This window comes from Haliotis asinina, chromosome 1 (genome assembly GCF_037392515.1).
Source record: "Haliotis asinina isolate JCU_RB_2024 chromosome 1, JCU_Hal_asi_v2, whole genome shotgun sequence".
Taxonomy (NCBI): Eukaryota; Metazoa; Mollusca; class Gastropoda; order Lepetellida; family Haliotidae; genus Haliotis; species Haliotis asinina.
This window is the reverse complement of record NC_090280.1, coordinates 39,020,542-39,145,315: the sequence shown is the minus strand read 5'-3', so window position 1 is coordinate 39,145,315 and position 124,774 is coordinate 39,020,542. Positions and strand designations below refer to the sequence as shown.

The 124,774-nt window shown below is 40.0% G+C and overlaps 5 protein-coding genes across 6 annotated transcripts; 2 read left to right on the top strand and 3 right to left on the bottom strand.

Moving 5' to 3' along the window:
* Positions 1-4,671: 4,671 nt before the first annotated feature.
* On the bottom strand, positions 4,672-6,857 carry LOC137272500 (uncharacterized). Its single transcript, XM_067804888.1, has 2 exons — positions 6,751-6,857; positions 4,672-5,188 (listed from the first exon to the last, which is right to left on the bottom strand). The coding sequence occupies exons 1-2, from the start codon at positions 6,855-6,857 to the stop codon at positions 4,672-4,674; spliced, it is 624 nt and encodes a 207-aa protein (XP_067660989.1).
* Positions 6,858-11,759: 4,902 nt separating this feature from the next.
* LOC137278769 (protein let-653-like) lies at positions 11,760-26,203 on the top strand. 2 transcript variants are annotated; one of them, XM_067811290.1, is made up of 13 exons: positions 11,760-11,946; positions 12,055-12,136; positions 15,731-15,850; positions 16,632-16,771; positions 17,260-17,566; positions 19,162-19,260; positions 19,910-19,934; positions 21,303-21,334; positions 21,773-21,835; positions 22,879-22,992; positions 23,430-23,483; positions 24,509-24,559; positions 25,131-26,199. In XM_067811290.1, the coding sequence occupies exons 2-13, from the start codon at positions 12,076-12,078 to the stop codon at positions 25,244-25,246; spliced, it is 1,182 nt and encodes a 393-aa protein (XP_067667391.1). In that variant the 5' UTR covers positions 11,760-11,946; positions 12,055-12,075; the 3' UTR covers positions 25,247-26,199. The 2 variants fall into 2 exon arrangements, with proteins under 2 accessions (XP_067667391.1, XP_067667383.1); XM_067811282.1 differs by having other exon boundaries at positions 11,766-12,136; positions 25,131-26,203.
* A 10,643-nt stretch (positions 26,204-36,846) lies between these two features.
* Positions 36,847-115,229, top strand: LOC137278758 (histone H4 transcription factor-like). Its single transcript, XM_067811273.1, has 10 exons — positions 36,847-36,936; positions 42,228-42,416; positions 46,639-46,865; positions 49,350-49,455; positions 49,890-50,042; positions 107,370-107,447; positions 108,845-108,965; positions 109,613-109,751; positions 111,143-111,267; positions 111,732-115,229. Exons 2-10 carry the CDS (start codon positions 42,245-42,247, stop codon positions 112,780-112,782), a joined length of 2,172 nt encoding a protein of 723 aa, XP_067667374.1. The 5' UTR covers positions 36,847-36,936; positions 42,228-42,244; the 3' UTR covers positions 112,783-115,229.
* On the bottom strand, positions 56,524-67,935 carry LOC137278750 (estradiol 17-beta-dehydrogenase 2-like). The gene is made up of 6 exons (XM_067811266.1): positions 67,280-67,935; positions 60,943-61,155; positions 60,448-60,630; positions 59,956-60,093; positions 59,507-59,620; positions 56,524-59,103 (listed from the first exon to the last, which is right to left on the bottom strand). Exons 1-6 carry the CDS (start codon positions 67,668-67,670, stop codon positions 58,895-58,897), a joined length of 1,248 nt encoding a protein of 415 aa, XP_067667367.1. The 5' UTR covers positions 67,671-67,935; the 3' UTR covers positions 56,524-58,894.
* A 3,992-nt stretch (positions 115,230-119,221) lies between the features above and the next one.
* On the bottom strand, positions 119,222-124,132 carry LOC137278739 (uncharacterized). The gene is made up of 2 exons (XM_067811257.1): positions 124,094-124,132; positions 119,222-122,070 (listed from the first exon to the last, which is right to left on the bottom strand). The coding sequence occupies exon 2, from the start codon at positions 122,053-122,055 to the stop codon at positions 120,559-120,561; it is 1,497 nt and encodes a 498-aa protein (XP_067667358.1). The 5' UTR covers positions 122,056-122,070; positions 124,094-124,132; the 3' UTR covers positions 119,222-120,558.
* Positions 124,133-124,774: the final 642 nt, after the last annotated feature.

The window sequence follows — 124,774 nt, the reverse complement described above, 5'->3', positions numbered from 1 at the left end:
GGCAGTGGAGTTGAAACTAACATCATTATGTTTCCTTTTATGGAAACGTGGCGCGAAATGAGTAGTATGTGCTTTTCATGTCAATAAGAGCAAGGAAGAGTGAGTGAGAGAGTGAGTTTAGTTTTACGTCACACTCAGCAATATTCCAGCTATATGGCAGCGGTCTGTAAATAATCCAGTCTGGACCAGATAGTCCAGTGATCAACAGTACGAGCATCGATCTACATAATTGGACTACGATGACATGTGTCCCGATCGCCTTGGCAATATTCCAGCTATATGGCCGCGGTCTGTAAATAATCGAGTCTGGGAAAAACAATCCAGTGATCAAAGGCATAAGCTTCGATCAGTGCAATTGGGAATCGATGACACGTGTTAAAGTCAGGGAGCCTGAACACCCGATCCCCTTCGGCGTCCCTTACGACAAGCAGACAAGCATGAGTTCCTGAAGACATGTTCTACCCCGGATCTTCACAGATCCAACATTAATAGCAATAGCCCGCTCATATGGTGCTCATATGGGCTACGTACAGTACTATCCTCGGTCATAGGACACTGTCGAACTTCCCGATATTTTTTCAACTCACCGGGGATCATACAGTCATGTTGCCGGTTGCACTAAACACTCACACTGCCGGCACATCCTCACGGGTACCCATTTTACAGCTGACTGACCTGAGACAATGTGGATCTAAGTATTCTTGTTCAAGGATACTACGCAAATCTGTCCACCTCGATACTCGAAACTAAGTATCGAGGGTCGAACCCGGGCCTTCAGACAGACGCCTTACCGCTGCACAAATGCGCTAATATTTTTCATTCACGACCGTGATATTTGCCACAGTTTGGCTCGATTTCCCCACAATGCGGTACAATGCGTGAAGCCCATTTCTGGTGTCCACGATGTGATACTACTGGGGTAATGCCAAAAGCGGCTTACAACTATATTCACTCACCCCACAATGGACACCGCTAAGGCAACAACGAGTGATGACTGGTAAGATTCACATTGAAACCTTGAGATGATTCACTACAATCCAAACGATAAAAAAGTAATATAATTCAAAGCTTTTAATTTCTCAAGGACATTAAGCTACCGCACCTTAGAACAACGGAATCAGCTCTCATTCTACGAGGTTTTTTTCCAAACTTGGAAATTCCCTCCATCTTTCATTGCAACTAAGTGCAACGGAACATTTAACTTTTCTAATACACATTCAGAATAAAAGGTCAAACATTTTGTCTTCAAGCGTTCATTTTAAGAATAAGGTAAGAGGCAGTCAAGATAATCTTTCGCCGTTGACATTAAGCTTTATTATAATATATTACAATGTTGTTCAACACGCATAGAACGTAGTTCTACACTATAGATAGACTGGAACACTTTGGACTGTTTAAAACCAATTCTTTTGCAAATCGAAAGTTTGACAGATAGCATGAATCCATCTTACCCAATTCCAATGGGAAGAATGAACTTCCTTGACTGTCTCCGAGCTTTAACATTGCGATCCGATTCACTGGGTTCGTCAATATCATTATATGATTCATTCAAGAAAAAGGCTGTTGTATCAAAAGGTTCTGAGCACATGTCATGTTTTGTCTGCGAAGTGGAAACAGACTGAGCCTAAAGACACAACTTTTTTGAGTAAACGGTACGGTGTTATTATTCGAAATACATGAAAAATACTTAAGCCTACAAGAGTTGTGTCCCATGGACCGCAGCTCAATAATGTTTGTTTGGACAATCATCACTGCAAATGGCTCTGCGTTCCATACAACGGTAGACATAGATGAGAAATGGATGAAAACCTGTCCGGTAAAACAGTAAAAAACAAATAATGTAATAGGAAAATAAAACAAATCATTACCAGTCTAAATAGGATGCAAGACCCGTTTAAATCCCTTCGACCTCAGTTAATTCATACCATCCCCGATCACCTGGTGAATGGATGGAGACGCCAGTGGAAATAATTTATCCGTGTTACTACACAACCGCAGACAGAAATAAGATATACAGAGTTTCCAGACAACAATGACGCACCAAATGTTTTTGACTCAGTGCGTTTAGCTTTAGGTTGCTTTTCTCAATACTACAGGAGCAGAAATGAGCTTCACACATCTACCGCGTCTTCAGAGAACGCTTTAACCACTTGGCTGCATCCCCGACCTCTTTTTCGACGCGTAACAGCAAAATGTGCGTCTAAAGAAGTCACGTGAAACTTAATGGATGCCATTTTACTGTTTCCGATAAAACTGCGTAAGTAACATGAGGCATTTATAAATATATAAAGATCAATTTAATTGTTTTGTATTCTTGTCAACCAATCGAAAAGATTTACGAAAGATGATGTTGTAACAGTATTTATACACACAGCTTGTGAGTCAGCACCTCAAGAAACGATCGTGACGTCAACTGCAAAGTAAACGTCAACGTCAATTGAACGTCAGCATCAACAGTGTCACAAGCACTTGTACAACGTGTTGCAGAAAATGGAAGGAGAAGTTTTATATGGACATATAGTTTGGCAGCTAATATAAGGAATTAAAATATCAATATCGCATGTCTTTGTGGTAAGTATGATCTAATATACATAAATTTTACTGTGCACCAATGCTGTACACAAAAGTAAGATCTAAGGAAATAGTTATTTCCCTTCGTATCCGTGACGATGAGGATTAGTTCGATGACTAGGTTGACATATGTCGTCGTATCCTAATTGTGTTGATCGATGCTCATGCTGTTGATCACTGTATTGTCTGTTTCAGACATGATTATTTATATTTTGTAGCTGGAATGTTGGTGTGTACAGTCTCAAATAACAAACAAACAAAACTTATACACCATCTCAATATACCCAGACCATCATGTCTCTGTGCTGATGTCAACAGGAAGGGATCAGCATCTTCATATACCATTCACACATTTTAGCGGTTTGTCGTGTCCTGAAGGGATTGGGTGTACAGTTCAATAATAGTCAACACTGTCCATGTAATTAATTCCCATGAAATCCTTCTAAAACGTTGGTAACAACAATGAGAAACTCTGAGAAACACATTTCACTGAATTAGCAGTAATATTCAATAGAATACTTTGCTAATGAAGGTATCAAAGTCATGTTTTCACAAACCAAGGTATCTAGCTAAATACATACCTTTGGTGTCCTGTTAAATGTGGCATTATGAGATTTATTGATTGCAAGCCCAAACCTTCAAACTCGATATCACGCATTGTGATACAATGTAAGTGGGATGAAATGTTCTGAGACAGCGGAAAAAAGATTATACATTTTTAAAGCAACGTTTCAGGTTGTTTGTTGCAAAGCGTAGCCAGATGTTTTAAAGTCTGATAGCGACCACTTCAGCTGTTCTTGAGGATGTGGTAATGGGCACGAACATTTCGTCATTCTCTATAGGGGTTGAAATTCCATCGATTCTAAACCTCTTCAACCAGCTCAGATCACTCTTTTACCCTTCCTCCTGATAGGCCCCATGACACCAGGATCTATATGCAGCATGCTGACACAATGGCAAAATCCTTAACTGACTTCTCGTTCTGAGATGGTCCAGTGAGAACATGTCGCCAAACCGGAACCTGTGCGTTATAGTGCATTTGCAGATTTGATCCGAGAATTTCGTTGGCTTCAAGCATAACAAATGTTGAGAGTGATTCAGTACAAGTGTTATGGTTGGTATTCATCTGTTCATTCGTTCCCGATATGATTTAAACGTAAGCACTAACGGCAGTGTAGATGAAAGGGGAAATATCGACGTCAGTGACGGCCGTTGTGTATCCAAGCGTCGTTTTCTAGAACAGTCTATGTGGCTTCTTAGTCAAAGATCTGTGACAAGGGTAGCGTGTCAAAGTACACGCTATGTAAGATCGCTTCAATATTTCATGTAGAGTGAAATTCTGACGGAAGCATGACACGACCTCGAATGGGCAGTCCCTGGCTATTCACCATTGTCATCGTAGGTACGTAGGGTTTAGCAGGTGGCAGCGAACATCAGACGCCCTTGTTGAATGGGGTACGGCAGTTGGAGGCCATTGGTTGAGATTCTCGTTTAGGAGGTGAATGACAGTAAGAGACCAACAGTAAACATTCTAGTTTCGAGATTGGTTGCAGTTGAAGGTCATCGGTTGATGAGGGTTAGAGCAGCTGGAGACTAACAGTAGAGATTCTCTGTTGATTAGGGGCATAGCAGTTGGAGGATTAACAGCAAATATTCTCGTGAAGGGGATATATAGCCGTTGGAGGCCAACAAGACATGAAAATTCTGTTCAAGATACTGTTGAAGCTGTTTGAAGTCATTAAGGTAAATGATGACTGTGGGGTTTGTTGAAGGATCGGACTGTTGGTTGGTTTGTTGCTTAACGCTGCACTCAGTAATATTCAAGCTATATGGCGGCGGTCGGTAAATAATCGAGTCTGGACCAGACAATCCGGTGATCAACAGGATGAGCAACTACATGTATTTGCGCGACTGGGATACGATGACGTGTCTACTAAGTCAGCGAACCTAACCACCCGATTCCGAAATCAATTCTAACCCGGATCGTCATGGTTCATTTTTGAATGGGCGTTGACTAAGCACATCAGCGAGACCACTGATTTGAGTTATTCTGTGACATTCAGTTTGAATATATATGTAATTACCTTTTCGTCAAATGCCTCAAAATATAGATAATTGTCCACAGGTCCACTTTTGCCGATTTTTGCAGGTCATTGGGGTGGACTCATGAGTCATGGAAGCAATAGTTGGAGTAGTTCCAGCGGTGATGGCAGCAGTAGTTGGAGTAGTTCCAGCGGTGATGGAAGCAATAGTTGGAGTAGTTCCAGCGGTGGTGGAAGCAATAGTTGGAGTAGTTCCAGCGGTGGTGGAAGCAATAGTTGGAGTAGTTCCAGCGGTGGTGGAAGTAGTAGTTGGAGTAGTTCCAGCGGTGATGGCAGCAGTAGTTGGAGTAGTTCCAGCGGTGATGGAAGCAATAGTTGGAGTAGTTCCAGCGGTGGTGGAAGCAATAGTTGGAGTAGTTCCAGCGGTGATGGAAGCAATAGTTGGAGTAGTTCCAGCGGTGGTGGAAGCAATAGTTGGAGTAGTTCCAGCGGTGGTGGAAGTAGTAGTTCCAGTGGAGGTAGTGTAAGCAGCAACGACAGCACCAATGATGTCTGGCACCGGGGAACTAATACTGCTGGTAAATATTATCTCATGCAGATAACACACATAGTGCACGATTAATGAACATCCATTACATCCTCGACAGACTTCCCTGCTACCCTGTCTGCAAGAAACTCCTCGGCATAATACTGCTGCTACGAAGGAGTGAGTGAGTATGGTTTTGCGCCGGTTTTAGCAATAGGGACACAAAATATGGACTTCACACACTGTAGCATGTGGGGAATCGAGCCGTGGCGTCGGCGTGAAGAGCGAACGCTTTAACCACTAGGCTACATCATGCCCAGTAAAGTGCAAATAGTAGAACGTTATCCAGTTATCCAAGTTGTCCAAGTTATCCTCATACTGTTACCTGTGATAACCATCGGAGGATCGCTATAGTTGTCATAAATGTTGTTATTTCATGTAAGAACTGAATCATGGTAGGGGGTTTTTTCATGCTATGATGCTATGAACAAAAAACAACTTGTCTCTCGTTTGTCTGATATTGAAGGTTTTTCACTCTGATATCATTCCCATACACATCCGTGACGACTTTTTTCCATCTCTATTGATAACTTCATCCCAGTTCTGTTATCGATGAAATATGTAACACCAAAATGCGATCAATACCTTTCACCTACTGCCCTATACCATTTAGTTGGGATTACCCGTATTAATGTTCCTATATTCTCATGAGCATTCCGATTGGTTGTCATAATTTCTCACGTAACATTCTGTAAGAGAGTGAATATAGTTTTTCGCCGCGTCCAGCAATATTCCAGCTAAATGGAGGCGGTCTGTAGACAATCGAGTCTGGGCCAGACAATCCAGGGATTAAGAGCATGAACAACGATCTACCCATTTGGGATACGATGACCTGTGTCAACCCAGACAGGGAACCTGACCACCTTATCCCGCCAGTCACCTCTTATCATAAGCATGGGTTACTAGAGAAATATTCTAACCCGGATCTTCATGTTTCACATAAGATTCAGCACAACACAGGGGAAGAGTTTCCTCACAGCTTGCGGAAACGGTCGAGTGATGCCGAATGATAGCACGTATCCCTTTCTGTTGTGCCCTATTAATGAAAAGCTTTAACATTGAATTTCATTGCAAAGCATGAAACGTCAGTAATTTAGTCGTCACTATGTATATCGCTGTGTATATTCTAAATATATGGAGTTGGTCTTCATCAAACCATGCCTGTCGTGAGAGAGGACTAACGGGTGATCAGGCTCGCATGTAGTCGTATCTCATTTGCACATGTGCCTTTCACTGGGCTGTCTGGTCTAGACTGGAATTGTCGCAGCCTGCCGTAATCATTGCTGAAAATATCTGTACAAACAGCTAGAATATTTCTGAGCCCGACGTTCAGCAACAATTACGAAATGCTACTGTGTCTACACTGCGGCTAGGTGTAACATGATGTTATCCATTTCAGTTATGACGTCATTCTATACTTTGCTTCCTGACGGAGTGCTGAAACAACATACGGTTGTCGTTGGCTTGACGACAAATTCTAAACGGGGTTGTGGTATTGCTTGTAACTTCAATCAGGAATGCTCAGCGTTTGCATTTTCACCACTCCCGAACCTGACCAGTAGCAGCAGCATGATCACTAGCAGCAACAGCAACAGCAATAGCAACGGCCCCAGCAACTGCCTTGTGATCTCACTTGATACCTCACAAAACATCACCATTCCCTCACCGTGGGTAGTGTATAAGCGCAAAGAGTCAACAACAACTTCAGCAACAACATAAACCTAAGCTTCAGCACCATCATCAGCATCATCAGTATCGTCGGCATCGGCATCGGCATCGGAATCGGCGTCAACAACATCACGCTGACCTCACTAAATGGTCACAATGTTTAAAGTATTGACATAAAAATACTGTATTTCTTTATCCATTGCTACGTTCAGGTGCTACGTTCTACAACACTACCAGCAACATCAACACCAACAGCGTCAGCAATCACATGCTGACCTCCCAGATAATTTCCATGCCAGAGGTGTGTTTATAACAGAGAAAAAACATAGAAATAAATTATGGCTGTGTTTATAGCAGAGAAATAACATAAAATACATTATGTCTTTATCTACACTCCAAGTCACCACCTGCAACAACACCAACAGCAGCAACAATATCCGCAACAACACTGTCACGCTGACCTCACACAGTTGTCACAGTTTGGTGTATACCATGAGGGCGTTTTCCATTAAGGAGTATACTATGAGGGTGTATACGATAAGGATGTTTACCACGATGATGTTTACCACGATGATGTTTACTATAAGGGTGTTTACCATGAGGGTGTTTACCACGATGGTCTATAAGATAATATAATGTGTACCATATGACATGGGTTCGCGAGTTTGATATGGAGATTTAGCATGTGTTCGAGTTAAATATCAAACGATCAAATATAACTGTTGACGATACGGTGTTACGAGGGACGCGCGTGGTCCAGTTTAACATAGAAAAGTATACTTCCAGCACGGGACCGGTTGTGACCAATTGGGAGTCGACAGTGTTTACCAAGATGGTCTTTACGATATGGGTGAATACCATGATGGTGTATACCATGAGAGTGGTTACCATGACAGCGTTTACCACGATGTTACCATGACAGTGTGTAAGTGAAAAGAAATGACGTAAAAAATATTATTTCGCTATCTGTTGGTACGTCCAGCAACTGAATCAGCAGCATCAGTATCAGCGCCATGTGAGTAGGAAGACTTCCGCTTCCTCACATATCTTATAAACACACCACTATGTTGTCAGTTATCCGTTATCTGAGCACACTTACAATGCCTTAGAAAGGTTGTAAAAAGTGGGGAAATGCTTCGAAAATTGACGCAACCGCGACAGACATCATGGCCGATACAATGTCTCTATTTTGATCTGTACCCTAACTTCCCGACTGTTTTCATGTGAATAGCTGACTGGCCTTTGCGTGTCTTTATGATGGATGATACGGTTAGGGCAGGATACCCCTACCTTTTCGCGAACAGCTGGTGCCATCAGTGTTAGAATATCTGCGCGCGCGCACACACACACACACACACAGACACACACACACTTTCTCATGGCACACATCTATACACAAAAGCATGTGCGCATGCACGTAGATGCTGGAGGTACCGCAGACCCGAGTTCGATTCCCATCATGCTTACGGTGGCTATCTTCCAGTTCTGGCGTCGCCTGCCGAGATATTGGTGGGATGTTGCTAGAATATCCCTCCTTTCACACACAACCCGTGAAGGTCCCGGGGTAGAATAGGCCTTCAGCAACCCATGCTTGCCATAAAAGGCGACTCAGCTTGTCGTAAGAGGCGACTAACGGGATCGGGTGGTCAGGCTTGCTGACTTGGTTGACGCATGTCATCGGTTCCCAATTGCGCAGATCGATGCTCATGTTGTTGATCACTGGATTGTCTGGTCCAGACTCGATTATTTACAGACCGCCGCCATATAGCTGGAATATTGCTGAGTGCGGCGTAAAACTAAACTCACTCACTCACTCACCTTTCACACACAGGAAGGGTAATAACTCCATCCATGATCAATATTGACTGAAGCGGCAGTGAAATACTCTAACAAATTTATCAAAACATAATATAACATAAGTTTTGAATCAATACTGCATCGTGTTGTTTTAAGCTGTCACTACTAGTGCTCCCATGTTGTCGTTGAAATTCTGAGCATATTTTCAAAACCCTGTAAATTGTAAACCAACCGTATATTTTACACCTGGTGACATATCTCCTGGTATCTTGATTCACAATCACCTGCTCCGTCATCGTATCGCATGGTAACAATCACTGGATTGTCTTGTTCATACTCGTTTTTCTTACAAACAGCATTGTGCAACTGTAATACTGCTGAGACAAGCATCTGCCTATGACATCGTCACCACTTTACAATCGAGTTCTGTTATTTATAAATAAGTCGGGGTTTTGTCGCTTCTGTTCACTCCGGGCCACGGGAAGATGAGAGGGAAATGCTCAAAATGTTTTTGCGAATTTTTTATTGCATAAAATTATTAAATTTAACCTCATTTGGAAATAGCGTTTAAATTAATCCATCACGATGAACAAAATTCTTCGAAAAATTCTTTCATAAAAGCAGACCTGTGGTTTGTATTGGTGCCTTACCTTTTGAAAATATTTCATAGCAGTAACCTTAGAATTTCCCGGTCAGCTATTGCTTAAATTCTATAGAAACAGCACACCAACACTTTATTATTGTAGCAAGGCTACCAATGTTTGGCTGAAACAAGATTGGCTGGATGACAAACTGGATTTGAATTTGAATTTCTCACATGAATATTTGAACAAAAAATCGTTCTCTATTTCCCTCGTAACCATAACGACCCAATTAATATGACCCTCAACCTGTTAAAAACTGCTGTTTTTTTTTAATCGCAAAACGACCGAAAACACGCTAATGCAAGTTAAAAAGCCTACCCTAAGACTGATATACAGTCATAGCTACACGTTCTGTATAACCAAATTTGACTTGATCTCTACCGTGCATGTCGGAGCCCATGTGCAATGATAAAATGTTATGAAACATGATAAAACAGAGATGATAAGTATGAGACAACATACATTGTACAGGGTATATGATGGGTGTCTGCCTTCATTGACACATGGTTTGTATCAATACTTCTGACATTAGTTACCAATATACTTCTGACAATATTTACCAATACTTCTGACAATAGTTACCAAAATACTTCTGACAATAGTTACCAATACTTCTGATAATAGTTACCAATACTTCTGATAATAGTTACCAATACTTCTGACAATAGTTACCAATACTTCTGATAATAGTTACCAATACTTCTGACAATAGTTACCAATACTTCTGATAATAGTTACCAATACTTAATGGCAGATACTCTGTGGTTCTATTTCCTGGGCGTACTATACGCGCATACACACTGGGCGTATTCTGTCGACGTACTCTGCGAGCTCCCCTAATCACTGAAATTTACAACCATTAACAACTACTTTGCTGACAATATTCAGTTTCGGAAGGCTATGTGAATATCATATAATGAATCACTTTTAATTATTAATTCATATGTTTCCTGTGTGTTTTCCTCTGATTTGGCATGTTCAGCATCATTATAGGTGATTACACGATTACTTTCAGCTCATGAGCTCATAATCCTTTCCCGGGAAATACTTCAAGTGTTGTACTTTTCCTTGTTCCCGTATGCATTAATGAATAACTTTTGATTTGTTTGTTAATGTGTGCATGCATGGGAGTTTGGGTATGTGCGTGCCTAGTCTCTCCAAGGCGTCTTCTTTTCCAAACATTGTGCCTTCCGTAGGGTAACAGTCTAGTTTCCCGCAAACATGGTGCCTCCCTTTAAGTAACCGTCTTATTTCAAGCAAAACATGATGTCTCCCATTAAGTAACCGCCTTAATTTTAACGTTTCATGACACCATATTTCTGTATTTTATGTCGAGGTTCAGGCAGAAGTCCGTAACGACTACTCCTATCTGATGAGGTCGTAAAATGATTCACAATGCTTTTGACTGACTGGTTATACCTGAATGAGGCTGATATAATATATCAGGCCCGTACCAGACCACCAATGTTTTCTTGCGGCAGAGCCTCGTTTTGAGATTTCCACGTTTTCCAGGTTTCCGTGAGTCAGAGCTCGCTCCAAGACAGGGCACGCTTTAGGACGCGTTTGCAAGGATTAGAAGGAGGACAGTGTTGTTCTGTACAACTGCGTCGACGAATCAAATCATACTGATTAAGATTTATGTATCCATTTCAATGGATTAGTCTGAAAATTCTGGATTGGTTATGGCTCGAAGCTGCGCAATAGGACGGAACCCAGTAAACAGAAAACGAGACTGCTCTGTAATACACGTTTGGGCCTGTGAAATTTGTTGATCCTGTACAACAAACAATAACCGTTGTATCTACAAAGTATGGGCGAACTCAGTGCCTTAACTCTCTAATGGAACAGTAATGGCTGTTGTGTTTTGTTTGGTTTTATTTTCTCATGATCGGTGTGGTATTGCGATCATTATGATAATGCTGTTGATGTTTTGAACATGAGTGTGACGATTATGTTGTTGTCCGTAATGACGACGCTAATGTCAAGATGACGATGATGATAACGATGACGATAGTGACGATGTCCGTCATGACGACGCCAATGCCATGATGACGATAATTGTGTTCATCGTAATGACGTCTTGATGATGACGATGCTGGTGCAGATCATGATGACGACGGCGATGACATTATGGAAATTGCATGATGTCTGCAACATTAATTACATACCCATACGAATATTTGTGATAAAGATTATGCGATAATGCAAACAACACTCCACGTTCACTACGTACATCGCACAATGAACGCATACAGTATCAGCACCAATGCAACATAACAGTATCTAATCACAAACGAGGAAAAGCTGTCCTCATACGGGTGAGTCCGACAAATCGATTCCGTTTTCATAATATAACATATTTTCATGAAATAACGCTGATACAGCTAAGATAAAGACCTGTAAAGACCAATCAGCACGCGAGGATTTGAAACCGATGGAGGAAGGTTTAGCATTGTTAGGCAATACACTCACGTCCAGATAAGCTGGATGAATAGACGTTGACGTCCGCAGGTTGTGGGTTCACGACCACTGGTAGGCCGCTATGCCCACAGTCAATGAGGAAGTGAGAACATGGGGATATCAGAGGATGTGAGCCTCACCGTCACACGGTATATGGGACTGATTATTTTACTGTCAGGTAAACCCTTTTGTTCTCATAAGTGCAAAATGGCGTCCGTGGTATGGCAGTTCGGCATCATGTTCTGAAATGGATATACGACTCTTGCGTTATTACTCATTTCTTCAGAAGCTACAAGGAAGTGATAACATGCGACTGTCAATGTTCCTCGCCGCCACACGTCATCTGGGACTGATTATTTTACTGTCAGGTAAAGCTACTCCATTTCCATTTTAACGTTGATGGTCGAAAATGGCTCCACGAATGTTAAAATTAACCTGATGTCTCTAGAGATGGATAAAGGATAGTTGTAGTCATAACTGATGTTGACCCTGATTGAGTAAGTCCATGTAACTTCTTGTTCCTTGTTAACCCTTCTTCCGTGCCGCGGTATTGCTGCAATATTTCTAAAAGCGGCGTAAAACGTAACTCACTTACTCACTCGATCTTGGCATGTGTTTTCTGCCTTGTCCGAGCCAAGTCCCCACATGGGTTCAATGTGTGAAGTCCATGTCTTGTGTCCCTCTGTCGTTATATTGGAGGAATATTGCCATAAACGGCATGGGATCCGCCTCACTCTCTAAACACTGTGGGTCTATAGGGCAGCTAATTCGTGGTCAAGGCGTTCGTCACGCCGAAGACCCGGGCTCTATTCCCCATAAGGGTACAAATGTATGACGTCCATAGCGGCGTCAAACTTAACTCACTCACCTACCCTACCTTGGCTCATGTCGAAGGCTTGACTTCATTTCCCTAAATTCACTGTGTGAAGTCCATTGCTGGGGTCAGTCGCTAATACGGTCAATATTTTACCGTCTGTGATTAGAACGGTGTCTCGCTCTCCCATCCCCTTCCCCCTACCCAACACAATATTCTCGATGCTACCGTGAAGTAGGAGTTGCTATTGGCTGTAGGGTACATTGAAATGTAAGTCCCTTGTAAATGGGGTGCATTGAAAATAACAGAATGGCTATTAGCCAATCAGAAAACGACATTTATGTGTGAGGTAAGATAAGAGTGTTTATGTCGTACTATGTTTAACACCCAAATGTTGGTATTTCCCAAGCAGGAGCAAGAGATGTGTACCAATAGACAGGGACTGTGTCGTAAACATATTGACAGTAGATTTGATAGTACATTTTGTCCAATGCACTGACAATGCTATAACGCCATGAACTTAATGACGTCACAATGCTGTGACATCGTTGTGCTGAATGTCTAATGGTAGTGCAAGTGTTGAGAGATTAACATTTTTCATTGAAAACTAATCAAGAATATTTTTATGATACCATGTAATACCATTTTTTTATTAAACTCGAGAAAGATTTAGAATCCAACTCGCTCGTTTGATACCAAATCATTATCTCCTTTTAATAATAAAAGACACGGAAGGTCGTCTAGTATATTCTGTGACTTTACAACCAACATTTACATTTGTGTTTGTTCAAATAAACCCACGTACAAAAGAAGGTACAAAAACTGTGAATTTTCGTGATAGCACTGGCATACCATTGTAAATGATACCAGTGACCCTTTATCAACATATATTACGGAAGCGCTGAAGGGACTTGATGAAATTAAATTTATCTTGAGCGCAAGAGTTAGTATGTTGAGCGCAAGAGTTAGTATGTTGAGCGCACAAGTTAATATCCTAAGCGAAAAAGTTAATATCTTAAGCACACAAGTTAATATCTTGAGCACACAAGTTGATATCTAAAGGACACAAGTTAATATCTTGAGCACCCAAGTTAATATCTTAAGCACACAAATTAGTATCTTGAGTGCACAAGTTAATATCTCAAGAACCCATGTTAACATCTTCAGAGCTCAACTTTGTGTATAGCATCTCATGGCATCCTGGAACGCACGTTTGCTTGTCTGCTAAAAGTACAATATCCTTTTTGAAAATTTCAAACGATGGAAAGTCGAGTCGAGTTAACTGGGTGATTACAATGAGACCATGCAAAAGTATGCAAATTGATCATGAAAATGGATAAGGTTTATGTAAATGTTCATCGTCTTTATACTTGCCAATACTATTCGTTATGCTTTATTAGATAAGTATGGTCGAGCTACTTGTACTCTGACAATAAGAATTACACATAAATATGAGTAGGATTTATTGCGGGCATGAATAGTAGTGAGTGAGTTTAGTTCTACGCCGCATTCAGCAATATTCCAGCTAAATGGCGGCGGTCTGTAAATAATCGAGTCTGGACCGGACAAACCAGTGATCTGCGCAAATGGGAACGATAACATGTGTCTACCGAGTCAGGAAGCCTGACCACCAGATCCCGTTACTCGCCTCTTACGACAAGCATAGTCGCCTTTTATGGCAAGCATGGGTTCCGGAAGACATATTCTACCCTGGGACCTTCACTGGTCGCATGAATAGTAGATTTACTGACTTCTAATACTGGTACAAACTATTATGAATACTAGCATAAAGCTTCCGTAACTGTTGTCGACCACTTTCAGCATGTGCACCTATAGCACACGTACCAACTTCATTTCTTACTAAAATACCACGTTCAACAACATCCGGGTCAAGCACACTCAGCAACGACCGGACAGTATTATGTGAATGTCTGGTGCAGAGTAGGTCCTTGGTCTACAGCAACCCATGCTTGCCGCATAGGCGCCTACGCTTGTCGTAAGAGGCGACTAAGGAGATCCGGTGGTCGGGTTCGCTGACTTGGTTGACACGTGTCATCGATGCTCATACTTTTGATCTCAGGGTTGTCTGGTCCAGACTCGATTATTTACAGAACGCCACCATAAAGCTGGAACATTGCGTAAAGCTAGACTCACTCACTCACTATCCTGTTTCAAGATTAAACCTCATTGTGGCGTACTAAAAACGCTCTATCATGCTGTTTGACAAGATGTGTTCTATCTTTGTACTAGAAATCAAGACTGAAATAAACATTAATCAACTCGCGTCTCCCTTCCCCCGTTGCTTCGACATGCACTGCTTATTGAGCAGTGTATCTCACGATATAAAGTTAAGCGTACTAACTCAACATACTAACTTGTGCGCTCAAGATACTAATTTGTGCGCTCAACGTACTAATTCGTGCGCTCAAGATAGATTTGATTTCAGCAGGTCCCTTCAGCTCTTCCGTAATATGCAAAATATTCTAAATATCAAATCTCTTTTCCAAATATTTACACTGCTGTTTGGAAAATTATACCCTTGAACAGAGTATGTCAATTCACACATTATGTAGTACGAAATCGCTTGAGGATAAAATTGTAACCTTGTTTACAGACACGAAATAGATATGCATCCTACACAAGCGGCTTCCTCAAGTTAATACTGCAGGTCAAGTTCCACACAGCGCTCTTATTTAATTGTGACTTATGTCTTGGCATAGGAGTGCTATCGTCGGTAAAGTCGCTTTGTGAACATTGGTGCATGTAATAACTTTCAAAACTGGATATATACAAGATGTTGGCTAATATAAACATACCAGATGATGCCCATTTATTGGGGACATTGGCATATGTGAAAGTAAAACAAATGCATGATTAATTACTATATCAATAAAACTCATGAAGATCCGGGTTAGAGTTGATCTTCAGTAACCCATGCTTGTCGTAAGAGGCGACTAAAAGGATGTAGTGTTCTGGTTCGCTGACATCTCTGGCACATGCCATTGTATCCCAGTTGCGTAATCGATGTTATCATCACTGGGTTGTCTGGTATAGACACGATTATTTACAGACCGCCACAATACAGCTTGAATATTGCGGCAAAAAGCTAAACTCGCCCACTTTTAACACACGTGAAATGCATTTACAGGAACACGAAGTACCTGTCAGACTGCGACCTACACCCCCCCTATCAGCAGCAGCATCACCGACATACGCATCAACAGCAACAACGTCATCAGCGACAGCAACTCGGCGACTTTGCCAAACAGTAATTATCTAGAGCATGAGTTTCACTCACGTCGCTCTAACATTCAGCTTCTTTTAAATTTATAGTTATTTCAGTCGACTAACAAACAAAGAAAAAACGACTATGAACACATCTGTAACAAGTACGATTTGGGGGTTGGGGACCTTATCTCGAAAGTGAAACAGTCGAAGTGAGAGTCAGTCGTATTAGAAAATTGCTTCCTGTAAAACTATATTTTGTGCTACCTTTTAGACTCCTCAGTATATTTATTGTTGCTGGGAGGGGGGGAGGTGGTTAAAGGAGGGGGCGGGATTGAGGGAGGGGGGGAGGGGCAGAGGGATAGCCACGTGGTTAAAGCGTTCGCTCGTAGCGACGATACCCCGGTTTCGATTCCCCACATGGGTCTTAGGTGTTAAGCCCATTTCTGTTGTTCCTAGCAGTAATATTGCGTAAAACTAAATTAACTCACCAAAAAGAATCTCACCAGACACTGCACTTCAGGGCCTCAACGGGTAGTACACTCCCCTACAAGTCGAGATACGACTGAAGCTGTTCCACCAGCAGTTTGTTACCCCTCGGAGTAAAGACTGAAATTAGAACAATGTTGCATGGAAGCTTCTTATTCATTTTCGTGTGACCGATCATAAAGCGTACGATTTCACATCATGTTCAGTGGTTTATATATGTTTCGTGAGCTTATACCCATTTCCAGTTTTTTTACCAGTCATCGTTCTCATTTGAACCGAAACGGATTGTATCGAGTAGACGCTTGTTTTTATTCTATTTTTGTATTTGTCCTCAGCAATGGAAGCGACAATGACTCTATCAACATCATCAACAGCAACACCACGGACCTCAACCCCAAACACAGATCTGTTTGAAATAAAGCTGAATACTTCGTGCGTGACTGGCCAACTGTTAATCAATAGGTCACAGTTTAATGTACGTTGTTTTGTTTTGGAAACATTAGGTCATGTATACCAGTCTGGTTTGACTCCATATTGCAGGAGTAACGTCAATCAGTACATACGTATATATACATGGCAACCCGTATATGTAAAACACATGGATGTGAGTGAGTAAGTCAGTCAGTCAGTGAGCCAGTGAGTGAGCCGGTGACACTGTTTAGTGATCGATATCCCTCTGCAGGCACAGGAAATGGGGTAATGTTGGGAATCGAACCCTGTTTATGCCATTACGAGCAAACTCATTGAACACCAGGGTGGCACATAGCCCCTTACATGTCCTGAAATAAACTGACATTTCCGTCAAGAAATATACCGATGTGATTTAAAGATACATATACACTGAACAAGGATGCTTATTGTTCAAAATACAGAAATAACATACACATGTAGTTTCATTTCGTTGCAATGTACATATTTTGCATCGCATTATACACGTTCATGAATTTACCGTTACTTTTACAGGAACTCGCTGGTTCTCGTAACGTTAGCGGGACTTGTGAGGGGGATAACGAATTTATAAAAACATTTATCGATCATTTGATAAACGGCGTGAAACAGACCACAACTACAACTCCACTGACTGCAATTACGGCTTCATTGACTACAACTCCGCAGGCCACAACTACAGCTCCGCTGATTACAACTGATCCCACTACGCCCAGCACCTCTGATGATCGCCATACTGGGTCTTCTCAGACCAGCACTAGCACTGACGTCACCAGTACATCGTCTACAACCACAGCAATTGACACAACGTCTACGAAATTATGTATGTTCATATTTTCTCGACTTTCGTGCTTTTACTGAGGTCGACATATATATTCTGAGTTTTCTAATACCAGTCAGGGATGAAATATCAGATACCCACGAAACGCAGACCTAAAGTGGCATAGCTGAAAACTAAACTTTGCTAGACTGTTGTGGATGATTTTGAGTCGAAAAGATTCGGATTCTGAGTTTGTAAAGGCGTTTCTGGTAGAGAACAGTTTCTCGAACAAAGACCTTTAATAAGACAATTGATCATATCTTGCCTTGCTTCACACTGATATAGCAGTCCTTTCATATCTCACCCTATTCCAGTTGCGTAGATCGATGCTCATGTTGCTGGTCACTGAATTGTCTGGCCCAGACTCGGTTATTTGCAGACCGAAGCCAAATAGCTAGAATATTGCTGAGTGCGCGTAAAACAATAAATCAACCCAAAACTCAGTTTAGATTAACAAAGTCGTGGCGAAATTCTTTTCAAACTCTGTTTTAATTTTTTAATGCTTGCGAAACCTGTTTTCGTTTATAAGGAAATCAATCCCTAAATGAAAAGCCTATTTCCTCTTTCCTTCGATTCATGCAAAAACGAAAAGGAAAAGGAAAATTAATGATAATATTTTACCACAAAATTCTATTTTAAACTATCTATTTGGAGGACTGGAGATTTTCAAAATTCTTGTCATACGTAGCAAAGTATATTTACGAGTCATTAGTTGTTGATGTCAGGTGCGAGGTAGGGGTTGGGGGAGGAAGTTGTGAAAGTGACTGGATGTGATATTGACTTTTTACTTAAATGTCCTGTATAACCTGGTATCGGAATTTCTTTTGTTACTTTCCTGCTTAACGACAGATTCAGCAACTTTACAGCTACAGGAAGGTGATGTGCAAATTTTGGGGCCTGGAACCAGACAATCTAGTCATAACGATAGGACACAAGGACGCGTCAGCAAACCTGACCACCCACTATCCCTATAGACGCCTCTTATGACAATAATGTATCCAGGGTTGATATGTTTGAGATCAATTTCTTCAAACACAGAAGTCTATCAATGGGACCACACCATTACATACAAATTGCTGCAGTACAATTAAGAAGAAGCACGTTGACGAGACGGCATCACAGAGGCGATCGTCAGCTCACTTGCCTATCCGCTGCACATCAATGCTAACCCGGATCTAGACGGATGACCAGCACTTGTTAAAGTGAAAAGGAACTAATGTCAGTGCATGCAATGTGTCGTATGTCAGTCGTATTTGTAACGTATTCGCCGTGTACACACGCAAAGATATGACAATATAAACCAGCAATGGCGCATGGTGAAGACAACTCTTGATTGAGAGAGTGTACCTTTACATTCAGCAATATTCCAGCAAAATGGTGGTGGTCTGTAAATAATCAAGTCTGAATATGACAATCCAGTGATCAACCACATGAACATCGATCTACGCAATTGGGATGTGACGACATGAGTCAACTAAGTCAGCGAGCTTGACCACCCGATCCCGTTAGTCGCCTCTTCCGATATGCATGGTTTATTGAAGATCAGTAACCCGGATCTGCACGAGTACACCTTTAGACACGGGGTGTTGTGTTTTCAGGTGAGGAACATCTACTGCGTGGTGTTGGAATCGGAGCAGCGGCGGTAGCTCTTCCATTTATTGTCATCCTCGTGCTGTGCATCTTTAGACGTAATATCTGTAAGTTATTACTGGACTGACACTGCCCGCTTCATACCAACAGAATAAGATGCTATTAAGATCAGGTATCACACACATCAACAGACTGAGACGCAACTAAGATCAGATGTCACACATACCAACAGACTAAGATGCTAGTAAGATCAGGTATCACACACACCAACTGACTGAGACGCAACTAAGATCAGATGTCACACATACCAAGAGAGGCTACTAAGACCGAATGCCATAGTGAATACTAGAAACTAACAGACTATAAGACGCTACTAAGAAAGGATGTCACACTGACCACTATATACTAACAGACTGAGACGTTACAGAAACCGAAAGCCAGATTGATAGTTGAACCACACCCAACAAAGACGAGCACCCTTATTATTAGAATTGTCACACGATATATCATGTTGCCATACCGATTACAAAAACATAAAGATTGAGATTAAGCCTTATTAAATGTCTTCTAGGTGGCTGACTGTCTCACTGGTTGTCTGACTGTCTGACTGTATTACTCGATGGCTGACTGATGGATGCCTGTCTTAGTGGATGGCAGACTGGCTGACTGGCTGGCTGACTGGTTGACTGGCTGTCATCTTCCTCCTTATCTTCCATATTAAACCCATTATAATTTAATTATGCTGTCTCTTTTCAGGCTCAAATGGTTGCAACAAGAAGACGTAAGTAATTATACAACCAAAATATACCAAAATCCAGCAAAAACCCAGCGTTGTACGGGAGATGGTTCGAATCCTAGTTCCGGTTGAAATGTCCCTATCATGTCGAAACCTCACTGGACCTCGTGATATCCTAGCGGTTAAAGCACTGACGCCGAAGTTAAACTTTTAAACACATTTTTTTCTAAACAAGTGTTTCACAAACAACAGCACGACAAAAAAGCACATATTATTTGTGCACATGACAATATTGATTCGAGTGGGTTTTGTTCTCATTTTTTAAGTGATGAGAAATACACGCTTGTTCCAGGTCAAACCAGGAATCTAGTTCTGTTACATATTTGAATTCACAAAAAATCGCTGACGGATCAATGACAAACATAGTGAGCACGTACGTGTTGATAAGGCTAGAATTATTCAAGTTCTTTGTCAATATCAACCAAGAATTTATTGATTTTAAAAGAAACTTTAACTATCGCAATATGTCAACACTAAAATGCGACGAGTGATAATGCCACGGATAATGTAATTTTTATGTTGTAGTCGTGATGTACTTATGTTATAGGTATGTTATACTTATGTTATCAGAGGTACAGATAAGCTGCCCTTGCGCGTAAATCACGCAAATATTGTAAATCTGAATTCTGATTATCTATTTTGGAAATACTCAACAAATGTGATCTTACATGCGTACACGTACACACAAAAATGTCAAAGCTTCGTTTTCGCACCGGTGGGTAGATAAAGTAGCCGAAGTATATTGATAGGTTCTATTTCAGGATATGTACTTGCCAACTCTCTGTCACATCGTTCATATACTACCCACCAAACGTTATACGTTATGTGTGTGTGTGTGTGTGTGTGTGTGTGTGTGTGTGTGTGTGTGTGTGTGTGTGTGTGTGTGAATTTCTCCACTAACATGGGGAAACAAACTTTTGTAGAGAATTACTTGGGGATCATGCACCAAACTGCTGTAATGAATGGGCATGTATCGTGCATCTTTAACAGCTGCGATTTTATGTACTGTTTTAATATAAAAACTGCCAGTTTTCACTGATTTTCATCATTTCCTGAATTCATTACAATAATCTTATCAACGATAAAGATGTGTAAAACAAATTTGTTTAACAATTCATTAGTTCATGTGTAAACAGTACATTTCAAACAAAACGGAATATCTTGCAAAATATAGTTTAGAGCAGTTGCCTAAAGTAAGAGAACACTAAACTATGAGTCTAAACTTTTCATGGGTAGTTTTCTATGACCCCAATAAGTTATATCGAGTAGGTATGTTATAATTATGATATAGTTATGTAATAGTTATACAATGAACATAATGTAGTTATTTTATTGCTTCACTTTCTTTTCCAGGGATGATGCATCCGGGACAGGGAATACAGAAAGTATGTACTTGTGACACAGAAACACACACACACGAACACACACACGCACACACACACTCTTTCATCTACACATCGTAGGCAGGTGAACCTGTTCTAAATTGCCTCTGTTCACCCAGCAAAAAATGGGTAATCTTTCAAAGTCGTGAGACTCTTAACCTAGCCGGCAACTTAGGTTGCACAGTGTAATGATATTCGGAGTGTGTGCTTTGACCAGGGTATCTATCATGGAAAAGGCGTGTAATGAATATTCTCATTATTATCATACACACGGTGACGTTCTTGATGTGCCGTTATCCACAGATCCTTAACCAACGACACAATGACCTCTTAATGGTAAACTCCAAACACATATGGTTTTGACGGTGACAAAATTGTGACAACGTCTACACCTCTCGTCCCTCGTTGTATACCAAGTGTATTTAACTCTTCTTTCAACAGCTGAAGTCGACATGCAACGTCTCCATGATGACCTGAATTCAACAAGCGGCGGCAGGGACACGGGTGAGAGCAATCGTTCTATAGTCACTGCCTGAAAATATATACACAGTTTGTCATGCTTACTTCTAAGAAAAAGAGTGGATGACTTTGGTTTAACGATCCTGTTAGCAATATTCCATACGTATCATGCCGGCGGACAGCAGAAATGACCTTCACACAATGTACCCATGTGGGTAGTCGAACCCGGGACATCGGCGTGACGGGAGAACGCTTTAACCACTAGGCTACCCTACCTCCCGCTTTAATAATGATACAGACATTATATGAGAGAGCGGGAGAACGGAGAAAGAGGGTGAGAGAGAAGAGATAGTACTTCCAATATAGATCAATTTCAATAACAGATGTCCGCAAAGACAGACGGTCATAAACGCCGCTTCCTCCCTCCATCCTTTATACTAGAATATTGCGCAGGGTGTTATCCTATATATACGTAGAATTATGTTCATGATGTCAGTCACTGGCTTATATGGACTAGACTTGATTGTTTAGACATACTACTAAATACTATTTATTATAGAGCTACCACAGGATGCCGTTGTAAACACTTCGCTAAACCTCGCAGATCAGAATAGAGCTGTCTTGCTTTTAGGCTGCAAGACAACGGCATATGAACATCACAATGATTATATACATTTTCGGACAGGGTTGTTAGTCTGGATATAAGACATATAACATATATGTAATAAATAGTAGTGCAGAGTCGTGTGTCTGTGTTGAGGTATTGGACTTACATTAACCTGTACCCAGTTTAGCTCTATTAGCTTGCCTGTTATGCAACATTGCATACAGCGACATCCCAGCTGTATGAAGGAGGTCTGTAAATAATAGAGGATGGACCAGACAAACCAATGACTGACACCATGAGCATCGATGCCATTAGTTTCAACCAAATCAGCGAACCTAACTACCCGATCCCGTGTGTGTGTCGTCTTTCACGACAATCAATGGCTGTTACAGACCAATTCTAAAGTGGGGCCTTGAACTTTTAATTCTAATATGAACCAAGCGTTGGTGAATGAAACCCACACCCTCATCTCTGCCTGCAGACGCAGAAACCGATGTGTCTCGGCCGGGATACGGGAATACTGGTTTTCCCAACTCCGACCTCGACAGTATACCTGCTCTGCCACGGAAAACAAGCATCTTCTCAATACACGAAGGTGAGCAAGGACGCTAGCTGGATATCCTGGCGGTAATTAGTGAGTGAGTTTAGTTTTACGCCGCACTCAGCAATTTTCCAGCCATAAGGTGTGGTCTGTAAATAATCGAGTCTAGAGCACACAAACCAGTGATCAACAACATAGCCTCATCTGCACAATTGGGAACCGATGACATGTGTCAACGAAGTCAGCGAGCCTGACCACCCGATCCCGTTACGACAAGCATAGTCACCTTTTAGGCGGTAATTATTTCAGTACAGTGTGATACAGTAACTGACGGATTTAGCATTGCCTAACCAATACACACAACCAGTGACACAAAAACACACAACCAGAGACTAATTAATACACACAAAGAGTGACTGACCAGCACACACTTCTAATGATCGACTAATACACACAACCACTGACTGACCACTTCATTGCTTGTGATTCAGATGACGAGGACATTCTGGGCAGTGCATTCAACAGAAGATCTGCTCCGGAGTCAGGTATTGTCACTGTTGTTAGATGTAATATAGACCCATTTTCAAACTGTGTCAAATGATTCAAAGACAGCATGTCCCATAGCAATGGCAAGGTACTCGTTTGGTCTTTAACTCGACGCCGTTGTAAACTGATCCGCCAGGTCGTGAAACCAAAATTAAAAGATGATTTTTGTACGTCTGACAATGATATAAACTAATGCTCAAAAGAAAGTGTACAATTTGTTTGACCAACAAGCATATAAAATGAATATTTTTTTTCAATTTCAATAGTACATTGTATACAATTTTATTCTATAGAAAGCCGAATGTACCGTTTGTCTGACACTGAAAGACACGTAATATCATAGTTTGAAATTTTGCACTCATCATCAAGGCAGATGTTTCTGCGAAATGTCGTCAAATGTTGAATCAAGAATGAGTGTGACCACCATCAGATTCAATACACGCCAAACACGTTGAGTCATTGTTAAAGTAAGGCGACGAAAGGCGTTAGGCCTTGATCCATCAGATTCATGGTGGAGACATTTTTCTAGTTGTTGAGTGGACAAGTAGTCTTCCGATTTGTCAATACATGTAGTCCCATACGTGTTCTATCGCATTCATGTCGTGAGAACATGCCCTTCACGGCAAAACAATGAAGTCCGCGTTAGTCAGTGTTGCCGTATGAGGCGCTGCGTTATCGTGTCGGTAGATAATACTACGTGCTGAACAAGTGGCAACAAAACTGCTCGCAAAACTTCATTCCTGTATCTTACAGAATTCAGGTCGCCATGAAAAATCCAAAGTGTTTTGAGATCGCCGTAAATTCTTGCCATCCCTCCCCCTCTCCCCGTCCCACTCCCCATCACCCCCCTTCCCAGTGTCCAGGGACGGACACTTCACATTGGTGTTTGTGATATCATATTAAACATTTTCAGGAGTTTTGTTTCTTTTGAGCAGTAGTTTATTTTCATAATTAACCACCAATCATGCGTAAAAAGAAGCAAACAAATGTTTATCTTGTATATTTCATCTCTGTCCTTCAAAAGATTACGATCAACTCCCTAGTACCCGAAAACCTTTGGAGGCCAAAGCAACAGGTAAGAATTATTAATCAAATACATCACTGAGTCGAACATTGTTTTGGCGAACTTACAAATGTCTCGAACTAAAATCACGATCCCAATGGATTCCATTTTCAATTATTTTGCAGTAACGTGGACCTTCTGATAACTCGATCTTTGCATAGACACTTTCAACACAAGGATGTTTGGCTGTATTTGATAGTTGTGGTGAAAAGGGGTTCAGGATGTTTACATTAATACAAGTGCGACTGCTTGATGTTGCCCTGGATCATACCTGATTTACAGCACTGGAGCACTAGGACGCCATGCTGCTGTTGCAGAATAAACATGTACTCTCAGTTGAGGTCTAGAGAATGAAAGAGTTTGGTCTCTACGTCGAAAGTAGCAATATTCAAGCAGTATCACAGCCAATAATATCGGAACGGGACTTCTAACATTTTGCCCATGACAGGAATCGAACCCGTATTTTCGACGTGACGAGCGAACGCTTTAACCACTAGGCTACCCCACCGCCTCTTTAACATGATTACCCGCTACCGAGCAGTTTCACTGGCGATGGATAGTTGTACTCCACGTTCTGCTGCAGATGCTGGTGATGATGAAGATGACCAGCCAGAGTATGTCAATGTGTTGGAGGCCAGGGACGGACAAAGCCAGAATGACCAAGAAGAATACACCAACTTTCCTGCCATTTCCATATAGAATGAGTGCGCGAGTGAATGTGATTTTACGCCGCTTTTAGAAATATTCCAGACACAGCGCGGCTGGGGACACCAGAAAGGGGCTTCACAGATTTTAACCATGTTAAAAATGTTGCAATAGAAACCCAGGTCTTAAATGGAACGTGCGAACGCCCAAACCATTAAGCTACCCTACCACCCCAGAACATTCAGAATTCGAACCTAAGGAAAATCTTAACCTGAGTTCTGTTTGTATTTCGCTGCATTAAGGGCTTGGATTATAATGTGATTCAACCCTGTGTTACAAGCAAAATCTAAAAGTTTGTCACTCTCGCTCTTGCATCCGTATTCTGGACCAGATCACATCATTTTAAAACTGTCGTTCAAACGACGATACACATTTAATTTTGGAAAACAGCAATTCAAATATTTTGGAAAAATGTGGGGTTTTTTTTTCGAACAATGATGTTTTTGTGTATAGTGATATTTTTCCCACTGGAAGACTTGGTTTTGAGCTATGAGCTATCATGTTTTATTTTGTTCAGTGTAATTCTATGTTATACGCAACTTTGCCGAAATAATAATTTTGAGCATCAATGTTATGTTCTCTCTAATGCCATTCTTTGATAAGCTTTCACGTAGCTGTTCGCAATGAAAGTAAGCGGCAACTGTGATTGTTATAAGAGTCCATAAGGTGATCGGGGTCAAGCTCGCTGGCTTAATTAACACATCATCATATCGCAGTGTCGTAGATCAATTCTCCTGATACCAATCACTGGATTGTCTGGTTCAGATTGGCTTACTTACACATCGTCTTTCATATAAATAGAACATAGCCGAAATGCTATGCAGTATCTGTGGCTGAACGTCACCCTGTGTCACGATGTAATATGTCAGGCTTCACTACTATATGTATATATGGTTGTACATTTATTTGATTATATTCTCATACACAATAAAATCTGGTGTTGTTCTGCTAGACTTGGTGTTTTATGTCGTGAAAGTAGTAGTCGCATGAGAGCGTAATGGTTAGTCGTCACTCTACTTTTTCTGCTCCAGACTCGATTATTTTCGGCCAGAAGCCATATAGTTCGAATATTGCTTAGGATGGTGTAGAACTAAACTCACTCACTCAGAGAAGAGGAAGAGAGAGAGGAAGGGCGGAGGGAGAGGTGATACTGACAGGATTTTATTTTGTGTCTCCCCGACCGTGACGTCATGGCGGCGCTTATGAAATTTGGATTCGTTGGAGAGCTCCCCTACTTCTGTGATACAGATAATGGCGGCCAAAAGTCAGGACCGCTTCTGGGTAAAAGTGTTGCAGAACTAAAAGGTGGGGTAGTAGCCACGCGATTAGAGGAGCGTGTGAGTGAGTGAGTTTAGTTTTAAGCCGCACTCAGCAATATTCCAGCTATATGGCAGCGGTCTGTAAATAATCAAGTGTGGACCAGACAATCGAGTGATCAACAACTTGAGCATCGATCGGCGCAAGTGGAAGCCGATGACATGTGTCAACCAAGTCAGCGAACCTGACCACCCGATCCCGTTACTCGCCTCTTACGACAAGCACAGTCGCCTTTTATGGCAAGTATGGGAAGCTGAAGGCCTATTCTACCCCGGGGCCTTCACGGGTCCACGCGATTAGTGGAGAAGCAGAGGGAGGAACTGTTTGATAAACACGTCTGTCCTGCCAATATGCCAAAAATGAAAGCAGTTAATATCGGTATTTGGCTGTCAGTGAACTTAGACGCAAGGCAACGAGAGGCTAAATCCCAGAAACTACAGGAGACGTTTTGCGTGGTTTGGTGAAATTAACATCTGCAGTTGACAAACTGAATGATTATGTCAAACCAAAGGTCACTGGATCAGCAACTGGTCAACAAAGTATCCTCCAACATGGGGGACATAGCGAGTGGGATGGCTCTCATTGCCTTAGGTAGTTACGAAGTCAGCATGAAGAGAAGAGATCTTATTCGACAAAATTTAAGAAGTGAATTCAGAGCGATGTGCGTGCACAGCAATCCTGTTACACTTTTTCTGTTCGGGGATGACTTGTCAGTCAAGATCAATGTTTTGTCTGAAACAAATTGTTTCAAGACTTGCCTACCCAGGGCGTCAGGTGTCTGTGAGAGCGAGAGGTAGTTCCAGGGGAAGAGGCTTGCGAGGATGGGGTAGAGCTACTACTTTAGAGCACAACACAAGCAGCTTCCACAGCCCATACAGGTACAACCCCTATCCTCTCAGGTTCAAGTACAAGCAGGGAAACCGCAGGTCTTCCCTGAGAGCAAGGAGATCACAGCGGACGTAAAACAAGTTAGTGCAGAAGATGCTCAGATTGCTGGTAGACTTTACAAGTATATTGATGAGTGGTCAACTGTAACAAGTGATGAGTATATACTGAATACTGTCAGAGGATATAAGCTTGAGTTCCCTGAAAATCCTTTCCAAGCATCTGTCAGTGAGACGATGTTTAATGAACATCAAGGTCAGTGTTTAGATATGGAAATACAGTCGCTGATATCCAAATGTTCTTGAGACACTTCTTTTTCTCTTACCTAAGCAAAATGTGACTTATCGAGTGATCCTCATTCTGAAACAGTTGAACCGTTCAATAGAGAAGGTGCATTTTAAAATGGAACACCTTGCATCTGCCCTTCGTCACATGATACCTGGCTGTTACATGGGCCCAAATGACTTGATGGAAGCATATTATTCAGTAAGAGTGCCTCTGAGGACAGAAAATATCTCAGATTTATTTGGAGAGGTGTTATGTACCAGCTCACGTGTTTAACTGTTTTCTTAACATCAGCCCCCAGGATATTTACAAACCTTTAAAAACCTGTATATCTATCTGTAAGTCTGGATATCTAGCCGTAAATCTGGATATCTAGCTGTAAACCTTTATATCTGTCTGTAAATCTGGATATCTAGCTGTAAACCTTTATATCTAGCTGTAAATCTGGATATCTAGCCGTAAATCTGGATATCTAGCTGTAAATCTGGATATCTAGCTGTAAACCTGTATATCTAGCTGTAAATCTGGATATCTACCTGTAAATCTGGATATCTAGATGTAAATCTGTATATCTAGCTGTAAATCTGGATATCTAGCTGTAAACCTGTATATCTAGTTGTAAATCTGGATATCTAGCTGTAAACCTGTATATCTATCTGTAAATCTGGATATCTAGCTGTAAACCTGTATATCTAGCTGTAAATCTGGATATCTAGCTGTAAATCTGGATATCTAGCTGTAAATCTGGATATCTATCAGTAGCATACATAGATAATTCCTACCTTCAGGGTGACACAATAGAATCATGTTCAGAAAATTTTAACATTAGCAGAGGTAAGCTGGAGAAAGATTATTGTTTCTGACATTTATCCTGGGTTCTGCAAATATTTCCTTCCCTGACAAAATAAAGCTAAAAAATTCTTGGACAAGTATGATCACATTTGTAAGACTGATTGTATATGTATCCAGGAGTTGACGGAATAGTTGGAGTGATGCCATATTTGTCACAATTTATTAAGCAGTTAGAAATTGAGAAATCAAATATTTTAGGGGCATCTGGAGGTAACTTTAGTGGTTCAGTGACACTGGCCTCATAGTCAGACATAATTTGGAGTGGTGGGCAATCAACATCAAGTCTGATGGAGCCCTTGTTTCTAGAGCCCCATCTCCCCTTACTCTCACCACTGATGCGTCGGGGTTTGGTTTGGGAGCAGTGTTCAGGGAAACAGAGGACTGGTGTCAGTTAGTCAGATGATGAAACTGAGTTTCGAAGCAATATTATTACCGGGAGCTCTTGGTGGTGTTATTTGGTATAAAGAGGTTTTGGCAGTATTACCATGTCATCATGTGAGATTGAGAATTGCTAACGCAACAGCAGTTGCATACATGTAGTATGTAATGTGGTGGCAGAGGCATACGCATGACAGCAAAGTCAAATAATAGTGATTACATTTACCTGGTGTTCGAAATTGTGAAGCTGACCAGGAGTGTCGATTCTTTAACGGTCACATGCAACGTAAAACACAACTTTGCAGATTCTGATATCTTTCGGTTTGCACTTACCGAAACAAATCATCAAAAATGTCAATTAAGCCTAAAAAATTGAAAAAAAGCCCCCGAAAACGGAGTTCAAACTAAATTCACTAAATTTCCCCCAGCGCTCGGGGAAAAAGTGGTTTCAACAGCTGTGCTGCACTGCGCCTATGACGCATGCGCAGTGAATAGGTTTGCGGAGCTTGAAACAGTATGCATGCCCGGAGTATAAGGTCGTGAGCAGTAGTCTAATTTTGGTTGTGTGCACAAACATGTAAATAATCTACTCGTTACATAAAAAAAATTGCTGAATGTGTTAAGCAGCCTCTGTCACAGAGAAAGCTTAATGTCTGGTTTATTAACACCTAAATGTCTCCCTGCCTGCTAAAGACAATATGCAATACACAGTTTCAATGATTGACCACATATCAGGCCATAAACAAAATAAATTGATTTATGACTTGTGCACCCGAGTCCTGTCTCTGCAACATTATGTAATTAGGCAGGCGTGATACTTAAAGGCATGATATGTTTTTATGTCTGTGGGTTGCAGACACACTACATCCATTTTCCTCGGATGACTGGATCTGACGGTTTCAAGTCCTACTTTGTACTGGGACGAAGGACCGTTTCCAGCCACGCAGTAGTTCACCATCTCTACAGAGAAGATTTTTGATTGGATCGAACGCAAATTCAGAGAACGTGTATTTATAAATCCCAATATCTCTATATACATTCTTTATCGATTACAACTTCTTCTGTAGTGTATATGATTTTTTTGCCAACGGTATATGAATCCATACTGAAACGACGCATCAAGTACAATAAAAGAAGCTGTTATCCATAAAGAATCTTACTTTCTTGTGACTCGTCATACTTCTAAAATGCTCATCAAACAGATCATCTTTCTGTACACAAAATGAGACCTCAGCGTATCAGCAAATGAACCAGCCAATCGGAAGCCGTCGTTGCACTTGAGCGCACACCCAACCCCTATAACTGGGTTCGGTCTCCTGAGGACTACGTTTCGAGGGAAGTAAGCCCAGGTACAAAAGATTGCACTCTTGAATCGCAATTGTACGCTTATAATTTTGTTTATTTGTTTCTGACAAGCAACAACGTATATTATATGTCATGAATAAGTTATAATTGTGTTTTAGTTTTGTTTGAATTTTTGGTTGCATGTGACCTCTAATTATGCCAGAGAATGGATCTTTAACGTATGTTTGTTTAAGAATATAACTGAAAATGTATTTATGCCTGATGTAGATCTTTTTCTTCCCGTCTTAATAATAAAGTGGTAAAATATTTTTAATGCTCTTGTTGTTGATGCATTCATGTATGAGAGGAAAAAAATATCAGATTTGATGTTTTCCCTCGATTCAGCCTGAGCGAGTGATGCGGAAAGATGCTGCCCAGGTGCACTACTCGGAGCTGGTATCCGATGCTGTTGGTGACGGCGTCACCAACACACATCATTCCCCAAGGACGACAGACACTAGTCCCCATACAAGCAACAGGAGGTGCATCCGCTTCACAAGACACTGCGCCTGATGGAGTGCCACTTGTCAGGTCATGTCTGGAATGAGACCATTAACATTATCATGAAATCTTGGCGAGGAAGCAAACAAAAACAGTACAAAGTAATCTTATCTGTTCAAGTATGGACATGAGCATTAATTAAGCACCACCAAAATTAATTGTCGATTGCAACAAAAATGGATCAAAACAGAGAAGTCAACCACTTATATGTAAATACACATGCAGTTAGCATGAAATTCACGTGCTGACTTAAATACACGCTTTTCATTCTAAAGTTCTGTCATGGTACGAACGACTGAGGAGTATAAAAAGGTGAAATGAAGTATTCCCATTGCTTTCTTATCGACGCATCAATACGTGAACAATGCTGAAACTGGATGTGTTTGGACATACCGAGGCGTAAACTTTCTGGAAATACCAGATGGCAGATTACTGGTATGCATGAAGCTGGTCTGGGTCCAGATTGAATATCAATCATACTGTCATTAGTCGCCTTGTAAGGAAACATGCAGCCACTGGCTACGTCAAGGACAGTCCACGATCAGGAAGGCCGTGAAAGGCCACTCCCGTCACTCCCGTGATCACCGTCCCCTAGTTCGCCCATTGAGACGCAGGTCCATGACCAATGCCAAAGATTTCAGAGAACACTGGAGAGTGGGTGTTCGTCACTCAACCAGCAGCATCCGAATTAGGCTCAGGTTCGCTGGACTCCGTGCACGTCGTCAGAACGTTTGGCGTGGTGTAATCAAAGGCAAAAAAAAACACAATCAGAGGACATGGCGCAGGATCAATTAGTCCGGTGAAAGCAGTTGTCTTCTTCGTGTTACTGATGGCCGTTGGCGAGTTTGGAGAAGGAGTAATGAGGCTTATCAACAGCGGATGATCCATGCAGCTGAACCCTTTGGCGATGGTTTTGTAATGGTGTGGGATGTATCTCCTATGAATGTAAGCTGAATCTTATCACCATTCAAGGGACACTCAACGGTCAGAGATACCAACAGGGAGTACTGGAAGCTGCTGTTGTCCCGCATTCTGATAACCACCCCCACGCGATAGGCCAGCGTTTATGGACGATAAGCTAAGGCCCCAACGTGCCAGGGCTGTTATCGCATACTTGCAGAACAACGCTGTTGACAGATTACCATGGCCTGCGAGAGGCCATGATTTCAACCCAATTGAGCATTTATGGGACCACCTGGGGCGTCAAGTTCAAGTGAGGGGTCCACCTGTTCAAAATCTACAGGAATTAGCCCTGGCTCTTCATGAGGAATGGCAGAGGATTCCAATGATGCCCATTCGGCGTGCGAGGGGAGGATACACCAAATACTGATGTCACCATTACTGTTGGCTTAGGATTGAACAGTGAACTTGTGTGAGAACTTTGTATACGTTGGACCACAGGCATTGCCTGTGTGACCATAGGTTTGGACATGATGACTGATAACGTTTTTAGTGCCTCCACATGACCGTCAATTTATTACAGCCAAAAGCAGCTTCAGTGTTGGTAGTTGATGGTTTGACACTTTAGATGGTTCAGTCAACGAAATTATAACCATGTGTTTCGTTTACATATCATGAATGACCAGTGTGTTGTGCTTAACACAATCTTACAGCATGAAAGTGGGTGGAGTTTAATTAATGCACATGTGTATATTGTCAGGGTCTCAATCTAGATCCTGCTTTGTCTAATGTGAGGTTTGTGCTTGATTTCCTTCATGAAGTGTATCAAAATGGATGTGGTTATAGTGCAGTTAACACAGCACGGAGTGCCTTGTCATCAGTTCTGCATCTCCAGTGCAGTTTGCTTGTGGGTCAACATCCACTTGAGAGAAGGTATTTGAAGGGTATACGGTGCTCATTGACTATCTTCACTGCCTAAGTATCAGATGACATGGAATGTTAAAATAGTGTTAGACCACTTAGGAACTCTTGGGGAAAATGTAGACCTGTCTCCTAAAATGTTAACTTTAAAATTAGATATGTCAATATTAGATATAAGGTTTTGAAGTGTCAATTTGACTCACGTGACCTGATGGCAAAGGAGAACTGAATAATTAAGCTAGATTTACCTGTAAGGTGAAGTTTTATTGAGATTCTCCGAAGCACCAGGGAACAGTCAGGTCACGTGCCTCACCACACTACCACGTGTCAAACCTGGGAATCAACCCTGTCCCGTTAATCGCATCCTGGGGACAGTGCACTTGCACTATGCAGTATCTTATTATGACTACCACACAGGATGACTACATCCCATCTTGATTACGTAGAAAAACATATCCTTATTTAGGTACCCTATGATATAGTGATATTTTAGCAGTGTGTACAGGAGGTTAAAACACATTACAACACTAACGTTGATTGAATTACTCATCAAAGTAATAGGAATCACCCTGTTTGATTTACATGTGATAATGCAATTATACAAATCAGTAATAAACGAATTGCTTACTTTCGTATTCTGTTTTTACATGGTGATGAAATGAAAAAATATATTTTCAAAGCCAAACTCTTTTGGACCAGGCACTTAAAATGGTAACGGATGCAAACTTGATCTCGTCACTATATGGCAGGAATAATGCCGATGTGACGTAAAACACGGCTCAATTCAACTCAAACAATTAATACCTAATGTACAAATAAGTTATATCAGATACTGTATTATACAGAGATTTATATAAATTACATGCACAACTATCAGTTGTATTCTTTAAGCATGGACATCTCAAATAGATTACACGATGCCATTTAGAAAGTGGTCAAACGCAACATATGTCATATTTGGCATTTCACTCTCTTAATAAAGTAAAAAATTCTTGTACTTTTTAGGTTGTGTCCCATCATCATTTCTACATAATTCTAAAGATTTTTTTAAAACAAACACATTTATGTGCAGTTTTGTCAAACGGGCGAACATCGTCTGCTTCCACTCATCGAAGCTGCAATGGAACAACGCGCTTATAAAACTCGTGCAACGGAAATGAACTCCGATTGGTTAAACTCATTTTCGAATGAATATGGTGAAAGAATTTATGTTTAAGATTAAAACTGATTAGTTACATTGAAATACGTCTTTTTTTAAACTTGCAGCTATAAATACATGAAACTGTCAGATAGCGCTCGTGAAATCTCCAAAACAAGCCCTCAAGATCGTCAAACAAAACACTCAAAATTTTGCAAACACGACAGCCGTAATGTAATTAAACGCACGTATATATACGATTATGATTCTCTCAATGTTCATGGCCCCATCCTTATAGAAAACATCAAAACAGTCAACATAATTCTATACAAAATACGACCTAAATGATTTAACGACATTTTATCAACACATCTGTAAGTAATATTTGTCAGGTTTTGTAGCATCACTGACTTCGTTGATACATTGATATGACCAAGCATATCTGACAATCGCAGTGTTTTCCCTTCCACCTGCCCTTCTGTAACGCTACCCGCCCTCTCTGTAACGCTACCCGCCCTCTCTGTAACGCTAAAGCCCTACATGAAGCACGTGTACATTTTCTCGGGATAAGAATCTCTCATCTCGTTGGGAATACTTTTAAATTTGAAAGGAACTGTTCGTCTCCATCAATATTACATATACAGAGACCTACATTGTTAGAGAAACTGTATTTCTTTAGATAAGCACGTACATCTCCCCCCCACCCCCAAACACACACGCCCACACACACCTTCAATGTTGATGAACAAAGTAAAAGGAATTGACCTCATGTAGCTTATGTACAAAGTCACACACACACTCACCCCAACTCACCGACCCCACACCCAGTACACACGCTCCCATAATTAAAGGGGCACTGATGCGGAGCAATTTCCGTGGACTGGTGTAAACTTTTGTTATTGTTTTTCTCCCGTGAGTACCCGGATGATATCCCAGAATTCGTGACTGGATCGTGACCTCTGCTGCGCAGTCCGTAAGCGCAATTGATAGTTTAATTATAGACAGATCAACTGAGGTGAAGTCATTTATACTTCATTCCAAATGTATTATGAAAACAAATGAAACACTTTGAAGGTTAATCATCTGCCCGTGGCAGAAATGGTAAAAAAACTATTAGGACGGAAAACGTCTCTATATTTTGTCTCATAACCCTAGTTAGTTTATTGTCATACTTGTATGATTCTGAAAATTAATAAAAGAACACACGATCTGCTTATACTCATAGTAAATTTCTAACATAACAGCAACATTTATACATTGTATAGAATGCCAATGTGGATCTTATTTCACACACATACGCGATATAGTGTGTTTTTTTCTGTCATACAGATTCTGCTGAATGCTACAACAAATAAATTAAAACAAAATGCAAAACATGAATGTAAAACAGACAAATTTTATAGCAACGATGTCAGGCTACTACCTTGTTCAGGAATGTATCCATCAATATCCACGTAAAAGAAATTGTATTCCATTCATCTGCAGATGGTAAGTAATCCTGCTCTGTGTCGCGTGTCTTACAACTGTCTCATTTGCGAAAAAGTAACACATCGTTTCACGTCTTTCGTTGGTGAAAACCAGATAAACCTCTCATTGGTCTCCCAAGATAGCACACCTGGCAACTAATTGTATGATGTCCACTATTCTAAGTAATTTAGTTAACCAATAATGAGCAATCAATCAATCAACGCAAGGGTGGTTAATTCTTTGAAGGGAGGATGTTGTTTTTGCACTTACACTTTACGACAGGGTGTAGTCATCTACACACACTGCCTTTTGACAAATCCGCTAGAAGATAAAAGTAATTAATCAATCAGTGAGTTATCGGTTAATCCTTTGATCGATGTTTGTTTTTGTAACTTAGTTGATAAACCCTCTTGCATCACTTACATGCACATATTACATAACATACAATACATTTGCCATTACAGACCTTAATTTATAATGTTGAGTATTTACTCCAGACAGGAGAAATGCCAAGTGGGAACCTTTGTTGAGTAACCGAAGTTGTGTTACTACTAATTATACCTGTTATAAATTCATTAATTGACCATCCAGAGAATGATGACAAATAACACGTGTAGGTTTACCCCGTCAAATGCGAGTTACAGCAAGGAAGATGTAATCTCTGCGTCGCATGCAGTCTGAAAACACTATTGGGCCGAAACTGTTTTGAGGATACCAACGGAATTTCGTTACATAAGGAATACACGCGGGCATTTGCTGTGTACTTGGGTAAATACGTGAAATAAGGGTTTTTTACGTAAGAAAATTTTCAGATTTCTCTACCAAAGGCAAAGTCATCGTTTTTTTGTTTACGAATTCAAATAAATCAACTGTGTGTTTATCATAAATAATAAACCATTATAGCTACCATAGCTACCAAAATTTTCGTAAGATATTTGCTATCACAGCTGAACCAACACTCAGAATTACCTAAATATAAAGCTTTGCAATCTTCCGTACTGAAACAAATGGCTACGTGCCTGTAGACATCATATTTTCATGTAACATGATTAAATATCAGGTTAAAAACACTGAAATAGGATCAAATTGGATCAGTAAGTATACCATCCAAGCATCCGAAAAGAACTACACTGCTGGGATATATGGTTACGATCAGACAAGGAATACCATGGATATTTTTAAACAAATGGCATATGATGGGCATCCGGCCTCCCGACTGTTTAGGTGAATAAATTCTGCTAATATGGACAGGAGCCCAGTTCCTTCGTCCGTCACGGTCGAAGGAGCAGGCGCTGACCAATTTGCGGTTTGATTTCGTAATTTGACCGTTGGCGAGAAACATTATTCGCTCCGCATCAGTGCCCCTTTAAACATAGTTTGGATACATTTCTATGTACAAAATGCTGACATCCCTTAGCTGATGTGTACAAAATTGCTACTGTTTGTCGGTTTCGCATCTGATTATTATGCGTGTATATTTCTAGGTCACTGGCTCAGTCATTTCGCATATCGACACATACTAAGAATCATGCAGATACGGCCGCTAAAGCATAAACAAAGACACGTGTTGATAGTGGCGGATGAGGAAGTCAGCTGACGGAAGTTCGTTTTTCAACGTCCTTGACCTCGTCACTGGTGAGAACGATTGAAAACGCGGGAGAAACTTCTTCGCTTTGTGAAATTTATATCGTTATTTGTGAGTACATACATATACACTGTACAAATATGTGACAGAACGAAGCATATGTATTTTCTTATTAGGGTGAGGTAAGCTAGATAACACAGTTTTGTGTCAAAACCGGGAAGCTCTCGTGCTATCGTCAGCAGTTAATTCCTATGTGTTGGTGGGAGACGTCGAACGGCCGTGTGACTGTTTACAGTTTTTTCGTGAATATGCACGTCTTTCCGTGCAACTAAATGAACAATGTCGACCGCATCAAAACAGCAAATAACATGTGAATTGTCATATCCACGAACTGTCTTCAATTTATCGTAAATTCAAGGCGGAATTTGAGTATGATCAATAAATCGGGAACATGGTACACAAACAATTTGTGAGAGCTACCCTAAATATGTAAAGACAGGTACTATCTGAAAAGGAAATTGTCTTATTAAACTTTGTTTCAATAAGTATTCTCATTTTTCTCCTAAATAACGAGGGGACAATGGACAACATTAATTTGTTTATGAGAAGATAACATGAAGAACAAGTGTTTTGTAAATTACAAGCTTTCGTTGGTTACACATTGTATGGACCCACACGATTAACGACTTTACTGTAAGATTAATTTACTTTAACACAGACTGTTTGTTATTTCAGACGACACCAAAGATAACCATTGCTAGACAACAGTTTTCTCTACTCGATTTGTAAATTTATTTATAATAGGGTTGTGTGTTTCTGATGGATCACCCTTTAAAAAACAGATTTGTCTCAAAACACAGACATTGTAAATACTTGGAGGATGGTCTGTTTTCAAGATAATGTTGTTTTGAAAATTTGATATTTTATAGTTGTTCATTTCATTGATGAAAAACGTCAAAGGTTTCTTTAGTGCTCAAAAATCTATATTGGGAGTATGGTATTATCAATAACTGAATGCAATATCTGAGGTAACTGATTACAGTATCCAGGGTCCAGTGCCCCGTTGTTCAAAACAACCTTATCTCTAAGGTCAACCTTATCTCTAAGGTTTCAACCTTAGACCTTTACTAAGGTTAGCCTCCCGTTGCACGAAACAACCTCAGCTAAGGTTAACCTTAAGTTACGGTTGATAACTAAGGTTGGTTCGACCCAACCTTAGCGTCTCTAAGGTTGGAAAGGGTTTATGGCGGCTGCTTTTATTTTGAGGAAGCAGAGAGTGTACAGAAATGGGAATGTCAAAAATAGCATATTGATGATCACTGATATCAAGTTTTCATGAAAACCAGTTATGATAATTCTGAAACGTCGCCGATGAACCAAGGATTGGTTGGGATGTTTTCGAAAAAACACTTAGTGCTCTTTCCGCCATATTGGAATGTGTTAACGAAATCACGTTTCGACAAGGCCGATATTGAGAGGCCTATTATATCACGTATACTTCATAGTCTGCTGCGACAAATGCATCATTGAATTCTCCACACATCATAGAATAAAATTACAAATGGTCTTTGTCACCAACACCAACTGTCTACATAAAACGCACGGGAACGAACGCGGTGCTCGAAAGACTGTGCGTTTAAAATGTAAACAAAGAAAAAATCCGATTTTACACTACGTGGCATTTTCGGAAATTTTCCAGCACCCAGCGTGTAATCATTGCTTACAATGGTTAAGTACCCCTAGAATATTAAGTTAAAGAGTATCGCAGCAAGAAATAGCAGCTTAAAAAAATATACAATGCAATCATTTAATGAATCATAGGCAACTGTCAAAGTTTCCGTGCAACGTGACGCCATGACTGACGTAAAACCAAGCAGAACGACAACGGTACTTATCGGCATTTCTGGCTTCTCCCGTCATTTACATTGAAAGCGATAAAAACATGTAACAAAACACAGATACTCAGAATAATTCTGATTACTTACATCTCATATTTATGTTCAAAAGATCCCTGAATCAAGGCAAGAGTCCTCGCAAAATCCGATGTACCTTTGTCAGCAAAGCCGCCATTTTGAAAGAAATCGGTCATGGGTAGTGATGTCACACGTCAACATTGTTGCACATATTAGGCAATTTCTTTGAGGTGAAGGTCGGTTGAACAAGAGTAAACACAATGTTCATATCATTCCGATTGCACTTTCAGTATTGTGATGTATATTTTGCGTATTTTGACCAGGTGCGAGTTTGTACATTGGTATCTTTCCTTACAAACTGTGAAACTACCAAAACGTCTCTGCTCACATTGGGGAACTTTGTATTGGAATAGGTTTGTTCACTGTGTACAAAACATTACGAAAATATACAGTCCGTATTCACAGCAAATTCTCTCCATGTGATCTTAGTTACACTGACCTGATGTAAAGCATAGCGGGGTTATGTCCCCTTATCTTTATGCGTGCATCATCTCCCTGTACACGGCATAGAAGAGAATCCATTTTTGACATTTATTACGGGCCATTTTTAATATTGAGCGTATAACGTTGTGCATTAACACATAAATCCATTTCATATACACTTATGTCGTTCTGACATTAGGCTGTATTTTCTTCCCTCACACTTTTCGTAAAGATGATAAATTTAAAAAATCGTAGCAGAGTGCTTTTATTAAATAAGGTACACGATAAAAACGGAGAAATTTAATGATTTTTAACGCACACAAAAGTTTTGGACAACATTTAGCAGTATCTATTTTTCAAATCCCTGAGGTTGTCGCAGTTATATTTATACCAACGGATGGGAAATTAAATATTCTACATTTCTGTTTAATTTTATAGCCGTACACAGATCCAGGACCACGCTAGCGCAATTCTCGCACAACGTTCACTTTTCAAACATTATGAAAATGTGCGCCTGAAAAAGAAAATCGGCATCCACAGGTTAAGGTTACGGCTAAGGTTGGAGCCCAAGTTAAGGTTGCCCTAAGGTTGTTTTGTGCAACAGGCGTATCTTTTTCTTAAGGTGATCGTAACTCTAACCTTAGTGCTTAAGGTTGATCTTAGCTAAGGTTGTTTTGAACAACGGGGCACAGATCCTTAAAGCATTTATAGCCTTAGGACATACAGTAACTCGAAAGTTTATAATAGGCTTATGAGTGTTGTGTTGCTATGAACGCTTTCTAGATGGGACCCATTGTGGCAACGGCATAGAACGTTACGATCAATATACTGTGTTCATGGCTGGCCCCTGTCTAGAAACTGGCAAAACATTATGGTTGGCGTAGAATATGGATACTAAACAGTAACAATTTTATTTTCAGTTACTAGCTTACAAAACTGTAGGATTCAATATCACAAGTGCCTTCTAAATTTTAGTGTGAGAAGTTCCAGATTATTTCAGTAACACTAACTGGTACATTTATCTATATGTAAAGAGTTGTTTTTACCAAATTCCTTGTACAATTGAGCCCCATTTGCATGGATTCTATATTTCCCAGAAATCTGACTTGTGTGCAAGTTTTTAGTGAACTGAAACTTCTTTTTTAAATTTACTCCCATGTTTGGACTCTCGGCAGCCATTTGATGTGTATCTTTGTTAATTACTTGTCAACACATACCCCACATGGTATGAGGATTTGGCAGTGCGGAAATGCAATGTAAAAAGTGATTAGCGATTCGATTCTTTATTCTGTCACAGAGAAATCTCAATGTCTGGTTTATTGACACCTATATGTCTGTCTGCCTGTCTGCTAATGACAATATGCAATACACAGCTTCAATCATTGACCACATGCAATTTGAACTTAACACCCATCAGGCCATATGCCATAAACATAATAAATTGCTGTATGACTTGTGCACCTGAGTTCTGTCTCAGCCACATACTAGTAATGTAATTAGGCAGGTGTGATACATGTACACATGACATGTTTTTTCGTTTATGGGTTGCAAACAAACTCCATCCATTTTTCTCGAATGACTGGATCTGATGGAAAGTTGTGCAAACACTTGTCAGTTTGTACTTGGACGAATGACAGTTTCCAGCCATGCAGTAGTTCACCATCACTACTGAGATGAATTTTGATTGGATCGAACGCAAATTCAGAGAACATTTTTGTTTTTCACCTGTTTGTTTTTGTGTGTGCAACATATGTCAGTCTGAATAAATAGATTTCGTTGTGCAACTCGCGAGCATGTTTCTTGGTAAATTCAAATAGCCAGACAGCTCAGCATCTGGAGGGTTTTAATGTGTAATTCAAACATCTGTTTAATCAGGGTTCGACTCTACTTTGATTTAGGTTACCAATGTCTACTCTCCTTTTGCAGTTCCTACTTACTGAATGAAGGTTGGTTGTAAAGGGTTTGCTTGTCATGCCGAGGATCTACATTTTGTTTCACATCATGGTTACAGTGTAGAAATCTCATTTTCAGTATCCCTTAGTGTTTGGAATTGGCTGAAGTCTCACACTTGATAAGTGTGTCATCCAATGAGCAATCATAGAAAAATGATTTTTCTGATTTTCCTAATCAGGTTGTTATTGCAGATAAGTACAACCTGTTTTTCTCTTGTTGTTTTTGTTTTAAATTTTTGCACAAATTGCATTTGCAAATTTCACGTCTAATGTAATGACTATTGCATCATAAACATGAACTTTATGGAGTCTTGATAAACTTGAAGAAAGATTCAGTCGGGACATTTCAGTGAGTGTAGTGAGTTTTCCCAGACTTGAACATGTTCTGACCTGTGAAGGTCCAGGGTAGAATAGACCTTTAGCAACCCATGCTTGCCATAAAGGGCGAATATTCTTGTCATAAGATGCAACTAACAGGATCGGGTGGTCAGGCTTGCTGACTTGGTTGGCACATGTCATTGGTTCCCAATGGAGCAGATCGATGCTCATGTTGTTGATCACTGGATTGTCTGCTCCAGACTTTATTATGTTCAATCTTCAACCGGTTCCAAAACTAAAACGTTTGTTCCAAAATTGTTTCTCTTTTGGTCATGAGAAAATGTGATCAAATGCTCGGTTGTTTGATCACTGCTTCCCATCTTCATTTATTTCAATTATTTGGAACACCACTTGTGATCTCCAATTTGATATTAATGGAATATTGTTGGTAGAGTAAAAACAATCCCCACCCATATAAGTTATAAAGTAAAGTTTGCAAATTATAAACCTTTTTTTTGGTATTTTGACGCCATACTCGCTATAGAACAGCTGTCGTAAATAATAAGATCTGGATGAGACAGTCCAGTGACTGAGATGAACATAGATATACGCGATGATATGATGACATGTGTCAGCTAAGTCAGTGAGCTTGATGACATATCACGCCTTAGGGTTGCTGAAGACAAATTCCAACCTAGATTTTCACATTTCTGATGATGTGATTAATTTCTTTCAGAGTGGTGAGTCGCTGTCATGGCTGACACCCAGAAAAAGAAAACAAGCATTCGTGTGGATGTGTTGGACAGTGAGCTGGTGTACGACTGTGAGTGGGGCGATTGTGATGAGCAGTTCACAGACATCCCTGAATTCCTCCGACATATCGGGATTCACATTTGGAACCTTGTTTCCACGGTAACATCTGAAGGTAGGTCAGGCTATGCAACTTCTCTCACCACTGAGTTTCACAATTTGAAAAAGCTGAATTTTTAGCTCAAGTGCAGTTCGGAATTTAAAAAGCCAAAAGACCTTAAGTAATCTCTGCACCAAAGTCAACTTGTCTGGTAAGTTTGAGTTTGATATTGATTTCAGTTCATTCTGGGAAATGCATTTTCCTGCGTTTTCTCAAATTTGTGTAAAAAACTTTAACTTAAGTCAAAACTCAGATGGTCACATGACTGTCGAAAGAAAAGCATACGGACAAAAGTGACATTGACTTGAGTTACTATGACATTAAGCTATAATGTCATTCTTTTATTAGATGTCACAGTATTGTTGACATAACATTATTGGTTTGTAGTGAAGTAAAATTACTTTTCTTGACTAAATGGACATGTTTTGGGTTTTAGAAGCCTTTTTTCATCAATTACATAATATAATGGTAAGGTATGTATGGTAAGGTAAGTATTTAAATATCTAAAATATTTAGATTTTAATAATTATAGACAGGTGAATTCGGTCAATAGCTGTTTTTTATGGACCGTCGAAACACAATAGTAACCCCAGACTTCGTCCTCTGTCAATATTGCTTGATGCAGGTCCATGAAAATTGACATCATCACCAGTGTGTAATTGTATAATATTCTTTGACATGATTTGGCAACAATATCAGTACTAGTGTTAATTCCTCACAGCAATGATAGCGTAATTGTCGAATTAGACATGTTGACTGTTGTCCTGCTTCATGGGGATATAATTGAATGTACTTATAATGTTTTGATAAATAACACATAAACTCAGGCAAACTTGAGTGAATATTCTTTTCATGAAAAAACATGGAAAAAAAAACATATGCAACACACGTGTTTTGGACACATAGATTCTGATCTACTTAATTTTAAAAAGTACCTTAAAACAGCAACATGTAACAATAAATTTTGAAATGATTCAGGAATGTAATGAACATTTCACACCCAAGAGATTTGGACTATGTATTTATAAGTTTATCTCTGCATGAACTCGTACAAAAACTACCATGAACCCTGCCAGTAGTACCCAGGATGCATCAGCTGCTCTGCCCAGTAATTGTGTTATCTCCCTTTGCTGGTATTTTGTCCAGTCAGGAGTCTACACTGGGAAGTTGTGCGTACCAATCATAAGGCTTCAATCATTACTTGCTTTGCAATTCAGGGTCTGTTGACTTTGTGTTCAATGTCAAAGTCGATTTTTATCTAATTGATGAAACTTGGCAGCACAATTATTGCAGAGGTACCCTTAAGGGGAAGGAGTTCTTGGAAGCTGCAGAAATGGAACAGCTGCTATCTTTTTGAGTACGGGATACACATGCATGATGAAAAATGAAGTTGAATGCTGAAGTGAAACAGTTGATGATTACAGTGTACCATTATTTCCGTGCTGAAGCCAAAAGGGGCAAACCATCAATGTTTCAGCTGACATTTTCAACAGCCGGTCATCATTACCGACTGTCTATAACTTTATCAGACATTTTCATTTTTTCCCAGTCAACTAATAATGTAATAAATAGAGATAACACTCACCTAATATTTTCGCCTTTTATTTCTGTGGCACGTTTCTCATGCTCCTGTTTTCCATGGGCGTTGAGGAGCATCAGATTGTTCAATCTCTGTTCCGACAACTGATTCCGGCTGGCTGTGTGAATCCTCTTTTGAAGACTGAAACCACGCTCGGATGGTACGCTTGATACTGGAATGACCAGTGCAGCTGAAGCAAGGGTTTTAAAATCAGGGAAAACATCCCCATATTCACGAACAATTGTTTTGCATGTTTGCTCCAAAGTCATAGAGCCAAAGCGGGTCACGGTACTCTTAAAGTGTGGGAAATCCCTCTGCATTCTCTCACGGTCAATCATTGGTTGAATAACTGTGATGTCATCTGCCGCCTGGCCAATCTCTGGGCAGAAGTGGTCTAACAGGACGGCCATGGAATCCCCTCCATGTTCAGATAGTTCCTCTTTACTAGGGTATTTTGAGGGATTGAATATGTTGTCAATGCTTGACAAAACACACAAAATATCCTCTGGAAATCTGTTTCTCAGTGACGTGCATAATACTGCTAAGAACTCATGTCCGTTTAACCCTTGAAGTGCATCAATAGTGGAATTCACCATAGGCATGACCATGCCGAGATTTAGAGAGTCTTTCTGAAAGACTGTAATGAATTTGTCCATGTAATACAGGATATCTGACAATGTGTACGTCATTGCAACAAATCCATAGGTTTTGATTTTTTTTATAATGTTTTTCGTGACAGGGTTGTTTCGTTCACTGGCCTCCTCCTCTGTCACCATCACAAGTGCCGGCCAATTTTTTGTTGTAGTTTCAACCACTCGCCCTACCGACAACCATCGAACGCTGCACAGTTGCTTGACACTGGAGAACTCACTCTCTTCCAAAACTGCAGAGAGTACACGCAGTCTTTTGTACCGAAACGCAGAATATTTATAAAGTTTATATATCTCATTCAAGATTTTTCTATAGTCTATGACAACTTTAGTTGTTTTAGCTGCATCTGCCATTGCACGTGCCACTCTATGTTCTTTGCAATGCACATGAATCAGATACAGGCAGTCAGATTTTTGTACTTTACCCTAGCTACCCAACCCTATGTTCTGTATAGGCACAGACGAACTTCATTTACGTTTAAGAGCAAACGTACATATAACGGATCACCGCGCAAACCTACAAAAGTTGTCTTACACTGCACCCTAAAAATTGTAGCCTAACGCCAACCCTGTCCTGCTGTCTGTCATCACACTGGCTCCATCGGAACCAAACCCAACAACACGATTTAACTCAATATTCCGTTGTGTAAGCACTTCTTTAATTTTCTCTGTTACACATTCTGATGAACCATTGTGTACACTGAAATTTCCAAGAAACAATGTTTCTGTGTTCCCTTGATTTTCTATCCTCACGAATATAATGAGTTGTTTTTCCAGTTACATTCAAGGTTTCATCCACGATTAAGCCAACAAACTTGGTGTTTTTTTCAGTTTTGACATAATGTCTTCGATTGTACTTGAAATCAGGGCACGTTCCATATCTTCAATGGAATGTGAATGACTGTACACGACACCTTTAAGTAAACTTGAACAACCATTCTTCTGCTGAAGTTCAATCAATTTTGTGAATTTAACATTAGGGATATTTTCGTGAGCCATAAAATGTACAGTGTTCATTTGTGCAAGTAAACTTTCATAGTTTTTCTCCTTGGCAGTTTCAGTGTGAGCAACCATGGCAGTTTTTTTTTTATACAGAAGGTTAACAGCTTGAGTGTGTGACACACTCGATGATTGTCTAGTGCTGATTTTCTCAAATTGATACTGCCTTCCGTAAATTTTTTTTTTCACTTTTGCGTCCATGCATATTTTACAAAACATTTTTCCATCCTTAAAACTGAGCCACAGACACACCTTAAACCAGCCGAGTAAATGTACTAGATGAAGGTTTTTCACTTTGACATTGTGTTTTCATTTGAGATTTGTCGCACATGTTGGACGATTGTGATGTCTGGGGAACTGTATCAGATGTAGGTCTAGATTTACTACTAGTCTCTACCTGTCTCATTGTCACACTTTCATTTTCTAATATCAGCAAGGGTACTACCTTTCCCCCCCGAAATAGCTTGAAAGATTTGTCTGCTTCTTCATTTTTATTCAAAGTAGCCACATGTTTGAAATTAGAAGGGATTGGTAAATATCGAGCTTTTCCGTCCGTAGTTAAAATAGGCATGGGAACTGAGATATGTAAAATCCACCTCAGATTTCTGAATGCTTTAATGTCTTGCGAGCATTGAACATTACGTTGCATTCTATTTTAAGCAAACTAGGGTTTTCCAGCCCTTTTTAAGAAGTGTTATGCTCTGCACTAATTTAATGATTTGGTTATTTTTTTTAGTTGATAACTTGATATTTTATCAGACATGATGTCCGCCAGTGTTTTCAAATACCGGACAATGATAATTTTTATCTGACTCTGTCTGGTATTTATCTGATAACAGAAACACTGAAACCATTTTATGCCGTTAATAAATTCTGTAGGTGGATTCTGAAATTCAGATTTATTGCAGCATATACCCTTGAGATCATGGAGGATGAAATTCATGAAGAATGTAATTTGTAACATTCCTACTGCTGTCGTTTCATCGAAAGGATTTTCCTGTTGTTTCAGATAAAGGATTCTCCTGTGCCTGGCGTGACTGTGGGACCCAGATACTTGGTGACAAGCATGACTTCAATCGTCATGTGTATTTCCACGCCTTCCATGTGAAGCTGAAATGTGTGGGTGCTGTGGTCATCAAGAAGACGAGATACCCAGTGTGCACCATTGACGGGCAGAGTCGCAACTGGATCCCAGAGCTGCCCGAGAGTCTCCAGTGTGGCTGGACAGCATGTGGGGTACTGTAGCTTAGTCTCAGTCGTTACAGTAGATCAGTGTGTGTCTGGCTAGTCTGCAGTGTGGCTGGACAGTGGGTTACTGTAGTTTTGTCTCCTTTGTTACAGTAGGTCAGGTTGTGGCTGGCTTGTCTACAGTGTAGCTGGACAACATGTGGGGTACTCTAACTTCCTCTCTGTCATTACAGTAGGTTACGGGGTGGCTGGTTGGTCTGGAGTGTGGCAGGACAACATATGGGGTACTGTAGCTTCCTCCTTGTCATTACATTAGGTCAGGGTGTGGCTGGCTTGTCTACAGTGTGGCAGGACAACATGTGGGATACTGTAGCTTCCTCCTTGTCATTACATTAGGTCAGGGTGTGGCTGGCTTGTCTACAGTGTGGCAGGACAACATATGGGGTACTGTAGCTTCCTCCTTGTCATTACATTAGGTCAAGGTGTGGCTGGCTTGTCCACAGTGTGGCAGGACAACATGTGGGATACTGTAGCTTCCTCCTTGTCATTACATTAGGTCAGGGTCTGGCTGGCTTGTCTACAGTGTGGCAGGACAACATATGGGGTACTGTAGCTTCCTCATTGTCATTACAGTAGGTCAGAGTGTGGCTGGCTTGTCTACAGTGTGGCAGGACAACATGTGGGATACTGTAGCTTCCTCCTTGTCATTACAGTAGGTCAGAGTGTGGCTGGCTTGTCTACAGTGTGGCAGGACAACATATGGGGTACTGTAGCTTCCTCTCTGTCATTACAGTAGGTCAGAGTGTGGCTGGCTTGTCTACAGTGTGGCAGGACAACATATGGGGTACTGTAGCTTCCTCTCTGTCATTACAGTAGGTCAGAGTGTGGCTGGCTTGTCTTTAGTGTGGCAGGACAACATATGGGGTACTGTAGCTTCCTCCTTGTCATTACGTTAGGTCAGGGTGTGGCTGACTTGTCTACAGTGTGGCAGGACAACATGCGGGGTACTGTAGCTTCTTCTCTGTCATTACATTAGGTCAGGGTGTGGCTGACTTGTTTACAGTGTGGCAGGACAACATATGGGGTACTGTAGCTTCCTCCTTGTCATTACAGTAGGTCAGGGTGTGGCTGACTTGTCTACAGTGTGGCAGGACAACATGTGGGGTACTGTAGCTTCCTCCTTGTCATTACAGTAGGTCAGGGTGTGGCTGGCTTGTCTACAGTGTGGCAGGACAACGTGGGGTACCGTAGCTTCCTCCTTGTCATTACAGTAGGTCAGGGTGTGGCTGGCTTGTCTACAGTGTGGCAGGACAACATATGGGGTACTGTAGCTTCCTCCTTGTCATTACAGTAGGTCAGAGTGTGGCTGGCTTGTCTACAGTGTGGCAGGACAACATATGGGGTACTGTAGCTTCCTCTCTGTCATTACAGTAGGTCAGAGTGTGGCTGGCTTGTCTACAGTGTGGCTGGCTTGTCTACAGTGTGGCAGGACAACATATGGGGTACTGTAGCTTCCTCTCTGTCATTACAGTAGGTCAGAGTGTGGCTGGCTTGTCTACAGTGTGGCAGGACAACGTGGGGTACCGTAGCTTCCTCCTTGTCATTACATTAGGTCAGGGTGTGGCTGACTTGTTTACAGTGTGGCAGGACAACATATGGGGTACTGTAGCTTCCTCCTTGTCATTACATTAGGTCAGGATGTGGCTGGCTTGTCTACAGTGTGGCAGGACAACATGTGGGATACTGTAGCTTCCTCCTTGTCATTACATTAGGTCAGGGTGTGGCTGGCTTGTCTACAGTGTGGCAGGACAACGTGGGGTACCGTAGCTTCCTCCTTGTCATTACATTAGGTCAGGGTGTGGCTGGCTTGTCTACAGTGTGGCAGGAGAACATATGGGGTACTGTAGCTTCCTCCTTGTCATTACAGTAGGTCAGGGTGTGGCTGGCTTGTCTACAGTGTGGCAGGACAACATATGGGGTACTGTAGCTTCCTCCTTGTCATTACATTAGGTCAGGGTGTGGCTGGCTTGTCTACAGTGTGGCAGGACAACATATGGGGTACTGTAGCTTCCTCCTTGTCATTACATTAGGTCAGAGTGTGGCTGACTTGTCTACAGTGTGGCAGGACAACATATGGGGTATTGTAGCTTCTTCTCTGTCATTACAGTAGGTGAGGGTTTGCTGGCTGGTTGTGGTTGACTCATCTACAGTGTGAATAGACAACGTGGGATACCGTAGCTTACTCTCTGTCATTACAGTAGGTCAGGGTGTAGCTGGCTTGTCTACAGTGTGACAGGACAACATGTAGTCAGACTGGTAAAGTTGGTTGACTAGTCCCAATGGTCATTATGGATTGTCTAGTCCAGACCTGATTATTTACTGACAGTGACAGTTGCTTTGTAGCAGCAAGACTACTGAGTGTGGCGTTAAATAACGAACAAACAATGCTTGTGCAGATGTGTTGCTCTGTAAGATCGTTTACATCATATTAACCTATTGGCCTTTTGACAATGTTTTTGGGTTTTTTTTCAGGCTGTGTGTGACAATCCTGTGATATTCTATAACCATGTGGCCAATCACTGTGAGGAATACCCTAATGGGAACAACATCAAAGGAGGCTGTCAGTGTAGATGGACAGGTCAGTGGAAGGATGGATGGATGGATGTAAGGCTGATGGATGCATGTAAAGGTGGATTGATGCACAGGTGGGATGGTGAATGGATGGAAAGATGGATTAATGGAAAGGTAATGGATGGAAAGGTGGATGGATGCATAGACGGGAGGGTGATGGAACAGTGAATCTATGCATGAATGAATGGATGGCATTAGAATATGGAAGTGTTCATATTGTTTTGTGCAACTGAGTGGATGGATTCAACGATGGGTTGGTGGATGTTTGTTTAGATGGATGGATGGATGGATGGATGGATGACGTTAGAATGTGGAACTATTTACATTGTTTCATACAAGTGAGCCTTTGGGGATTTTCATCCAACTTACAGAAAATTCATCATGGTGTAATGTTAACATTTTCTTTTCAACCTCAGTTAGACAGTTTCCCTTGCTTTGCAGACTGTGATGCCCGTTTTAAGAGCAAGCACAAGCTTAGAGAACATCTTCGCAGTCACACTCAGGAGAAAGTAGTTGCCTGTCCCACGTGCGGGGGCCTCTTCGCCAGTCGGACCAAATTCTTTGATCATCTTACAAGACAAAAGGAAACAGTCGGTGAGTCAGTTGATATTTGGCAAATCTATCTAACTGTATCTTGTTTTTACACAACTCATTGCAGGTTTTCTTTCACACGTATCACAGAACCCAAAGTTGCAGCTGTTATGTGGACATGGTGTATGATCCTGTGTGTAGACCTCAGGTCACTACTCAGTTGAAGTTAAGCAACGATTGGTGCTGGGAGTTCTTGGATGGGTGACCATGTCTTGTTGCTTGACTCCTTAGAGTTTCTTGTATCAGAGTCCTGCCGCACAATTAAGCACACATGGTACATGTGGTTTCACCTGAGGCAAGTGAGTTTGTTCACACTTGCCTCTACTGACCCAGCAAAAAATGAAAACTAATGCACAAGATACCCTTCATTCAGTATTGTTGTTTTATGTTGCATGTATTTTGAGTGCTTTCAACAAGAATCATCACATTTGTCTTAAGCATGTTAAGTACGAAGCCTTTGAGGGGTTCATGAGGCAGTCATCTGTGACAGCTCAATTTGCTGTATAGATTTAGCTCCCTTGACAAACCAGCCTTCTATGATCATTTGTTTGAATCATGGTATCTTTGTTTCTCAACACTGTACCTATGTCCATTGGTGGTCAGAGGCTCAGATAATCTGCATGTCTGCACATGATCTTACATGCCTGCACATAAAAATGTCAAATGTTCTCTTTGCGTACTGAGAACATTTGACATGCTTATGTGGATAGATAAAATAACTGACATATACTGTAAATCATTAAAGTTTTGCGAGCATGATATTTTTGCGAAAATTTCGAATGACTTGAGCTCGCAAAAATATTATGACGCAGTTTGCTGGTAGAATACAATGAATAATCCTAATCCTGTCCTATCTTTGGTTTATTATTCAACAGTAAATATATTTAACAATAGATCTAGACGATACATATATTAAGCAATGACATCAACACGAAGAATGAATAATTACTAGCATTACTCGTACTCACGTGTCACATGTCAAACAATGGATACCTGACTCAGTCATTACGTCCGATAGTCCAGACAGGCACCAACCACGCAACACACATTTCTTAGAGACTGTTGAAAGGCCGAGACCAACCAGCGGGTGTGGATAGGTTTCATGACACTTATCTGGAGATCAACAGCTTCGCTGACACTGACTGAACTGGTCCTTCATCAGTGCCAATTCATTAGAGTCATTCCATTTGATTTAATCCCTTTGAACTGTTTTAAGCTTATCTGGCCTATGCAGCAATTATTGTTTTCAGGAAAACATCACTGATTGCATACATGTGGAAGTACTCCACTGAATGGTGTTCAAGATTAGCGGCAAATATGTGATTGGATTTACTTCAGATAAAACTTTCAGATGCAAGTAAGCTTTGAAACTGTCAAACTAAACTATATTTTGAGAAATAGGCAAATCACAAAAATATTGTGATGCAAAAACGTCTGTTGGTCGTCACTCGCAAACATGACACAAACATTTTGTGATTTACAGTATTCCGACACATGGATCTATAAACTTGCATTCCTTCTTATCGTTTCTCATTTTACAGATCAAATAAAAGTAACAAGATCTAAACTACCATATAAACTTTATTATGTTTTTACAATTAATGGAAAATGGCAAAATACCCAATTGACTTTGAGTGAAGTGGGTACAGTTTGTTTGGTAACTAAAAATAACATTAGGATACTCAACTGCTGAGTTTCTACAGTTTCTTCAGCTTGACCTGAGCTATGTTACATAAGCATGACCTGAGAGGTCAAATGGCACACACAGCAAGTCAATTTAATTTCATATAAATTGGGGAGCAGATGATCATATTAATGTTGCATTCCATTCGTGTGAAACATGCATGTGTCAGAATCACTAAACCATCTGTAGCTTGTTTTTTAAAGAAAGTTAGGACGATTTCTCGACACTGAGATGTCAAAGGGCAACCTTGTCTCAGCTGTTCGGACAAGTTGACAATCGACTGACGAACGTGCACCCCATCACAATTATAGACCCAACTAGTTGTGACAATGTATTAATATTGCTTGATCAGGTCAACAAGGTGTCTTCATTCCTGCCCACAACTAAACAGAAGTGATTCATGTGGTCTCACCTTAGGCAATGTAAGTTTGTTCAAAATTGTGTCTGTTCACACAGAAAATGAGTAGCTTGTTCAGCGCTCCAGATAAAGGCCATCTCAACATATGCACGGATACAAAAATATACACATACTGTATGAAATAGCAGATATGAACCACAGCAATGGTTCATTTACGGACGTGTTAATTTGAAAAAGTATTTTGTTATTGTTTACTGACCTGTTTACACAAGCATAGCGATGTTGAGGTGCATATATGAAATAATATACAAGATTACTGATACTCCATTAAATGCCATTTAGTAATCCAAGTGGACTTTAACTGAGGGTTTAAGTACTCCTGTATTGAAAAGATGTACTCCCGATGTTGAAACATTATCTGGAGCCCATCTTGTTGGATAAAGTCATGTGACTATAACCTACTATAACCTACTAGTGACTATAACCTACTGTCTTGAGTGACCTAGGGTATCTGCAGACGTGACAGCTGAGACAACAATCTCAGACTCATGAATGGTGTTATTCAATACTATTCTTGTATAAAGGCCACATGAACATGCCACTATTGTTTTGTGGGGGGTCCATATTTTCAATTCATTTTGCGAACTTTAATATTTTTAAGTCTTGTCTCATGGAAAGACTCCATGTGTTGGTTATATATACATTGATCACTGAATATGAATCATGCATGAAATCTTGATGTTGCCAAACTAATATTTTGCCAGTACCATATTCCGGGGCAGTACGGTAGCCTGATGGTTAATGTAAACAATTATGAACCTGAAGACTTGGTTCGATTCCCCACGTTGAAACAATGTGTGAAGCCCATTTCTGGTGTAAGTCGCTGTGCTGGAATATTGCTGTTAAACTCTGCTCACATGCTAGATTCCCTCAAACAAACAAACAAAAAAAAGTACCAAATCTATCCTGTGCATGTTTATCAGATCCATTGTGATGCCACCATAAGTTGATGTAACTCATGCTCTTATTGGATAGAAAGAACGGAGATAATTTGTCACAAATTACATTTCCGTATACTTTGGGCAAATGAGACCTCCCATGCATGACACGCAAATGCTTCTTCTAGACAAAACTCGGTCATGTAATGGCAGATCAATGGTGTCTCCATTGACCTAGTTGACAATGGACAAGCTAGTCATTTCATATCTTGTGTGTCACATCAACAAAAACTTCTTGGCAATCAATTCCTTATTGCAAGTTTCCGATTTCCAGTCAAACAAACAATAGTACCGAATCTACCATGCATATGTTTATCAACTCCAAGGCAGCCGCCATAAGTTGATGTAACATGTGTTCCGACTGGATAGAAAGGACAGAGATGATTTTATGATTTGTCATATTTCCAGACATTAAAGGTCACATACGCTCTAATAGGGTACAAATGCAAAATCACTTGCTGACATCGTTATAAATGAAACCCCGTCATTAAAAATGCTCCTTTCGATCTTTAATTACCTAAATCGACCTTTTTGTCAACAGTGCAAAATTCTCAGCCGCAAACGAAATTTCAACCAGTCAGAGCGGCGCGTCTCCATGACGTAATAGTGGGTATAGATATGACTTTATGAGGGTCTGTGCAGTATTCATCTACATTTCAGGGGGTAAACTATTTCGTTTACAGGTTTGTACAAACCTGAAATTGCGACAGCTGTTGTGAAAACTGAAAGCTATACGTTCTCACAATCTACTATCATTTAGTTTTGTCTCCTGCTTTGCCTAGTTTTAGAGTTACAACCTTTGTTTTCATAGACGATTCTGTCAAAATCACTTGGTGTCGCTAGATTGTAATCCGTGTTACTAAGAAAGTGAAATCCCAGATATGACATATGTTGCGTGTTAGGTCGTATAAACCTACAAGTTATTTGTCATCATTCACTTGATGCTCAGTTAATGAATTTATAACAGGTATAATTAGTGGTAATGCCACTTAGATTACCCGACAAAGGCCCCCATTTCGCATTTCTTGTGTCTGGACCGATCAAAGGATTAACCGATAACACGCTGATTGATTAATTAGTTTTATGGGGATTTAAATGGGGGATTTGTCAAAAGATAGTGTTTATGTATGTACAGTTACTAATGTATACTGAATACACTCTGTCTTGTCTGTGTCTATGTAAAACAATGCCATTCTTTCAAAGGATTAACCGCCAATACATTGATTCATTGCTCATTATTGGCTAACTAAATAACGTTTTAAAAAGAATGACGCACATTATGCAATTAGTTGCCAGGTGTGCTATCTTGGGTAAACAATGAACTATACAGCAATGTGAAAAACCTGAAACGATACATCACGTTTTCGTATATTAGACTGTTAAAAGACACATCACTTGGGAAATCTGCAGATGAATTATATATCACTTGTTTTTGTGGATATTGATGGATACATTCCTCAAAGAAGGTAATAGCCTGACATTGCTCCTATAACTTATATTTTAATATTTGCATTTTTGTTTTTAATACGTTGTCATAGCTTTCAACAGAACCATTGTTTTCGTCGTTAAGTGTAATGATGCAGACGACATACACTAGGACGTGGGTGCGAATTATGATTCATATAGGAAAACTATGAAATGTCTGCATATTACATTCCTGTTATACCTTCACAGATTGCTTCTTTTTATTAAGTTTCAAAATGCATACAAGTATGATTATAAAGTAATTAGGATTATGAGACCAAGTATAAAGACGTTTATTGAAAAGTGTCTCCTACATACTGGTGAGTGAACGTTACAAACCAAGTAAATTTAGCATGTGAAGAAATTTCTCGCGCAGTATTTTCACTTCGACCCCGACCTCGTTTAGGTTATGTTACAGGCTGTGTCATGCAATCTCCTTTTGGAAATGATTCAAATACACATTTATGTAGTTTCGATTTTCTAACTTGATGAAAACAAAACTTACATAATCTCATTAATTCAAATGGATTTGACTTCACGATTTTCAAAAATGGTGGCGCCCCGTCTTGGGATGAATGCTATTTAAGTTTGTTTTCACCGACTAATGAAAGCAAAATTACTTTCTACTGGTAGTAAAATATGTATTTTCTTGATGGACATTAGGATTTTACATGACATTGCTTATAACATAACAATTTCACTCTTGGAAGTGAGGTGGAGGTCAATATAGCATTGCTTGCAATATAAATGTCACTTCGACCCCCACCCCCACAAAGTTGTGTCATGCAAAATCCTTTTGGCCATGATTCAAATGCATATTTATCTACTAGTAAAAAGTAGCTTTGATTTTCTAACTTGATGAGAACATGTCATAATCTCAATAATTCTTACGGACTTTAGCCCATGACTTCACGATTTTTAAAAATGGCGGCGCCCTGTCTGAGGATGAATGCTATTTAAGTTTGTTTTCACCGACTTAAAAAATCAAAATTATTTTCTACTTTTAGTAAAATATGTATTTTCTTGATGGACATTAGGATTTTACATGACATTGCTTATAACATAACAATTTCACTCTTGGAATCGGTCAATATAAGGGGTCAATATGATATTACTTACGATAATATTGTCACTTCGACTACAACCTGGTTTCCGAGGAAGAAAGTGTTATATCCATGCAAAATCCTTTTGGTCAGCAATGTGTAGTAAGCAGTCTTGATTTTATAAACTCGATGAAACTCCCTTTTCTATCCTGGAAGCGTAGTAGGGGGTGAACCATCCGATTTAGTATATACCACAGGCTTCCACAAAACTCACTTCGCACACACTAACAACCAATTTAAGCACAAACTGCAGAGTCTGGTGGAAATCTGTACATAGTGACACCACCACCCGACCCCAAGGAACAATTGACGACAACACAACAATTCGGCATGTCTTTGGTGACGTCAAGAAATCAGCAAAATGACAAGCATCCTACACATTTTCTATACATTTTACTGGAAACCGTTCCTTCTATGACGTCACTGTAGGGCTCTCACGACAGAGTTACGTAACCTGTCTGCGGTTTCGTTTGCGGGCGAGAGAGAAGCAGACGGCTTTTTAGCTTGGTATTAATTAACCACAAATTTTTTTAAAAAGAAAATGTTGTTTCGTTTATGACTAACCAAAAGTATTTCATATGCAGTGATAAAAAGAGTACCAAAAAATTGAGTTTAGTGGTCCTTTAAACGATGGAGCTTCTTGTTACCCTGCTTGATGCTTGGCATTAAGGGATATAACGTAGACTGCCCTGCTTAGACATTACATAGTGTGTTGTAGAGGATACTGGCATCTCAGTGGGCAGGCCCTAAATACATTTTGTAACCAGCATTAATCTGTTTAAGTTACAAACAGCCACGTGCAACACACTTGCACTTGCCAATGTAACTCTTCATTTCACTCCATGTTCCAGATACTGAGACAAAACATGAGACATGATTTTCTTTATTCATTTATTCTTTCTTTCATGATGGATATGAATTCATTTCACGATAGCACAGTTGCTTCCATCTTCACCCAGGGGAACCTTCCACAGTGGCAAGCTGAACAAATTGGCTGTTCCCAGCCATCTTGAATTTGACAATTTATTAGATTTTAAACAAATTTGGTCAAATTACAATACAGAATGTCAATAAATGTCTCAGATCAAATTTCTTTTGAACAAAATTATATATGAATATGTTCCTCATAGTTTCTGAGCAGCTCAGGTCCAGCCATGCAATTTGCTTTCACTAAAATGTGCCAAACACTGACAATACATGTTTTAGACAATCTGTAACAATTAATGCCATTTGGATGTTTAGAATCATATCACATTCTGTCGGATATCAACATATCATGATATTTAAACTACACATATAAGAGACAACAATCATATTTTGGTTCATAGAACATTGTTTACCCGTAATGTTGTTAGTTACTATTTACAATATGTCTTGGCCGGACATTTTCGTTCTGCATCAGATTACGGAACCACTGACTTAAACTTTGTGAGAATGGATTTAAAATGAGGTAGATCAGTTTGTTGAAATAGCATAGCCAAATTATTTGATATGCCGAAAACAGAAAAACATTATAAATTTTTTTCATCTTTTAATCACCTACTCATCGAAATCAACCTGTAAGATGTTTTTGCCAAAATGTGCAATGTGATTTTGTCCTTGGTTGTTTTGGGGGTTTTACTTACCTACCAAGCCCTTGTTTTTGACAGTCAAAATCCGTAGCCCAACAAAAGAAATCCGGCCTTGCATTTATTTGAATCAGTGAGCACTGATTTATGATGTATGTACAGTCAATGATGATGATGATGATGATGATGATGATGATACATTTGGAAATGTCATTTTGTAAACAGTAAGTTCGTTTAGAAACATATCTGATTTGACTAAAATTCAGAACTTTCAGCAGAGTCACATTGATTATGCACAAGAGTATTCATGAATATCACATTATCCTTGTCAAACATTGAGCACTGAGCATATTATGTCTAAAATATTCACTGAGTTAAACTCAATAAATTTTTTCAACAATTTTGTCTGTGGAGTGAGATAATTTGGCACATATATGACAAACTGTCACATTTCTGTGATCAGTGCAAAAGTTGTTATGCATTAAGTTTTTCTGAACTGACACTTTAAGTCTCAGAAATAAAGTTGTCCTTTGTAAAAATGTCACTCTAAAATAATAAGTTTGTTAACGTCCAAGTTGACCAAGGGCATTTTTTAATCTATAGCTTAGGCCATAAAAACTTGTTCAGTCATTTGTTGGACTCCCCTTTTAACCTATTCTGAGGTTCTGGGAGAGAGATGTCAGTTTTCATGACACAAGGGAAGTAACTCCTCGTGGCTTAAAAGGAGGTGTGAGCTGACACTTATTCAGAAAGAGAACTAAGGGAAGTAACTCCAGAGTGCATATACCCTAGAAAACTGCATTAGCCAGATTAATTTAATTCAGATAAATGACTAGCTGTACAGATTTTGTTGGTCGGTATGCCAGGAGGATGAGGCAGATATGAAAAACGTATCATCTGGATTAAAATCAGGTTCAATTCCTTATACAAATGTTTTTTAGAAACTATTCTTACAAAATGTGGATTAAAGAATTGTTTCTTTTTTTGTTTTCAATCAAATGTTGTCGCACTCTTGCAAAATTAAACAGATCTTGCCAAATTAACATATACTGGTAAGTTTAAAGAAATATATTTCAGTATTTTGATAAGGTCTGTCTGACTTGGTCAGTATGGATCATTTAGCTGTATAATATCTATTGAGATATAATGGGCATCCCAACTATATGGTTAATCCATTTCTACATAGTCTATGTACATATCTTGAAATACTCAGTAGAGTATAAAAGCTGCCATTCTTGCAGTATGCATGTAAATCTTTTATCAAACAACATTTCAATATAGTTGCTATTAATCTATTCACAACCATGGCTTGCAGATCAAATTGTTTTAAAAACCAGCTTCAAAACAGATTTGTCTACCATTGTTAATGCTACGTTTCTAGATAGTAATTGTCATCTACAGTGTTGGAAATCAGGAACTAGAGTCCAGCATTCTTTGATTGGGTCCATTGTTTGTAAGCCACAATTGACGTCAGTTGTTGGATTCATGTACAATGTTCTGCTCAAGAAACTCTAAGAATGCCAAAGCTTCCTTCATTTCGAACACAGATCTATATTTGGCACAGTTTCTAGTCTGTGTTGGGTCAGACTTCAGAGTTATCTCCCCTTCTGGCTTTCAACTTGGAGAGTTGCTTTCCCTTTGGAGAGTTTATTTGGCCCCTTTGAGAACTGAAAAGGGTGTTCACTTCTTCAAGGCTTTTGGTGAGAAGTCATACCAGTTGGCAATGACCTTCATGATGGGGTCGCTGATGCAGACAGGCAGATGGAGGTATAGGAAGGGTAGTGATCGAGAAAGGATGCCTTTGTAGTAAAATGTTTTGGGCTTGGTTGAGAGGAGGGCATCCACAATCGACTGGATAATGGGAGACAGGTCGCTGCTCAGGATATTGTCTGGAAACAGAAAATTGAAACGTGAGACTGAAGTTGTCACTGTTGTTTTATGGTTGTTAGTAGAACTGTATGTAACAAATATACCATTATACCACAGTACGCTTTTCTAACAGTGTTGTAAAATATTTTCTGAATACTGTTATGTTGGTGAAATAAATTAGTTTTGTGATCATGTACATTGTATAAGTTACAACGAACACTGAGTTTCATTCACAGCTGATGTTACGCTACATAAAGAATTGACAACCCAGCACACTTTACTTACAGTAGATTGAATGAAAAGGATGGAAGAATCCCAACCATTGTACCTAATCTTAAGATCTTAAGGCAGCTGCCAGAGACTCATGGCATTTATTTTTGAAATTCTGTGAACTTAACATCCATCGAAAGATTTTGTTCTTACCTCCATTTCTTAACTTGATGTGAAAGCAGTCCTTGCCATAATCATTCCTGACTGCATCACTGGCGGCGTTCCACCAACGTTCAGCTGTCTTGTCTTTGTCGTAACCAAGGATACCTGAGAACAGAAGGGAGGATTTAGAATAATATATAGTACCATATATTTTGTACATATTTTGTAGAATATCCACTGCAGTTATCTTCCTTTGCAGTGATTCAATACTTCAGAATATTATGAGGTAGCCTGATGGATAATGGGTTTACTGGTCATGCCCAGAACTGATTGTTGTCCTTTGTCATTCTTTTATGTTAAGAGTTTTGGGATGTAGCAGGTTTTAGACTTAATGATAATTTTCTTACTGTTACACTCAAAACACAGCATTGGGGGAAAGTTGTCAAGATTTTGGCGCTGGATAATGTCTTGTAGCCATGGTAACAAAGGTACATCAGTACCTGTTTTGTATCCGCTGGGGATGATCATGGAGACGTTGATGCCCCAGGCCTGCAGTTCGTAGCGCCACACTTCAGTCATGCTGGCCAGTGCTGCCTTGGAAGCACAGTAGACTCCCATAAGGGGGATTGGTGCCAAACCTGCAAGCAAAACCATAATCATGTGGTAAAACAGAAGTGTTGCTTCACATAAACAGTATCGAATATTGACAAATTCTCAATACTATCCGTAGGCAATCCCTTATCTTTTCATATCTACAAATATAGCAGCTTAACTCAACTTCATTGTTTGACACAAAGTTTTGTGTGAATGATATGTTTGTTTTCATAGTGGAACATTGGGCAAATGTGGGTCCCGCGATGTTCTCTGATTGTGGTTGAATCTCATACATATTCATGCCCTGCATCAGTTTTGGTTTCCATGAGCTGGAAAGCTGATACAGCATTTGTCATGGCATACAAACCTCAACTGACTCACTCCTGTGGTGGACTTACCTGCATTGCTGGCGATGTTGACAAGACGTCCACGGCTGCGGCGGAGGAGAGGGAGGAAGGCCTTGCAGACGTTGACGGGGCCGAAGTAGTTCACTGCCATGATCTTCTGCATGTCTTCCATTGTCATCATTTCTACATTGCCGATGAAGCAAATGCCAGCGTTGTTGACAATGCCCCACAGCTCTGGAGGACAAATGGAAGAGTTTAAAAGGCGATGCTATGCAGATTAACATTTGTTCATTTGAAAATTTAGAATCTGAGTGTTAAGTCAATATAAGCCAACAGGGATGGTTAGGTAACCTAGTAGTGAAAGCATTTGCTCGTCATACCAAAGACTCTTGTTCAATTCTTCACAAGGGTACAATGTGTGAAGTAGATTTCTGGTGGTGTCCCCTGCCGTGATATTGCTGGAATATTGCGTAAAACTATACTGACTGACTCACTCTATCCACTATTTCCTGCGAATTGTAAGCAGAAGTTATCATGTGATCCTACCATTGTCTCCAAGGTTCTCGTCAACAAAGGTAGCTGCCTTCTCAACTTGTGCCATGTCTCGAACGTCCAGCTGCAGAGTCTTGAGACGTTCGGAACATGTCTGTTTCAGCAGGGTCTCGCCGGGTCCATCCTTGAAGAGGCATCCAGCAAACACATGCATACCGATACTGTCCAGCTTCTTGGCCAGCTCATGTCCAATACCCTGGTCACAACCTGAAACCATTCATATCATGAGTGAGTGAGGGGGCCTGTCACGGAGTCAGCCATCATTCAACAGCACAGAAAACATGGAAGCAACCGAATCAGGTCAAAACTTGTTATGTTTTATACCCAGAATACAAATTTGACCGCTTGCCTGGAACCAGAAAATATTCCTTGTCCATCCCACAGCCCCTACACCATATAACGTTCCCCTCCTCTCAGATATTAGTGTAATGCTAACCTCTAAATGAAGCATTTTGAGTGAGGGAGTTTTGTTTTACACCGCTTTTAGCAATATTGCAGGAATATCACAGCACGGGACACCAGAAATTCACACATTGTAGCCATTTGAGGGATCTAACCTTGGTCTTCAGCGTGACGAGCTAACGCTTTAACCACAAGGCCTCTCCAGTGCCCCAACCTCCTTTTGAGTGAGTGAGTGAGTTTAGTTTAGTTTTACGCCACACTCAGCAATATTCCAGCTATATGGCGGAAATCTGTAAATAATCGAGTCTGGACCAGACAATCCAGTGACCAACAACATGAGCATCTATCTGTGCAATTCACTGGGAACGGATGACATGTCTCAACCAAGTCAGTGAACCTGACCACCTGATCCCATTATTCGCCTCTCACGACAATTATAGTCACCTTTTGTGGCAAGCATGGGTTGCTGAAGACCTATTCTACTCCGGGACCTTCACGGGTCCCAAGCTCCGTTTGAATGGAAGTGTATGTGCATATGTTATCTGCGACTTTGAGCTGGTCCATAAAATTCTGAACATTTTATATCCAACCCAATGACCATGTGATAAGACGAGAGGGATTTTCAAGTTAAGTCAAGTGAATTTATTACACCTGAAGATATCCCAGGCTTTGTAAATTATGTTAATGTTAGCTAGTAAATAAATATTGAAATCCTTTCATATTCATTCAACAATAAAATGCAAATCCTATTCCTCAGCTGGATATTCGTTTAGTGTGACCCTGACAAGTGCAAGGAATTTCGCAGTGTTTGCTTGTGAATTGTTTCAGATACAGGTGCCGGGAATCTGTTGAGTGAGGTTGATTCGGTGTGAGTACACTCGTAAAGAAGTTACACTGGAAATAGGAAGTCATTTAATATGGTCCCAAGTCATGTTTTATGAGATTATAAACCCATGGCATGTTTAATGTCCTAGATGTTAGTGGGAATGAAACTCATTGAAAGCTTATGAAAGCCTACTACAATGGAGAAAACTGAAGCAAACGTTTCAGGTCTGTTAGGTACAAGCTTGTAGCTTATGATCAGGTGCAATACCACTCAGTTACGTTGAGGGGTGATAGGGAAGCCTAATCATTAGACCTTCGTCCATCACGCCGAAGGTCTGAGTTTGATTCGCCACATGTGTGTACAGTGTACGATTCTGTGAAGACAATTTCTGGTGTCCCCTTGTGTTATGTTGCTAGAATCAGTTTAAAGCCTCACTCACTCACTCACTCACTCAGTTATGTTTGGTTACTTTTTTTTCAAATTCAATTGAGGTATCATTATGTTTTTGTTTTCATCAGAAAAAGAAATGCAAACACATTGTGCTGTGGAGAAATCTAATGTGTAATTTATGAGGAACTTATTTTATCCAGAAGTTGGAAAAAAATGTTGAACATTATGTCTGTCAGATCATGGATTCATGTTTGTTATAAAGGTTATGTTTACTGTAGCTACTGTGGAATGTGGTTGCATTCAGTTTAAATGACTTAATTACAGTGTTGGTAACAACATTGACATTGCTATCAAACAACATTGGTGACAGTTGACAACAGTGGAGATACAGGTTGATGACCTGACCACAGCTGCTTACATTACCGACCATTTCGTTTCGATTTACATGTTTAACCTGAATGAAGTCAAATGATTTCTTTAAGCATTTCATAACGTGCACTCGGACAAGAGGATTTCAACATACACCAAGTCCCCCTCAGAGGCATCTAAAAGCCTGTTTAACATACGAATGTACATAGACTAACATTATCATTAGCATAATCCGGTACGAGTTCTGAAAAGGTATTGTGATTCGCCGCCATGCGTCATCGTTGATAAGCGGTTTGTACCTTGTGGTCGACAAACCACCAGTAAATCACGATCGTGTTGACAACATGAATGACAATTTCTGTGTCATCCATATGCTTTAGAGCATCGCAAAGCAAACAGGTTTATACCCTGTGAATTTAAGAGCTGTGTTTGTGTATGCTGATTTATGTAAACACCATAAACATCTCAACATACATGGAGTCTACACTACACTGCGTTGACCTCGTATGTAAACATGCTGATACATACAGCTCATACATGTCAGTACGCTGACCCTTGCTCCGATATTTCTATAAGTGCTTTTTTGATGTTTACAGACGATATATATCATGGGTTTTTTCTCACACCATTTTCAAAACCAATAAAAGGAGATTTATTTTTGAGAGATCTGACGATTTTAGACAGCTCTTTTCTAATTGTTTTGTTTACAGAGTGTACAAATCAGAACTGTATGCATGATTCATGAAAATAATACTCCATGTTTGATTTTTGTCAGTCTGTCTCACAATCCCTGAACCACATTATTTTCCCTATTTCTTCACCCTTTCTACAATAGTAAAACCTTAAAGTAAGTCTAGATCTCACTTGGGTCTAGATTTCACTTTTCAGTTAAAATGGGTTTATTTTGGTACTATCCAAAGTAAGCGTATATATGTATATTTACAGACTAAGTGTTAGTCTAGAATTTGTTAATGTCTGGTGACAACTTGCTCAGCACAAGCTGAGTGGTGTGTGTGATATTCTAGTCATGAATGGAATTAGCCTTCATTGACAGCTGCCTTTACAAATTGCTGAGTCCGCTGAATGCCATTCTATAAACAGGGGAACACCAACTGCACCGAGTAACCCCATGCCCGCTATACACTCATTTACTAACAGTGTGGTTGGGAAGTGCACCGAGTGACCCCACTACACATTCCTCTGGCAGCTGTAACAGGTGTCATCTTCATGTTGTAGTATTTGTGTGTGTGTGTTGAATTATCCATGGTACAGGTCACTCAGTGCACCTCATTAGCCCTGAATTGGTATTACGAATGTTGTCTTAGACATGTTCTAATTTGGTGTGAACTTTGCATGATTGTGTGGATTACAATCAATTTAGATTTGGCCAATGGCTTTAAAGATCATTGCAGTGTTATAAGTTTTATTCAGTGAGTGCTATTTATAATATTTGGTTGGTATTGGTTTTTTGTTTGAATTGCGGCTGTGGATTGTGATGTTTATTGTAAAGATTAAATTTGAGGATCCATCAAGTAACCTTTGAAGTTGTTAAGTTTGTGACTTACATTTACTTCTTAATTTATTAAAAACTTGTAAACTTAAAAATTCAATAAAACTGTTACATTCCATATTATGCCTTCACCTTGCAAATGATCTTCAGCTCCCGTCACGCATTAGAACTGATGCAGGCAAATGCACTTGTTGACCTCTGAGCTTAACAGGCCCTTTCCATCGTATTTAGAAAGTTTTTGCCAAACTTGGGATAACTCGGGTGGAGGATCGCTTCATAGATGCACCGAGTAACCTTTCTATCTCAGCTTAGCCAGTGTTTGGAGTAAATAGACTTACAATGCAATAAAGCCCTCCCCTGTTTTGGGGATTAATTAGACTTTGCACTCATTAAGCTTTTGTGAGGTGTGTTTGCTGTGGATTAAAACTGTTTGACAGTATTACACATGCTTTAAAGGCATTGCTGCCAGGCACAGGATCTGCTTGTGCTACAAATAGGATAAATGTGATTAAGGAACTATTTATATATATATATACACTAATATATAATCATGTCTGGACCGGACAATACAGTGATCAACAGCATGAGCACTGATCTATGCAACTGGGATAAGATGACATGTGTCAACCAAGTGAGGCAGTCTGACCACCCAGTCACCTTTTTCAACAAGCATGGGTTACTGAAGATCAATTCTAACCGGGATCTTCACAGATCCAAAATTGATATAAATGTTGACCTAACCCTGATACCCCTATACCTCCCACCCCTGAAGTAAAAGACGAGGTGGGTTACAAGAGTGGGTGGGTTTTTGAAAGAAATGACATGACTTTTTAAAGTTGTAGCCTTTACTTAGTAGACTTACGATTTGAGAAGTTGTAGTTTTTCATTATGCTATTTTTGTTGCAATAACCGTGACAATCACTGACAGAATTAGGCATTAGGTATTTAGGTTTGTCTGTTTTGGGGGTGTTGTGGTTAAATCATTAGCTGACAACACCAATTATATTCACTGTATGAGTATAATGTGTAATACCCATTTCTGGTGTCCCTGCTGTGATGTTGCTGGAATGTTGCTACAGGGAGCGTAGTCAGCTGCGTGATAGCTGATGTTGTAGCTGTTGTAATTGGTGTTTTGTCACTGTTTGTTTCAGTGTGACATCTGTCACTGACTTGAAACATGAAGCAAGAATGTGAATTCTTGTCTCTGGAAAATCTTGCTGAACCACTGTAAAATTACATGATAATGGATTTGTTCAGGAAGGGTTGTTAGGTTTGTCAGATGTTGGTTGTTGGGTTTGTCGGAGGTTGGTTGTTGGGTTTGTCAGAGGTTATAATGTTATGCTATTTTGGTTAGCTGACTTGGAGCTTTTCCTGCTGATCAAACATTTCATAGCATCATTTGGTTTATAACATTTTTTGTTTTTTTCAAACAAGTATGTCATAATGAGTTCTCGTAAAACATTGAAAAACCTGATGCACCACTTAAAGTGGATATGTTATTTAAAGGTATTTGAATCTGAATTTTATCAATCATTTAAGTGGCTTTAACTTTTCTAATTCATCCTTAACCCAGCATATTCATTTGATATTACTGAGAAGGCATCCTCATTCCTGTTCTCATGCCTACGTGAGTACAACTAGTGGTGTCCCCTGACGTGATGGATCTGAGAGGATCCACAGTCTGATGATGTTAATTAATTTGTATGATAATAAAATGAAATTTAAGTTTCTAAACTGACTAACTGTTTTGAAACTCACAAGACTTGGATATTATGTAATGCCACAAAAACAATATCATATCCAACTGAAAAATTCTGATCAACAAATTATTCATATTGTACTCTCAAGATGAACATTTACAGTTCATTACTGATGCTGTACTTGTCCGTGGTGTAATTACATAATACTAGCTAGTTATTTTGTGGGCTTGTGGTTGTGGTTTGACACGGGGAGTCGGTGCTGTATGTAAACAGCTAGGAGAGTCAAGTACCCATACTTATTACAGTAGATGGGTTTGGTTTAGTGGAACTTTCAGGATAGGCTTCAATTCATTCTTTTACAGACATTTCTATGTTGCAATGTGAAAAATGATTCCTGTACGTCAAGCGTATATTTAAGTAGAATGGTTTATGTGATTGTCAGTCTCACTATTTGAAATTTGATGGGGTTTTTTTGTGTTAATTTTGCAGCACTTAGTGGTTATTTTGCCTTTGATGCCATTCAGAAACTTAGGCTATGGCTTGTCATCACCACCACCACCATCTTTTTTATGGACTTTGTACAAAATAGAACATTTTCTAAGTTCATGTTTTCTTAAATTTAGACTTATTTTTACTGCATACCAGACTGTTTTGTTTAAGTACATTTTACCACTGAGGTCTGTTCCCTGCTAGGACTATTAATTTTACTGTTGGCAGTTGATATAGTCAAATACATATTTCACTGAAACATTTTGAATCTCTATAAAGATTGATTTGGATTTGGAGTTCTGTTGCAGTAATCACAGATCTTAGCCAGCTTTGTCAAATGGAATTTCCTACATTGTAAGTTTAAATCATATTTTTTAATCTAAGCATTCAATATTTGATTGATTACAAAAAAATTTGGACACTAAAGTATCAAAGCATAATTTAAACCAAATATGTTTGGATCAGACGTATAGTTCATTGTTCAGAAAGTTGTAGATGTAAAGAAAATTTCAGTATTTAAAGCCTGATATTTTCATATTTTTATTTCAACAATCACCAATAAATTATTTGGGTAAAATATGTAAATCATCTATTAATAACACTGTCAGTTTCTAACAACAGTTACTGCCATGAAGCAGGACTTACCAGTAATGAGAACAGCCTTTCCTTGGACATCTAGATATGCTGGCGGCAGATTCTGGTACATGTAGTAGATGACGATGACAAGGAACGTCGCACTCAGGAGCATGCTCGGCACCACCGTCGACAATATCGGTGAGAATATTGTCAGCAACAGCAACTGCAGACAGAGTCCTAAAGTTGGTCGAACCCGACCATACTGAATGGCCATTCCCACAAAGACCAGATAGCCCATGGTCAGTGCCAAGCAGAGGAGTACTGACAGCACGGTGTACGTAGACGTTGGCACGAGGGGGGTTGACGGCGCCGTCAGGTAGTACGTCTGTGTGTCTCCTTCCATTCTAACATGGGTGCTGGCCACAAGGGGAAATACTTCAGTCAGCCAAAGCGACAACATCTTGACCACTTGGCAACACAGCAAAGATACAAAGTATGAGTCTTGGAGTCTTGGAGTCTTGGAGTCTTGGAGTCTTGGAGTCTTTAATTTCAATATCAGGAACAGTGAATAAATTTCAGTGGTGATTCTTCAATGGAAACCTTTTCCAAATGCTTCAGTGAAGTTGGAAAACTGTGTGCAACAGCTGTCAGTGACGACTGTGTAAGGCTTCGGTGTGGAGCTTCAGTGACCAGCGACCAGACTGGACGTTGTTCAGGTAGATAATGAGCAGGCAGTTGGTGGACCCCTGTACTTATAGGCCCCAGTAGAGTCACTCAGTGTAAGTGTAGCTGCCTGGCTGAGTGCAACATGTATTATGCAAGGTTAGAGCTATCATTGGCCTAGATCAGGTAGGCTGGCTCAGTCTACCCAGCAGGGCTGGTGTACCCTCTCGCACTGTACTGGATACCCCGGGCTGCCGGGGTGGAGCAGGGACATTGAGGGTGGCCGAATGGGACATCACAGCCTGGATTGAAATAAATGGAATTTAATTTCAGTTAACTCTGACTTTAAGTACTCAGAAGCCCCGTCAACGTGGGTTGCAGAGGCGGATTCATGATGGGTGGGGGGAGTTGTACCCTGCTCTACCCTGAGAAAATATTTCCTGAGGAGCAGTTGCTTCATGATATATGTACACCCCTGTCCTTCCAAGAAAATCCAGGATCCAACACTAGGTTATAATTTGACATCAACAAGTTACAGGTTTATGTCAAAAAGTATTCTTTAGTTAGTGGGAGTTCGCCTTTTGAATGAAGTGGATATGTTTAGAATTTGTAGGCATTTGAGAAAATTTTCTCTTGTCTTTACTTTGTAGTGCTAGTTCTGTAGTCAGCAGGATTCATTTCCAAAAACATTGAAAACTGTGCAGCATTCGTCTGGAGAACTTTGCTAATGGAGCGCTCAGAATCTTTGAGTACACAACACCATTTAGAAAATGGTCACTGTAGCATAATCTTCTTTGGGAGTTCTGGTATTTCTTTTTTTTTTAACAAAATATTAATTGTCTTGAATAACTGCAGACATGCCAGCTGAGCTGCTACTCTGAGTCTCATGAATGAAGTTGTACAAGACTGTTCTTGTATAATGACCATATGTGCGGCTATTGTCTCTTTCATTTTTTCAATTTTATTTTAGCATTTATCTTGTGTCAGAGAAAGACTTTCTGTGTTACTTATATATCAGCAATACTATACTGGTGATCATAGATTGTGAATAATTCTCTTACCAAGCTAGAAACTCTTCTTGCTAATTTTCAGGGTAGTGGGGTAGACCAGTGGTTAAAGTGTTCGAACATCACCCCGAAGACTGGCTTCAATTTCCCACATTCGTACAGTGTGTCAGCTCCCTCCTCCTCGTCTTTGATAAGACATGGGTCAGCATGAAAGTCCTTCACTGTTTGCTTTTCAGTTTGAGTACTCATTTATTGTAGCATCTTGAACTAATTTAGCAAATGCTTGACCTTAGAACTATTTAGTTGTCTAGGTCCAGCAGGCAATGTTTATTTTATTGATAACTCTATGGTGTGACTGTTTTGGCGGGATTGCATTGTTTCACAAGTACACAACAATAAGCTTTTCAAATAAGAGGTATTGCAATATTTTTTTCTGCAGAAAATAGTGAGTGACATTTGTTATACATTGCACTCAGCAGTATTCCAACTATATATCAGCCTGTCTGTCAATAATCCGCTATATGGCAGCAGTTTGTCAGTAATCAAGTCTGGACCAGACAAACCAGTGATCAACAGCATGAGCATTGATCTAGGCAGTTTAGAACAGATGACGTGTCATCTGCATTCTGTCACTAGATGCTTTCACCCTCTCTTTGCTACTGATTTGTGAACTGCATTCAGTCACTAACTGCACTTTCACATTAACTAACTTCATTCATTCTCACATTAACTGCATTCATTCTCATGTTAACCGCATTCTCTAACTACATTAGCTGCAATTTCTCTTTCACATTAACTCATTTCCCCTTAATTAATTTCATTTACTCTCACAATGACTGTATTCACACTCACATTGATTGCATTCACTCTCATGTTAACTGCATTGTATCACTAACTGCATTTTCTCTCATGTTTACTGAATTTTCTCACATTAACTGCATTCCCATTCACATTAAGTAACTGCATTCTGTCTCTAACAGCATTCACTCACCCATTAACTGCCTTCTCTCATACCCTGCATTCTGTCACTCACTGCATTCTTTCACTCACTGCATTTACTGTCGACTATTACTCTCTGTCTTCTCTGCACTCGTTGATCTGTACTGTTATCTGACCCTCTCAGCCTCGCATCACTCTCCCTCACTACCAACCAGCTGACCCAGCAAGACAGAACCTGGGGTATAGATGCTGTAACCTGTCCTCATTGCAGGCTAGAGATAACTCTCAATGATAGTGTTGTTGATGTCCTGGGCAGTACTCTTACTGTTTACACAACAATCTGCTTGTCATTGTGGACCTCAGTCCAGGGGATGAACAAAAGCATTGTGTAACATGTTTTACATCAAGGGTTACACTTTCTCAGTATACTGGGTGTTGGGGTGGCCTCGGGGTTAAGGCGCCTGCTTGTCAGAGACATTGTTTCAATTGCTGATGTGTACAGTGTGTGACACCCATTTCTGGTGGCCCATGCCGTGATGTTGGTGGAATATTCCAAAACACAGGGTGAAACCATACTCACTTACTCATTGGTTGACACAAAGTGTTGTGAGAAAGCTGTATTTGTTAAAGTGTGACATAATGCAAATGTATATTCCTCAACATTTCCTGATCATGATTGAATCTCTCTCTCTCTCTCTCTCTCTCACTCACTCACTCACTCACTCACTCACTCACTGAGGTCGTCTTGTTACTAGGAGTGGGTTATACAGGTTAACCGGTACATTGCAGTTTGAACTTCACAAAACAATATATTGCAGCACACTTTTGCAAACAGGGGTCATCCGATACAGTCGACAAATTCTGTGACCATGATCGGTAATTTTCTAGATGAAAACAGGCTCTAGCGTTAGTATTTCCTTTATGGAATGTTTATTGGGTATATTGGGCATATAAATGCATTTGCATGACTTTTAACCCATATAAATGATAAAGATGAGATTTGCACCAGCACTCTTTGATAACAAACTTAAATGGCAGATGCCTCTGCAGACGCTGTTTTTCCATTTCAAAACTTTAGAGCGAAGTCTTCACTTTAGAAACTTTTTCAGTTGATCGTTGTACAATCACACCTGATTCCTGACAGTGGCCAGTGGCATCACCTTCAGCCATTTTGTACACTTTCAAAATACATTACAGTATGCCATAATGTATCACAATGTATTACAATACAATAATTTTGGCAATACCCAACCCTGACGACCTGCCAAGTCACTCACTGACCCACCCAAATCACCAACCCACTCACCCACTTTCTCACTGGCCCACTTGCTCGCTCACTCACTCACTCACTCACTCACTCACTCACTCACTCACTCACTCACTCACTCACTCACTCACTCACTCACTCACAAGCCATCTTGCCAGCAAGCCAGGAACATCTAGCTTCAATGTCGAGGTCATGAAGAGCAAATTTCTTTTACCCTCTACATTCACATATAATTGAAAACGCCAAAATTACACGTTTATGGAAAATCCTATCTGTCTTTCTGGAAATGCACATTCATCATTTCAACATACGTGGCTTCAAGTGCAGCAACCCCAGGCAGAAATTGGTCCAACGTTCTTGTCAGCTTATTATACATTGAGACAGACAGATTGTCTTATTTCAACCATGGTTGTTTTCAGCCACTGTATTAAAACAGATCCTTGTTTGAATCATAAATGTGAAATTCACAGTTTTAGATTCCTTTTGAAATACAACCGACGCTTCAACTCCACCTTGACACAAGTTCAGAACTGGGGAGTCAGATTTCAGTGAGTCAGTTAAGGATGTATAGATTGCTTGAAGTCCGCATCCTCAAACACAGATAGGGCTTCCCATTAATAAATAACCCTGTGACATCATTCAATTTGTCGGAAAGTGAATTATGCTCCACATTGCCAGCCGAGGACACGGAAGTTTATGCCTTAGTTGCCCAAAATATATTACTAGAATATATTACTAGGGGATCGGGTGAAATCAGTGTAATCTGTTAACAGGATGTGTGTCTTTATATTGGTGTAAATGTTGTCATGTGACTTTGTCTAAAGTTTCATGGGACAGGGGTTAAAGCGTTCACTTATCCAACCCTGATTCGTTTCCCAACAGTTTGAAGCCCATTTCTGGTGTCCCCTGCTGTGATGGTCTTTATCCATGAATGTGCTATCCATGAGGCTCCCCCACCGTCTGAGCAGAATATGGTGCCTGGAAGGTTGCGTCATTAATATTCAGCATCATTATTGTAAAGGTGACAACCTCAAGAAGTGGTCTGGATGGAATGTTCACCTGCTGGGTGGGAAAACAGTTTTTTGATGCTGTCACAGCAAACGATGGCGTTTATTACCCTTCCTGGTACTCACATAAAAATGGCTTGGAGCAGTGCCTTGTGTCAGAGTTTTGCTGTCCTTATTGTACTGTTTCATAGTGTTAGTCTGTTTCTTCCCAGATGTGAAGATCAACACTTACGCTGTTGATCACTGGATTGTGTGGCCCAGACTCAGTCTTTTACAGACCACCATCATATAGCTGGAATATTGTTGAGTGCAGCCTTAAAGTAAACTCTTTTTCTATTAGTCTTACAGTCCCTGAACGATGGGATTTCTGCAAGTACCTAGCCCTTCTTGCAGTGCAAAAGCTCTATTTTAAGTCTAGATTTCCTCAGGTTCTGAATTTCCCATCTCACTGGCTCTCCTTTTGGATTAAAATGTTACTATCAAAATTATACATATTTACAAAGAATTAGTCTGGAATAATATGTGAGTGGTCAGTATTTGCAAACCTTTGTTACTCTGACCAGTACATCAGTCACTCTTCATGCATCCAGTCACTGCTGAATAAATGCATGATTCTTGACCACAGTTTTATACTCCTTATCCATACCTCAAAGTGAAAGATTCATGCACTCACTGCACTCTGTGGGTGAGTTGGTGCAAACTTGTTCAACCCTCCCACCAAACTTTGCACCACTCTGAACATCACCAGTTCCATGCTAATGCATTCATAGAACATGTTACACCCGTATTTAACCTTTCCCCTCGCTAAATGTACCGGTTGAAATGGAGTCTTTCTCAGCTGGACATCTCCAGGGTGTTTGTTGACGATTCCCCAGCTCAACACGACATTGAATTGAGTGAAAGGGCAACACAAGACCACAAAACCACAGATTGTTGGTGAATCTGTTGACGCTTGCGGTGTTGCGTTTGACAACAATGGGCCCAGAGCGACGTCCCTGCCAGTCAAATGACAGCAGGTCATGTGACAATGTCTCATGAATACTGTTCCTGAGGTAAGGGAGTTCAGCTGATTCTGTTCAAGGTTTACCACTGACGAGTTTACCTGGTACTTGCAGTTGCCTCGGTGTGACTTGAGGTTTTTCATGGGTGGGACCCCATTTGGAGCTTCACAGACGGTTATATAATAAAGATAGGGGAGCCGTTAAGTCTCCCTGCAAGGTTTAAGTAGAGTATCTCTGTCAGCTGTCTAGAACTCTGCAGAATGTGTCATATCACACCATATTTGCACATTTATTTTAAAACTATTTTGTTTTACGATGACCCCATGGAATGTGGGATCCACATCGTTTAAACGTGTCACTTGCCAGTTGTCTAAAGTCACGTAGATATCAGATAGTCTTAACTTCCATTGCAAGTTTCCAAGACATGTATGATTCCCATGACGTTAAAGCGCAACCTGTAATTTTGCGTGACTAGTTAATCTGTCAGGACTGATGAATATATCAACTTTCAGGGTGGGAGTTCCATGTGTTGTCATCGTGGAGACAGTTTCAAATGGGGCATGATTTAAGGAAATAAAGTGTACTTGCACCTGGGGCAACCTTAGGTTAGTCTTATTGCACAGACAAAACCAGATTGCACCTGCTGCTCAATATGAAATTATATTTAATGCTTGAATTTTGGTATTGCTGGTATATAAAAGATCATCACAACAATATTGTTCCAGGTGAGGCATGAAGTAGACATACAAAGTAGCTGAATGGGTTCAGGTCCTTCCCAGAGCCTCAATTTAGAAACTCAGTCCTTATTGTAAGAATCTCAATTTCGCTAGGGCAAAGCTTTCTTAAGCAAACTGCAGCAAAAAACAAGCAAATTGCTGCAATTTGCCTGTTAAAATACTACTTAAAATATTTTGTATTTTATGAAATTTCGTGACAAGAATGGTAAGTCATTCAATCATTGTCCGTTTGTGGGAGATCAGTAGCTTGTGGTTAAAGCGTCCACTTATCAAGCCGAATCCCCGAGTTCTGTTCCCCCGCATGGACACAATGGATACAGCCTGTTTCTGGTGTCTCTGGTGTAATATTGCTGGAACATTGCTAAAAGCAACATAAAACCCAACTCACTCACTCACTGCCCCTCTTGCCATCAGCAGGCTAGTTCTTCTTTGTTTTCCATCTAAAGTCTATCATTTGAACAACAAACTATTAACATGCTAAGGGTGCAAGTTAATATAAATATGAGGTGAAGGTTTAGCTTGCACCGGTACAAGTTCTATGTATGCAAATCAGGCACTTGTAGGCATTATTGGCCCTAGAGGAGGATATTAAAAAGCATAAAAGTGTTCATGTATTACAGATGTGTTAAGTAAGTATTTTGTCATTTTATGACAAAAACATTTCACGCTCTTGAACTGGTGTTATTACGTTACGCTTCAGATCAGTACAAGTCGCATTGTCATCTCTATAAATAATGAACTTCTGATGTAGGTGACATTAGCTGTTTAACAATCGGTCAAAGGGTATGTCCACTGACATTACAGGATTGTTTTACTGTTCACATGATAGGGATTACAGCTTTACATGATCCCTTCAGGAATTTACACCTTGCTCGGCCCTTGCGTAAATGGTGAAATTCAATACCTGTTGGTGTTAATCCAGGTTAAGCTGGTGAGGGGTGGCTTTGTACATGACTCATCTGATTAGCCCTGGGGGGTAGGGGTGATCAGTCCTGTGTCTTATGAAGGGAAACGCTGAAAGGTGTTGTGCATCCTTGGGGGTGGGTGGGGCACTTTAAGGCTTGTGTTCTCTCAGTAGGGGAACTCTGAAAGGGGGTGTATGTGTTCATGGGACAAGCACTTAATGGGTTGGGGTCCTCAGGTATTGGGCAAGGTGGCCGACCTCTGGATTTATCAGAGACACTGCCATGATTTCTGCTTCTGATGACGCATCCACGATACTTGATATGAATATTTTGTTTACTCTGATATCCATTTTTAAAATTCAGTTGCTGAAATGAAAAATGGCCATTAACAGTTCTTAGGTCACATCAATAAAATCTATAAACTAATATCCAGAGACTTTGTTCAGATATGTCAGGTATTATAGACTTACATGGGCTGTACGTATATATGCATGGGTTTGTATAAATGAGGGAGTATGGTTTTACACCTTTTCAGCAATTTTCCAGCATGTGGGTAGTTAGACCGGGGACTTTGGTGAGACAATACAGATATGCACTCTTTACTTCAATGCTTCAGAGGGAGTGAGTGACAGAGTGAGGTTTTGCTCCATATTAAGCAATATTCTATGGGAAGACTTAAACAACTAGGCTACCCCACTGTCCCAGGTCTGTTTGACCGACAACTTTTAGCCTTGAACTGCACTTACCATGCAGTCTGCATCACACATGTCACTTGGATCCAACTGGATCTACCAACATGTTATATTTGGGATTACAGTTTCTTGGAAAAGTACAAATTCTGGTACTTTTTTTAGTTGAGCCCCATCTGGGATTTGAACCCACACACTCATAGTCAGACACCAAATTGCCATCACTGCGATTTCCATATGGCTGTTTGGGTTAGGCAGCAGACTGTGTACTGGCAATTGGATGTATCTCAGTACCATGTCATAGGCCTGAAAGCCACATATGTGGTAATCCATTTGTTTGATGATTGTGCCATTGATTACTGGATTGTCCAGACTCGCTCTTTTCCAAGAATTTTAACTTCCAACCTTCAAGGAGGATGTGACACTACATGCCTTGTTTTAGGACACCTGCCGCCATTTGTCTGTTTAAGGATACCTGCCCCAATGCCTCGTTTTAGGATTCCTGCCCCCAGTGCCTTGTTTCAGGATACCTGCCCCAATGCTGTGTTTTAGGACACCTGCCCCCAATGTTTTATGACTCCAGCCTCAATGTCATTATTGGGCACCTGCCCCAATGCCCTGTTTTAGGACACCCGTTGCCAATGCCCTGCTCAAGAACACCTGCCCCCTGATGTCCTGTCCAAGGACACCTGCTCCAGTTAGCTTTCCAATCTACCTTTACTTACAACTTGTACCGAGTGACCCTGTTCATAGTAGGTCTAGATAGACTGTTATGCTATAGCCTTGATGTACACCACGTGCCACAATTTACTGTCACAGTGATATCAAGGTCAACTCCAGGTCTTGTGAGGTGTATGATATATGGATTATGAAGAGAGTCATTAAGTGCTCACGAAGACCTTCACTCAGATAATAACTTTGCTCAGTTTTCTGAAAGTATAAATGTTACCTAAGTCATCTGCACTTATGTTTTGAACTCCAAAAATGTTTGACAAACCTTAAGGGTTTTCAGTCTGTGAAGTCTAACTCCAGACATGACTATTCTAGTATGTTATTTTTGGAGCTTAACATGTCTCATCTGAATGTAACTAGTCTTGGGCTTCGGCTAGAATTATTTTTGTTTAATTATTTAGTAGTCTAGTCCTCAGTTGGCCGCTTGCAATGCTTAAACTACACAATTATCAATGCCAATTGTTTTAATTTGTTTAGAACAATTACAGTTAGCAGAACAATTCAAACTTAGTCCTCAAATCCATTAGTCAAATTTTTGTCCTTTGTCCACTGGAAATTAAGCAGATTTGGGATATCACCAGCTCAAATTTCAGAGGCTGATTACCTTATACTTGATGTAAAGACGTTACTTTAGGGCCCAAGGCCTCTTTTACCTCTTAATGCACAATTATTTCATTGAATTCTTATTTTAGGTTACAATATGCATAAAGTACTTTCCCTGAATTAAGGAACTTAGAGCATTTAACTTAACCAGATCCTATAAGTTTGTCATAATTGAATTTTGAGTACTGAGACAAGATCAGGTATTAATAGGGGCAGTGGGGTAGCCTAATGGTTAAAGTATTCTCCCATCATGGTGAACACCTGGGTTCAATTCCCCACATGGGTACAGTGAGTGAAACCCATTTCTAATCTCCCCTGCTTGACATCGCTGGAATATTCCTGAAAGCATTGTAAAACCATATTCACTCACTGATTATCACTGTCAATAACAACGAGTGAAAACAAATTAATATTTATGGTTTTAGAAAAAACAGAAGAAACTTTCAACAATGTGTCAGAAGTGACAGAATGCTTTATTGCTATGAGCTCTATAAATTTCCTACGTATTTAAGCTTGAAACATAAGTATTTTTCTGGAACATTTTCTTGGACAACATATTGTGTCTTTTCAATAAAGATCAACTTCAGGAATGACAAATACTGATCCCTTGAAGAATTCAAACCTTGTTCCTCATAATCTTGATGCTGGAACTGAAATGTCACCATGACTTGTCATTTTTCAGCATGTGGCAGAATATTACATCTGCTGTGGATTGTACAAGTTGTATGATTTGTACACACTCACAGCAGGTATCAATACCTTCACCCATCTATAGCATTCTTCTTTACCCCTTATAAAAAGATAACTGAAAAACACTTGACACAGCAGTTATCAACACTTCACGCCAAGCTGAACTCCACATACATGTTAATAGAAAACACTCTAGTTGAACTTTAAAGTAAATGTTATAGAAAACTCTCTCTTTTTTTAAAGTAGAATGTGAGTTTATCTAAATATTTTGCTACCTTGGAAGATACGACCAGAATCATATCACTCCAGTCATCTGTGTTGTAAACTGATCTTGTGTACTCGGCAGGTCATGGAGCTGATAGCCTCAGAACCTCAGAGCATCATCAGACACCTCAGCCACCCAGCAAGTTTAGGGAAAACTCTTTGATGTTAAAAAAAGAAGTTTTATCATTTCTTCTCAGAGGTTTTGTGGGTTTTGGGGTTTTTTTTGGGTTTTTTTCTGGTGTGAAATTTGTGGAATTATAGCACACTCCTTTTCTCATGTGATGTTACTTGTTCCGCTACTTCATCATGTTGTAGACATCCTTGTTTAGGCCTACAGTCTTTTTCAGGACTGTTTACATTTATCGTAGTCAGTCTGTCTGAGCCAGGCTGTTGGGTAACCTAGTGGTCAAAGGATTTGCTCGTCCCACTGAAGACCTAGGTTTGAATCTCCACATGGGTTCAATGTATGAAGCCATTTGTGATGCACCAACGATGATTTAGCTGGGACATTGCTTAAAGCGTTTAAAAACCTCACTCACTCACTCACTCACTCATGCACTGAGCATATGTGTATCACAATGCCAAAGAATCAATTCCCCACGATGTACCCATGATGGGTTCAGTGTGTGAATTTAACCTCATACGAGGTGTTTCCTGTTGTGGTATTATTGGAATATTGCTAAAAGCTGCATAAAACTAAACTCACTCTCTCAGCTGCAAACTGGACCAAGACTATCATGTTTCAGTGTTAGATGTTATGACACAACAGACCAATACTTCATCGGAATAACAGCTGTCTGCTGAAAACTAACCTGGACCATATAAGCCAGTGATAGACATCATAAGCATCAATCTACACAGCTGGGATCCATCTACTGTAAAATCATTTATTTTCGTGCAGCTTAATTTTCGCGGAAACAGAAAAATTGACTAATTCGCGCGGTTTAATTTTCGCGCATCATCAAAGTACAGAAATCATGAGAGTATAACACAGGTAACTCTAAACTGTAAAGAAAACACTGACCCTAGCTGTCGTCCTGTCACCTGCCTAATTAGCTGGGGAAACATGGGCCTTCCGCTACGTTGAGACACGCAATGGAGCACTGAAGAATCCATGTTGAGATTTGCGTAAGAAATCATTGACCTATGTGACCTCGACCCGTGACGTGCTCGGCCAATCAGCTACTCAGAAAGCTCTGTGCATGTGTACCAGTATTGTCAAACCACTACATGCGCAATGGATTATCAAGACCTACGACAACATATCCAAGAGGAAGGATTTAATCCAAAGCGGATTTCGCCAAGCTGGACTTTCGGACTAATTCACTAGTAGCCGGTGACCTGACATTTTTAATTTAGTAAAGTCATGTGTATCGTGTCAATCAGAGACACTGAAAATGACATGTGTTGTTTTTATGTATCTTTTTGTTTCACTGAGTCATGAAGGAATGACGTGTACTTGTAGTCAAATTACTAACAATACAAAACTAAAACTCAAAGCTCTTTGTTTGTTTTTATTTCCACAATTTATCATAATTATTCGCGGAGGTTTTATTTTCGCGGATAATTTTTTTGCGTGAAAAGCGCGAAAAGTAAACCCCCGCGAATAATAATGATTTTACAGTATATAGCATCAACCAAGTTGACCAAATTAAAGACCCGATTCCCATCAGTTGCCTTTTTTTTGACAAGCATGAAATTTAACCTGGATCTTCATGGGTTTGCACTCATAAGATGACCTGTTCATTATAATAAATATTCCTAAGATTGTAATGTTAGCCAGTTCCCAAGCTTATACATGTGACTAGCACAGAACAATGAACTTAAAAACAGTTGTAAAAAAATGATCAAGCTTTTACAGGGATTAGGTGGCAAGAAAAAAAAGTGTTTAATGTCACTCTAATGATTCTTAAATTAATTCATGTGTTTGTACTAGTCTGTTTTGAGAGGCATTTTATAAGTTGGATAAGTGAAACCAACTTCTTTACTTGCTTGGTAATGGTGTGAGTACCTACACCGAAACATCTCAGTCATGGCAATTAAAGAAGTTGACTAGTTGTTCCTGCAGTAGTCTGGACCAACTCATTAAGATCCGGGTTTTGAATTGGCCTTCAGCAACCCATGCTAGGAGATGACATGAGTTTGGAAGGTCAGGCTCATAGTGTTGGGACTCTGAAACCAATTCCACCATTGATTCCTGGGGGACTTACAGCAAAGGATTGTCAATGTTGATTAAAATATATATAGTTCTATTGTAATCCCCAGTTTTTAGGGTTTTTCCCCCCTTTTTTGTTTCTAATTAATTCTAGTTTATGTAATTATTCTGTTTATTTAAGCAAGGACTGTTTATTAGTGCATCTCGTTACATTCACAAGACATGTAAGAAAAATCATAGGCTGGTTAACGTTCTTTGCCCTAGGCCTGACAAGAAACATGCCTATGTTTGTCTCTCAAAAGCCTAAGCATAATCATAAATAATGCAAAGGGTACTTAAGAAATAACTGCTGCAACTGTTTATGCTGTGGAAACCAAAAGATCCAATGATCAGAGACTCAAATTGTTCAAGAGTGAATATTAAGTCTTCTTTCAAGCAAGTATGTATGAGGACAGATTACATATTGCAATGTTGACTTTATATGACCAATTCTTCTTTCATCGGGTGCTTATTAAATACTACAGAAGCGGAATTGGATTTCATAAGTGAGTGGACTTTGTGTTGAAGATTTGTGGATATCACGAAGCACTTACCCTGAAAGAAAACATTAACTGACAACATAAGCTGGAGGTTCGTACAAACAGATTTAGCTTTGTGTCATGATAACGTGAAGGTTTTCTTGGTTCAGTGCGGTAGTTGGGGCCCTGAATGTTTCAAGATTAATGACTTCAAAGGTGGTACTACATATGAGTGGGTACAGAGGCAGGGACACTTTTCAGCAATGCATTCAGCAAATGTGAGATACATTAATAAATCTAGATACACCGATGAAATGAGTGATTGAATTTAGCTTCTCTATAGGTTCTGGAACATGAGTCTTTCATGGGCCTTGGATGAATCTGTTCTGGAAATAAGGTTCTTTATAGATCCTGGAACGTAGGTTTTTCGTGGGTTCAAGAATTTGGGTTCTTTAAAGGTCCTGGAAATATGGTGCTGTATAGGTCTTGGAGTTCTCTAATAAAGAATCCTTGAATTTAGGTTCAGTGTCTAAAGGAATGTTAATTGTTTTGTTTCTGTGTTGAAAACTCATTGAATTTTCCTACCAGTCACCATATCAAGTAAATTATGTAAAATTAAATTTATCTTCCAGGATTACTCATACTTCTATTAAAACATTTGAAAAAAACTTAAGTAACATAGTCTGCAAGCCCAGATCTTTCTACAAGTGGTAGGCTTTCATCAGCATCAATAAAAAAAAGAGAAAAAATTCAGGGTCTTGAATTAGGAGGAGGGAGTCGTGGTGCACCGCAGTGCATCTGATATATGTATATCTAAATGTAAATCGAACGAGTTTCTATGCTTATGGATAAATAAAGCAAATTTCAGAGGAGGCAAGATAAAAATATGTTCTGTATTGACCATAGTCTGGATTAGACCAGAGTGTAGTTTAGACAGATCTGCTATGGCCTATAGCCTGTAACGAATGTGTCTGCACCTGCTGGTACATTGTCCTATAAATGTATTTCTACTCTGAGGGTTGTCAGAGAAGTACTTTACTCATGTATATAGTCTGATTACTTGTAAGTCTATAACTGGGTTATCAGCTTCTCAGTGGATTACATGGTGTATACGAAAATAACCATCTCACTGATAGTGGTATCGACTGGCTGGGCAGCTATTGCACCCAAGAGGGAGGGCAAGGTTACAGACCTCAGCTGCCCCTTTCTTGTGTGCAGATTCTAGACTAGGCCTCCTGTACTTCAAACTGGTCGCTCCTTGAGAAATCCTGTCCAGAATAGGTCTCCAGTACCTCATACTGGTGTCTCCATGCGGAGTTTTGTCCAGAATAGGTCTCCAGTACCGCATACTGGTCTCTCCATGAGGAGTTTTGTCCAGAATAGGTCTCCAATACCTCATACTGGTCTCTCCTTGAGATATCCTGTCCAGAATAGGTCTCCAGTACCTCATACTGGTCTCTCCTTGAGGAGTCCTGTCCAGAATAAGTCTCCAGTACCTCATACTGGTCTCTCCTTGAGAAATCCTGTCCAGAATAGGTCTCCAGTACCTCATACTGGTCTCTCCATGAAGAGTCTTGTCCAGAATAGATCTGCAGTATGTCATACTGGTCTTTCTTTGGGGAGTCCTGTCCAGAGTTGGTCTCCAGTACCTCATACTGGTTTCTCCTTGAGGAGTCCTGTCCAGAATAGGTATCCAGTACCTCACACTGGCCTCTCCTTGGGGAATCCTGTCCAGAGTAGGTTTCAGTAGATCATACAGGTTTCTCCATGAGGAGTCTTGTCTAGAATAGGTCTCCAGTATCTCATACTGTTTTCTCCTTAGGGAGTCCTGTCCAGAATAGGTCTCCAGTACCTCATACTGGTTTCTCGTTGAAGAGTCTTGTCGTGCATGCTGGCTTGCATGCATGCACACTTGTATGTGTGGTTGCTTGTGTGCATGCTCACTTATATGGATGTTTGCTCTCCATTTTAAACCCTATCACACTTCACCTGTATGTTTAAGTATAATGCCCTTTAGTAAAGTGACAAAAGTTTATACTGACAGTTTTTAGAATAAAAAATATTCTAATGTGACGGTTTTTTCAATTTTCCTCAATGGCAGATTTTTGCACCTAGTGACATTTAGTAGTCATTGAGTGTGCGGACATTGCTTGTTGTGGAAAGCTGGGTTATGTTAATCTGAGGAGCTTCACACTGATTCAGTGCAGTGTTTATCTTGCTACGTGACTTACAGCAAGCTGTGTGTTTGTTATTCTATCATTCTGTCAGTTGATAACCACACAGGTTCTCCTCCCAAGGAATGTGTGGTCGGTGAAGGAGACCATTCAAGGGAACACAAACATCTGAGGTTTTTTTCATATGGGCTGAACATTTACGTATCTCAAGATCTCCTTTCGTCATTGGTGATGGGAGGGCATCTCTGACTATAAGGTGCTGAGTATAACTTGTGATGTAACTGGAAGAGAGATTGAAAGTACATTGTGGGATTGTTGAGACTAAAAGTTCATGGTGATACTTGAAAGTACAGGGTAAGATTGAAAGTGCAGGGTGAGATTGAACGTTCTAGGTGAGATTAAAAGTACAGAGTGAGACTGAAAGTGAAGGGTAAGAATGAAAGTGCAGAGTGAGATTGAAAGTTCTAGGTGAGACAGAAAGTGAAGGGTAAGATTGAAAGTGCAGAGTGAGATTGAAAGTCATATTTGAGATTAAAAGTGCAAGGTGAGACTGAAAGTGCAGGGCGAGATTGAAAGTTCTAGGTGAGATTAAAAGTGCAAGGTAAGATTGAAAGTTCAAGGTGAGATTAAAAGTTCAGGGTGAGACTGAAAGTGAAGGGTAAGATTGAAAGTGCAGAATGAGATTGAAAGTCATATTTGAGATTAAAACTGCAGGGTGAGATTGAAAGTTCAGGGTGAGATTAAAAGTGCAGTGTTAGATTGAAAGTGCAGGGTGTGATTGAAAGTTCAAGGTGAGATTGAAAGTTCATGGTGAGACTGAAAGTGAAGGGTGAGATTGAAAGTGCCAGGTGAGATTGAACATGAAGGGTGAGATTGAAAGTGCAGAGTAAGATTGAAAGTTCAGGGTGAGACTGAAAGTGAAGGGTAAGATTGAAAGTGCAGAGTGAGATTGAAAGTCATATTTGAGATTAAAAGTGCAGGGTGAGATTGAAAGTTCAGGGTGAGATTAAAAGTGCAGTGTAAGATTGAAAGTGCAGGGTGTGATTGAAAGTTCAAGGTGAGATTAAAAGTGCAGGGTGAGACTGAAAGTGAAGGGTGAGATTGAAAGTGCCAGGTGAGATTGAACATGAAGGGTGAGATTGAACATGAAGGGTGAGATTGAAAGTGCAGGGTGAGACGGAAAGTTCTAGGTTAGATTGAAAGTGCAGGGTGAGATGGAAAGTTCTAGGTTAGATTGAAAGTGCAGGGTGAGATGGAAAGTTCTAGGTGAGATTTGAAGTGCAGGGTGAGAATTGAGATTAGATGAAAATTGTGCCTTTCTGATGTCACTGTGCAGTAACAGATTTGTATAATGAGACAGTTAATAGGTTTGGTTTCAGTTGTTCCATCCACAGACAAGTCATACAAAAAAATGTTGAAAACTTAAAGTAAACGTAACCACAGTATTATTTGTTAGACTAATAACATTATCTAAAAACTGTGGTGATGTTAGAAGCTTGCGTCATTGCTGGTGCAGTGCTACTGGGCCTTTAGTTCAGATAATCTAAACTTGTAATTTGCTGTTGTTTAAAACTACTTAGTTTGCTTGCCAATTAACTGCAGCGTGCTGACAAAACACCTGACCCTGCCACCTTTTGTTTTTATTGTGCTTTTTGTCCTTATTAGACAATCACAGTTGATGTCTTGCCTAAGGTTTTAGAATGACGTTGACATCAGGGAGTCATGATGACTCTTAAAAATTGATGCCTAGGGCAAACACTGTATACTCGTACACTGAGTCTAAGAAACTCCAGGAGGCAGTCGCGTCAGGTAACCTTTGGCGACCAATGATGTTCCAATCAAATGCGAGACGACTGAAGAGATCTATCAAATTGCACAACAGCTACGGTTAAGGGTCTGGTGAGACTGAAGAAATTCCCCGGTCACTGACACTTATCTCTCAGCAAAGGAAAATCCACATAAAACACAGATATTTAACCTGCAGTATAGACAATTTTGGGTTTCTGTTGACGTGGTTACCATTCTCCATAATGTTTCCGCAAGCTGACATCCTTGAATTTTGCCAAAAGACTATTTTCAGCGACTGTTTACTCAATTTTGTGGTTTGTTCCATATGCATTACTCAAAACAGATCTCACGGAAAGTAGCATTCAGAATTATTCATGTACAAACCTTTTGGAGGTAAAAGCTCAAAAGGTACGAATGATTTGGTAAGCTCTGTTCTGATTGGTCAATCTCAAATATTGCCTGACACGACCTATTTTTAGGGTTTGTTGGACTCAGTTTAGGAGTGTAGAGAATAATACTGAGACTAGGTTTACTTAGACTGTTAAAAATGGTTCTTGTTATTACCTAGCCTGGCACTTGGCATCATGCCTATATATACATATACTATTATATAGCGGCAACCACTTACCGGGGTTTACTCTAATAGTCACATGACTTCCATGTTCAGTATTTAAATGACTGCCAACTGTTGGGCAGTATGACAATTACTAGAAACGTTTAGTCTATTGAGATGTATTTATATTTATATTTGGTTTATTACCCAAAAAGGATAAGAAACTCTTTGTAAAAGTACTCAATTCTTTTAACTAGTATGAGTTTGCAAAATGCGTGTTACTCCTCAAAAAAGTGCACTTACTCATGCATAAACATACATGGGAGTAAATACCTAATTGTTAGAAAAATTGTCTGGAGCTCTAAATTTATACTGATGGACCAACAGATAACCCTTACATTGTGTTCTTTCAACAAACACAAGAACTGGAGGCTCTTCGTGATGGTACCAATAACCAGTCTCTAAACACGCCAGGAAAATAAGGACTTAAGGAACCAGGGCTTCAAGCACTCACAGAAGGAAAACATCCCAAGTACGAGGATTTCTGGAAGACCAGAACATTCCTGGAGTCCTGTCCAACAGCACCAGGCTACCACCCAACATTCCTTGTGGTTTGAAGAGCTTGCAGTGATCTCCATGCCAGTTGTGTTTACTTACCAAATAAACAAACAAGTTCACAGTGGATGTGCTAATTGTCTACCTGGCAAGAAAAGAGGAGGCTGTGATGCTGTGGCCTCCCTCTCCTACTCTCTTTGGTGATGCTGTTTTGAAGGCAACTATGTATATGGCCACAATTTTGATTGCGATTGCCAAATTCTATGTTGGGTGCAAATGAGTTTTGTGACTGGTTTGTATTTGAAATGTCTGGGAATCGTGTTGGCTCAGAAAATATAACTCAGCTCTCAACAGAAAGAGAGCTATGGCTCAGTGGTTGAAGTGTTTGCCTGTCATGTTGAAGATCAAGGTCCACCTTGTACATAAGTAGTCTGAATGGTAACTGCCTTAAGAGTTACTTGTAAGTTTCAAAGCTGACAAATAACAAAATTAGGCCTTTTCCAATTTTATGTCTTGTCCTCAGGAAACCTAAAGGCAGGAGTGATTTAAAAATAAGTAAACATAATTTTTTTTTAGGACAATGTTTGTTTTTTTTCATCATATACACTTCATACAGTTTAAAAGCCATGTTTTGTTAGTTTACATTTGTGGCCAATGATTTTTATTTTTGAGCAGGGTCCAAATGAATTTCTATTTGTTTAACAAATACGACTGACAGATCCGTGAAACAAGAAGTAAAATGGTCTGGTCTAAATAAGGAGGCATGCACATAAAATAAAACAGCAAGAACAAGTGGGGTTGGCCAAAGTTAACGCTCATCACATACAGCACATGCATTTGTTTCAATGTTCCACTTACTGCACTTGCCCCCTTGTAGTACAAACCAATAACAGTGTTTGCGATAGGTTTTGTATGAGTGGATGCTGAAATAAAGTAGTAAAGGTGTAGTCCAGATCTTTTGCGCATAATATTTTCATTACAATCATTTATCGTTTCAAAACATATTGGTTCTTTATATGTTGTTCTGTTTGCAAGGTAAAATTATTGGGATTCGCAGTTTTAATTTGGTTAAAAAGTGACAATTATTAGTATTTTTTCTCTGCTGACGTACTACAGGTAGTTGCTTCAACCCACAATCCATTCCATAGGTACAGGAACACCCTCAGGGCACTTCTTTAGCTGGTAGTTCAAGAATCTCATGGTTTGTTTCTCATTCCAAACCGCTTAATTGAAATCACATCAACACGTGAGTATGGTTAACCGTCTCTGCAAGGTGCAACCCCAAACACAAGGAAATGAAACATCAACATGATGCAAGATGGGATGTTTTCATCTCTTCATAACACAGCTCTGCTCTCAGGACTAGTGTTTAGGTTAAATGAGTGTTTTCATTCCATTTGTAATAAATTTCACCCCAATACACCAGCAGTTGGTGAGTTCAGCTCTCTCTATGCTCACCACAATCTGGTGCATCCGTGAAGTGTTAATTACTTTGATGAGAAAGTCAGAAGATCTATAATAAAGTTCAAATTACCTCCTTCAGTTCCACAAAGCGATCATTGTGGTGACGTTCCTTAAAGCTGTAGTAATTTTAAGATGCTTATACCATCCATACTTTCACATATTTTTATGTCAATCATAACCTTGCCCGTGCTTTGTATAATGGAACCAGGTATGACGCTCATCTTCAAATCACATAATCTGCCAAAATTTCCCTTTATTAGTTTATCATCAATCAGCAGCCCTTGTCAGTATATGATATTTGGTGGTGTTCTTCGGTTTGAAAATTATATCATGTTTGTTTGCGTATAAAAAATTCAAGTAACAAGTTCAACCTTAGCTGAATTTTGGGTTGCGTGTAAAAATGACAAATTACTTAAGGCTCTTTTCAGGAGGCTTTCATTTGTGCTGTTGCACTATGCAGTTATGTTGTACACTTACACTGGGTAGTTATATTGTATACTTACACTGTGCTGTAATGTTGTGCACTTACACTGGGCAGTTACATTGTATGCTTACATTATGCAGTTATGTTGTACACTTACACTGGGCAGTTACATTATATGCTTACACTATGCAGTTATGTTGTACACTTACACTGGGCAGTTACATTGTATGCTTACATTATGCTGTAATGTTGTGCACTTACATTGGGCAGTTTATATTGTATGCTTACACTGTGCTGTAATGTTGTGCACTTACATTGAGCAGTTTATATTGTATGCTTACACTGTGCTGTAATGTTGTGCACTTACATTGGGCAGTTTATATTGTATGCTTACACTGTGCTGTAATGTTGTGCACTTACATTGGGCAGTTTATATTGTATGCTTACACTGTGCTGTAATGTTGTGCACTTACATTGGGCAGTTTATATTGTATGCTTACACTATGCTGTAATGTTGTGCACTTACACTGGGCAGTTACATTGTATGTTTACACTGTACTGTAATGTTTACACTTACACTGAACAGTTACATTGTATGCTTACATTATGCAGTTATGTTGTACACTTACACTGAACAGTTACATTGTATGCTTACACTGTACTGTAATGTTTACACTTACACTGAACAGTTACATTGTATGCTTACATTATGCAGTTATGTTGTACACTTACACTGGGTAGTTACATTGTATGTTTACACTGTGCTGGAATGTTGTGTACTTACACTGTTCAGTTAAGTTAACTTGCTTCAGTAGCCTCATTGGTTAAAATAGAAATGTAAAAACTTGTTTTGAAATACCACTGATGTAGCCAAGAGGTAACTCACAGTGGCAAACTCATCTAGAAGTGATGCTAAGAGCATGCTCATGAGAGATAGTCAGTGGGTTAAACCTTGCTAGTTAAGTCTTGCTAGTTAAGTCTTGCTAGTGCAGGTATAAGATTTATTGTCAGGCGGGCCCAGTGCAGGTAACCGTTTCCACCATGAGTGCATGGCACATTTTATTGGTTTTTATTTCCTGTATGAGTTTTTTTGGTGCTTTTATGTGCATCAGGTGAATCAGGTTCTGGAAGTGAAACATGTAAACAAGTCTGCTTTCATGCTCATAACGAGTTACAAGGACCACACAGTGTGTGCACGTTCTTGTTTCACCACTGGAGATCAGAGGCCATCGCAATACGTCATATGGGAGATACAAATGGGGTTTTTTTTAAAACGACCGATCGAAAACGAAATTGAATTTTTGAAGGAAAATATCTGTTAAAAAACAACTATCTCTCACAAAATACCTCCAAACATGCAGTATGTGAGTATTTCTTGAGGTTGTCATGACCTTGAATCTGTCTCCTGATAAGGAATCATCTGCTGTTTTTTACACTACTAGAATTGCTTTTGGGTGCAACCATTTTTGTTTTTTTTTTGTTGTTTTTTTTTAACCAGATTAGTTCTGTTGGTAGCACCTGGTGCAGTTTATACAAGGTGACAGAGGAGGGCAGTTAATGCAAGACTTCAGGCTTCTGCAAATGATAACGCCCTGAACAATAGTGTTAACTCGATCATAGCTAAAAGGGATAGAATTTTTAACAAAATAGGAAACATTGGTGTCAGTATTGAAACATTTACAGCTAACAACCAACGACGTAGGTCACTGACACATTTTACAAATATGAAAATTTCATAGAACAAAACATATAATGTCACTATTGAGTGTGATGACCTTGACCTTTACCTTTGCTCATGCTACGAGAAGCCATTTTATCCGATGCACAACAGTGTTAGAGTTCCAGTTGATGAATTAATTGCTGGATGTTGTAATTTATGGTACAATTGTTATTTTTGGCACCCTCAAGAAAGTGCATAATAGCACAGGTACATGTGACGAATGTGAGTCAGGCATACCGTCAATACTGAAACCAAGTTCAAACAAGCCGAAAGGTGACTGAACGTCAAGAGTGACTTACCAAACAACGGATGTAATAATTGCCCATTGTCAAGCAATATTGGGGCATCGTCAAGTTAAGCTGGACTGATCATGTTTGCTAGCATGCAGGGGTTTTAATTATAATTCTATCCATAATGAAACGTACACGTTTTGAAGATTAGCTGCATGTAGAATTCAGGGTTTTACCTCTACTCAAAAACATAAGGTTCCCAGGGACACATATTTGTTAGTTTTACTGGCCTTTGAAGGCAATATGAGCGTCCTGTGAGGTAGAGAATTGTTCATTTTGATGATCTCTTCAGAGCCTGGAATATATCACTGATCATGTGGACTGATGGATGAAATAAAGCAAGTGCCAGCTCTGAAAGAAACCACCAAACACTTATCCAAGTCAAGATGAGTAGTGTGTACAGAGAATAGTATTTTGTGTCACTCCGGACACGGTGAATTTCATTCTGCATCCACTCTATACATTTGGGCGTACTCAACAGTGTCACATTTGCTCATCATGTGAGATCCTGAATGTTGATATACATGCACTCATATTATCTGTCCAACAATACCTAGCTGTTATATGAAGAGAGATATAGAGCCTCTTGATCAAATGAGCGGGAATTATAAATGGCAGAATTGTTTTCTTGTCCAAAATTATACCCATGAGGCATTGCTGAAAGACAAATGAATAACCAGATATTTGAGTCAACTGTTGATCCTTAAAAAGAAACAGAATATCCTTGAAATATTGATGAATAATGAATACACATGAGAAAAACCAAATGGGCACTTGTTTGTAGCAAACATAAATTTTAAGCAAAATATGTCGTTTCTATGATTATTTCCCTTATATTCTTTAATTTTCAGTTTTGTTCTCATTGCTTTGTTTATTTTCTTGCTTCTATGATTATTTTCCCTTTATTTCATTTATTTTCTTAACAATTCTGGACCATGAAAGTAAACCTCACAAAAAAATGAAAAACATTTTTTGCCCTTTGTTGAAATCTGGTAACAAGCCCAACCCTGATAAACCAACATGGTATATCCCTCATTGACTCCTCTCGTAAATCATTTACATCAATTCTAAATAAAAAATTAAACACATGGTCCTATCTAAATGATAACATTTGAAGGTTTCAGGGAGAACTATTCTACAACAGACCACATTTTTACACTTCAGGCTGTCATACAGAAATAATCATACAAGAAACAGTGTAAAAACTTTTGATACTATTAAACATGATATACTTATAGATTCTTTTCATAAGGTTGGATTTGATGTGAAGTTTTTAGATATTATCACATTTATGTATAATTCAGTGTATGTCTGTGACAGACTTTTTAAACAATTTTGACTTAATTGGTCCAGGGCTGAATTGTGTTTAACACCTCAAGCTAGAAAGGCAATTTTATCAGTTAATCACTTTCAAAAGAAATTTGAAACCATTAACTGTACAAATTTATTAAAAATCTTTGATGCCCTGATCACACCAATATTATACTTTGGCTCAGAAATATGGGAAACTTCTTATTGTAAAATTATTGAATCGGTTCAGCTTGATTTTTACAAAAAGTATCTTAAAATAAATAGGTCATCTTGTAAGTCCATGGAGTGAGTGAGTGTGGCAGATTGCCCTGAAACTTATCTATACAATCCATGTCATCCAGTATTGGTATAGATTGTTATACCTTCCTCATAACAGATTACCTTTTCAAAGCCACCTTATGCTTAAATCATTAGATGATAGTGGTGGAATAAAGACATCAAAAGTTAAAAGTCTTCTTTTTAATTTTGGTTTTGGATATGTGACTGGTTGAGCCAAGATGTTGGTAATGTTATGAAAGATGTTTTTAACCTTATTTAAGCAAAGGTCAGCGTTCCCGGTGGTTCTGAAAATTAATGGCGGTTTATGGTGACAGGGTGGGTCTGAAAATTACTGCTGTACTGGTTTTTATCCAGAGAGATAAAGTAACCATAATGCATAATGATATATTGTTAATATATGTGTTGAAAAGTGTGCTGTCTGTTGCTTGTTTTTCATGAATGTTTATCACACCTAAGTACATCAGCACAGTTATCGATTCAATACCGTGCTGAGACAATTAGAAAATGAAAGTGCTGCGGTCCACCAAATTCAATAAAAGTGTTCACAATGTCTTTCGCTTTCTCAATACCTGTCAAATGTGCAAACAACTTGTCTTTATTTACCTGTGGTAAACCTCGATCTCCATTCCACGAGTTACTTAGCAAGCGCACTCTCTTAGCAAGAGTTCCTTGTGGCCAGTCAGCAAAGTACCTCTGGCACATGCCAGAAAGATGTGACGATTCGTCACATATTCCACAGTACATTCGTACATGTTCAAATTTCTCAACTCTTATATTTTTATGAGTTTACACATCTAATTAAACATCATTGTTGGAATGATTTTGTTTCACTGTGAAATTATCTTAAAACGTGTGCACAACTTCTATTTGCGCAGCGATCCTTTGTTTACAGGTGTTGTACAGCTCCACATGCTGTTGTGGCGCCGTGGAGTGCAAATGACCCAGCCCGTTTGATATATAAGTATGCATTGTAAAGACCGTACCGAATTGCTTGTGTTGGACAAGTATCTTCTTTCTTATGAATATATGTGTGTTTGTTTACAAACAAGAGAAAAGTAGAATCACATCATATGCAAATTAGCCTGGGGAAGTCATGTTATGTTGTCATCGTTGCGTCTGAGTGTGGAGCAAAAGGAGGCTCGTGTTGTTAGCGCAGCTGATGTGTAATCTTGGCTCTCATTGGATGAAAAGGAAACTCCATGGGAAAGACAACTCTTGATTTGTCACCCTGTCAGCGATATAACTGAGCGAAGGCATGTGATAAAACAGTCGAGACCTGCTGTAATCGACAGTGCATTATGATGTTCAAAACGTTTACCACATGATATGGCTATAAATAGATAACCGAAAGGACAGTGTCAATTGCGGTCATGTTCCGGCGACGACTAAGCATAAGAAAGTACTATGCTGGCTGGAGCACTGGGTAGGAGATTGAATGATGTGCACGAATGTCTGTATCAGCAAAATCACATGGCATGGCTTGATCTGCATGTGCGCAGTCTCCTGAAGTCTGTATTTCGATACAATATAGGGATTTCCACCCAAGGTTTCAATACGTTTGCTCACAATTTGAAGAGAACAAAGAAAACGACACTGACATTTTTGTTACTGCAATTTTGTTAAATTTACCAATAAAACAAAAACTAAAGCAATTCAAAGTTTTCCAGCAGCAGCTACTGATGACAGTTGAAAATACCAGATCATCCCAATTTTTATTGGTAAAAAAACGGTAGTTACCGGAGAAGGGAACACTGAAAGATTATCAGATAATCAAAAACTGTGCTGGTATCCTACCCTGAGTAATTCCTCTAAATGCAACTATTATCAGGATCTTAAATCAGCACTAAATATCTTTCTTCACATGTAAGAGCTGTTTCAGTACAATTTAGGTGTAGTAATATTAAAATAGCTATAGAAACTGGGCGTTATAACAACACTTACTATAATCAAGGTTTTGTTTATCATGTAAATCTAAAGCTCTATCCCATATTGAAGATGAATTCCATGTACTGTTCATATGTGATTCCTTTCCACAATTATGAGAGAGAGACCCGTGAAGGTCCCGGGGTGGAATAGGCCTTCAGCAACCCATGCTAGCCATTAATGGCGAATATGCTTGTCGTAAGAAGCAACTAACGGGATCGGGTGATCAGGCTGGCTGACTTGATTGACACGTGTCATAGGTTCCCAATTGCGCAGATAGATGCTCATGTTGTTGATCACTGAATTGTCTGGTCCAGACTCGATTATTCACAGACCGTCGCCATAGAGTTGCAATATTGCTGAGTGCTGCGTAAAACTAAACTCGCTCACTCACTCGGAGAGGGGTTTATTACAAAATTTGTTAAAAAGCCTTATGCTGTATTTTCTTTTGGAAATGTTCTCAAGAATACTAGTACAGACAATGAAAATTCCTTTGCCTTGTATCTATTTTATGTTAAAAAGATTATTATAAACACACTTGAATGATCACTGTGCCCCTCACTATAACAACTGAATTTCACTTTGAATATGTTGGGGTCTACGTCCTTTTACTGGAATAAATCTGTCTGTCTGCCTGAAAAATAGCTGGACTATTGCGGAGTGCAATGTTAATCAACAAGCAAACAGCATTTTTTATCACAATTTCTCTAGAATATACTCCATTTTTGTTGACTATGTCATCCAGGATAGATGATGCCTGTACTTTGTTGAAATATAAAATATTGGCATTGAAACCAGCACCAAGATTGTCCTGTTAAATCATTCAGTACTGTGTGGTCTGTTTGAGGTGATACTGGGGGTAAATGTAAGTACAAATACCTCGTCAAAGTGCTCATGATGATGTCAAGAGCCAATTTTCTGTTAGCCTACCACCATGGGGTGTAGTTTCAAGAGTATAAAACACACATTATGGCAGATTATATGTAATTTCTGTGAACTCTCAAGTTTGAAACTGTTACTCTTCAATTACAAGGTTAAAAAATAGGGTGCTGATTTTAACTGAATTTCTGTAGCTCAGCTGGCGAAATTTATTCTTTATCATGATAGTGTTCGGTGCAAAAAGTGCAAATAATTAGGATCCTATTATAGACTCAATTTGTGAGTTTGTTTGGGTTTATGGAATTGTGTGTGGAACAGTGTGTACTTGAACTAGATGGTAAGATAATGTGTACTCACTCACACTATTAAAGTGCTTTGTCGTCATATGAATCTGTTGCATTTCTTCATGAATTGTCAGTGTGAAGTCATACATTCAGTTGATAAAATTAACTGAGGGGGCTTTCTCACAGGAAGAAAAATTATAGGTATAATGTTTCTTTGAGTGTACACCCTTGTTTTGTAATGTTGATATATCACAATTATAATCTTATCCGAATATCGCTAAGCAGTGTTTATTTGTATACATGTAGCTAGGTGCATTGTATTATCATGAACATGTCGGTTGGTTGGTTGGTTGGTTGGTTGGTTGGTTGGTTGGTTGTTCTCTTGTTTATCGCCACACTCAGCAATATTACAGCTATATGGCAGAGGTCTGTAAGTAATTGAGTCTGGTCTAGACAATCCAGTGATCAGCTGAAGCAATGAGTCTGACCACCCGATCCTGCTAGTTGCCCATACCACAAGGGTTACTGAAGACAAATTCTAACATGGATCTACACGGGTTTGTAAACATTTACCAAAAGAAGATCATATTGTTGCAGAGTGTAACTGACATGCTGCAGAGTAAACTTAAAGATGGGATTTGTGCACATACATGAAAAAATGTAAATGCCGCAACAAAAACTAATTCTTTTAATTTGATTAAGTTTTTCAAGGGTTGACTCTCCGAATGACCACTGCAGGGAATATGTGAAGGATCAAAACCAAGAAGTAGGTTTTGATTCAAGTTATTAACTGACTCAAGATACACTGCAGATATAATTATAAAATCTTATATTTATTGTTAAAATCAACTGGGATGTGGCTAGTAGCCAAGAAGTTGCCTTGCACGTGCTACCTGTGTCCTGCTGGCACTGCAAAATCATCTTGTTAGTGAGAGTGAGTGAGTGAATTTAGTTTTATGTCGCATTCAACAATATTCCAGCCATATGGCAGCGGTCTGTAATCGAGTCTGGACCAGACAATCCATTGATCAACAACATGAGCATCGATCTGCACAACTGGGAACCTATGACGTGTCAATCAAGTCAGAGAGCCTGACCACCCGATCCTGTTAGTCGCCTCTTTCAACAAGCATAGTTGCCTTCTATGGTGAGCATGGGTTGCTGAAGGCCTATTTTACCCAGGGATCTTCACGGGTGTCATCTTGTTAGAAACACGTAACCACCAAGCTAGTAAACAAGGATTGCAAGTTAGAAGCCTGGCACTGGCACATTATTTTGGAAGTTCTCAATATAGTGATATTTTACAATTGTATTTAGTAATAGTAAGACAAAGTTATATCTAGCTTCAAAACAGGTAAAAGAATTAAAAGAGGAGAAAATCAGAAAATCCCTGTTCAATTCTGTAGAAAATCCCTTGGATTTTCTTGTCTGTAAGACTGCCTGTAGAGGTTTAGTTGGTAAAAGGAGAACCTGGCAGGACAATAGTGGAGGTTTAGGTGTGTAGCATGTTGAGCAAACGAGCACCCGTGCTGCATCTTATGTCTGGATGAAGTCAGTTGGCCTGAAAAGTGAAACAAATGGCTTTCTGTTTCTGCTGAGGATGCTGTTGTACAAAGTGATCTTAGCACCAAGGTGACTGAAACTCCTCTACCCCTTAAAGTAGTATTAAGCTAGTCTTAGTGCTAAGGTTGTTTTGTTTAGGGTGCCTGTGCCAGTAACTTACCACTCTTGTAAACTGACAGTTACACCACTCTATTGTTCTCGGGGGGGGGGGGGCACTTTTTTATTGTTATATCCTCAAATCTGATACAGCCTGGCTTCCTCGAACAATTATCTAAATAATGTCCCTTTGACCCAGGCATTATCTTATAATGCCCCCTCTGACACTTTCATTATCTTAATAACGGCCCTCTGCCCATAAACTTTGAATTATATATTACTTTTATATATTGATACGACTCTGTTGTGCCATCTCTGAATATTATCATAAAATATGACATTATCTGAGTTAACAGTCACTGGTAGCTCGTGCAGAGAACTTGCATTGCATGTGCAAGGTGAGGTGTCGCTGCCAGTCTCATCCCAGTTAATTACATCAGTGAACACCAGATATTTATATTATGTTTAAAGCATACCTTTGGTCAGTTTACAAGCTGGATATAACATGACTTGTGAGCATTATTGAAAAGCAAGCCCTCTTCCCTTGGGAAAAAGCATGCTGGCCTTTCCCCCTTGGGCATTTCCCGCGGTGAGTGGGCTTACTTTTCAGCAATGCCCGTGGGTTATGTTATATCCTACACATTACCATCAATTTAATTATGTAGATCATGTATTGAGTTGAAGGAAACTGTTTAGCTCCTTGTCAGTGGATGCATTGGTGCACACATTGTATCTTTAGAGACATGACGCCATTGCATGATGTTTTTATTACCATTCTTGTCATTTTCAACTCTCTGGTCCATCATGGCGTGACCCAGCATTGGTACATGGTGTCTTGGGAAGTGTTTTCTTTACAATTTTTTGAAATGTATAGATATGTACTGCCTTAGGCATATCCAAGCCAGCACACTGAACCATTTCGTTTTTGATAAAATCCATGAAATTATTCATATCATTGAAGTTTTTACACTAATGTGATTGACAAGATTCTAGAAAAGCATGGCAATTATGTGGGCATCCTTTACAAAATGTCACGATTTCAACCCAAGTACGAAGTTGTTCATCTACCCATTGTTCTTGGTACCTCAGGTTTCGGTAACCTCCCAAACTCTTGACTGACGTTGCAAGAGTGGGGGAGTACAGAGGTGTTCTGGTACAATCGCTACAACACTTTGGGTGATGCAGTGTTAGGAGTCCCCATATTCTGTGGAAAGTTCTTGATGGGTTCAACTAGGCAGCGCTTAGTGGCAAAAGTTTCATTCATTGTCTGGGCTGTATGTGGAAGGGGCAAGGCTACCTGAGCTGACAGTGAGCCTTACATCACACCTAACGGTTATCCAGCACATCCCTTCTTACCCAAATGCACCAATTCTCAGTACCACGTTTCATTACACCATATCTTACTTAGATACCTCAACTTAACCGAAATTGATTCATCCTGCAATGCCTCACTTCACCTCACCATGCTTAAATTCAACTCACCATACCTTAGCTTACCTCACCATGCCACAATTCATTAAGCAATTCCTCACCTCACCTCACCATGCTTAAATCCTACTCACCATGCCACAACTCAATTCATCAAGCAATGCCTCACCTCACCTCACCTTACCTCACCTCACCATACCTCAGCTTACCTCACCATGCCACAATTCATCAAGCAATTCCTCACCTCACCTCACCATGCTTAATTCTACTCACCATGCCTCAGCTTACCTGATCATGCCCAACTCAGGTCATCAAGCAATGCCTCACCTGACCTCACCTGACCTCACCACTCACCATACCACACTTCAATTCACTTCACGTCACCTCAGTGTTCTTCACCTTACAATACCTCACCTCAGTTCACCTCACCTCACCTCACTGCTTGCACGACTTAGTCATATTTAACTGTGATGCACTTGTACCTGATCCACAGTGACACTTACTGTTGTGCACTGAGCACCGCAGCACCAGACCAGGTACGTCGTCGCACTACTGCCACAACCAGCCATCAACTGGATTTCATGTCTCCAGTGTTGTCAACAGAACTTGCCAGATAGTCAAGGTGCAGATGAACTTTTTAAATAGGACAGGCAGGAGAGTACAAAATTTACAAACAAATTAATAAAAACACACCCAAACAAACATGAAAGTTTTATGATTATTTAGGTTCGTGATTCATGAGCTGAAAATCTGTCATTCCTGTATATTATTGCAGACAGCATAGATAAGTTACAAAGTACACACATGAATTATCCTAGTGCGTTTTCCCCTAAGACAAGATAAAAGGAATCTGGTCCAACTTCATTTTGGGGTCCTAAAGTTTTCACATGAAGATTTTAAGCTACAAGGATAGAAGTAATCATGCTCTCTCTCTCCTGTAAGATATGTTCAAGATGTTGACTTTTGAAAAAGTACATTGTTCCATGCAGTTTCCATATTTTACAGACTGCGAGGTTCTGCACAGATTTGACTTGACTTACAAACTAGGGGTCAGTTAACTAATGTCAAGGCATTTTTGACAAAGTATTACAGTTTAGGGCTCTATTGTACAAAACAACCTTAGCACTAAGACTACCTTAAGTATGAGTAAGGTATGGGAGTTACGTTTCTCTCAGTGCTAAGATTGTTTTGTACAATGGCACCCATTTTAGTACTCACTGTGTGTGGTGAACTTTACTGTCTGCTTTCATAATTCTATATCATTCTTGTCAAGAAATGTTATTGTTTCATGGAATGCAAAATCTGACTGCCTCACTTAGATTATTTCCATCCAAAAGGGGCGTTTATTGGGATACATCAGGTTGTTGTTTGTTTGTTTGTTTGTTACTTCATGCCACATATTACCCGTGAAGGTGCCGGGGTAGAATAGGCCTTCAGCAACCCATGCTTGCCATAAAAGGCGACTATGCTTGTCGTAAGAGGCGACTAACGGGATCGGGTGGTGAGGTTCACTGACTTGGTTGACACATGTCATCAGTTCTCAATTGCGCCGATCGATGCTCATGTTGTTGATCACTGGATTGTCTGGTCCAGGCTCGATTATTTACAGACCACTGCCATATAACTGTAATATTGCTGAGTGCAGTGTAAAACTAAACTCACTCACTCACTCATGCCACATATACTAATATTCCAGATGTCTGTTGGCGATCTATTAAAATGGAGTCTGGAACAGACAGTCCAGTGATTAACGGCATGATCATCAATCTAAGCATTTAGATGCGATGCCGTGTCAACCAAGTCAGTGAGTCTGACCACCCAATCCAGTTAGTCGCTCATTACGACAAGAATGGCTACTAAACACCCATTTTAACCTGGATATTCATGTATTGGTTATACCTCAGGAAGGGGGATGCTAATTGAGCGGAGGTTTTGAACTTCACACAGCAAGCAGTCAACACATTTGCCAGCCACTACAAACAATGTATCAAGGCCTTGAGGTAGAAAGTGTCTTCAGCACCTCGTTGCTTGCCGTAGATGCTAGTTACATCCCAGGAAAGGCGATTATGGGAAGGGTTGGCCAAATGTATGAAAATGCTATTTTACTTTATGACTGTTATGTAAATTATGTAAAGTCCTGTTAGTCATCATTTGCACAATGTGCTGTTATGAAAAACTTAAGAGACATGCATGTATCAGCAAAAATAGGTTGGGAGGTAGGAGGGGGAGGGGAACTTGGATGCATGTTTGAGACTTAATATGTTTCAGTCAGTTGCATGAAACAGAAATCTTTCTGTCAAATTAAACATTAAATAAATTTTTTTTTTTTCCCCAAAGCCATACTTCAGAACACCCACTATGTCATGTGAAGGATCTTTTTTCTGAAAATAAATATGAATTTACAGACTTTCCTTTTCCCCCTTCTGTCATGTCTCTTTACTCCTGACTCAAAGTACAAACTGAAAGAATTTTTGTTATGAAGTAAGAAAAACAATGACTAGTTGATGGTGAGAAGCATAGTTTCCAGCAGTGCTGCTGTTTCACTGTTGGTGTACCTGTTTGGAGCTGTGCTGGGTGGTGGAGCTTGTACCGGCTACATAGATGACCCCTCTTGGGTGCACAGTCATCACTGGACCGCCTCCCAGCTTTGAAGGTTGTGTACCTCCGACATGTAGCCCTAGGCGTCGTAAGGAAGTAGTTAGAGATATCATTTGTCCCAACGACATCCTCCACAGATCTCTGAAGCTAATGTTAGTGCTGCCCAGGGTTATCATTGTCCATCTTTGAAACATTGGGAACTGAACTGTGGAGGTTTTGGTGTAGTTAGTGTAGGAGGGTGATTGCCTTATGTTGTGGTGTGGTTGTGGTATTGGCGCGAATGCTGAATATGGCAGGATGGGGGGGCATAGTGAGTCAGTTGTAAGGTCCTAGTGAGTCTGTCAGGATGCAGTGAGTCTAGTGTCAGATTACAATGTGGAAGGTCCTAGTGAGTCTGGTGTCATGTCCTAGTGAGTCTCGTGACTGGTCCCAGTGAATCGGGAATAAGCTTACATTGAATTAGGTGTCAGGTCCTTGTGAGTAAGGTGTCAGGTCTTAGTGAGTCAGATGTCAGATACTAGTGATTCTGATGTAAGATCCCAGTGAGTTAGCTGTCAGGTCCCAGTGAATCAGATGTGACGTGCTAGTGATTCAGGTGTGAGATCTCAGTGAGTCAAGTGTCAGGTCCCAGTGAGACAGATGTGAGGTGCTAGTGATTCAGGTGTGAGATCTCAGTGAGTCAAGTGTCAGGTCCCAGTGAGTCAGGTGCTAGGTCCTAGTTAGTTGTGTATCAGAGTCAGATCCTAGTGAGTCAGGTGTCAGGGTTCTAGTAAGCCAGAGGTATGTTCAGATTCGTGAGTGCCCGCGAGCACTCGAGCCTGAAGATCTGTGCCCGGACGACGCCCACCAAACGAACAAAGATGGCAACCAAGTTTAATAGGAAAAATAAAATAAAATCATCAGCGTAAGTTAGCTCAAGTTATCCTCTTGACAGTGGGGCAAGGAATAGCCAAGAAACTTTGTGTAAACGAGGAGGTTGACAGCCATAACATTTTGTCGTGTACAAGTTTATAGTCATTTGTCACCACTCGCCCCTTTCCATAATTAATGTGTATCTACAACATTTCTTGTGACCATATGGCTGCAATAATGCCGATGTGACATTAAATTTGAACTCACTCACTCACTCACTCACTCCGTAACCTCAAATGAGAAGACGAAAAGTATTCAGGACCCATGTGAGCGTTTGCAGTTATGAACCCACCTCAGGGGTTAGGTCTCAGTGAGTCAGGTATCAGGTCCTTGTGAGTGAGGTATCAGGTTCCAGTGAGTCAATTCCAGTCGGGCCAGTAAATCTCCACTATCACAGGCCCAACTGGCTTGTGAATTTTCAATTTTTTAAAAAAATTTTTTTCTTAAAATATGTCTCTCTTTCCAACTTCCTAATAATACGCTATAAGTCATGCAAGATTATGGTCTTATAAATGCTGGTATTTTACTTTTTGTATTCTGCTGCTTAGTTTCTACATTCAAATTTTGGGCTGGGCTTCAGGCATACCGAGCCTCACTGGCTAGCAAAATATGGAAACAGTTTCTCATACTACATCAACTGCCATGTTAAAAAATATTTGATGTTCTGGAGATGTACTTGTTAACCTTCCAACAAAGCAGGATACACACGTTTCCTTGCCAATACACAATGGTTGATGACGTAATCCATGAATTCCTAACACTTTCTAAGACAGAGGACACAAGGGTCTGCCTAGCAGAAGTTGTACTATTGGTATGAATTGCTGGCCTTTAATTTAATACTTACCTTACTCTAGGTGAGGCTTTGTCTTTAAGTATCTTTGTGGTTGAAGTATTTACCTGGCCTGGCAGTAGGGTAGCCATGCGGTTGAAGTATTTACCTGTGCCCTGTTGTTCAAAACAACTTGGGGCAGTGGGGTAGCCTAGTGGTTAAAGCGGTCGCTCGTCACACCGAAGACCTGCGTTCAATTCCCCACATGGGTACAATGTGTGAAGTCCATTTTCTGGTGTCCCCCGCCGTGATATTGCTGGAATATTGCTAAAAGCGGCATAAAACTAAACTCACTCACTCACTCACTCACTCACTCACTCAAAACAACTGTATCTCTTAAGATCAACCTTATCCCTAAGATTTCAATCTGAGACCTTTACTAAGGTTAGCCTCCCGTTGCACAAAACAACCTTAACTAAGGTTAACCTTAATTTAAGGTTAATAACTAAGGTTGGGAAGGGAATATGACGGCTGCTTTTATTTTCTACAGTGAGACTGAGAAATGTTTGAGGAAGCAGAGAGTGTGCAGAAATCAGACTTTTTAAGAAAACAGCATATTAATGATCACTGATATCAAGTTTTCATGTAACCAATAATGATAGTTCTCAGATGTCGTCGATGAAACCAGAATTGGTTGGGATGTATTCAAAAACACACTTACACGAACACTGATATGCACTTTCCGCTATATTTCATAGTGTTGACAAAATAACGTTTCGAGAAGGCTGATATGCACTTTGAGTATTGTGATGTATATTTTTCGTATCATTCATATATGTTTTCATGAAACTAATTTCAGTGTCTACATATATCCTTGTTCAACATCATATCATGTGGATATAGGGTATGCGGTTTTATTCTTTGAAAGCTTTTGGTTGTTTGAATAATATTTACATGGGAAATTGACTGAGTAAAGTTTACTATACCACATTTTAAGCGTCTACACAAGTATTAGGAGATTACAAGAAACCATTACTGCAACATGTTCTTTAGTTCCTGAGATTCACAATATTGCAGGGACAAATATTGCAGTTTCATATGAATAGGTTAATGAACAGCAAATTAATTTGTTCAACCTTATAAGTAAAACTGATAATATTAACGAAAATTATTTGTGCATCTTACAATATGTATAGGCACACGTATGTACAGGAATTGTCTTGTTCATTGCATTTGTTTGTGTCGTTTTATAGACAAAACAATTATGAAAATTGATTGACCAGGTGTGAGTTTGTCAAAAACCTTTTGAAACATTTTTTGATAGCAGGATCAAACTCAAACAATATTTATACAGAAACTGCTTAAAAATATATAAACCAGGTCATGTCTTAATTTGGACTAACCTTACTTCCATATTCTAATAGTTCCACACTGAAAAACGATCTCTTTGTACCTTTCATTGCATATGTATGAAGAGAAATAACATAATCAAAAGAAGAAATGCTTATATCCTAAATGAATATTCAATAAATATTCAGATGTTGTGAAATTTTCATTTACGCTAAATTGATGTTTGGCAGGTGGATGTGTTGCTCACAGTAAGATACGCAGTAAAATCGTCTAATTGTTGATATATTCAGGACACTATTTCTATGGTAAAACCATTCATCTTTCGATTTGTTTAAAGTGTGTTGAATTCTGACATAGTAGCCAAGACCTATGACATATTCAGTGAAAATTAGGTGAGATATTTACTTATCAGCAGTGTCATCTTTTTCCCATGTCACATTATGCACAAAACATGCCATGACATCAACCAAAATGTCGCATTATTTTCAGTTATGTTACGTCATTATATTTGAAGATGTATCTGTCACTTCATTATCAATGATGCAAAATTAATCAAAATACATCTACACAAACAGGAGAATATGGGAATCTAAGAACTAAATTACGTAACGAATATTGCCACCCAAATCGCTTTCTCATGTAGTACATTGGTATTTTTCCTTATAAACTGTGAAACTACCAAAACATATCTGCTCACATTGGGGAACTTTGTATCGGAATAGTTTGTTTCACTATGAACAAAACATAACGAAAATATACTGTCCATATTCACAACAAATTCTCTCCATGTGATCTGAGTTACACTGACCTAATGTAAAGCTTAGCAGAGTCATGCCCCCTTATCTTTATTCGTGCATGACCTCTCTGTCGACATTTGACGTCATAGAAGAAAATCCATATTTGACATTTATTGCGGGCCATTTTATAATGATGAGCCTATAGCGTTGTGCATTAGCACATAAATCCATTTCATATACGCTTATGTCATTCTGACATCAGGCTGTATTTTCTTCGCTCACACTTTTCGTAAAGATGATAAAATAAAAAACTCATAGCAGAGTGCCTTTATTGGTGCACAGTGAAAAACAGAGAAATTTACTGAAATTTAACCCACAGGAAAGTTTTGGACAACATTTAGCAGTATCTATTTCTCAAACCCCTGAGGTTGTCGCAGTTGTATTTATACCAACAGATAGGCAATTAAATATTCTACATTTCTGTGTAATTTTATAGCCATACGCTGATCAAACACCACACTAGCGCAATTGTTGCACAACGTCACTATTTCAAACCTTACAAAAATGTGCGCCTGAAAAAATACTCAGCATCCACGGTGTTAAGTTTACGGCTAAGGTTGGAGTCTTAGTTGAGGTTGCCCTAAGGTTGTTTTGTGCAACAGGTGTATCTTTTTCTTAAGGTGATCTTACCTCTAGCCGTAGTGCTTAAGGTTGATCTTAGCTAAGGTTGTTTTGAACAACGGGACACTGGTCTGGCAGTGGAGTAGCCATGTGGTTGAAGTATTTACCTGGTCTGGCAGTGGAGTAGCCTTGTAGTTAAAATATTTACCTGGTCTGGCAGTGGAGTAGCCATGTGGTTGAAGTATTTACCTGGTCTGGCAGTGGAGTAGCCATGTGGTTGAAGTATTTACCTGGTCTGGCAGTGGAGTAGCCTTGTAGTTAAAGTATTTACCTGGTCTGGCAGTGGAGTAGCCATGTGGTTGAAGTGTTTACCTGGTCTGGCAGTTGAGTAGCCATGTAGTTGAAGTATTTACCTGGTCTGGCAGTGGAGTAGCCATGTGGTTGAAGTATTTACCTGGTCTGGCAGTGGAGTAGCCATGTGGTTGAAGTATTTACCTGGTCTGGCAGTGGAGTAGCCATGTGGTTGAAGTATTTACCTGGTCTGGCAGTGGAGTAGCCATGTGGTTGAAGTATTTACCTGGTCTGGCAGTGGAGTAGCCATGTGGTTGAAGTATTTACCTGGTCTAGCAGTGGAGTAGCCTTGTAGTTTGAAGTTTTTACCTGGTCTGGCAGTTGAGTAGCCATGTAGTTAAAGTATTTACCTGGTCTGGCAGTAGGTTTGCCTTGTTGAATCATTTTGGCTAGAACATTTATGTTATTTTTAATTGATGCCAATTATCAGGATCTTTCATGTCTCAGGTTAATATCATGTAGTTATGGTCATTGATCCATGCTGTTCTTCTCTGAGCATACTGTTGTATGACCGAAAGTTGACAGGTATGTCTTACATATCTTTATAGTGTAATGGGGACACATTTTCTATGAACTTGCTGACCTGAAATAATTAATGTAATGTTACCTCTTTGAGCACACTTTGGTGTGGTGTTGACGCAATATAAGAATCCATATTGTTATTATTCCAAGTTACAGTGCCTGTGGCATCTTTTCAGATTTTGTACGTCCTGTCTTCAAAGGGGAAAAGTTAATTTAGAAACTACAGGAAAGTTGCCATGCTTATAGGAGACACTTGTCTTATTGTAAATATTTAGATGACATGTTGTAATGTTGTTTATGAGTGTTGCGCAAAGAATGTTGTATGTTTACTGTTGCCGTGACCCATGAAGGTCCAGGGTAGAGTAGGCCTTCAGCAACCCATGCTTGCCATAAGAGGTGACTAGCGGGATTTGGTTGTCAGATTATCTGACTTTGTTGACACATGTGATTGGTTACCAATTGCACAGATCGATGCTCATGCTTTTGATCACTGGATTGTCTGATCCAGACGCGATTATTTACAGACTGCTGCCATATAGCTGGAATGTTACTGAGGGCGGCATAAAACTAAACTCGCTCATTCACACTCACCTACTCAATACTGTTGCTGTAACTTTACCATCTGGCAAAATCTTTGGGCTTCTGAATATGTCACTTGACGTTATTTCCCATGGAGTTGAAAGGCAAAATATGAGATGTATTTTAACACTGGTCCTTGGATGAAGAAGTGGCACTGGTGGCCAAGCTTAACTGGTTTGCTGTCAAACACCTGCAATTTCACACCTAGATGGTGGCTACCTGTAAATAAGTAGGGACCAGGCAATCCAGTGAACAGTTTCAGTATTGATCTACGTAGTTGAGATTTGATGACATGTGTCAACCAAGTCAGGGAGCCTAATCACCTGATTCCATTAATTGCTTCCTAATACAAGCATTGGTATGCTGAAGAGCAATTCTAACCCCAATCTTCAAGGGTATACTCACTTTGAAAGATGAATTTGTATCAATTATGATTATAATACTTCAAAGACAGTTTTTTCAAATGATTGGTCATGAAATTTTCCGATTCCAAAGATGCCATTCCATAGAGTCCTCTGAAGCAGGTAGGCACTGAGTGCAAGCCAAGTGCACTGACTGACATCCATCTCTCTCCTCAGTGTGAAAGCATGAGCCCCCCTCCCCATTTCACCCTTTAGTGTAATTAGCTCTGCCTCTTTTACCTCCATAGGTCTGCTGTTTCTATTTACAGACTGCTGGGCTGTTTTGGGAGGTACCCAACACAGTTAGCTTCGTCTGTATCGAGACATGCTTCTCATGGCTCCACAGCTGACACACATAAGGAGATTTTATGATGTTTCTTTTGGAAAAGGGTAATGGGATATGCTCATATTTGAGTGATGCAGTCTGCGACTGGTTCATTCACAAGTTGTTCATTGCCTTGACAACAGGTTTGTTTGTTCTTTAGCACTGCTCTAAGCAGTTTACCTGTTTTATGATGGAATCGTGAATAACGGAGCCTTGAGCAGACAGACAATCCACTGGGTTGCAATGGCATGTGTCATCCAAGTCAGCGAGCCTGACCAGCCGATCCCTTCCAGCAAGCTAAAGATCAGTTCTAAACTGGAACTTGAACTTTGCATGACAAAACTAAGTTTGGCATCATGAACAATGCATGCCACATACCTACAACACTACCTGTGAGATCAAACTTCTCACCTTCCATGGGAGGCTTTAAGGCCTTTTACTGAACTTCCCTCAGTAATTTGAATGACCTAATACAGGTGTCTTGCTGTGCAGTTGAAATGAAAATAATAAATTTTCATTTCTAATGCACCAATTCCATAAGTGTTCAGATCTCTACATCAGTCACATCATCACAAGACAGGAATAGCAGTTGGAGGAGAAAATGAAAAGAAAAGTTTTCAGTTTCAATTTCACAATGTCATTAGTTTGTTCTGATTTGTTGCACAGGACCCCTTTCCACAAAGCAGGTAATCGCAAGTCACCAAGGTAACCTTAGTGCAATGTTAAGGGATGGAAGTTAAGGTTAACCTTATAGGTTGCTTCATGAAAGGAGACCCCGGGTAATAAGTCCCACATTCCAAAGACTAACATGAAGCGATTTGGTTGAAGGTCATTCAGTTATGATGCTGCAGATCTGTGGAACAAACCGTCAAACAAGAGCTCAAAGAACTCAAAACACTCTTGCCTTTCAAGTCTTTTCCAGAACCATATTTCTTCCAACAGTCTTTCCTTGACTAATATCTACTGCCTTGTGTTTGGTGGCACACATACTCTGTTGTACAGGGTAGTAAGTACAACTACATTGGGACACAATGTTTCATTTTCAATGCCTGACAATAGTTTTGAGAATGTTCTGTCTGGTTTCAGTGCGATGCTACCAATGTTCCCACTGCAACAAAAGGTTTGCAACAGAACGTATTCTGAGGGACCACATGCGCCACCATGGTGAGTACTGGTGGAAGATTCACACAATTACCTGGGAGTCAAGCTTATTTGAAAAAGAAAACCCTTCAAAGTATTATTTATTTCAAGATTGTCCTAACAGGGTCCATACAATCTTGTCAAAGCCTGGAATTTAGGCACTTAGCATTAAGAAGTCAGGAAAATCTGTTTTTACCTTAAAAAGCCTGGAAAAAGACCTAGAAGCCTTGAAAAGCCTCGAATTTCAAGTTAAAGCTTGAAGTGAAGATTGTGTCTGTTAACCCATTCAACACTGAAGGCTGGTTTGCCAACCAAGACGTCTCTAGTCCCCAGACACCGTAGGCAGGTAAACTGGCCAGGCAGTAGTCACATCAAAATGATATATGATATTAGGAATCTAACTAACATTAGCCAAGAGCTGACGTGTTTGGGTATAGGTTATTCATGAACATCCTGCCTCAAAGTATTTATTAACTACCTTTCTAAACTGATATATATTTAGCAATTCATGGGGACACTTCTGTGCAAACAGACTAAATCACTGTGTTTGTTATTATTTTTGTTAGGTATACTTATATTATCGCTTGTCTTACTGGCCTTAATTTTGCCAAAAAATGTTTTGAAAAAGCCTTAAATTTTTGTTCTTGAACTTCTGCCTAAGATTTAGAAGTACTGGTACTAGCTGAAAAAGTTTTAAAAATACGCAAATCTAATACAATGCATTAATACATTGCAGTGACAATGGGTGCTAAATAAGCTTCTTTTAAGCAAAACCATATTTGAGCTGCAAAAAGTTACTGATAGTTACTTCCCACGTTTGACCAACCTTGTGAGTATTCAACTTCAGCTTGACCTGAGCTACATACTCTACATACGCATGAACCGGGAAGTCAGTTGGCACAAACAACAGTTACCGTTGTTAAATAGGGGAGCAGGGAATGTTGTTAATGTTGTGTTGGTGCGAAGAGTGCATACATTGGAAACATTAAACCATCTGCAGCTTCTTTTTTGTAAAGAGAGTTAGGCCATTACTGATGATTTTTTGACTAGTTAGGCCATTACTGATGATTTTTTGACACTCAAATGTCAAAATGCAACTTTCCCTTGGTTGTTCGGACAAGTTCACAATTGACTGACAAAGGTGCACCCCTTTCAACAATAATAGACCCAACCAGTTGTGACACATTGACACTAATGCATTAGTATTCAGTTGATCAGGTGAAACTGAACAAGCTGTAGTTATGTGGCATGTGTTGCTACAATTGTTGGTTTGGCCTTGCAAATCCCTTAAATGGCCTTAAATGTTATGGCTGATAATCCATATGAGCCCTGATACAGTTAAATGATGTGTTTGTAAACAAAATGGCCCCATCCTCATTATCGTGCCAGTTGTCCTGTTTCATGTTGCTTGTTGCCCACAGTGAACCACTACAAGTGCCCCTTCTGTGATATGACGTGCCCGGCACCATCGGGGCTGCGTACCCACATCCGCTACCGTCACACCTTAGAGAAGCCATTTAAGTGTGCCCACTGTGAACACTGGTGAGTCATCGTGGCTAAGCTGGTTGGCGGGAACCTCTTTGAGAAGGCTCATTGGGCAGTGGGGTGGTTTGGTGGTTAAAGCATCTACTTGTCACCTTGAAAACTGAGGTTTGATTCCTAAGATGGGTATTCAGTAGGAAGCCTGCTTTATACATTAAACCCACATGGGTGTTTGAACCAGCGACTTTGGAAGGACAAGCCAAGATGACCACGTGGCCATCACTCTGGATCCAGACTGTTGGCATCAATATGGGTTAGTCATTATGGTTCGGCTCGTTGGGAGGGATCTCACCTCACATCAATAGATCACTGATGAATGCAGAAGATAGGTTGGTTTAGTCTCATTAAAAGAGATGTGTCTCTTACTGTCCACCATAAGATGTATGGTGGTGGGGTAGCTTAGTAGTGAAACCATTTGCTCGTCATGCTGAAGGACAGGGTTCAATTCCACACGTGGGTACAATTTGTGAAGACCATTTCTGGAGTCCCCTGCCATGATATTGCCACAACCCTGGTGTAAAACCATACTCATTCACCCCATAAGATAGTTTGGGAATGAAATATGTATTGCCCTTATCTCCCTTGTTTTGACACAAGACTGTTTTGACAGGACAAATTCAGATTTAAACTGCCTGACATTGTTTCAGCGCTAAGAGTGGTGCAGACCTGCGGCGCCACCTGGAGAGTCACAGCAAGGACAGCCTATTCCAGTGCCACATTGACAAGTGTCGGTATAAGGCCCGGTCATACACCAGTCTCACCAATCACTATAAGAAGGAGCATCAGGTACCCATCAGCATCTCAACATCTCTCTAGACCGTAACCCATGGAGATGCGGGTTCAGTTGGTCTTCCGTGATTGTCAAAAGAGTGATCAGCGTGATTGGGTGGATCACAGACTTGACACATATCATCGGTTCCCAGTTGTGTAGATTGATGCTCATGTTCTTGATTACTGGATCATCTAAAACAGACTAGATTGCTCAGAAACAGACACCATTTAGCTGGAATGATGCTGAGTGTGGCGTAAAACTATACTTACCCTTTACAATACATGACATCATACACAATCCATTTAATACACTGTGTATATTTTTCCTCTGCATTTTATTTTTGACTGTTCCCCACATGTATTATATGCAGGGATATAGCTGGAAATATCAAATTAAATCTGAACAAATTGTCTTATCTATAAATGCAATTTTGACTTTTTCGCTGAAAGATCACTGGCAAATCTTTTTTTTTTTTCTTGTCCATTCACACGAAACGATGCCACGACATTTTCACGAAACTGTTACCTCTGGATAAGCCAACCCATTCTACTTACTTACATAAATTTCAGCTTACTAGAGCTTCAAATAATTTTCCATGCAATTGGAAATTTACTTCCATGTCTGTTTATGTATGAGCAATTGCGTTTTGTGAGGAATATCTGGAATTTTGAGTACTTTTGCAGAGAACTTCATATCCCTATTGGATAATTAACACTGAGTAGACCTAAGGGTTTTTGATGTAAATATAAACCTGAAGTGAGCTTTTCACTATATATTTTGTCATCTCTTGTTTTTCCAGAATAACCGCAGGTTTTTGGAGGGACAGGTTTTACTTTTTGCTAGAAAGACCTCTTCCCAGGTTTACTTTTCGTTAGTAAGACCGCTTCCCAGGTTTCACTTTTCCTAAGTTTATATGAACATGAACATTCGAATGGTACATGAGTGTTTGAAAACAATCCAAAAATATCGTTGAACAAAGTACAAATGTTTTCCACAGCGAAATCCCTTCCCCTCCGGTTTTACATTGTCTTCCCAAACCTCGGAGGTGTGATTTCTCCTTTACTTCTTGTATTGCAAAATAGTTGGCAGCCATTTTCGCCAAAACGAATTATCATACACAAGATAATTTAGAATTTGAGTAAAGTATGCAAGGTGTTATGGACCTACTGGGTTTTATGTTAATCTTATGCATTTTTGTACTCCCAAATTTGTAATGAAAGGAGGAAGTGTGATTTTTATTGCATGAAACACACAAAGTCACACCTTATCTGGAGCTCTGGCTTAGGGAAATGTAAAGTATATCATATTAGTTCATTCAATAGTTTGCCAATAGTTTGATCCATCTTTACATGTGCTTTGAAAATCGATGCATAAACACTATAATTTTTTTTTATTTATCTCACAGATACTCGACACAGCTCGCTACTTTTGCCATGTGTGTGAGAAGAGGTTCACACGAGGCAACCAGCTAACCAAGCACCTTAAGAAACAACACAAGTTCAAATGGCCTCCTGGACATTCTCGATTCAGGTAACAGGATTGGTTTTAGGGTCTGTCAAAGACACACCATATGCAGGTAACAGGATTTGTTAAAGGATCAGTCAGAGACACACCATATTCAGGTAACAGGATTTGTTAAAGGATCAGTCAGAGAGATGCCATATTCATGTAACAAGGTTAGTGTTAGGGTCTGTTAAGGAGAGAGCACACATTGAATTCAGGTAACAGTCATTGTTTTATGGTCTGTTACCTGCAGAGAACACATTAGATTTCAGATAACAGGCATTGTGTTATGGTCTGTTATGGAGAGAGCACACTCTTTTTTCAAGTATGTTCCTGTTTCTCTTTTTATTTGTTGGAAATGGTTCAAATCACAGACACCAGAGAGAGAAGTGTCTATATTCCATCTGGATTGCAGTCTAATGTCTTTGTAATTTTTGTGTATATTACATGGTCAATCTATCTCTAGCTGGATGTTTCTTTGCTGCTTTTAGGTATAAAGTCCATGAGGATGGCACACTAAGACTCCAAACCATACGATATGAGAGCATTGAGGTTTCAGATGAGATAATGGACAATGAATCAATGCAAGATGATTCTCACGAATCTGTGTCATCCAAGAAAGAAGGGTCTGAGCATGAAGACATCACTGATCCACCAACACCCAAGTTGTTGTTTCGCAATGTAGCCTCATATGATACTGCAGAACATAGTGCAGCCAACATGAGCCAGCAGACATCTCACAGTCAACAGAGTACTCTGCTTTCTATGCCAGACTTTCCACCTGAGCAGAAGGGTACCCAGGCTTCAGATGTATCCATGTCAGACTTTTCTGGCATGGATGGCAATATGGATGAGATCCATCATAGTGAAGAGCAGCAGGCTACAAGTTCAGGTGCTTTCCATGGATCCAGTTCAGTTTCTATTCAAGGATCCAGTTCAGCATCTTTCCAAGGATCTAGTTCAGGTGCTTTACAAGGATCCAGTTCAGATGCTTTCCAAGGGTCCAGTACAGCATCCTTCCATGGTTCAAGCTCAAGAGGTTTCCTTGCCCCAAACCAAAGTCCATTCCAAGGATCTAGTTCAGATCGTTTCCAAAGAACAGGTTCTGACACATTTCAGGCTTCAACTCCTGCAGGATCAGTTTCAGGTGCTTCTCAAAGTTCTGATGTTTCTCATGCCAGACACCATGAAACTCGCCATGGTAATCAGGATGAGGCTGGCAAAGAACAATCGGGTCAAGTCCAATCTGGTTCCTCCATCAACATCACCTTCATCAGCAACCCTAGCCAAGGGGAGAGCCAGGTGCAGGCTCTCACCATGGATGAAGATGGAATCCTGGTGTATAGGAAGCTGGAGCAAGACTGGCCACAGGGCCACTGTAGGAGTCAAGAAAATGGTGTGAGTCCATCCGCAGCCCAGCAGGACAACACAGCTTATAACCTCCAGATGCTCGGAGATGTTGCTCTACTGGGACAGAATCTCACCAGAGCCCAATCCAGTTCTGTTTTCAGTGACAATGGAAAGGTGTTACAAAATCTTTGACACTTCCAACAACAAGATCTGTTGTGAAAGACGGCCTGATTGATGAGATCATATGTGGCTAAGTGTGTGTCATCTTGCCCTTAAGACACAGACATTTGCTTCTTGTCTTTGAGAACTGTCATCTCTACTGATTACCGTAAATCTGTTTATGTTGAATTTATAAGACAGTTTTCATGTTACTCTTCCTGGGGTACAATGAAATACAGGTTTAAATTGTTTGAGATATTTCTAACCCATTCTAGTTCAGGGCTTACATTTTGACAATTCAATAATTTTACAGAAATAATTATATCAGAAGTGAAGTTTTACATTAAAGAAATAGAAAGGATTCTAACCTTTGTTGCAAAGACAAGAAGCAGACCATGTCATGTATTTCATTGCAACATTCCTATAAGATGCTTTACAGGTCTTGGGATACTTGTGTTGAGATGGCATTAGCACTACGATGATCCTAACGTCCATACTCCAGCATAGACTTGAAATGATCTTCAGACTGCAGTGATCATAACTCCCATACTTTAACATCAACTTAGATAGTCTTTACACCTTGGTGATTGTAACTCACATATTCCAACATAGACATAAGATGGTCTTAGCAGCAATGAACTGGTATTCAGATAGAAAATACAGCTGGATGGTTGAAGTAAATATTCTCATGGAAACAAGTAGGGGAACACATGAAAGTGCATGTGTTCCTTTGTTTTTTTCAAGGTTTCTTCACAAGGTATGCATTCACTGTGAGTGACATTCTTGAAATAAACAAAGGAACACTTGTTCTTTCATGTGTTACCTTACTTGTTTCTATGAATATGTTATTAAATATATAACAGAAATATGCTATATGGACATTTCATACAGAATATCGGTAAACATCTGTCAAGTTACTGTTTTTGCTTGCAATGCACCTGCATTTGTGGGATATATTTTTCTATGTCATGAGCACAAAGTTTTCTTTGCAGAAATTTGGCCAGTAGAATTCATTTGGGAGATAAGTAAAATTTAGATCTGATGTCATTAGATCTATGATTTTCCAAACAGACCTTAATTAGCCAATCACAATCCACTATTTACTGAAGTCATGGTACAGTTACTAATATCTAAAGTTAAAAGAATAGAGTGAAGTGAAAGCTGGTTTTAATAAATGCAAATGGTCTATGTCTGTGTGAAGATACAAAAGTGTATAAATGTGCATGTTTTGAAAAGGGACCCTACCCGCAAAGTGTTCAAGGCATTGGTTCTTACTAAATTCTCTTCGTACATAGCATATAAGTCTATAACTGGAGTTTTCCAATGCTGTCAGTCTTGGGCCCATTGCTGCTCCTGTCTCAAGGTCCATTCTTCGTCCTTTGTCAAATACCATTTTTTAGCTTATGATCAAGTATATGAAACAGCAAAAGAAATGCAACCCTGGCTTTTTGTCAAGTTTTTAAATAGAAGACATAAACATGATTGCTTACTTTTACAAGACTTTTTTTTTTCGAAACTTGTGTTTCTTTTGTTGTTCAGTATGTAGCATCATGATTGGTCGTAATGCTACAAATGCTTTGTGGATTGGCAATTAGCATCATCATAAGTTAGACAATTTCTTTGTATGTGTGTGTTTCTGAAAAGTTGTCAGGCAAATGAGACTAAGGTTTTCTGCATAATTTTCTCATTTTGCTAGTCAGCATTTCAGTGTACACAAAAGATGAAGTGGCTCATTTCTGTGTTTTTTAACACATATTTATTGTCTTTGTGTGTAGCCACAGCTAGACTATTTGGAATAAGGACCCAGGGCACTTTTCACAAAGCAGTTATTGCACTACGACTGTCCTAAGTCACTGTTAATGTATGGGAATTATGACCACCTTAACACCACGATCACCTTGTGAAATGGGTCTCTGGGAATATTGCAGTATGTGGATCATAAGAGGCAGTTAATATTGGAATAGTTCACACAGTTTTTCTTTAGCTAAAGCAGCATGTCTGAATACTAATATTTTATGATTATTTATTTCATTCTGTATTTTGACGAAACCAGACGAAAAATGTTGCGCTGTCTGCAGTGATAATGCCAAAGATTAGTGATAGAAGCTGGAATGCTGTATAACATCCTGGTGAAGGGAAGGGAGAGAAGTATCATAAAGGAAAGGGTTATCCTATTTAGTTACCCTAAGGTGAAAATGTCTTAGTTGTTCTCACTTTGGTTTGTCTATGCTGATTGGCTAGTTTGTTTCATTTGTGCAATTGTTTAGAGGATTCCAGTGCAAGGTTATGACTGTTGGAAATACTTCAAGGTCAATGAATATTAGGAGGTTTGTCAGGTCAAGAGTTATTCAGAATTAACTCCCTTGTTTTAGAGTGGACTTTGCAGTGTATCTGTGAAGTATGTGATTTGAATAAATGTGTTGTATACTGGGAGAATGTGAAAATTTGTTCTAATAAAGTTGTTTTGTTGCTTTAATAAAGTGTATGTTGATGTTATTTCTTGTCACTGGATTGTCTGGTCCATTTTATCAGTACTTGATATTTTACAAGCTCTTATTGATGTTGGTTTCCAAGCAACAAACGTGCTCAAAGAAAAAGTGTTCTACTGAAGGTAATTAACGTTCTGCAGGGCAATGTAGACAAAGGATCCACTGCATCTCTTATTGTGCTCGATCTGTCCTCATCCTTTGATACTGTGGACCATGGTATTTTAACAGTACGACAGGAAGTGGGCGTATCAGGAATACTGCTTTCATGGATGCGTTCATATTTGAGCAACGGACGGCAGTCAGCTATGATTGGTGATACTAAGTCTGAAACTGTCAGCTTCTCTGTGGAGCTCTCCAGCGATCTGGGCCAGTCCTGTTTGTCCTGTACACAATTAGTCGCAGCTCCAACATCAGACAGTATGGGATGAACCAGCATGCATATGCTGATATGCATATCAGGTTTCCTAGCAAGCGAGGCAGTTGGCAGCTCTAAATCAATAAAAACACGGATGACAGACATCCAGCAGATTTAAACTGAATGATGGAAAAAACGGAGGTCTTGCTCATTCGACACTAACAGCGCATTCGAAAGTTGAGTATCACGTCAGTGGATGTTGAAGACTCCGTCATAACATTCGCCGACAAAGCAAATGATCTGGGTGTCATCTTTGAAACTCCCTTGTCAGTGGAAGCCCAAGCTATTCAAGTGTGCCTGACCTGCGTCCATCTTGGAATCATTGGTAATATTCGCCATCTTGTTACCAAAGGCGTAACAAAGCCACTAGTCCAACAACTCCTGATGTCCTGCATTGGTTACTGCAACAATCGGCTCATGGTCGGGAATTGCTGAACAGACTCCGTAAGGTACAGAACATGGCAGTTCGTATAGTGAACCATGCACCAAAAAGATGCCACATGGGCATTGATGTCCCTACGCTGGCTACCAGTAGAAGCCCGTATCGTCTTTGAGATATTGTGTGATATCCTACCAATGTTTGAATGGTACAGCACCAAGCTGTCCATCAGACCTGAGCCTAGAGTTTCGTACCAAACCTAACGCTAAGACCTTACGTTTAAGTAGCAGCACCTCATTTATGGAACTCGCTACCTCGGAACATTAGGAATCCCTCACCAGCGCGACATTTTGAAAAAACATCCTTAGGTCTTTACTTATCAAACAGTACTGGCCGACTTTGCACTGTTTTCCTTATTTTTTCGAAGGTTCGATGAGATAGGAATGCTATTAAAAGCGTCGTAAAACCATATTCACTCAATAGTTTATTGCCCATGTCATTATACTTCAAATGCAATGTTATATAGGGGCTGGGATAGCCTTATGGTTGAAGCGTTTGCTCGTCACGCCAAAGACCCGGGTTCGAATTCCCAGATGGGAACCAAAGTGTGTGTCCCTCCACGATGTTGCTGGAGTAATTATTGCAAAAAGTGGCGTAAACCTATACTCTGTCAGTCAGTCTTGACATCCACAAAATAGGTTGCTTCGGCGTGGAGCGATTTTACGTGCGCATTAGGCTGGCACGGAGAAGTCCAGTGTTCAAAATAGGAAGGCAGTCTTCGTTGTTTGACCCCGCACTCAGCAGTATTCCCGCTATATGGCGGCGGTCAGTAAATGATCGAGAATGGGCCAGACAAGGAATGCGTCAGCTATGTCAGCGAGCCTCACTACCTGATCCCGAACATAGTGGAATGTAGATTGCGTATTATTTTACCTTGCCAACTGAGCATTTAAAACAGAATTTTATTCACATCAGGTTAACAATGGTTTAACAAATGATCATAGTTGCTACTATTGTTATGTAGTACAAGGGGTTAGGCGTAGTAGTTTTAACGGTTTTCACTTAAATTGTGCACCGGACCATAACGAGTTTTTCAAGCTGTAGTGCTTATGAGATGTTCTCATGTGTTCCACCGTTTTGATAGTGAAACAAATGCACGTTCGGTGAGTTTACTTTTACGCCGCACTCAGCAATATTCCAGCCATATGGAGGCGGTGTGTAAATAATCGAGTCTAGACCAGACAATCAAGTGATCAACTTGAGCATCGATCCGCACAATGGGGAACCGATGACGTGTCAACCAAGTCAGCGCGCCTGACAACCCGATCTCGTTAGTCGTCTCTTACGACAAGCATAATCGCCTTTTTTCTGGCAAACCTAGGTTGCTGAAGGCCTATTCTACCCCGGACCGTGTTAATTAATTTAGGCCAACCGAATATGTTCTCGATGTATCATTTAACGTGAATACCCCCTTGTTTACATACAAACCAGCGACATGCAGCGATTTGAAACTACGATCATTTATTAAGCAACTTCTAAGTTGAATAGAATTCTGAGATATAAATGTCAAATTGGCATGGTAACATTCTGACATGCCGAATTATTGCTAAATGCGGCGTAAAATCATTCTCACCCACACACGCTAATGTTTAGCGACCTCATGGACTGCTTTGCTGTCATTTGTACTTATTACAACCAGCTTCGTGTCCATAGGACGTATGGCGAGAGTACGGACTGACCAAAGTCCAAAGTCAAGCAGTCATTTATGTCATCATTGCTGCTACTTTTTCATAAATTACACTGGCCTTGTGAACCCGAAACGTGATCTCATCTGTGGAATACTGGAAGGGTCATTCCCGCATTGTCACACTGACACGCAGACAGAGCGAGTAATAAATGATACACATTAAGAAAACGCGACAGTTCCACAACCTTGATCTTGAGAACAGTCGGGTTGTCGCATTATATCCCTTTTTCAGAATAACGAAAAGTAAGTGTAATTAAATGCTTGACAATACCACAAGGGGCAAATGGCGAATGATGAGGCAAGTAGACAAAATCGTTCTTTTCAGACATCTGACCTTTGAATCACTTGATCTGACCTTGCGTGTGCAGAAATGCGAACATCCGACTGATTAGATACATGATGTTTACGTCATGTTATTCATCGACATATCAAAAAGTTATTTTTACTTCTCTCGTCACGCCGTAAGAGGCAACTAACGGGATCGGGTGGTCAGACTAGCTGACTTGATTGACACATGTCATCGGTTCCCCATTGCGCAGATCGATGCTCATGTTGTTGATCACTGGATTGTCTGGTCCAGACTCGATTATTTACAGACCGTCGCCATATAGCTGGAATATTGCTAAGTGCGACGTAAAACTAAACTCACTCACTCACTCACTCACTCTCGTCACGCCGAAGGCGCTGGTTCGATTCCCCACACGAGACAATTTATGAAGCCCATTGGGGCAGATCACGCAGATAAATAGATTGTAAAGGAACATCTCTACGGGTTGTAATGGTTGTGTCATATATTTGTAACAGGGTTAAACACAACTGGATAACATCTGTCACTGACAGCTTGGGACAGATAACTCCGGTAAATCGTAGATTGTAAGGGATAAGGTGCTCCTCTCACGAAGGAACCTTTACCAGGGTTAACCTTAACTGCCATTCTTTAACACTGCACTAAGGTTACCTTAGTGACTTACGATCACCTTACTGCTTTGTGAAAGGAGACCCAGATTTACAGGTTATATAATGGATGTGACAGTATTTGTAGCAGCCTTAACACAACTACCTGACATCGCTCACCATCATCACAGATTGCTTGGGACAGATCACACAGATACATCGTAGATTGTATCAGGTCTACAAGTCATAATGACTGTATCAGTATCTGTAACAGCGTTAAAGACAACTCGATGACATCTCTCACCACCATCACAAACTGCTTGGGACAGACCACACAAATACATCGTAGATAGTTAAGGAACAGGTTAAGGTGAACAAGTAAGTATGGCTGTACGAGTATTTGTAACAGCATTAAACACACCTAGATGTCGCCTCATACAACCATCATGAGGTTTAAGTGCGGCATTATCTTCATAATTATCATGTGAACTAGAAGTTTCAGTCGCAGCTGTTGTTTAAAAGGTTACAAAATACATTTGGACGCAATGCATGTTAATATATGCTTTTTATTTGTGTATTACTGAATATATTCCAGGGCATAAACTGGACTAATCAAGACTTCCTGTATATCTAATATCTGGTTGATGTGTGAATTTGATGAACCCACATCGGTTACGTTTCTTAACCTGAACGGATGAATGCATCCTCCATGTCAACATTGATCTTTGTATCCGTCAAACCATAGTACAAGAGATGGATGGGTGGATGCTGGCTGAAGTAAAAAGACTATGTAAGTGACAGAGTGAGTGAGTGAGTTAAAATGTAGCGACACGTTTGCAGTGGCATAACGTGACGAGACAATCATATATCAAACTAAAATCTGAAAATTTTAAAATCCTGTCATCGAGGAACAGTAGATCTAGATAATCACATATCTTATAAAATTAGTTTAAGAGCATTAAAAACTAATTGTTAACAACACAATACAGTCATTGGTTATTGGTCGCCAGTAACATACAGAGGACAGCGGAAATGGTCCATGTGTCTTCAAACCTGATCAAACTACTTGTACGTTTGACGAATGTGATCACATCTATCAGACACGTCAAGGGGGCCTTCTTCAGTCCTGTCAAAGAAAGTCTACCACATGTCTGACCCGTGGCGTTAGAATAGATCTTCTGTAGACCTTACCCAAGCTTGTAAGAGGAAACTAATTGGATCGGATGGTCAGACCGTCTCACTTGGGTGAGGTATGTCATCGTAACACAATTGTTCAGATCGATGCACATATGTCAATCACTGGATTGTCTGGTGCACACTCGGGTATTTACACACAGTCATCACAGTGCAGGAATACTGCTATATACAACAACCAATCGACACCATTGCCTATCTATCCTAGATAGTAGAGACAACTTCTCTCTTCAAACGTGAATTTCACTCTCACGTCCTTCAAGGAACAAGGTGCACTGAGGAATGGTCTCACACTATCTAGGTGATCGTCTATCTGGTAAAAGTATCGAAACTATACTAAACTACTGTCGTCACTTCTAGCACAAGCAGTCCCTCCATACCTTGTTCTGACATAAATATATATAGAAACTATTCTCAACTACCGAGGTCACTTCTGGTAGAAGTACACCCTTCATACCTTCTCACCATGTACATAGAAAGTACCCTACACGACTAGAGCCACCCTCTTTTGGAGAGGTAAACCTTCCATAATATCTCACAAGCCTGTCCTACACGGCTGGGGCCATATATTGTCTGGAAGAAATACGCCCTCCAAATCTTGTCCTGGTGCACCAGCAACACTAAACTACACGGGTCGGGGTCACACTCTGTCCGGACGAAATACAACAAACACTGCCCCGATACACAGCTATTATACACGAGCTGGGTCATCCTCGATCTTGTAGAAGTTCATCCTCCACACCATGTTCCCTGGAGTGCTGTCCATGTCGAACCAGGACAACCAGCTGGTGAAGCGAACCCATGTCCCATAGAAATAGGGTGAGTCCTGGTCCAGCTGGTTATCTTCAGCAAACAGACTGACCATATTGATAGCCCAATCCTCTGTCAGAGTGTCAGGGTGTACAACACTGTACGATTCATGATACAACACAGTCTGCAGATCCATCCCTTTGAGCGGGTAGGAGAAAGCTGAAGATACGGGTATCTCTGCCATTACCTTGTAACAGAAGTTTTGAACCTTCTGAGTTTTGCCAACGATCGGGTTATCGAAGTACTCGAGAACTTTTCCCGTGGTTGGATCATGATATAAGCCATTAATCTCAACTTCCACCTTGTAAGAATCAACACCGAGGCCTAAAAACCTCAGCTGAACATGTCCATCAAAGTTAAACAAATTTACAGATCCGTTTCCTGTAATCTCAGAGTACACGCTGCCATTAAAGTATACTCTGAAGTACCCTCGTTTCAGAGCAGCGTCCACAATCTTAGGGTCAAGTGAGTTTCGTTTTGATTTCAGATTTGACTCGATGTCCACCTGAGGGATGATGATATCGGGGTCACCCTTAGCCCGACGAGCGTCAATCGCCTTCTTGAACACATCCCAACTCGTCACCATTTTGTTCCTGAATGTAGTAGGCGCATGCAGGTACTGAGGATAATATTCTTCCACGTACTTCAAGAGGTCAGGTGCCACATCGTCAAACCCGTTGACTAGCTTCCAGAAGGCCTGATGGTAGTACAGCCATCCTGGAGTGTCGCCCATCTCCATCCAAGGCAGGAACTCTCCTCTTCTGAACCAGGAACCCATCATTTGGATCGAGGATGCGTTTGATGTGGCCAACTCTGTCAGATTGGTATAGTACTCGAACAGCTCATCTCCCTGGTAGATTGGTCCGGATGAAAATTTGGGATAATCTTTCGGATCAAGGACATTTGGGAACTGGAGGAAGACGTCCTCGTTGAAGCTGACTCGCTCGGGTGGGATCAGGATGGTTTTCCTGTCGCCGCCATAGTTCTGTGGCGTATCAATGGGATCATTAGCGACGTTGAACACCTCATTGGCTGTCTTTGTGAACGGATTCATCCAGACGCTTAATATCTCTGCAGTGTCCAGATCGCGGTACACAAACACTTCTCTTGACATTGAATTGAATCCTTTCTCCGTTTTAACCTTTCTGGCGATGTTGAACCCTTCAAAGTAGAAGATCCTCTGGATTGGCTTTCCAGGAAAACGGACGTAGACTGTTCCATTTCCGTAGCCAACTGTTTCTGTGTTAGGGTCCAAGGAGGCCGACGCCCGAATGAGGCTTATAAGGTTCGTCTTCTCGTCAAAGATGTCAAAGGTACTGGAGGTAGAGAGACATCCACTGAATATCCAGATGACTAGGAGAGATTGTATTGTCACCATTGTGACTTGAGATACCTGTAAAATAGAATACAGCAAAGTGAAGGTGTTCAGAAATAGATATAACTTAATTTCATGATGAATACTTCACGTGTAGACAATCGGACATCAAGTGAGTTGTCAATCTTACAACATACATAATAAGATATGGTATGGATGAACAACTTATTTACTATTTAAACCACGACGTTTCTGGGCTACGTTTTGCCCCTTCATCAGGTGAATTCAAACTGCATAACTTCCTGACAGGTAAATATGTAGCTCTCAGTAAAACCATACTCACTCCTGTTAGTGTCGTTAGGAGTAAAGAGCGGGAGGCGATGTTTCAGAAAATCGTGGCTCTTATAGCGTCGATTACAACATTGAGAAATGAGCAGTCATGAATTGTGAAAAATCGGACAATTTTTGCTTTTCAGGTCATATAATTGCCCGAAGAATATGTCATTGTTATGTTTGCACTTGACGAGATGCATTTGACGTTATTTGCAATTTTCCCTTTCTTTCCTAAACTGGCAAAAAGGGATTATATAGAAACACCGAGTCATCAATTTTACATACATGTATTCACGGGGAGCCGGTAATGGAACGGTTTCTTATCTCTCGTGCTACATTGTTAGGACGGAAACAGGTCTAATTCTAGCTACAACACCCATATGACAGTAGTGAATAACGGTATATTAAGTAACATTCTCTGTTCGACATACAGCTATGACATTTTCGAACTATACTGAGGTACAAAAGAAAGTGCACACCTGTTTGGGAGAAGAGTGGGGATGGGTATGTTTCTGCAAATGGTTAGTTATAGACCAGCAATTTATCATCCAAAACTGCGTTCCACAGGAGATATCGCTTGTGTGAGATCAGACGATATCTCCTAGGAGATATCATTTTGACAGTAGATTTTGCACAATGCCCTGATAATGACATGACGTCATGAACTCGATGACATCACAATGCTATGCCATCGTTGCACTGCAAATCTAATGCTAGTGCTGTGTTCAGAGATGTACATGTTTCGTTGAAAACTAATGAATAATGATTTTGGATGATAAATAGAATCTCAACCTCATGTCTACTGATATCAATTATATCAACACTGGTTGATAAAGGTAAAAAAGGTTACTTTATCAACTCGTGTTGATATATTTGATATCACTAGATACTTGGGTGAGATTCTCTATTTAATAACTGAAAACAATTCATTCGCTCTACCCTCTAAAGGCAGTGAGGGATTTGTTAACCAACCAAACAAACAAATCCTGTCGACCATACCTCATAATCCTCTTACTCCTTAAATACAAAAACTTGCCCGAATGGCAAAAGGTGATACCGAAAGTTTCGAAGGTAATTATTTTCTCACCTTCCACCAACGGTGGTACATGACTGAATATACACATGTATATATACACATTACATACACATGTACACCAGGATGGTATTGGCAAGATATATACATGAGACAGGAAAAAGGACAATATAATACGATGCAATGCAATGCACATCACATAACATATGCACGTGTGTGTATGTCGGTGTGGATCATAAATTCAGAGTCAAGAAGAGGAATGGAGACTATCTTAGACTTTTGCAGTTTACTGACTTTGTCACTGATCAGTAGGGGGAGGGGGGTCAACGAGATATCTGAAACCATTTGGAGACTGTTGAATGTGTTGAAATGTGACAGATCTCGTGAATGGATAGGATATGTTACACATTTGATTGCTGCTTACACATTGTTGATGTTCTAAGAGGTAGTGCTTGATCATTATGTCAAAATCTACCATGTGCATGTGAAATAAAGTAAAATATGGGAATGAATCGTGTTTAGGTGAACTGTCTTAATCCTATGTGATCCTTCAGTCATCCTAATTAATCAACCCACCAAACCCCACCACCACACCACACCCCTCCTCCCTCCTGCTGCATCGTTAACGTTATGTAATCCCGTAACAAGGAAACTGGCGAGTGCGAGTAAATCAGTCTACCTTTCATCGTAAATCATTCAAACTGCACAATAAAACCGAAGAGAATGAAAGGTTACCTTCAGAAAGATCAAGGAGCCGTTATGACTGCTGTCCAATAGACGGTGTTGTGACTGACACCGTTCACAAAACACCGGCTCTATTTATATACGGGAATACCTGGGATAATGAGTCATGCTGTATTCAGTTCAGACCAGAAAAAGTCCTGACACATAATGTTGTTCGTGGAAGATAATATTCACCCCGAGCCAGACGTGGTGGCACATTTTTGCATACATTAGCAGTAGGAAAATAGTCATAGCGAACTTTATTTTTTTTGTTTTTCAAAATGAACAGGCTTTTATTTATTGTGTGTGTGTGTGTGTGTGTGTGTGTGTGTGTGTGTCGGGAGATGGGGTGGAAGGTACGTGCTTTTGTTATCGTCATGACGTTAAGAAACGCAACGGGTTTTTTCTGTCTAGTTGATGGTTAGAAGACAAAAACGTGACCGCTTTCTTTTATGAGATTTCATGTTATTTTCTAAAGTTGCGTTTCAGTATATTACTTCAATGCATGCCTTGATCGATTGACCCGTGAAGGTCCGAGGGAGAATAGGGATTCAGCAACCCATGCTTGCCGTGCAAAGCGACTATGCTTGTCGTAAGAAGTGAATAACGGGATCGGGTGGTCAGGCTCGTTGACTTGGTTGACACGTCATGGGTTCCCAGTTGCGCAGATCGATGCTCCTGCTGTTGAACACT

Excerpts from the sequence above, each read along its gene's own strand:
- LOC137278769 (XM_067811282.1), top strand. The coding sequence starts at position 12,016 with ATGGATATACGACTCTTGCGTTATTACTCATTTCTTCAGAAGCTACAA. Across the intron at positions 23,484-24,508 it reads AAGATCTGCTCCGGAGTCAG|ATTACGATCAACTCCCTAGT; the intron begins GTATTGTCACTG and ends GTCCTTCAAAAG. Across the intron at positions 24,560-25,130 it reads TTTGGAGGCCAAAGCAACAG|ATGCTGGTGATGATGAAGAT; the intron begins GTAAGAATTATT and ends GTTCTGCTGCAG.
- LOC137278739 (XM_067811257.1), bottom strand. The coding sequence starts at position 122,055 with ATGGTGACAATACAATCTCTCCTAGTCATCTGGATATTCAGTGGATGT.
- LOC137278758 (XM_067811273.1), top strand. The coding sequence starts at position 42,245 with ATGGCTGACACCCAGAAAAAGAAAACAAGCATTCGTGTGGATGTGTTG. Across the intron at positions 49,456-49,889 it reads CTGTCAGTGTAGATGGACAG|ACTGTGATGCCCGTTTTAAG; the intron begins GTCAGTGGAAGG and ends CTTGCTTTGCAG. Across the intron at positions 109,752-111,142 it reads ACTATAAGAAGGAGCATCAG|ATACTCGACACAGCTCGCTA; the intron begins GTACCCATCAGC and ends TTTATCTCACAG.
- LOC137272500 (XM_067804888.1), bottom strand. The coding sequence starts at position 6,857 with ATGGTGATGTTTTGTGAGGTATCAAGTGAGATCACAAGGCAGTTGCTG. Across the intron at positions 5,189-6,750 it reads ATGCTGCTGCTACTGGTCAG|CAGTATTAGTTCCCCGGTGC; the intron begins GTTCGGGAGTGG and ends AATATTTACCAG.
- LOC137278750 (XM_067811266.1), bottom strand. The coding sequence starts at position 67,670 with ATGTTGTCGCTTTGGCTGACTGAAGTATTTCCCCTTGTGGCCAGCACC. Across the intron at positions 61,156-67,279 it reads AAAGGCTGTTCTCATTACTG|GTTGTGACCAGGGTATTGGA; the intron begins GTAAGTCCTGCT and ends GAATGGTTTCAG. Across the intron at positions 59,104-59,506 it reads CATCAAGTTAAGAAATGGAG|ACAATATCCTGAGCAGCGAC; the intron begins GTAAGAACAAAA and ends TTCTGTTTCCAG.